The sequence below is a fragment of the Python bivittatus genome, unplaced genomic scaffold (assembly GCF_059951505.1).
Source record: "Python bivittatus isolate LINGU-HERP-01145 unplaced genomic scaffold, Pbiv_v1 ctg000590_np1212, whole genome shotgun sequence".
In the NCBI taxonomy this organism is placed as follows: Eukaryota; Metazoa; Chordata; class Lepidosauria; order Squamata; family Pythonidae; genus Python; species Python bivittatus.
Genome location: NW_028277086.1, coordinates 12,469,714 through 12,591,609, shown reverse-complemented (window position 1 = coordinate 12,591,609; position 121,896 = coordinate 12,469,714). Strand labels below are relative to the sequence as shown.

The following is a 121,896-nucleotide window of genomic DNA, read 5'->3' as shown; positions in this document are numbered from 1 at the left end:
AATTAATTTGTTTCTGCTTGAATGCCATCTTGATTTCTTGCCCTATTGTATTGAATGACAGAGAAATGCAGTCATACAATAAACTCAGATTGGAGAGTGAACAGCAGAACCTTCCTTCCTTCCTTCCTTCCTTCCTTCCTTCCTTCCTTCCTTCCTTCCTTCCTTCCTTCCTTCCTTCCTTCCTTCCTTCCTTCCTTCCTTCCTTCCCTCCCTCCCTCCCTTCTCCCCTCCCCTCCCCTCCCCTCCCCTGAGGCCTAGGGAAAAAGTGCATCTCTATTCAGAAAATAATCTTTCAGCAGGATCACAATTGTGCTGAAGTGCATCTATTCAGTTTCCTCCATGCATCTGTTTTTCAGGTCACTTCTGCAGTGTGACATCTAGAGAGAACTAGTTCAAACAATGGATTAGCCTTAAGGATTTGAGCTGTGTGAGAAGAGGTGACATCACAGCGTATCCAGCTACACATTAACTCTCCTATTCCTAAGCCACTTGTAATTTTTTTGACAAAACAAGCAGCAGCTTAAGCTCACCATACTCCATTCTGGTGCACAGGTCTGGAGAAGAACCATGAATAGGTCAAGATATACCGCGATAATGGACGGAGGTAGTTAAGAATTCCTCAAACTGGCAAAACTGGATTTTAGCCCCAACCAGGGTGTAGATGTCCTTTTAGGTGGTGGCTTCCAATCCTATCACAAAGCCTTGGAGGAAGAGGGAAGTGGATCTCTTGCTCACCGTCAAAATCAGTGTATCAAGAGGAATTCATGGGACCTGTACTACAGTATGCAAATGACAGAGTGGATCAAGCCAGAGTAATGATCCTTGATCCCTTCAGTCGGAACATAGTTTCTTGACAGCAGTGAGCCAACGTATCTCCACACCTGGGATGCAGCACAGAAGCCCTACCTGAAAGAGGAGCCACAGTCTATTCTCAAATGGGTAAGAACAGCAGGAAGTGAGATCTCCTTTGCTACTGTACCAACAAGACCTACCAAGTATGGAAAAGGCAATTATGTGGGCAGAGCCAGGGGAAATGGCCGGTCCAGAGACGGCAGCGCTTTGGGCTATAAAGGCTTGTATGGATTAAACTCAAGTAACCTGCAGGGCTATCTACTCAGGGGCAGCCTGCCCCACTCTGTCAAGTCTCCAACTGTTTTTACATTTTAATTTTATTATTCATTAAAAATATTAGTGTACCACTTCCAAAGCAGTAACACTGATTTAAAAAAGCCTTATTTTCTGTGTCCTAAAAGTTTTCCAATGATGATGAATTAAAGGTCTATTGAACAGAGCTATACATGCTCCCGGATATTTAGACACATGGTGGTCAAGGTTCTTTGAGAAACAGTGAGGGCACCACGGCTGGCAAAAACAGATATGAGAAGGGCCAGATGTTAAGCTGCTTTTCAAAAGAAGTGGGTCATCCTTTCCAGTAGTAAAAATACTGGAGAGAACTGCATGGTCTACAGTGGACACCTGAATTCCTGTTCACATGTTCCCTTGGCAAGCTGAAACACTGGTGGCCCACCATGGAGATCTTTAAGCCACTTCTACAGAAGGGCTTTCAACAGAGGAGATAAACAGCCAAAACACCGAACAAGAGCCTCAGTGCAGTGCAGAGAAGCCGCTGAGCTTCTGGAACCATTTTCTCTCAAACTCCACAGCCGACACGGTCATGATGGATGTCAAGGTTGCAGCAGATAAGCATTGCACCTCTTCCTGAGCATCCTCTTTCAGCTTTTCCCGGACAAGATCTTCTCCCATAGCCTGCAAGGAAATGAATATGCGGGAAGCACAAGTTTCAGTTTCACCCCAGCTTAAAAAACATTCAGAAAAGAACCAAACCCTAGCTTCATGCTGGAGCAAATGTTCAGCACACAAAAATAACAAGTTAATAAAGTCCAGTAATGAAATTGCTGCCAATCAGAGCAGGCAATATTGAGATTAATAAGCAAACAGATTAAATCTGATAAGGGGCAGCTTTCAACCATCCTCCCAGAACCCACAAAATACTGATCATATTTCAAAGAACATAATGATTTAAAATCCACATTGTTCCAGTAGGCGCTTTGTCGCTGTTCTTACATTATTATCAGCAATAGTACTTAGATTTATAGCCTGCCCTTTTCACAGGCATTCAAGGCACTTGGCATAGGGCTATTCCTTTATTTTATCCCCATAATGTTCCTGTGGTCTAGGCTGGGCTAAAATTTATGTATTTATTTAATACAATTTAGAGACCATCTGCCTCCAAACAACTCTGGAAACAATTAAAAAAAGAGTAAGAACAATAAAAAATAGAGACACAGTTCATAAATATCTGAGAGAGAGAGAAACAGCCACAAATCATATTCAGTGACTTTCCATGGCTGACAGTATACCCAATCCTGCATCTCCCCAATCCTAGTCCTGCATTTTAACTGGACACAGTCTTTCAATAACAGACTAGAAATGGGTAAGAGAACACAAATGGTTTAAGAGCTGCCCTGAATTCACAGATCATGTGCAACTTTCTATGCCTTTGTACTCATGCAAATGTGCTGTGATGGTCAATTCTGGTGACTATTAAGCCAGGAAGGCACAGCTTTTTCTGAGCCAAGAGCCACAGCTGGCCCTGGATGTGCTGTGGGCTAGTTCTCCAAAGCAGGGGATGGCTGATTGTACTATTTAAGTTGACTTTGAAAGAGCTGTTTTGACTGCAAAATGATCTGTCCAACCTCACAGGAAATTCTCAGGCTTTTCCAGCCTTATTGGAAGCGTTCTGATCTTGAAATGACTCTGTTTTACAAACCTTTAGAGCAATGTTTCTCAACCTCAGCAACTTTAAGATAGGTGGACTTCAACTCCCAGAATTCCCCAGCCATTCCGGGAGTTGAAGTCCATACATCTTCAAGTTGCCAAGGTGAGAAACGCTGCTCTAGTGGATGAGGCCTGGACAATAATTCATGTCACGTTTAATTAAAATTTAAAATTGTTACTACGATTGTCTAGTAATGCAGTAATTTAGTAATTTGCCCTTTCTGTCACCTTATAATTATAATATGATGAACTGGGAGAGATCTAGGTTCCCGAAGCCTTGAGTTCTCATCTTATTCACCACTTTACTAAATGGAACTTGAAACTGTTGTCAAAAAAATGGTTAACTGAATGCTTAACTTGCCATGCTGTTAACCATGATGGAGAATAAGCACTAAGAAAAAGAGACTTGTTTTGGGACGCATGGGAGGTTAAAACTAGTTTTGTGCCAATAAATAACATGTTGCTTTTTTTTGCCTTCTTTCAATTCTTAACACTTAACTGCAAATAAATACACAGACATTATAACGTGTTCCACAAAGCATTTTTCCACTACAAAAATGGGTTTTCCTCATGAAAAAAGCACCTATAAACTGGCTAAAAGATTTTCAATGGGGGTAAATTTCAATAGGGGTAAATAAAAGATATTCAATATGGATAAAAACTATGAAGGGTTGAATCTTTTCAGGGGGACTGAAAAGGTATAAGATAAAATAATTCTTCATAAAATTTGAGATTTGTTTAATGTCACCACTTATGGTGTCTATAAACTATGTTGCTCTCCTATTTATACAGTGGGGCAAAAAAGTATTTAGTCAGCCACCAATTGTGCAAGTTCTCCCACTTAAAAAGATGAGAGAGGCCTGTAATTTTCATCATAGGTATACCTCAACTATGAGAGACAAAATGGGGGGAAAAATCCAGAAAATCACATATCTCATAGTTGAGATATACCTATGATGAAAATTACAGGCCTCTCTCATCTTTTTAAGTGGGAGAACTTGCACAATTGGTGGCTAAATACTTTTTTGCCCCACTGTACATCATGCACCTGCAAACATACATTTGCTTTCCAATGAAAGCATACAGAATTGTAAATAAAGTTTATATGATTAATATTGTTTAATTACACTGTCCGTGTTCACTGCCACTTTTAATCGCTATTTTGCAGCATACTGTTATTTTTTTTTTAAGAGTCTCAGAAAAAATACTCTGCGTATGCTTTGTTAACTTCTGTCCCTTCTCTCACTTCAAACTGAGACAGAGTTGGATATTGGCAGAGTTAAAGAAAGAAGCAGGATTAATACTCTGAAATTACAGCTACTAGTAGATTTCTAATTTGGTTAATGTTAACTGGAAAGGGTGGCGTAGTTCATGCAACCCTTAAGCAGAAAAAACTGCTGGCCTTTGTTAAGGGTTTATATGGGACAAGGGACAAGGGAGTATACTTGTTTATGTTAATGATCCAGGATGGTTTAATACAGTTCAGGAATACCCCAAACCAGAGAGGTTCTGATTCAACCCTGGAACGGACGCCTGACTCATGATTTGCTAAGCTATCTTTCACTGAAGATATTTAAGCAGAGACAGAGGACATCTTAATGGGTCCTGTAATTACAGAATTCCTGCGCTGGGGGTAATAGACTAGATGACCTCTAGGGTAGATGGTAACCCTAATTCTAAAATTCTACCCAGCTTCTGACATTTTTGAGCAGGCATTCCCTTGCGTGACTACCACCACCACCTTATTCTTCTTAATGGCTAATGAAAAAAGAAAAGTAAAGCAGCCATTTGCAAATTGTTGGACGTTATTTCTTACTTCACCACTCATACTTAACAGAGAATATTGACATAGGGCCGTGTTGAAGTGTGACTGACCTCGGCCATCAAGGACAAGAGATCTGCCTCCAGTCCAAAAGACCGAACTTTGTCTTCAATTTCCTGTTGCGTTTTCAGGTTACTCTCTAAAGCAAAGGAAGACTGAGTCAACTGCATAAGCTGAAACAAACGCCTAGAAACAAAAAAGTAAACCAAACAGTCAAAAACCAGCATATGACAATAGCTTAGACTTAAAGTTTCCCTTTTTTGCTTCACAGGGTCATTTCCCATCAAAGGGGTAAAAGTGTTTTCAAACTGAGCTATGGGTTTAGAAATGTATCAGCCGAGTGAATCTTTGAAATGGCTTAGATTAACATCCAAACATGGGCTGTCTTCACGTGCAAAACTATGCCGCTGAACAAACCACAATTTAGGATAGGTTGTCAATGCAACACCCCAGTTTGCACATCAGCGTCATTGTTGGGTTTCCAGAAGGCTGTGAAGACCTGGCTCCCCGCCCCCCCCCCCCGCCAGCAGTGGGGCCTGGATGCCGAGGGAGTTCTGGTGTGGAAGTGGCTCGTTTGATGAGCTGACAATAGGACTTTCAGGATCCTTGACCCAGGTTCTTTTGAATGGATCTGTATAGTCAGCTTGTTTTGATTTCTGTTAGCCACCCAGAGTTCCTTGGGGAGATGGGCAGCATATAAATTAAATAAATAAAGCTAAATCGGGCTTGATGTTCCATGAACCTTTGGACACAGGCATTTTTGAAATATTAAATTTGGTCTCTTGTTTCATCTAAACCTGGAATTCATCAGCTTTGGTCCGTTTCAAAACAACCTCCTCCTAAACCATGAGTTTGCTAGAGCCCACTGAATCTGAGCACGCTGCAATAAACCAGGATTCTGTGTTGATTAGTGGACCTCCTCCCCACTAGCTGTCTTTTCGGTGGCCGGGGAGGGTGGGAGAAGACCTGATCGTAGATCTCTCGACTCTTGTGAGAACCGCAAAGTACTTTATATGCAAATAAATATATGAAAGGAGAGCACCTTGCTCTAATGAAGGAGGCACATGAATAGATACAAATATCATTCAACCTTCGCTGCCCCATGGAAGCTCTCTTCATTATGGGTCGCGGCCCTGAATTTCCCAGGGTGCAAATAGGTCTCTGCCCATTTTGGCATTCCACACAAGACCCAAAGTTGTTGTTTTGGTGGACAGAACACGACAACGGATCATCCTCCCTCCGGCTCTGGCTTGGATGACCCAGAAAACTGGCCTCTTTTGATGACACGCGGAGGCAACGGCGTGCAATGAAGCCATCCCCTTGCGACGCGCCAGCTTCAGTCCCAGACAAGGGGGCTGGAAAGTGCAACAAACCCATGTAAGCTTCAGCAAGCAAAGTCCAGGTCTGTGGATGAAATGGGTGCAACGAGATCAATCTTTGTAAGCACCCAATTATTTCCTCAATATCCTCCAGAAGGCAATAAATGGCATACTGCAGATTAAGAACAGCTGTTACATGGTCGGTATTCGTTGCCCCGTTTCTCTGGAAAGAAAGAAAAAGGGATGAAGGGAGAATAAAGTGAATGCTCTAATGCACCGTTTCTCAACCTTGGCCGCTTGAAGATGTGTGGACTTCAACTCCCAGAATTCCCCAGCCAGCATGGCTGGCTGGGGAATTCTGGGAGTTGAAGTCCACACATCTTCAAGCGGCCAAGGTTGAGAAACGCTGCTCTAATGACTTCTTACCCAAATCTCTGGAAATGACAACATTTAATGGTAATCTAAAAAATTAACACATAGATTTCAACACAATGCTTTGAAGCTATTCCACAAACAACCCAGACGGTATATTCTGCTGTACGGCAAGCTGTTTGGTGCAACACACACCGGAGTGATTTCTCTTCCTGTCAATGGAGATTGTCTCCCATCTTGATCCAGTGAGTACAGTGGCAGTAGATGGATGGATGGATTTTGTAGGAGACAAAGTCGAGAAAGTGGCAGAGAATTGGGTACTGATGGAATCCTTGCAGGCTAGAATGCTGCACCCCCAACATTCACTTATTATCCTGTCTTTTTGCCAAGAGCACAAGGTGGCATTCAGAGCACTCCCTCCTCCCATTTTCGCCAGCAACAACCACCCTGTGAAGTGGGTTGGGGTGAGAGAGAGAGATTGGCCCAAAGACACTCGGGTGGCTTACATGCCTATGGCTGGATTAGAACTCGGGTCTTCCCAGTGCACTCTGCCCATTACACCAGACCAGCTTTCAAGAATGAGGTGTATGTTTACAATTTTAAGTGCATAATGAAGGCTGCTTTTTGAAACAGTTTCCATGATAGGTCTAGCTGGTCATAAGATCATCAGAAGACAAACTAGTGATTTTGAAATACTCTGAGTTCAGAACAGGCTGAATATCAGAAATATTCCAAGCTCACACGTCTTGTGAGACCAGAACAGCTCCTTTCAAACTTGAAAGGAGGTGTTTCCAGCAGAAAACATTTCCATTTTGAAACATTTTACTTCCCTCGACTCTCAGCTGCCTCAGCTTTATTTTTTTCTCAGCTTTTTCTTTTTTTTTTACTCCCAAATAAAAAACAAGGTGATATCATTCTATCATTTTTATTTTCCAAGAATGTCTCCGGTGTCCATGTGGGTCCAGAAGCATTCTTGAAAATAAAGATTATGCTTGATGCTAGCAGTTTACGTGACAGCATGCTAGTTTCCCATTTATTTATTTTTAATTAAAAATAATCTTTAAAAAAAAAACCAAATGGGACATGACAGGCATGAAAAGAAATAACCCCAGATATACTGACATCTGTGAGCGCTATGTTGAGGATCCAGGCTATAAAGAGAAAGACACTTGGAAAAGTACCAACCAGGTTTTCTGCAATTCTCAAGGCTTCCTCATGTTTCCCCAGATGAGCTAAACAGCGGGCTTGGCTCTCTTTTAAATCTCTTCTCATGGCAGTATTACTGGGAGGTACAAGTGCAAGACAACTGGAATACTCCTGAAGAGCCTTCTGAAATTAGATTTGCCAAACCTTAGTGTCACTCCAAAAGTGTGAGGGGGCTGCAATATGTGCCAAACTATTCAACATCAGGTAGCAACCGTATGCGATTAAAAGTAAACCCGAGCATCACACGGATACTGCCCAGAGTCACTTTCTCATGAGATGGGCAGTGTCCAAATTTGACTGACAAACAAACAAATAAATGCTTTCTTGACTTTAAGTCCCATCAGACTCAAAACAGGCTCTTTTTCATAGAACTGGGCTATTAATCCCCAATCGGGCACCCAGGGGACGTGCTGGCTTTCCCAGAATTTCATTTTCCTTATTTTCCGCACGTCTGCAATTAAGGAGGCAAAGCTGAAACAAAAGCAACCAGACAGATTGTTTCAGGAATATATAAAATAACCTTGCTGAACCTGGGTTGCGATGGACTACAACTGATAGATCTTCAACAAGTTGGCTGGGAATTTGCGCCAGTTTTACAAGGCCGGTTCACGCATGCAGGGCAACCATGAAAATACCTGGAATTCTTGCTGCTTATAGGCCAGATCTCCTCTGAACTTTCTTACGTTGACCCTCTCGAGATCATCCTGGCAGTTCACCTGCTCACAAAACCACTGGCAAGGGGCGGGGGGTGGGGGGAGAGAGGCAGTTTGTTGTATTGCTACAAAGGAATTCCAGTATCTGCATTGTAAAAGTTAAACCCAAAGTTTAGACAGTCTCCCTTAAACACCCAGGGGGTTTTAGTGTTAGTTCCTACAATCTCCCCCAACCAATGCCCCTCACAAAAGGGTTTGGTCTGAACCTCCCAGAATGCTGGCGGAGAATCCCAGGAGTTGCTGTACCAGGACCTCCAACTGGGCAAGACCACCACAGTGCCCTCACTCCTCTTCCCTTCTATCCCATAACTACAGAATTGGATCCCCCCCCTCCACCCCCAAAGAAGTACAGGCTCCTTTGAGTGGAGTTCAACTCCTGGTGTCACCATTGACAGACTGTTGGAGGCCAGTGCCCAGAGAGGAGACCACCAGGAGATCCCAGGATAGACTAGATAATTGAGAGCCAGTCTGGTGTAGCGGTTATAAGTAGCTGGCCTAGGAATCAGGAGGCTGTGAGTTCTAGTCCTGCCTTACACATGAAAGCCTGTTGGGTGACTTTGGGCCAGTCACTCTCTCTCAGTCCAGCCCACCTCACAGGGTTGTTGTAGTGGGGAAAATAGGGAGGCAGGACTAATAGGTGCATTCACTGCCTTGAGTTATTTATTTATTTGTAAAGGCAGGATAAAAATATTATTATTATTATTATTGTTGTTGTTTTGTTGTTGTTGTTGTTATTATTATTGAAAAGGCATCCTGAAGAACACTGCAGGAACTCTCACTTTTAAATTGCTGCCGGGATTGGGAGCTTCCCTGGGCTGTCCTGGTGGTCTCCTCTCCAGGAACCAACCTCCAACAGCCTGCTTTGATTTCAGCAGGCATTGACGTGATAAATAATAACAGCACTAAATCCCACCTTGTTCAGATTTTCAAGGATTGGGGCGGCCATCTAAGTGGGGCAATGCCCCCCCAACACTAAATGAAATCCACCCCCATCTTCCGCTCAGTTCCTGCGGGCTAGCTTGCCTCCGATCATGTGCAGAGTGCAATATCCTTCCTCCAACCCGTACTGCACGCCCGAGCCGCAACACGCGGGTCTGAAGACACGAGTGTCCGTGGACTTGCCCCCCTCACCTCGGGCTCGCAGCGCCGGGCGCTGTAGGGGGAAGCAAGAGGGCCGCGACCCCGGGACGCCTCGCCGCCCTCCTCGAAGACCGACTCCTCGAAGGCAAAGGGCAGCGCCATCCCCGACGCCGGTGAGCGACAACCCCGGAGGCTTCGCTGCTAGAGCGGCTCCCCGGATAATAGACGACGCCCACAACCTCGGCTAGATCGTCTCAAGCCAAACGATGCTGTCGTAGACTTAGGAATACTACTCGGCGGTAGCGACTCATCCGCTGCTTCGAGTTTCCGAGTTCGCTTTAGAAGTTCTTTCCCGAAGGGGAAAGGAGACCTATTCCTGCAGAACAATGCGTTGGGAAGCGATGGCCTTCTGAGGTGGCTGTGCTGCCGTTCCCACATTGGCTGAGCCCATAACATCGGGGAGATCACGAATTCATGCAACCTGCTAACCTGTAGTTCACTTCACTGTAATTGACTCAGTTGACCCGGCTTGCATAGCAAGCTGTGCTATAACTTAATCCAGTATTTTTCAACCTTGGCAACTTTCAGTTGTGTGGACTTCAACTCCCAGAATTCCCCAGCCAGCATGCTGGCTGGGGAATTCTGGGAGTTGAAGTCCACACATCTTAAAGTTGCCATCGGTAAAAAACACTGACTTAACACAGTGGTTAAGTTGGCACAACAGGGTAACTAAAATGTGACTGGGTGAAACGTGATAGGCTCCCTCCTATACAGTTGCTGCTCTTGACCAGCATCTCATGTGAAATCACTGCTGATCTGGAGACCCTAAAGTAAACTACTGTCCTTCTCAGATAAGGGACTGGATTTTTCTGTTGCAAAATATTTCTGGCCAGAAGAAAGCATGCTAAGAATTGGCTTGTAAAGCCTCCGTTTCAGAAATAAAACCCTTCTGAAACGAAATGTTTTAGCTTAGCCCCAGGCAAGACACGGTAGCAACCTAATTTGGTGATAAGCAAATGCAGGTGAATCCAAATCTGACAGGAGGATTTAAAAAAATTTTTGGACTACATGGGAGTGGAAAAATGTGCTGCACCTTTTCAGTAAAATAGGTTTTAAATTGCTAGTTGTTTAGATTTATGTAAGAGTATTTTCTTTTAAAGCTGGTTTCAATCTATCTCATTTTTTTTTTAATGTGTCAAGAAATTCAGCTTGTTAAAAATCACTGGCATTAGCTAAGTATGTCAATCCCAAGTAAGTCAGTACACTGCATCATATCTGCTAGTCATGAGATGTAAGCAAAGTATGTTGGCTTGCAAGATAGTCTTTCAGATTAGATCAGATTAAACCACCTAGGTTGCATAGAATAAAGCGAGTGAGCTTGGGATCAAAGCTTTACTGGGCTTTGGACATAGTCAAAATGTACCCACATTGATTGGCAATCTTACCAAAAAGCATTAGATATGTATTTTTTCCCTTGATTTTACAAGAAAACAGGCCCATTTTTATTTTTTATTCATTTACTTATTTATTTGTGTAATTACAGTTTTTGTGGAGTTTTCCTCCCCAAAGTTGGGAAGAAAGCCATTTTTAAAGGAACCAAAATCTTTCATCACTCTGAAAAGAGAAGATCTTTTATTGCAGAACAGTCTTGAAAGCAAAGAAAATGAAATATTCTTCAGGCAGAAGAGTTCGTTCTAAAGCCAAGTTTTATATGAAATCCCCATTAATCATCAAACGCTTCTCACTTCTTGTGAATGAATAAGGGGTTTACAAGAGAGGCGGATGGCTTCTCTAGATATTTTTAATCTGCGTGATCCAAAAGTTGGCTTGTCCTTCAGCTTGGAATTATTAAATTTTACACTGTTTTTAAATTAACATGAAAATGTCTTAAAAGTTGTCCATACCATGGCCATCACCCAATGAAAGGATTCTAAATCACTCATGCTCTTTAAGTGACCAGTTACATTTCAAATAAATATGCAATTTTCCAAGGCCTCAGTACAAGGATCTTTCTTCAGATCTCCATCATGTACCTAAACAACCTTAACTCATACTCAGTGTCATAGTTGTTCAAGTAGTATAACCCTTATCCCAACATAGGATTTACCATGGATACCATCTGGCAGGCTTCACCAGCATTGTAATGGTATGTGGGAATGACCTTGGGAGACAGCAAGGAGATGCAGCCAAGGGAACGGTCAGATAAAAGGCGGCTGACCCTCCCTAGTTTCTTGGGCTGTAAAGGGGACGGGGGGAGACATGTAGTTTCAGACTTGCAACATTTTGTTAATGTAACCTTACAATAAAGTAGAATTAACTCATCTGGCCGTGTTTCCTGTCTGGTCCATCTAGCAAGGCTGACAAGTCCTTGGACTTCCAAATCTACTCCATTTTCTGCAGCAGAAGACTCTGGTGATTTCAAACTGGACTCTCTCCCTGCACCTGACAAATCTCTGACCAATCCTCAGCTCAGAAATTTGAACAGGGCAACAGAGATGGCAGGGGCTGCTTCACCATGCCAGTTCTCTGTTAACTCAGACTCAGACTGCTTTTGAACACAGGTTTACTGCTCTTCTGGAATAGGGCTAGACCCGTGTCCAAAAGAGTCCCAACAATCAAGAGTCAGACTCTGTTTGGATACAGCCAAACAAAACACTTGCATGAAAACAGAATGAGTTTTGACAGTTGGCCCAACCTGCTGATCTAGCCATTTGTCAAAACCTGCCTCCTTCGCAGCCCCAACTTCAATCCATATTAATACCCAAGTATGATCGGTGGATGTTTTCTCACCAGCTGGTGATACTTGATCAGAAGGAAGGAAAACAAAGCTGGGGAAATTCAACAATCCCCATCCTTAAACCATCCTTATACCACACATATGGGCAGCACTATTTGTATAGGGATGCAGGGGGAGGATAGCAAATTTTGTGAAAGTATAGTTTTTTGCTGGTTTAAGGACTGGTGGATAGCCCTTGGCTGTGAGAAAGGGCCCTTAACAAGTTATCGATCATTGTTACAATGGCACCCCTAGAAGAATAACTTGAATCACATGATAGAGCCAAGACAACGTCAAAGACAAGTGGCTGTCTTAACCATGACCAATTAACATGGGTCCTCATTTAACTAAAATGTTTATTGACTGGCCTACCTTAGACTTTCTATGTTAGAGGTCGATTAAAGTCCATGTTCCAAGACATTCTTCTTTTACCAACCAATTTTGACTTCCTTTTAGAATCAGAATCCATAACATTTTGTGTCTGGCAGGCAATCTTTTTGAGTGGAATTTTGAGAGCGTATGATGAACATGCTTCTAAAAATGGTGGTCATGGAAGACTTGTTTATTTAAAGGAATGGCTGCTGTTGGAGGCATGACAAGGCACAAAACTGACTGAAAAGCCAGCAAGTCCCCCAATTGCTCACCCCCATCTCAATGAGAACATTGAAGGGCCCTATGGTCAATTTGCTGCAAATAAAATGGGAGAGGAAAGGTGATACGCTTATATATTTTTTAATTAAAAGAATCTTTTAAGGTAGGTGAGCTGGGGGGACACCACAACTGCTTTGTGGCCAAATTGTTCCCAACCCTGAAGGAGGACAGCTCAACATACATAGTTTATTCTTTGGCATCGCTACAAGGTATAATTTTCTCAAAAATGGAAGAACAATGAAATCCCCACAGTGGAGGAGTGGATTGTGAAAATGTCAGAATTTGCTGAGATGGCAACGCTGATCTGTTTGGTCAGAGAAAAAAACAAAAACTTTTTTGAAAGACTAGAAACCTTATATGGACTGTTTGCTGAAACAAGAAAAAATGGATTCATGATTCGAGGATTTAAAAAGATGTGGACTAAGTGAGGGGCTGAAGGGATTTGTATAACATCTAAGAGGGAGGAAAGATTATAAGATTGTAATTATCTGTTGTAGAGAAGGTTGGAAGTCATTACATTTCATAACTTTAGTTTCTTTTCTTGCACCTTTTTTCTTGCTTTTCTTTCTTTTTCTTTAGATTTTTCTTTAATGTAAAATTCTTAATAAACATAAATACATTTTAAAAAGGTATACTTTTCAAAGGTATAGTTACAGAATAATGTTGGCCTTCCAGTTCAGTCATTGCAGAACCAAACCAAAACCTTATTATGGTTGGTCGCACAGTCATCCAGATATTTAGACTGGATTTCAGTTTTATCCACCTATCGTGTCCTTCCCAAGGACCTGGGATAGGCAGATGTTGATTTGATAGTGTTAAAGGTATCGTTGCAGGATATAAACTGTTCCAAGTCAAGCTGCCTTTTGCAATTGACTAATGGTGATTTTGTCAATGCTGATGGTGTTCAGCTCCAGATGTTTTGGGATTGTACCCAAGGCACCTATTACTATTGGTACTATCTTTGCTTTTTTATTATTATATCATCCAATGGATCATCGGACAAATCAACCCAGAGTTCTCCCTCGAGGCACAAATGACCAGGCTCAAATTATCCTACTTCAGACATTTTATACAAAGATCTAGCTCTCTGGAGAAGGCTCTAATGCTGGGAAAGGTGGAAGGAAAGAGAAGAAGAGGATGACCAACAGCAAGGGGGATGGACTCCGTTACCACGGTGATGAGTGCAGCATTGGGAGGGGACAGATCTTATCCCACCTTTATTTTTGCAAGACATGAGTTCTGATCTCTGATGAGAGCTATCTATTCCTTCTCTGCAGCTTGGGAATAAAAACAAGCTATTACAGAATGGATGTCTCTGCCCACTTTTCGCCTACTTGTTGCTTAAGCCTCACCCACCCTATGGGCTCCCATATAGATTACTCCGTAAGGGAATATGACCCTTGAAGGGGGGGGGTGGGAAGCTAAGTTTCTCACTTCCACATAGAGCCTGAATCCTGCTAGCAAGTTACTCAAGGGTTAGGAATCAGGACCTCCAAGTGTGTTTGAAATCTGCTGATGTTAATCTATCAAACATAAAGACACTGTTTTGAAGTTGACCCTTCCAAAATTTGGGGAAGACATAGCTGTCAATATTCATACTGAATCCCCTAAAATGAATTTTCCCATTAGATTAAAACACATCGGGGGGAAAAGCTTCAGTTAAAAACAATCCCAAAAGGGGAGTATGTGCAACTGTATTGCATAAATACAGTTATAACTTAACTACCTTAACATGATAAAGGCCTGTTAAACTAGTTGCAGAAATTAATTCACGGGCTAATAACTGCAAAGGAAGGTGGGTTAAGCAATAGTGAATGACATGAACTACGTGAACGATTTAGCAATACACGAAAGCCAGAACAGCAGGAAATGTCACTACTGTATTTTAAGTTTTCCCATGCTAGATCTGTGTCAAAAATCTCTTATAGAAATCCACTGCTGTTTTTTACTTCCCACTGGTCAATGTGTGTTGTAAATCTCAAGTTCCCAGGCTGCATGGCTGACTGGAGATCTCTGCTAGGTGCGCGCTTGGACTCAGCTGTGGATTCCCACCCTTCATGGCTTGGAAGCATGACCCGCAGAAACTCTAACTGCAACCTTTAGTTACGAGTACAGCCAGTGAGAGAGGCTATCATTTATTACAGGCTTCTGGCATTAGGTTACTTGAAAGGACCAATTTTCCTTTCCTTTGCTCTTGTCAGCATGACTGCTGTCCCTGAATCGGCAAGTCCAGACCTAGTAAAGCCAGCTGAATTGCTTGAGTCTTACATTATGACCAAACCCCGTCATAAGTTAGGCAGCAATAATTGCAGGTTCTTACAGTTTTAATCGGGATGACCAAAGCAGTGCGGACACGTCACGCTGCAAACTCCTTCCCTTTTGCAGGTTGTGCCACACAAAGAAAAGGGGCGGGGCTTGTGTTGCAATGCCTTAAGCCTGCTTTTGTCAGTCTGCCCCCACTTCCCCCCCACCCGCTGCAGGTGCCCCTGAGGGTAGGGCCCAGCCATTTTGGGGTGAGATCTTGCATGAGATTGCAAAAACAGCAGGAGAACTCCATGCAATCTTGCAAGATGTTGCACTCAGATACAAGATTTTGTAGGATTATGGCCATTTCTGAAAACACGGTTTTGGAACCAAGGGCCCAGCCAGGCAGGGGCCTCCTTGCCAGCCTGTTAATAATCTTGACCTGCCGAGATCAGAGAATCACTGCCGATGGTCAGCTTGCTAACCTGGTTCAGTCCTAACCCTGCATTTAGCACCTTCCAATCTTCTTGTGGCAGGGAGAAATTCTAAGAAATCTCAGCTGCGTTAACCTTCTGAACAGGAAATTGAGATGCCCAGCTGGAAATGGCTATGTAGGAACCTGTGGTTTATGGGTTGTTTTCCGCTTGGGCAGTATCTGCGGCTCCATCAGGTGGGCATTCCTCTCCTCTTAGGAGGGCGCCAGATCCCCCTTCTATTGCCTATGAGGACCAGTTGTCCAAAGAGTCTTGATACATGGAGGTGGAAGAGGGCAGTTAGTGACTCCTGCTTTCAACAAAGCCTCTCAGCCTTGCTCCTTTCATTAAAGAAACTGTCGTGCAGAACTTTCGGGAAAACGTGGGTTTTTTCTCTGAAAACGATTCTTTACTTTGTTGATAGCTTGGAAGGAAAAATAACTGCACAATCAAAACCAAGTGTTTGGTATTGGCTGCATTAATTGTATCTAGTATTTAAATATGATATACACGGATTAGTTTTAATATAAAAACATACTTCAGACCCAAATTCCCTGAACACAGCTAGAGAGACACATTCAACATGAGTTCTGTAAACCTAGTACACAGGCTCTGTATGTAACAAAGATATTCCTTTCCTCTAATTTCCTTAAAAAACTCAAACACCTCAAGCAATTGTCACCCCTCCATTGTTTCCCTCCTTTGGTATCCTTTCTCCCCAAATCATCTTATTTTCCTAGACTCAGAGAGCCAAAGGGGCCACTGAGGCCAGCCACCTTCTCAGGGTAGGAATCCAAATTAGAGCATCTCCAACAGATGGTGGTTTAGTCTCAGTCTCAACATGCCCCACTAAAAGAATCCATCACCCTGCAGGATAAATGGTGAACCGCTCTTATTTTAGGAACGTTTTTTTATCCCTCAACATTCCACCAGAACCTGTCTTCCTGTAACTGAAATCCATTATTTAACGTCCTGCATGCTGGAAAGATAGAGAACAAGTCTTGATTCCTTCTGTGGGACATCTTTTCAGGTACCTGAAGTTTCTTATGAAGCCTTTCTTACGTTTGGAGGAAAGAAAACTGACATGCAGCTTAGCAACAGGGACACTGTGAGCACTTTTCTTCATTCTGGGACAATTCTGCTTCTGGAAAAGACAATATCATTTTCTAAAAAAAACGCATTCCTTTCCTCACAGGATATTTGGAAACAAACATAAGGCAATTGAGCACATAGTCCCTTCAATGTGCCCCTATCAGCAGAGTATGGACAACTAAATTTCTGAAGACTCTGTAGTTCCAAGTCCCAGACTTGCTCTTCCATTTCTGCTCAACAAGGAACAAGTGTGCATTTGATGCATGGGTCAACCACTCAATTCCGCCTTCAAGATGGAGCAAATTTAAAGTAGACAACTGCTAGAAGGAGAGGGTCAGCACCAATCATTTGGCAAGGTCAACCACACAGCAAGGTCACGTTCTGACCATCCCAGGAACATTCAGGTCAGTCTGATTTTGACAACCTACGCCGAACATGCCGTGGCGGCTCCCAGTTGTCACTGTCATCTGTTTCTTCCTCATCCTCTTCATCCTCCTGGTCATCCAGCATCTCCTCTTCCTCTTCCTCATCAAACAGCTCAAGGCCAAGTTCAGCTCGTCTCTGCCTGTCCCCAAACCATTCCCTGACCTGCTCATAGCCCATGTGCGATTTTGCAACCAGTTCGTCAAGGTCCTGCTCATTAAGAAACTTGTGTTTCAGGTAATAATCCTTGAGGATTGCTTTTCCAGTTTTAAACTTGATGACTGGGGTTCGGTCCCAGGGTTTGATCCTTTTGTTGGACATCAACCGCCCGCGTGGCCGCCCCCTTCCCCTCCCCTTGGGCCTTCCCCGCCCCCTCCGTCTGGAATGGCCTTGACCATTCACACTGTTTGCACTGTTCCCTTGATAATAGTAGTACCATTTCAAGCCACCGTTTTTCCAGGCATAACGAGTATCCCCGAACCAACTCACAATCTCGGTTCGAGGAAGGCCTGTTTCTTTGGCCAACTTATCATATTCCTCCGAAGAAGGCCACTGAGTTCGAACGAATGACATTTTGAGCATGTGCAATTGTTCTGGTGACTTTTTTGTCTGCTTTCCTGCCTTCTGGGCTCCAGAGCCTTCACCTCCAGAGGTTTCTGCTGCAGCAATTTCCTTCTGACTCTCAGAATGACCTGCATTCAATTCCTCACATTCTTCCGGGGAAACACTCGGTTTCTTCTGTTCTGCAAACCAAGCATCTATTTCTTCTCTGCTCAGCTTTGTTTCTAAACTTATCCTATTCAGTTCATCCTCAGAAAGGGAAGGATTGTTGTGGAAGCTGTCCTGGAGGACTTTAAGTTGCTCCGCAGTCTTCTCTTTGAACTTCTGAGGGCTCAAATCAGAGGCGCCACAGGGCTGCTTCTGCTGCGGTTGGACCAGTGGGGGGGGTTCACTGGTTTCGTCGCTGGAGTCAATAACGATAGTGCAGGAATCGCTGTTCTGATGATTGTAATAATTGTGCTTTGAATTCCTCTGATTGTACCTGGTATCGCTGAACCACTTTTTAATCTCCCCTTTCGTCAAGCCGGTTGTTTCCATGAGCCTGATGATCTCCGAATCGAGAGGAAAGTGACTTTTAAGATAGCTGACTTTTAACTCCGTCAGCTGCTCCTTTGTCTTCTTTGCCCGGACAGCAACCGGGTCCATGTTGGTGGTGGCAGCAGCGGCCACCACCTCCGATTTCGTAAGCTGGGGCGCGGGGACAGCAGCTATTTGTTTGGTTTCGGGAACAGGCTGTGTAGTCTGGCCCTGGGCTTTCTGCAGCTGGGCTGGATTTGGAACTCCTGCCATCGTCAACGCGATGGGGGCCGTCACTGGAAGAGTGCTGGTTCCCGCGACTTGCGTCAGAACGAGGCCTGGCTGGCCCACAATTTGGCACGTCTGCAAAATGGAAGGCAGACCGTTGTTAGCCGCCGAAATATGTGCTGGAATAACTGTAATTGTCTGAGGAACGGTATGCACCGTGCCGTTAAACTGCTTCCTTCTGGCGTCCTCCACTTCTTCTGGTGTCCAGCTCACCCCGTGTTTCAAACGCTGGGCAGAGAACCAGATTTTGATTTGTTCCTCGGTATACTTAGCTTGAGTAGCCAGGAGTGTGATTTCCGAGACAGTTGGGTATGGAAATTTATTGTAAGTGTTCTGCAAGAGAGGGTTGTTATCCAAAGCAGTGTTGTAGGCTGGGATACTATTAATAGGGATCAAGACTTTAGAAATTAAATTAGAAGTTGGTGAAGATGCTAGGGTGGTGATCACCTGAGCGGGCTGAATCACCGTTGCTGGGTTCACAGCTGTGCTGACTGCTTCTGCAGCTAATGGATTAGCCGGGTTGGTGTCTGGAACTGCAGGGAGTGCTTTTTCTATTATTTCCTCACACTCTGTGTCGGTGTCAGCATCTTTTTCTTCTGCAGGACCATCTTCTGCCGCATTGTGAAAAACAACAATCCGCTTTGTTTCATTCTTATTTTTCATCATTTTCATAATGGGGGTTTTGCTGATCGAGATGCCGCCCAAGTGGGTCTCAGAACCCTCCAATAATTCTTCCGCTTTCTCCTCTTGGACAAAACTCCCATCAAAAGTAAGATCGTTCACCGTTTGCTCGAATATGGTTTGGTTGTTGCGTTTAACCATGGTCAGTTTGAAGTTTTCCTCTCCAGGATGGTACTTCGTATTATGTTCTGAAAGAGCATCATACCTTTTGGTAACAAATTTGCATTCGAGGCAGACATAAGATGAACTTAAAACAACATTGGGGTGCTCGGAATCCACGTGGAAAGTAAACATATTTAAATCAGGAGTCTGAAACGTACAGTATTTGCATTCATAGCCGCCTTCAACTTTTTTATTTTGCTGACTGTCGGAATCTACACATTCTCGAGAGTCTTCATCACTTGACACGCTTCCTGCAGATGTGATCACTGGCAACACTTCATCAGCATCTGATACTGCTTCTACATCTGGATCCAGTTCTCTCGCCAGGACCATGCAGGGTACGGTGGATTTTCGTTTACTCGCCATTTCCTCTGAGATGAAAAGGCGACAAAGGAAACCAGTTCAGGTTCCAACCCTTCAATCTTTCCAGAGACCTGTGGGGTCGCGGGCTTTTGGTACTACAGCCCTGCCCGGTAGCTTCTCCCCATTTCGTCCCTTAGCAGCATTTCCATAGTGCAATTAAGTAAGACAACTTGCAGACCAAAGGAAAAGGCAACGAGCAGCAACTTCTTAACATCTATCCATGCACCCTGGATTTAAAAAAGAAAAGGGGGGGGGGAATGAGATTTATTTCAGCGTTGTTTCCTTTATATGAAGCCAAGTGCATCTGAATGAATCACTCAGAAGTACTGGAAACCCTGAACAAGTTGGGTCAAGTCATGAGCCTGATACAGCTCATCAACTATGTGACCAACCAAGGCTTCAGTAAGCTTCCTGTCATTATCATCCCCATCACTGTGTATCATCATTAATGACACTCCAGCAAGTGGTTAAAACATGAAATTGTCAAGCAATGGGCTAAGGGTCAACATGGTGGCACGCAAGATTTGCAGGCCTGGGCTAAAACCCTGCACTTGGAATACATCTACCCTATATAATAATACATTTTTTAAAAATTCCCTTCTTACTGCTATGGGCAGTACATGCCTTCTTCAATCTCGGGTCCTCTACCAGAGGCCTGGGAGTTTGAGGGTCCTATGCAAGATCTTAGCCATTCCTAGCACTGCACTCTTCTGGACAGAGAGCTTGGATGTTGTTCCTGGGATCTGTTGGAGCCACTCTCCCAGCTTAGGGGTCACGGCCCCGAGCGCTCCTACCAACACTGGGACCACTTTGGCCTTTACTTTCCACATCCTCTCTAGATCTTCCTTCAGGCCCTGGTACTTCTCCAGCTTCTCATGCTCCTTCTTCCTGATGCTGCTGTCACTTGGCACTGTTACATCTATTACCCCTGCCATATAAATATATTTATCAATATTCAGTGATAGATATCACTGAAACTGAAGGATAGAAACAACCTCCCACCAAGCCAGACTGAGCAATCAATTAGTCTACTATGGCTGCAACAGCTTCCAAGCAAGTGGTCTTTCCATCATCTGTTGCACAATGAGATTTTAACTGAAGCCACCAAAGGCTGATTGAGCCAAGGGCCTTCTGCACACACAGCTACAACTCCTTGGCTTGAAAAGGATTGCAAAATGATCAGAAGACTCATCTGAGGATCAGACAAAGCTCCAATAAAGTACAACGTGGAAGTTTACAAGGCACATTACACGAGACAATCTGATTTTAATTAAGGACTAATCTCTCTGCTATCCTATGGCCTGTAAACCGTTTTCATTATGTTAGTTCAAGTGCAAGAAAAGAAAAATTTCCTGATTAAGTTGTAGGAGTGATTTCCATTGGGCATTCAACCTGTGCCTGCAAAGAACTTAACGATGCACATCTATAGGGAAGCCTAACTAATGTGATCCTAAGACTGGATTCAGAACCCTTGATCAGCTCCCGTTTCTTCCCCCAATTCAGTACTTTCTGCTAGTGAGGCTCAGACTCAGCCATAAGCCCACAGCATGCGTGTACACATGCAAAAAAACCCCAAGGTCTTGTACTGTATTCAATCCCTTCTATCTCTAATTTTCAAGAGATCGGGTTACACGTGATAGGAAAAGACATCCTTTTTGCTGGAGACCCAGAAAAGTGCTGTCATCAGGCCACATGGGACTCTGCTAGATGGACAAACTGCACAATGGCAGATCGTTACGTCCTTCATTCTAAGTCACGAAGCAGGAGGAATGTCTTCTGAGGATTTCAAAATACAGACGCTTCCCTGTTGCTTAAAAGACCCTGCCTGGGAAAAAAGGGCTGCACAATGCTCTGGAGTGTGTGCAAGTATTCACGTAGTGTTCACCTGCCTGTAATCCTCTGAAGCTGTGGTTTCCTTTAACAAGACTGAGATAATAAAATAAGTCTGCCTTATGTACAGTCTTTATGTGAGAAAAGAACCTGCTATCATTGTTTAGGATGGGTTTAGCCCAGGAACTTGTGAATAACTGTCTGTGAGCTTCTGCTGCCCCAAAGGTAAGGGCAGAGGAGCCTTATGTGTGCAGAAACAACTTCTTGGATCTTTGGAAGCCAATTTTTACTCCATTCTTCTGGCTCAGTTTACTGAACATAGAAAACAAGTGAACAATTCCACATTTTAGCACAGCTGTAACTACTGTAGGCAAGAGCAAATCCAGCCCAAAGCAACAGGAAGAAACTATGATCACAGCTGATGGCTTTTCGAACTCACCGTCTTCTCCTGTTTGTAAACAACTTTTAAAACTGATTGTACCAAGGCAAATAAACCCCACTTAATCCACACAGGTAGTCCTTGCTTACAGACCACTCGTTCAGCAACTGTTCGAAGTTACGACGGTACTGAAAAAGGAGACTTATCACCAGTCCTTGAAGTTGTGGCCATTGCAGCGTCCCTGTGGTCATGTGATTGTGATTTGGGTGCTTGGCATCCGGTGCACAATTACAACAGTCGCAGTGTCCCTGTGGTCACGTGATTGTCATTTGCGACCTTTAGAGCCAGCTTCTGGCAAGCAAAGTCAATGTGGAGGCTGGCAAGAGGTTGCAAGTCGCAGTCACGTGACACTGTGCTTAATGACTGCGAGTGATTCGCTTGAAGACCACTGTCAGAACTGCTGTTGTAAGTTGGCATGGTCACATGTTTTGCTTTATGACTGCATCGCTTAGCGACAGAGTCGCTGGTCCCAATTACAGTAATTAACTGAGAACTACCTGTATTAAAATTGGCACTGGGGCTGAGGCCTTTTAAGTAGACCACTGTTACGCTTCCACTGCTGGAGGGCAGGACGCTCTTATAGTTCAGTCTACTTGGCGCTTCTTTTCTTCCTTTTTCTTCAGAAAAATGGAAGAGGAAGCTTTGAAATCAGGGGATTTAAAGCAGCCCTAAGGAAGGAAATCAGATGGTGGCGTAAGATGAAGAGTATTTATGGTGTAAAAATATATTTTTATTTACTTAACAGAAATCTTACTGACCATAATGGGTCTTTTTTCTAAGTCAATGAACAAGGTTTGTGGCTATTAGGCTGAATCTACATATATTTACCTGAATTCAACAGCACTTGCACCTGAAGAAGTGGGTGTAGTCTATGAAAACTTATACAGGTAGTCTTTTAGCAACAGCTTCATTTAGCAACTGTTCAGTTACAACAGTGATAAAAAAGTAACTTTGCAACAAGTCCTTGCATTTATGACCTTCGCAGGTCTGTAAAGCAAAGGAAAGCTGAAGTAAGATTGTCAGCACAGTCACGGTTTTAGTTAGCAACTGCTTCACTTAATGACCAGGTTGCTGGTCCCAACTGTGGTCAGTAAATGAGGACTATCTGTACCACAATATATTTGTTGGTCTTTAAAGGGCCATAGGACTCTTTTGTTGTTTCTGAAGCAAAAACCTAACACTGTTTCCCCTCCAGGAACTCATTGCTGAATATAGATGAACAGGTTCACTATAGTTCCTCTAAGCCAGTGTTTCTCAATCTTGGCAACTCTTAATGTGTGGACTTCAACATGGCTGGCTGGGGAATTCTGGGAGTTGAAGTCCACACATCTTAGAGTTGCCAAGGTTGAGAAACACTGCTCTAAGCTGATGATCGTGCAGAAAAGGGAGACATTTGGCTGGAGAAAATGAGAGATAAGAGACTCTCTTTTTAAGCATTTGTAGTATCAATTAGATAAGTTGCTCCTGGCCCTCAAAAAACACTTTCCTTTCCCGGGGTCTCCACAAGTTCAATTTCCAAATGGGTTCCAAATAGGTCTTATCTCTACCGTACACTCCTATAAATGTTGGAAAACAAAGTAGGGAGCTGCCCAATCACATTTTAAGGATGCAAATCTTAAACCATTAATAATACGTGTAGTGCCACACTCCTTATGTCTATTCGCTTTTAGAAATATCTTATTGTAGGCATATGCTGCTTCTCCTCAAAGACATAAAGGGCTTCCCACTTTCTTCCTGTGATGGAGTCTGGCTAAGAGATAGAGGATTCTCCAGGAAGGGGGTGGGATTTCTTAGTGCACCTCAGGCAGCAGAAGACCTTGGGCCAGAGCATATGGCATTGTTCTCCTGTCCTACTTGGCTACTGCAGTTGAGGTGACAAAAGGGTCTGTGAGAAGGTGTTTCTGTAGATACCCATCCTTCCTTGAGTGTATACTTCATGCATTGCACACGTGCACAAAAAATAGCTTCTGTGTTGATACTTTTATGCCGATGTGCATAAACATCTACGTACCAATGCCGTCTAAGTTCACTGTTGGGGCAGAGGGCAGGATCCACCATGGCCTTGAGTCGACACTACCTAGCCACTCAGGAAAACCATGCTAGATTATCTTTCTGAAATATGATAAGCGACCTTCTCGTCATAGGGCCAATAGTGGCCTTTATTTAGCCCCAGTCCTTGAAGACAGAAATGAAGGCAGGGAGGAGATGAGAAAGGAAGAGAGAGGAAGAATGTGGTATGAAAATGATTTTTGCTGACTTTATCCAACACTGCACTGACACCCCCCCCCCCCCAAAATAAACTAGTTGTAGCACAAGAGTACCTATCATGAGTTCAGATATTCTTCCGGGGACCTAGAACTTCCTGCACTTATATGCTTGCTTTAAGCCTCCTCCAAGACTCCAGCTCTTTATATCCATCAGTCCTTGGGATGGAAGGAGGAGCATCGTCTATCACACAGTGATATCGTTTGGTCTGAAAAACAAAATGACATACACTTGTCTGATAAATAGCAGGACAAGGGTACAGCAAGTCCAAGAAACACAACTTGGCAGGCCAGGAACGGAGAACCATTTCCCCCTAATTTATGGGAAAGCTTTCTGCCGGCCAGAGGCACGGTGACTGGACAGAGAGCCCAAACAGGCAGGATTTACAGCACTCCACCCTCTTGTGCATCCCTCCAGCAACCTAAAACTTAAAATTTCCACCCCAGTTACACTTTAACTCTACATCTCCATGGTTGCCATGGGGATTGTGGCCAATTATAAAACACTTCCTTTCTGGGAGGCAAGCTGGTGAAGTTGCTTTGGATGGCCCGGATAATCTCTGGGATCCCAGCCTGCTTTTCCCCCCTTGGGTAGGGGGGCATCTCTCCAAACAAAGCCCGGACTTCTATCAGGATCCATATTCTAAACATCTGTGCCACAGGGAGCCTTGAAAATAGGAATGATGCTAGTGGCTTTGGTGGGAGGCCAGACTTCCATGTACCTTTTTTTAAACAAAATGCAAAGAACCTTTTTAACAGGCGAGTCACATGGAGCACATACCTACCTGGACCCCCAAGATTAGAGAGTCCGAGTGGGAAACCCAGCTCCAAGTCCGGCCTGAGCACCATAAGCTTGGGGCTGTTCTTCTGTCCACTCTCCTGGGGGGAAAGTTCAGGGAAACCGCACTCCACTTACTCCAGCCTGTTCACCGCCCCCAGCCTGGGGGTCAAACTCGCCCCCCTCAAAGCTACCTAGCGATCCCTCCCCTTGACAGCCCACCTCGTTGGCAGAGCACGCCAAGCTGCAGCGGCTACGTGGGCTGCGCCGGTGGAGACGCGCCGCTGGCGTTGGCCAAGCCGAGCCTCTGTACGCGCGACGTGCCCGGCATAGCAGGGCAGTCTCTGAAAAATGCCCAACGCGGCGGGCGCGTTTCCAGCAGGAGCCCGGTCTTCCTTTCTTCCAGGAGACCTGCGCTTCGCCGGCCACCTTCGTCCTCCCAGTTCCCTAACGCCCTCTGAATCATCGCACAAACGAGCACGGCAGGCTCCGGCAACGGAGCCAACAATAGAGGCGGGGGGCGTACCGGAGGCCCCCAACGCCCTTCTTCCCGCGGCCAGCGCTTCCCGAGAGACCGATCGCTTCGGCTCGGGGGCTTCTGCCGGGTCCTCCCGCTGCTGGGGGAACGTCCTCCTTCCCTACCCGGTGCCCAGCCCAGCCCAGCGAAAGGGGGGCCCTGGCAGAAAGCCGGGGCGCCGCCCTCCCCTCCTCGGACCACCTCGCCCAGTCCCTCGGCTTCGGGACCCCGGGCTGCTTGCACGGGGGAAAGGCGGGCACGGCTCTCCCGCTCCCTCTCACTCTGCTCGCTGACGCCCGGGGGCCCTGCCCGGCCGCCGGGCTTCGCCCACGCACAGCCGCCGGGCAGCTCCGAAAACCCCTACCTGGCACCGTTCGCAGGCGGCTTTCGCCCTCGGATTGCGCCCGCTCAGTGGAAGTCCGCCATCTTGCATTAAAAAAATCCACTGCACTTTTGGGGGGAGGGGGAGCGATGCTTTGTGAACTTTGAACTAGAATCCAGCACTTTTTTTCCTCCCTTTTTTTTTTTCCTTTTGCAACAAGCCCACTTTCGCGCTTCACTTTTTCCATTCGGCTTGCGGAGCGAAGTGAAATCCCGGCCGGAAGCAACGCGCGTCGGGATCTGTAAAAGACATTTGTTAGGGAGGGAGCGCAGCGCTCCAGCGGCGGCGAGCGGATCGCGGCACCCCGCTGCGCACAACCCGGCGGAGCGGGCGGGCAGGAACGGCGAAGGGGCGGAGCCAGCCGCGCTCTGCGGGCTCTCTGCCCCCGCCCTCCCGCGAGCATGGGAAGCGAGGCAGTGGGCGGGGTCAGCGCCTCGCCTTTAGCAGGCCGGCCCAAGAGAAAGCAAGCGCCTGATTGGCCGCGCCGGGTTCGGCTGGGCCAAGAAGGGAAGGGAAGGGAAGGCGAAGCGAGAGGGCTTCTGCGGAGCGTCCGCTTTTCTTCCACCGCCAACGAAGGGCAGGGTCAGGGCCAGAGAGGCCGGGAAGCCGATTCGGCCCGTCCGTTATCAGGGCTTCCAGATCGGGACTGCAAGAATTCGGGCGACCCGCAGGAGGGATTCAGGGCCGCGTCTTTCTCCCGCTGCGTCGCGGCCGGTGGCGCTCGCCCTCTTCTCGGCAGGTTGTGCCTCTCCCGAAAGAGCCTGGTCCCGGCTCTTCCTCCGTGCTCTGGGCGCCGGTTTCTGCGGTTTTGAAGAGCATCCGCCCGGCGGTCTCCTCCAGCGTTTAGGACAAAAAGCGCTGTCCGGTTTCACCAGTTTGCACTAAAAAGGGAAACCCCGGACCCAAGCCAGTCCATTTTAGCTACGTTCCGCATTGTACACAAGTTTTCTTCTTATTACATTTTATAAGGCTCTTTATTACGGCGCTGGGCAGCATACAATACAATTACAATACAATACAATTTGAAACACTATAAAAGAACAGCAGCGTCTGGGGGGGGGAAATCAACGCTCTCCGGCAAGCCGTCCACGCACTAAGGACCCACCACTCATTCTAGAACAGGGTTCCTCAACCTCAGCAACTTTCAGATGGGTGGATTTCAACTCCCAGAATTCCCCAGCCATTCCTGGCTGGCTGGGGAATTCTGGGAGTTGAAATCCACCCATCTGAAAGTTGCTGAGGTTGAGGAACCCTGTTCTACATGCGGTCTGGATTGCACTGTTACCGTATCCACCTTTACATTTTTAAAATTATTAACACGAAGGCAGCGTCAGAGGCACTGGGAACGTTCTAGCTAAAACATGATGGCTCACTTAGGCCGATCTTCACCTTATGGACTAGATCTGCTGAGCCCCTTGGCTTGGCTTTGGATTGCGGTGCTGTGCAAATTCAGCCATACTCTGTGAATGATGAAGGTGTTACGATTATTGACGCTTTTCTCATTCCGAATTTATATTTCAAATTTGTCACTGCCCGTCTCCCTGCAGTGTGACTCTGGGCGGTTTACAGCAAAAACAGAACAAACATTAATTAAAATAGATTAACATTAGTTAAAATAAGCTACAACAGTCATAGCATAGCATCAGTGTTTTCCTTTTCCTAGCCATACAATCCTGAGATCCTAGTTATCCATCAGATTAGAATACATGAGGAATTAGATATACCCCATATTTTATATTTACATTGAACTACATGTGCTATTTCAATGCCCACCTAGCATATAAAAGCCATTTCAAAGCTCTTTGCTAACTCCTGCTTTTATCTCCCTGATCTAACATCCAGTAAAGTTGCAGGTCCCAGCTGACTAGAAATCTAAAAGATTTAGACACCACTTTCTTGAAAGCAGCAGGGGGCAAAATCAAAAGCAGAGGCTATAGTTTAAACCTCGAGGAAACATTTTGAAGATTAAAGACAATTGAGTGCTAGGTACACTCTAACGGAGCAGCAAGGTACTTCAGCATTTTCAGTAATGGTTTCTGGGCGACTTTCATAGTCTTCAAACATCTGGGATCACATCCAGTATACTATCCTCCATGCTGGAAATTTCAGAGTAAAAGCAACAAAGATTCCCCTTTTTTTCCTCTGAAAATCAGAGTAGCAGGGAGTGGAGTATCATTTAATTTCATGAATCCACTGTTATCCCCACCCCTGGTGAGTCTCCCATCACCTGTCACATGCGGGGAACCTCGGCACCCACAGTTATTCAGAGAGCTCTCAAAGGGCATAATGTACCCAGCCACTGGAGCTCCTCAATCTAGGAACGACAGTGATGTATTCTAACTTTCTTCAACAAATTAGATTTGGGGCTAGGGTTGTATCTATTATATGTAACTGGGGGGGAAAAAATGCCATCTACAATTAGTATCAAGAGTAATTTATTTTGTCCATTAAAATTTTAACATTTATATATTACATAACATTTAGAGCACTAAAAAGATTATACAAACTGTATTAACACTAAAATTAGTGCAATAAAAAACATGGATGCTGTTTGAAATTTGAGCTACTAGAATCGAATATATCTTGTCACCAGTAAAAGCAATGTGATGATACAGTAGAATAACACCTGCAATTCAACATATATACATGATTTGATTGAAGAACGTTGGGATAAATTAAGATGTAATTTTATTCAATTTACAGGAAAATGTAATGTATTTTTCAAAAGATCAACATCTCCTCCACGTAAGTGGCTTGACAGACTAGGCTGTTTCTTTTTAAACACATTAGATCCTGATAGTTGTAAGAGGTTCAGTTTTACAAAGGAAGGAAAAAACAAGTATGCTGTAAGAAGGCTGCCAGGCACACTGGTACAACCGCTTGCCTTCTTTAACACTTGTTCTCAATGTATTAGAAGGCTGGGTTTCTGTTCCATATGGGTAAAAATCAAGACATGTTACATTAGATAAAATCTACTGTGCATATGTAATATTTGGTCTCACATTAATTGTGAACTGAAGACTGCAATTTCTCTTGTCATTGCCTGAAAATGGAAAAGAGAATGCATGACATAAGTAGAATCAAACAGCATTTTAACTAAATAGTTTTTGTTCTATTGTTGAAGTATAATTTTGAATTGTAGTTTATGTTGCAGGCCTTTGTTGTGGCAAGCAGTCATTATCTTGTATTTCCATTCAAGGACAGATTCCTATATACAGAACTGCCAGAATCTGCATTTTATGTGGAGTCAGAATTCTGGAGAATTTTGGCCTAACATGAATGAGCTTAATCACTTCAGCGTGGCTCTTCCTACTTTTGGCTAAACAAGCCACAAAGGAAGGGCTCTCTGGCTTGATTGCCAGATAACAAGCCATAGCTGGAATCAAGTCTAAATTCATGGTTTCCAGCTCTTGTTTTGTCAGGAAGAAAAACAAGCAATATAAGCTTTGGTATCTACTATGAGAGTACTGATAATATAATTGGGTGCACAGACTTAAATTACCGTTAGAATATATCCGTGTAAAATACTGTACCTCAATCAATTTGGTTTTGTCGTAGTCTCCACGATGTCGATAAATACACTGACTGAGTAAGGCATAGAGTTTCTCCAACTGAAGTATAGTGTAGTTTCCACTTTTCTCAGTGACCATGTTCAGTAATTCCTGGGGAAAACAGAATACTACTCTTATTCCTTCAGGTAAGGCCAGACATTTCTTCAAGAGGCCAGCTGTGCTTCCATATATATTATATATATTCATGGATAAGCCAAGAATTTTAGGTGCCAAAATACACCCCAAAAATTGGGCTTGGCTTATCTGCAGATGGGTTTATTCACAAATATATACCATAATACTTTTTTTAAAGTACCTGTATATACTCGCAGATAAGCCCATCTGTGGATAAGTAGACCCTTGAATTTTTAACCAAAATACCACAAAAAATGCATCACCTGTGGATAAGGCAATTGTGAAAATTAAAACATACAAACATTTCAAGGGTTGGCCTATCCCAAACATGGGAGCAATTTCCTGCCACAATATCTCAGCTTTAAAATATTCTGATTCTAGCCTTGCACAGACAATGTCCCTGTTTGTGATGCACAGAAGCCATGGAATAAGAGGACATTTTAAATATAAAATAGGTTTTCTTTATGTTCTTAGCAGTGGAGCTATTTGGAAACCTGAGCTATCAGATTTTGTCTGTCCCCCTTTCCCTAGAACCATTTAACATCTTAGTTTGGAACCTCCAAAATATATTTTGGTTTGAGTACAAACACATTTCAATTCTCTGAGCTGGAAAGAGTCTATGTATAGAAAATACACAGCATAATTTATACTCCAGTTACGATGAAGACTGGAAATTGTGAGCTGATAGCAATGTAATATTTAGCAGATTTAACCCTATAATTAAATTCAGCAAAAAAGAACACCCCCCCACCCCAATGCTTACAGATCAATAGAAGGCAAGACACTCTGCACTCAGGTGTACAATATATTAAGACACACAAAAGCAAACAAGAAGTTCCCTCCAAAACATACATTCAGTTTTTCGTGATCCACAATGAGTGGTGGTATTTGCTCTGATAGAATTTCCATGGCTTTCTCAACATTTATGAGATGCTGCTGTTCTACCTGTGAGCGCCTTGCACGGGTCATACGAAGCATACATATATCTAGAATAATAAAAAGACAACTAGGATTAACAGAAATATCCACCAGATATAAATAAGCAAAGTAAGCCCTGTGGTGCTTATAAGTAATATCAAGGGGTAGAGTACATATACAATATTTAAGTCTGCCTAGTATCCTACATTAAGACCCTGATGCTGGGAAAGATTGAAGGCAAAAGGAGAAGAGGACAGCAGAGGATGAGATGGTTCGATAGCATCACTGAAGCAATGAGCATGAAACTGAGCAAACTCAGGGAGGCAGTGAAGGACAGGAAGGCCTGGCGCGATATGGTTCATGGGGTCACGAAGAGTCGGACACGACTTAACGACTGAACAACAACAGTATCCTACAATGTCTTAAAATATCTTATTTGAAGCCTAGAGATATATAGGACCAAATCAAATAATTGATCATCAAGATGATTCACCTTTTCTTATAATGGGTGGAAAACATTGACAAATCAGGGCTATAACCTGGCCTACAGACCTCCCAGAGAACAACAAGAGGCCACTTGGTGTCACTGTGGTATATACTGAAAGGGAAAGAAAAGCTGGGGTTTTTTTACCTGTTTTGGAAACGCAAAGTTTAGGATCAAATGGAGCAAGAGGCTTCTGGGATGCCCATTTTGACCCGCACTCTTAAAATCCTAGTGCCAAAATCTGTCCATTGTGTTGCCCAATTTCACTAAAATGATTTGGAGGTGGTCTGCAGGCAAAAAATGGGATATTAGGGCTCCCCAACCAAGGATGCCCTTAATTTTCTAAGGCTTTCTTTTCCATGGCTCAGGCGTTGGTTTCTGTATTAGCAGGCTTTCAGGGAAGGTCTTCGACCTGAGTGGGCCCCCATGTAGAGATTTTGCTGGTCATATAAAAGCATCCCAAAGAGGAAGATTTTAGAATACTATAACTATGCTTTTTTCCTGATTGTCTATGCTAGTCTGTGACTACAAAAAAACACCAGGATGTTAATTAGAGCAATATAATTCTAAGGGCCCTGAAATAATCACAATTTCACTGAATAAAACTAATTTTCTAGTATTATAAAACTAGCAGTGTAATGTGAATTTAAACCTAGCTGGCAGAATTACTGAAGTGGAAAAGGCTCTGCAATGTTAAGAGAATATGGGGTAAAATTAAGCACTCTCCCCCACAGTATATTTTGACACTTTTTACTCACCATTAGCATCCCTACCTAATGAATGTTCTATCGTATCTCCATTACATCCTTTTCTTTGTTCTGAAAGTTCAGTATCCTTGTTGCTCTTCTCAAATTTTCCTTTATCATTACAAATGGCTGGCTCATTTTCTGCATCAGATTTATTTTGACAGATATATTGCTCTGGGGGCACACTTTCGGCCTCTTCTAGTGACATCTGTGCTATTTCAACTTCAGTTTGCTCCATACTAGAGTTATTATTTTCCATACATTCTTCTCCATCACTCTCTGCTTCATCTTGCTCTTCTCCTGGAGCTTTGTTCTCTTTATTGAAATGCAACGTCTTTTTCCGCTTTGCTAGGTTGCCCAGGCACCACCGACTCTTTCTTCTTAGTTTTCTCTTTGATAAGGCTACATTAAAAAATATAATCAAATTCATTAGTTTTTCCTGCCCTAAAAATCAACAAGTTTGGAACAAGTTTGGAGAGTATTATGGGAAACCACTAAGTTACTTAAGTTACTACAAATGCAAAAATTTGCACATGAATTTTCACATGAAAGGATCATTTGCCTTCTCTGGTGTAACAGTTTAAACTGTTTGATGCAACTATATAATCTATATTGAAGCTAATACATAGACTTGAATCTCAGTATCTTTCTTTTCTTGGAAAAAGATATGAATATTGTTTAGATAACCATTCATATCTTTCAAAGAGATGTAGTGGTGGCATGTTTTATAGATGCCATTTCTAGGGTCAGCTATGAACACAAAGACATTTTAATGAAGGATAATTTTTGGAGAGGAAAATTTGGAAGAAGGATAAAATAGGATAAAACAAATAACATATAGACATCCTCTCCTCTCTTCTTGATAGTTCAAGCTATGGTTCCTGCTTTCCTATTCATTTTCTTTTTATATATCATTTTTCCAAACTAAATAATGAAGAATTATGCGCTTACAAAAGTAACAATGCAATGTAATAGTGCAGAAAAGGAGAAAATAATTAAAAAGTATCATAAAATAGAACTCCAAAAAAATTTTGGAAATAATTTGCTTGAAATAACTTTTTCTTGTTCCCTTCGCCCCCCACTCCAAAAGAGCTGAAAATCAGATGTCGATTCCTTCTTTGTGTTACATAACAATGTTGGAGCCATTTCCCCCACACATTTATTAGTGTTCATAGATTCCAATACAGCTAACCAAAGCATATTCATCTTTGACACACAACTGATTTCAGAACAAACTGGGGTAACAAATGGAAAAACACAGGCTGTTATATTTATTTTTCCATTCCTGAATCTGAACTCCAACATCAAGGTGACGGCAACCAATTCTTCTGAAAAGTCTGCATGATGCCATTGTTTTACAACTGCCAGAAGAATACTATGGACTAAGTTGCCTAGCTGCTGCAGCAGCTGCCTACGAAACTCTTTTGCTGCTCCTTGGCTGAATGGCTAAGCATTGCATAACAGCAAGGAACTGTTGAAGTAGTGCTGCTGTTAGTGTCACCCAGCTGTCACTTTGGAGCTCTCCTGTTGCCTAAGAAGCCCTGTTCTTCAGCTGCTTGGCCATGAGGTCTTGGCGGGTGGCAGTGGGGGGTTGGAAATTTTCTCCACTGGAGCATGACATCCAACCAGCAGAAAGCAGAGATTTTGACAAACTGATAAGAAAGTGGAAGGGGTGTCAAGGACCTCTTTTGCATTATCGAAGGAACCAGATACATTTCAAAGATACACCGCTTCTCAGCCTTTCAGCGAAGATCAGGTGTATAAATTTCCAAGGTATATAAAGATTTGAGAGGTGGGTTAGGAAAGAAGCAAAACCTAGCAAAAACCAAATGTTCATATAGAATAAAATGTTTTTTGGTAGGAACAACTTAAGTTTTCTGCATGGGTCTAATGGCAAAGTTCACTCAAATTATTCACTCAGCAAAAAGACAGCTTTTCAAAAAAGAAGCCAAACAGGGCCAGAAGAAACCAAAACAGTAAGCTTTTTTTTTTTTTTAAATGTGACTAAATGGCAAAAAGATTCCAGAGAGGTATCAGTAGGATTTGAGTAAACGCAGATGATACAAAACTTTCACGAATCCTCTATTTGTATGATGAGAAAACAGAGCGGGGAAAACTCACTAAACAGAGATTAGCAGAAATAGACCATAAGAGAAAATTTAATCACACGCATTCTTAGTTTAAAATGCCAAGTCAGATAAATTAGCACTTACCATTAGGAACGGAAGGAGAACTAGAATCCAGAGGTGTTGGTGGGATTTTAAGTTTCTCACTATATTCAGAATCCAATTTCTTGTATTGCAATGTGATATTCTGCTTTGGCATGACATGGTAATAGGATGGAGCATATTTTGAGGAACTACAACCTTTAAAATTAACAATACACTGTAAGTATCCTTTACTTGCTTTGTTGAACTACTCTAATATGTTGCGTACAAATACATATGGGGAAGATGCAACATTCTAAAGACAGAGATTCACGTGGAGAGGCATTTGATATAGCTTAACGTTTTCTAACATGAAATAAAGTGCTTCTTTCTGAGGTATATTCTCTCTATCTCAATCATAGTAATACTATATAATACTATATAACGTAATAGTGTTAAAATCGTACTGTAACTTTTTCTGAGGTACCAAATTGTGTTATTTTTATAAATTCAAAGATCCGCATAATCAAATTTTCCAGTAGCAATGTATGCCTGTGAGAGCTGGACCATAAGGAAGGCTGAACGCTGAAGAACTGATGCCTTTGAATTGTGGTGCTGGAGAAGACTCTTAGGAGTCCCTTGGACTGCTAGAAGGTCAAACCAGTCAATCCTAAAGAAAATCAACCCTGACTGCTCACTGGAAGGATTGATACTGAAGCTCAAGCTCAGATACTTTGGCCATGTAATGCGAAGAGAGGACTCTTTGGAAAAGTCCCTGATGCTGGGAAAGATTGAAGGCAAAAGAAGAAGGGGACGGCAGAGGATGAGATGGTTAGATAGCATCACTGAAGCAATGAGCATGAAATTGAGCAAACTCTGGGAGGCAGTGAAGGACAGGAAGGCCTGGCGTGATATGGTTCATGGGGTCACGAAGAGCTGGACATGACTTAATGACTGAACAACAACAAACCAAATTGTGAGAAAGCTCACCTCTTTTTTTGCGAGATTCTTGGATTTCTTCACAAAGTTGTTCAAAATCTTCATCCATTTCTTCCTTTATTATAGCATATGCTGTATCTTTGAGAGAACAGGCTCTATGTCTAATCAAGCGATCTAAAATGAATACACAAGAAAATACTTTGTGATGAAATTAATAGTTCCACAGAAAAGTCTGTAGAAGTTAGTAGGTTAGTAGGAAGTTTAATACCTTTTAGTGGTACTATTTAGGCTCTGTCTTGCACTACTCTAATTTCTTCTTTTTTAACTTGATAGAGAGCAAGTTGTATACAGCAGGCTTTTAAAACATCATCTGCTTATTTAACGTAATATATAATAACATGCTTATATACATATTAAGGCTTACCTCCAGGATCTCTATCAGGATTGTATTCTAATGCATTGCTACAGATAAGATTGATATCTTTTAGATAATCTTTGGCAGACAGATATTGGTGAAGATCAATTTTTGAAATAATCGTTGAAAGATCCATTGGCTGCTTAATGACTGTGACATAGTCTGGTACCTATGACAGCATTATAAGAAAAAAGTCTGAATATATTATTTGCCTTCAGACATAAACAGAAGTTCTTATATTTTTTGTATGTTTGAAGAATAGCCACCACCTGAAAAGTTGGCCTTAATGCTTCTGACCTACATTTTTAGATTATATTTTACATTCAATTACTGGTAGGAAAAACAAAAACAAAAATCCTTTAGTCAACTGTGCAGTTTTGGAAATGCAACCAACTACTTATCACTGGGGGACGCGGTGGCGCAGCGGCTTAATGACGCTGAAAGTTGCCGGCCAGAAATGGTCAACGCTTCAGCAGTTCGAGTCCAACCTTCGCGTTAGCAGGGTGAGCTCCTGTTTCCTCCCCAGTTCCTGTAAACCCAACAGTTCGAAAACTCACGTGAGTAGATAAATGGGTACTCTCACTCCGGTGGGAGGAAAAATGCTGGCGGTGCCTTGCAAAAAGGAGTTGGGAGCAGTTGCTGGTAAGTGCGAAAAACCACGCGCGCCCGAAAAGGGCGCGAAGCAACGGAAACCCTGCCTCCTGCGCTCGCCAGCTGGGCTCTGCCCTAGGAAGGAGGCTCTGGCAAACCACTTCCGAAACAATTGCCTTGAAAACTGCAAGGACTCGTCCAAGCAGTCACTGCAGAGTCGGTAACAACTGAGCGCAGATTAAAAAAAAAACAAAACTTATCACAACCTGGGATAGGAGACTTATAGCCCACGGACCATGTATAACTCCAGCTTTCATTTTAGAGCCTCCAAAACACCTATCAAATAATTTTTAACAGTGTAAATTTTTCTGATTTTGAAGTAAAAATAAGACAGCCCCCCAATCAGGCCAATTTTTCCATTTCAGGGGAAATAGGAGCAAAAAGGATATCTTATACTGTATCTCTGGAAAGCTGTAGGCATTTATTTCATCTAGTAGCCTGCCTCTCAGAGAATTTTGACCTCTCCTATTCAACTGGAATCATTCTATCACTGGCAGCTCCTAACCACAAAGAAGGTGCTCACCCTTGACATAGGACATATAAAAATAGAGTAAAAGAGAACATATTAATGGAAATAGGACAACAGGAACTAAGTAACTGCCCTGCTGGACCAGATCAAGGATCTTTGTAATTTTTAGCATCTGTCAAGCATATAACCTTTCGAAAAAGATACTACTGTGAAGAACTATACAGGTTGTTCTGTTGAGATTTAGAGTTCCTGATATTTATGTTTTGAAAGGAGATACACAAAAAATGTGCAAAGCCTTTCTTCTTCCCAGGCTTCCCAAGTCAAAACTCCTTTGAGATGAGAAAGATGGAAAGGATTCAACCCATGAACAAGGGGCACTAAGAGGAGAAATAAGAGGGAAGACAAAGGGAGAGGGTAAAAGTAGAAATGAAGAGAGAGGAATGCAAGTGAGAGCTGGGAAAATGCCAAGGAGGTTATGATCAAATGGTGAGATACTTGGGGAGAAAGAACATTTTTAATGGATTAGAGATCTCTTGTTCCTTTTACTGAAGATGTACACATCCTCAAACTGGTTTCAAATTCTGGTATTTTAAAATCAAGTTTACTGTTCACAGTATTCATTTTGGGTAGTACTTAGGTTATTATTTTGATACAAGTTTTATCTGCATTCGTTACTTTTTCCACCCAATACAGCAACATTAGGCAAAATTCAAACTTACCATAGAATGTATAGAATAAAACAACAAATTATTTTGAAACAAAATTAACAGCTTGTTACCTCATGCAAATCAACAGGTTTTGTAAAGGCTCTGAAACGTTTATCAATGGCAAGTCTGTGAGTCACATTTCTTAAAAAAATTCTGAGTTCACGCAGAGTATCTTCTTCTTGCTCCTCAAGTTGTTTGACCTCATTTTCTGTCAGCTGCCGCGGTTCTGGTGGTGCTGCTACTGGTAACACCTCTAATGCCTGCAAAACTTAAAAATGAAAGCAGATTTGTAAACATGCAGCTATTTACAAATCCATCTACAATAAACTTTATTCAACTTAACTGCAGCACATCTACCTGCTTTCTTTCTTGATATGGGTGGTTTAACTGCTTGATGGAGAATTAAGCTCTCAAAGAATTTTCTTCTTTCTTCAAAATTTGGCAAGTGAACATCAAAAACTTCTCCAAAACCATCAACAAATAACTCCTTTACCTAAAAATATGAATTAGGTCACCAAAAAAATACAAATTAACAAGAGAAGAAAATGCACGATCATTTAGTTTACATATAAAACAAAAAGGGTAACTGAAGTTACTGTGTCTAGTAGCTTCACAAAATTCTAGAGCTATTGAACTACTAATGCTTTATACAGGAAGCCTGACAAAAATAAAGACAGCATTAAAAATAGTATTGTTGGAAATGCTCAGCCAACTTAGCAGTTTGTTGTAGTGTCTCAATCTCTGCTGCAGTAATGCAACAACAGAGTTTTTGATAAGCAAGTAACACTTAGGTATGAGACAGGAATGTATGTGAACACATATACACTTTTTTTTCATTTGTTCCCTTAAAAAAATTAAGGTGCAAATTAGCAAGGATTTTTTAAATTACTTTCTTTATCCTAAACTTGATTGTGATGCTAAATAAGGAAAAAAATATGTTATGCTAAGGCATTATGGATTATCCTATGAACAAATTCCAAATACCTCATCCGGCAGAGCTTCATGGTGTGTATCTGATGTTGCAAGAAGAAAAATAGGAGCAAAGGACGGAATATTCTGTAATAGTGTGGCAAATGTTGCTTGCAACATATGTCCAATTGTTCCCCACCATATATGAATATTTGGAATGTATATTATACTTGGTGCTGTTCTCTTAGCTTCACAGATCAACTAGAAAAAGAAAAATTTTAATCACAAAAAGAAAATGTACAATTGTCCACTTTCCTAATTATCCAGTAATTTAACAGATCTTAATTTAAAATATTTTTTAATTCCCCAAGAATTCTGTGAACTAGCCAATTATGAAGACCTTCAGTTGACAAAAATCAAGTTTTTAAATGCATGAGAGACTGTGGAAGGAGGTGAGAGGAGTTCAGTGTAATGTGAGAAGCGGCAACACAACCCAGAAGTGGAGCCATGGAAATGAAGCATTATAAAGAGACTTGGTCAATTAAGCCTGCCTAGGAATTTATACTTACAGTTTTCAAGATTATATTTTTATCCATGGCTAGCATTAAAGATGCCTTTCTGAAATCAGTGTGGTTCTCACTTCTTTGGTTTGCCAGCTACATAAGGCTTGACAAATCTGATCCATACCTGCCTTGGAAAACTGACTGCTAGAGACAGGAGCTCAAAAGTTGTTTTGTCTTGTTCTTGAAAATAACAAGCTTGAAAGATGGAAATGCATGTTCGTTTTGAACTCTTCAGTCGAAGTTTGCCAAGATTTCTGGATTTTAAATTACTATTTAAAGTCAAAAAGTATTGTTGTGAAAAACAGACTGGACAAGTTTTGACCAAGAGACATTATTTGAGTTTCAGTCAACACCGATTCTGATGTGACAAAGACTGTCATGTAAGAGAAAAATTCTCCAACCGCCAACCTCTTCCCTCCTAGATTGCGGGCAGAACTATTGGGAAGTTGACAGAAGGAAAGTGATGTATGTTGAGGAAGGAAAAAGCTGAATCTATTCTCCTCCAACCTGTTCATCGTGAAATCTCCAGGAAGAAAGAATTTCTGCTTCCTGGAAATTCTCCTTGGTAACCACTGGAAGAGAGGCAGCATCAGTTTCCAAGGTTGTTTTTCTCTATAGGAATAGGGGAAATGTTTACAGATAGTCCTCAATTTATAGCAGCAATTGGGACTGGAATTTCCATCTGTAAGCAATGTGGTCATAAAGCACAACCGCATTGCTTAGCGACAGCAATCCCTGCAGTCCACGTTACCATCGTTAACTGAATCCCATGTTCTTTAGGCGAGGCAACTTCCTGCTGGCTTCCCACAACCAAAGTCAATGGGGAAATCAGCAGGAAGTTGCAAGTCCCAGGCAGGCAGGCAGGCAGGCAGGCAGGCAGGCAGGCAGGCAGGCAGGCAGGCAAGTGGCTGCTGCTGGGTGGAGGAGGGAGCAAGGGGGTATGCGGGGATATGGGGGAAAGCTGGGGAGGGTGTGCAAGAGGGGTGGGGAAGGTGCGCAAGGGTGTGAGGGAGGGTTGGGGAGGGTGCGCACAAGAGGCACTGTGCAGGTCAGGCAGAGTGTGTGGCGTGGGTGCGTGAGTGGCTGGAATGGCATGAGCGCAGAGGGCTGGCGGAGGGTGTGCAGGTGGGGAAGACTCACCCCAGCGACTTGCGACCTTCCCTGCCAACTTTCCCATTGACTTTCTGGAGAAGCTGGCAGGGAAGGTTGCAAATGGTGATCATGTGACACTTGACAACCAGTCATAAGGGCAAATGGGTTGCCAAGCACCCAAATCATGATCACATGACCACGGGGGTGCTCAGGCAGCCGGAACTTCGAGGACCGGTTATAACCACTATTTGTTTAGTGCCATCATAACTTGGAATGGTCACTGACTGAATAGTTGTAGGTCGAGGACTACCTGTAATTTAGAATGTATTAGAATTCTTTGTCTGTGTACTGCTAAGTAGCTTTTTGTCTCTGGATCAAGCTGGAAAAAGATGTTTAATGACAGCTTCTTTCATCCATGCATAAATACAATTATTTAAGTATATTTGATTATTTAGACATCTGCATTACTAAATTAGGGCATCTCTTATTTTACAAATCAGTGGTAGTAAAATAGAATCATTTGAATGTTGATTGTTCTATTCATTTGCAATTACTGGAGATCTGAGTAAGAAAGACTCTGTAATTTATATTTGCCAACCCTGATTATCACATTTTAATATTTAAAACCAAAAGGAGTTCTGCTACAATTTTATCTTTTTTAAAAAATAAAATGTGATTCTATCTACACCTTGTGAGATTGTGAATACCCAGAGTGCTTCTGGGAGAGCAGACGCCTACTCTATAGGCTTAGCCCTTCCACTACAGATATGTTGAGCTTTTGCAATGTTATTTTAATATTAAATGTCATACTAAAACATCCAACAAAATGTAATATAGTAAAATAATATAAATATATCAGATTGTGAAATTAGAACAAATGAACAGTAGCAATTTAAACAAAATTATCAAAACAAGGAAACATTCAGTCCATAATAAACTGAGAGACTGCCCTGATGAAGGACCATGACATCTCACATTCTACCATGTTACAAACCGAAGTATGTATGTCCTAAAAAATGTGTGACTGCAGAAAAAAACAGAATTATCATTTTTGTGTACCCCTTTAGCATCCTAGTCCACCTTGAATCCCTTTAGCCTCAGCTAGCATAGCCAATTGTCTAGGATGACAGGTACTAGGTTTGAAACATCTTGGGAAACCAAGATTGGAGGAAATTATAGCTATGTAATAACTGTAACTCAAAATTCATTCTCTATAAAAATCAGTCTCCCATCCAGTATATACATTTGTCTTGTAAACTTCTTAAAAAACTAAACAGTACAAGATAATGAAATACCTGGGCACATGTTTCTTCAGGTGTTTTGGAACTGACACCAAAGAGAATAGAAAGGTCTAGTGTATAAACAGGAAACTTTTCCAAAGCATGTATAACTGCTGGAGCCAAATGAGAAGCTTGTCCAAATTCTGGTTTCCCAGTTATTAAGAGTCTTGGTCGGTAAGATGTTGGTTGGTGATAAGCATTTCTATTAAAAGAAAAAGAAAGACAAGGAGCTCCAAACTCAACTCAAATATTAGCTTTTCAGACATGCAGAATCCAAGATCACCTTGAGACTTTAAGTACTGTATTTTTCCGACTATAAGACGATCTTTTTTCTAAAATCCTTATGCTAAAAATTGAAGGGCATCTTATGCAAGGAAGTAAGCTGAGGAGAGAACCGCGCGGTTACAAAACTGCCCATACTTTGTCTCTGCAAACAGGCTTCCTCCAATCACGAGCCTCCAATCACGAATGAAACTGCCCATACTGTCTCTGCAAACAGACTTCCTCCAATCACGAGCCTTATGTAACTGACGTCAGCTGATGCTGAACAAACCAATTGGAGGAAGTCTGTTTGCAGAGACAAGCTATCGGCAGTTTCACTTGTGATTGAACGTAATCAGTTATGCAAAAGAGCATGGAAATAGAGCTGAAGAGAGACGGTTTGGACCTCCTCCCACCAAGTGTATCAGGTAAATGTTACCTAATTACTAAATAAAAATGTGTTCTGCACTATCTTTAAAATATTGATTTCTTAATTTTGGGTTGGAAAAGTGGGGGTCGTCTTGTACATGGGGGCGTCTTATTGATGGAAAAATACGGTCTTTCTTTTTGCTTAACAAATTTTGACTATTCAGTGCCACTTTTAAACCAGAACAGTACAGAATGTAATAAATTATTTCAGTTCATTCATATATAGATATATGTAGTGCTTGAACAACTAAAAGTTTTCATGAACTGAAAGAGCAAAAGCATACACAACCTATATATTTTTAAAATAAATTACCCATATGCACACCAAAAATATTAAGTTAAATATCTGTCTCTTCTGCCTAAACATTAATCTGTCATAGGATCGCTAAATACCTTTTCCTCACTCTGCTTTTCAATGTTTTAATTCATATATTTATGTTCATAATTCATCCAAAAACTCTGCAAAATGAAAGAAACCCTTCTTTTACATTTTAATACTGATCAAGGAACATGAAGCAACAAATAAACCTTATTCAGTAGGGGGAAAAACCCTAAAACATGCATGAAAATAATGAACATTCATTTTTTGCAAAGAATTTAATTGATCACCTACCTATTAAAATTAAGAAAATGTAGTTTCTGCTTTTCAGAACCTTTTTGAAAATGTCCAGTTTCAAATACTGGTGGTCCCTCTTCATCAGTGTATAGCAAGTCAGGTTCAAACACATGATTAGCAAAACCTTTAAAGGAAACAAAAACAGACCATGATATTCATGTTAATATTTTATCTTATTTCTAAGGTCAATTTAAGATATTTTGTTCTCACTGTGGATTCTATGAATCTTATTTCTAAAGCCAATTTAAGATTTTTTGATTTAAACACAGGCAACAACTAAAAAGAGTAAGTTGTCAAGAAGCCTGATATCAACTGTCTAGTGAAAATATAAATAAAATGGAAAAAAAAAAAGGCCTCCAAGGTAAAGATTATGTGCTAATCTATTTAACTGCAGCTCAAATGTACATAATAATTTTGGACACTGATGTTTGTTTGTTCTTACATTTTAAACAACCTGGTTCATTTAAAATTATATTCTATTCCACAAAATATAATGTGCATGTAATTTTGATATAATTACAATCACAACCTTTAATTAGTTCTCTTGGTTTCTCTGGAAAATAGTTAACAGGAAGACTAATGTTGGGAAGCAATTATTCACTAAGGGCCATGAGCATGTATTAAGCTGCAGCAGCTTTTCTTCTTGTAATGGCTGTCTGAAAAGGTTGTGTTGGTCAAGTCGTTTTAGTTCAGGTAGAGAAGAAAGCTAGAGCCTACTTTTCAGAGGCTTTAAAAATGTAAAATGGATTCTCAGTTAGTGTAAAACTTTCAAATTCTTAAGCATCATGGACATTGTCATTAAAGACTGGAGCAGCACAACATAGTTTATAGTGGAGAAAAAAATAGGCTAGTTCTTAACTCTTCTACTTTTCCCCACTATAGGGATTTACATGCTGTATCATGAGAAAAAGGGACTAAAAGTTAGATGGAAAAACAACAGACAAGATAATTTGTTTTACTGGCAAAACTATTGGGTCTAATCCATGTTATTTTGGTTTCTTATATCAACTTTTCTTCCACTGATAAAACTGTACGATATACTTTCCTATCACTAGATCGATGCTGGCAAGAAATCATTTAATAGCAAAAAAGAAAAAAGCAGAGGGCATGAGCTTTAGTTAGCAAAGAGGGTATGCTTATTCCTTTCTCCATCACTGCTTTCTTCTGACAGTAAACTATCCAATCTGAGTGACTGAGATGACTAAAAGATAAATTTGTGCAATGACTGCACCAGATAATTCAATTAAAATATTCAGGGTAATTCAAGTAGCTAAAAATGATGCTAAAATATTGTCCAGCATTTTGATTCTATTAATAATTTGTTAATCATTACCACTAAAATAGCTTCTCTGACTGTGTGGGCTTCTTGCTGGCTGAGAATTCAAGAAGCTGTATTCTTAACACACCTGGACAACATGGATTAGGGAAGGATATTCTAACACTTTGGTTTGTACCAAACCCACTTCCATAGTAAACATGCTGACTTGTAATGACCAGCTACCTATCCAGAACTGCAAGTAAATACACTGAATCTAATTGTTTTTGTGAATTAATCTGGTCAACTAAAAGCTCAATCTGCAGCAGATTTCTCCCCCCCCCCCGTTCAAAGAGGAGAGGAAAAGGTAAAGTCTTTCAATGCTAATATTTTATTAAAATGAAACAGATTCAGGCATCAGTCCTAAGTTTAGAAGAAATATTCTGTTTCACAAAACAATAGAAATCAGCATTTAAATACCTGATTTATTCCCTCCTTTTTGTGCCAGTTCCGCATGTGGAAATACATTTTGTACAACCTCCATGATTTTCTGCAGTATGTTTTCAAGCAGTGGTTTTGAAATTGTGGAGAGTGCTTGGCCAGGTGAGGTTACTGCCCTCTGAGAAGCAGGTATAGTTTTTTGCATAGCAACCACAAAATCCTTAGCAGTTATGTTAATAGAAGAGATATCTAACTGCAGTTTCACATTGCTGGTGTAAATCTGAGGATAACGTCGACGCAAAGCACACAAAGTTGCCTCGGTACATATCGACTTAATATCGGCCCCACAATACCCTACAAGGAAAAACATTTCTATTAAATTGTCTCCAAACAATCAATTTAAAGCCACTTAAAGATATATGCAGCATGTAAGAAATTGGAAAAGTTCTCCCCCTGAAATAAAGAATCTACCATCACAAGACCTACAACTGAATATAGAAATCTTTTCTCATCTTTTTTTATCCACCTGGCTATAATGCTTTATTTTAAGAAGTTTCTAAAGCTGTGTTTCCCAATCTGGGCAACTTAGAAATGTAAGAAGTGAGAAGCTTAAAAAACAAAAAGGAATATATAAATTGGTGGATGGACACAAAAACAGTAGGTACATGCATAACTATCATGCTATTCCTTTCTGGAATAAGCAAAGTTATATACGAAAGCCAGTTTGTTTCTAGCCTTGTACTTTAACCAACAGACCAAAGACACTGTGCCTTAGGCACAAAGCCAGTTGGGTAACTTTGGGCCAGTTCCTCTCTCTCAGCCCTAGGAAGAAGGCTATGGCAAAACATTTCTGAAAATCTTGCCAAGAAAAATGCAGGGACTAGTTCAGGCAGCTGTGAGGAGTCAAGACTGACTAAATATATATATATATATAAAGTATAGAAGATTAGTAAGCCCCCCCCTCCAAATTAAGGCACAACATAAGAAAAAGGAAAAGGAAACCTATCTGGTTTACACTGATACATTGACTATACTCTCCATTATTCCTGCAAGCTATCACTGTTTCTACAATGCATTTTTAAAAACTTCTTGCCTCTTTCCAAGGATCTCATCAACTTCATCCAATTATTATCTTCTTGACCTTCACTCTTCCTTCATGTATGTCTTGCAATTCATTCCTAATTTATTCTCTTCTACAACCAAACTACCTCAACATACTTCTTTCATACTAGTCACTCAGCATTTGTATTCAGCCCACATTCAGCACTCATTTGTTCATGATTCCCTTGTTTAACTATACACACTTCTTAAATATGCCAAGCCTTTGGCATACAACTCATTTTTATGGTTCTTTTGACATATCTAACTTCCATTTCCATATAACAAATTGGACAGAAGAACGCTCTTATGGACTTCAACATTCTTTAGTAAACATTTTACCAAGATTAAGTACATGTGCCAAACTGCTCTATCATTTATATATAATTTACAATCCCTCACTCAATCTTCTCTGTTAAACACTAAAGAATGAAATTGGTGATACACTGCCTCCTGGCAGTCAAGTAAAGTGTAAAGATCATTTCAATAAATTAGACATTCCTGAATTCTTATACTCCTGTCTCATCTGTTCAGCTCACTAGGAAATAGCCTGACAGATCCTTAGCTAACAGCAAGGCATTCTCTGGACACAAAAGTACATCCATATTCACAAGCCCAACACACTTCTAAGGTCACCATAAGCATTTTTATACATTTATCTATAAATGTATTAAATCAAGGGGACAGGAATCTTTGTCTTTCTCCCTGCTCAATGTTGAATAATTTACAAAACATTTGTTCTTGCCAATCATATACTGCTGTTACTGTATTCAGCAACCAACCTTCAACTATTTGTTCACATAAAACACCCATAATTCTATTCACTTCTCTAAATCAACCAATTACAATAAACTTCCTTTTTCACATTTGTACATATACACAAACAAGATGTTACTAGAATACAGTGGTACCTCGAGTTACGAATTTAATCCGTTCCGTGACTCTGGTTGCAACTCGAATTGGTCGCAACACGAGGCAAATTTTCCCATAAGGTTCAATGTAATTACCGTTAATCCGTTTTGGCGTGGAGGACAGGGAGGCGGCTATTGCTTGGAGGGAGAATCAGGGGCGGAAAAATGGCCACGGACCACGTGTCAGGGGCGGAAAAATGGCTGCAGACCACGTGTCAGGGGCAGAAAAATGGCCACGGACCACGTGTCAGGGGCGGAAAAATGGCTGCAGACCACGTGTCAGGGGCGGGAAAATGGCCACGGATGTGTCAGGGGCGGGAAAATGGCCACGGACCACGTGTCAGGGGCGGAAAATGGCCGCGGACCACATGTCACAGGAGGGAAAATGGCTGCAGATCTGGTTCGTAACTCGAGGTGGTTCGCAACACAAAGTAAATTGTGCAATGTCAGTGCAATGTGGAAGACTGCAACTAGGCTGTAAGATTTAAATTTGGTCTCAGACATCTTTTTCAACTGTTTGGCAGGGTGCATCCACTGTTCTTCACTACAATCTACTGCAGAGATGCAATAGCATTTTGATGCTGAGCTTACAAACATGCAAGTACTGCTGTCTGCCTGAAACCAACTTGAATTAGAAATTAGAAATGGAAGGAGTTTCACTATACTAGAGGAGCTGCCCCATTGGAAATTCCACTAAGCTAAAAAAGCACATCATGAATTTCTGTAGCAAATTAGACTTACTGACTACATCAACTGTTCAATTTTATACTGTAACATTTGGCAGATTCTTCTTTAACTACCTTGTGCATTCAACAGAATTCTGTATGTAATTTCACGATGAATGTACCCTTAAATCCATTATGTCCTACAGCAGTTCCTTAAATCCATTATGTCCTACAGGAGTTCTTCAACACTATCTATAAACAGTTCTCTGAAATTCCACAATTCTTTTGTGCTCTACTCCTTTCCTTCAGCCAGTAAGGTTGAAATACCCGCTTTGGTCAATCGTAAAAAGCTAACCAGGATCAGACCTGGTTACAACTTGGATAAGAAATCATCAAAAAATACTAAGGCTTTAGGCTATACTGGGAATTTGAAAAAACACCTTAGAAGGTGGCAATGGCCAATCATTTCATATTGTTCCCAAGAAAACTACATGACTGTGTCTGCAAAATCACCAGGCTAATGCTAGGAAAACTCTTTACAACAAAAGCAGATCAAAAGTGGAACCAATTGCTTATGGAGCAATAGTCTTTCATTACTGGATTTAAGGAGAATCAATAGTTATTGTTGTTATATTTATAGCCCACCTTTATTCTGTACAACTCAAGGCAGCACATGTAACATTCCCACCTTCTACTTTCCCCACAACCCCCACCCTGCAAGGTGAGTTGGGCTGAGAAAAAAACTGGCCCAAAGTTACCCACCTGGTTTCATATCTAGGGGAGGACCAGAACTTACAGTCTCCCAGTTTCTAATCCAGCACCTTAATCACTACACAAAATACTCAGAGAAGATGTTTGCCATTAACTTGTACAAGGCATGTACCTGTATATATTCTAAATAATTAATTACAAAAATCAGCTCAAAGCAAAATATGTAAAGCAGTATTTCCAAGCAACTACACAAAACAATATTCTTTGGAAATGGATAGTGCAAAATATTTTGAATTACTGTTCTTACCAACACATTTTTCAGCTAACTCTTGCAGAAACATTTCTGATGGCTTAGGGGTCCATTCTCGTGTGTGGATCTTAAGGATTTCCTTTCTTGCCTAGAAGCATAAATATTTTCTTAAAAACCTTTAAGCTTTCTTAATCTTTATAACTATTAACTATTCCAGTTCCTATCCATAAATGCTCTATGCTTACATTAACATCAGATTCTTAAATAGAGGAAAGCTACCGTACTCTTCAACAGTTGAATAAAATTACTTTGGAAAGAGATAACAGACTGTAAGCTTTATGATATTTTCATATTCATGGAAGCTAAAAACTCAAAAGCACAATTTTTCAGAAAAATCTCTCAAACTGGAAAAATAAGCAGAATTGCAGCAGCTATGAGAAACATGGCTCCAATATTAGAATTTTAAAACAGATTGAAAAATGGGACTGTCAGTATTATAAGCCTATTATGCAAATCCATAATATGTTACAGAACTTGGACGTTCAATGGGCTTACAATTAAAATAATTGTAAGAAAACAAAAAATGATTATTTCAATTATATATAATCTCATTTAATATAATAAAATACAACAAATGGGAAGATCGATCATGAAGTTTTAGGAGGAGTTACATTAGTTTAAATGAAATGAGTAACAGATAACACTGATAGGACTATTCTCTGTTTTAAGTGTAATTATGATAGCTATATATAATTTCTCAGTGTACAGGCAGTATAAGACTGAGTATCTGTTGTTCAGGAGCAAAAGAAGGAAGACAGAATTGTGGTCTTCCCAAAGGTATTTAGTTACCCACAGTCGTAAAGATACAGAGCTAGATGGAATTACAGTATGAGGCAATAAGATTGTTTCCCATGTTGCCCTACAGATTACTTTTTTATTTTCTTCATATGCTAGATTTTAATGGTGTTATTTCTAAGCAAAGAGTTTTTAGGACATTCAAAGCAAGGCCAGCACTAGGTAAGTATTTTACTACCTTAAGATTAATTTTTAAGCATTTCACAAAACTATTCCACTAATTATAGTGAAACACATTTCAATCTGATGCATTATGTTTTTTGATAGTAGACTGATGGAGCTAACAAGATAGGGTTAATTCTTCTTCTAGGAGGCAAAACAAAAGAACTTCTCTCCTTGGGAGAAGATCCCTTTCAGCAGCAAATTTAAGAAGAACATGCAGCAGAAGTTCAAAGAGTTGGCTTCAAAGAGTTGGGGAGCTGATGTTGATGCTGCCTGCTGCCTTGGATCTTTTGGACTGGGGAAGTTTACATTTAAATATTAAAGAGGAGCAGGCATGCAGTGGGTGGCAGAGCAGAAGACAATGTATAAGCTTACTAATAGAAGTGAATAGGTATAGCTCAGGGTTGAACTGTGGAGTCCTTGGGGTTCTCTGTGCTTGGTTGTTTTCTTGCAAACGTTTCGTTACCTGGCTAGGTTACCTAGTCGGGTAATGAAACGTTTGCAAAAAAACAATCAAGCTCAGAGAACCCCAAGGACTCCACATAAGTTTACTTCATTGATTTATGGCGAGGGACCAAATGAAAAATAAAACAGAGAACACATGAAATGTATTTATTAGAAACACGGTACCATCTCACTCTGCGCAACATCACCTTGATTCTTTTGTGATAGTAACAACTATAAACATTCAGTTCAATTCAATTCGTTCCAATCCCTAATGGAAGAACCGATTTACACTCAGATGCTGCTCTGTATGCCTAATGTTTATTGCACTATACAATGCTCCATCTTGGTAAGCTGAATTTAATTATTTATAAGAAATGGGATTTCTTACATCTTTATCTGGTAATGTAAACAGGAATTCTCTGTCAAAACGTCCAGGTCTTCTCAAAGCAGGATCTATAGAATCCAATCTGTTCGTAGCACCGATCACCACAATCTCACCTCTATTGTCTAAGCCATCCATCAATGCAAGCAACGTGGACACAATTGAACTTAAAAACAAAATTAAAACATGATGTTATCTTTTACATGGTTAGAATCCAAAACATTTTAAATTCCCTAAAAGTGATTTTAGAACAAGGCTGCACCACCTTTTTCAGAGGGACTATCTTTGGCTTTGCAGAGCATGTCAGAGACTGTTTTCCAAAAAAGACCAGGACACAAAGCAAATTTGATTTAAAGTATAAATAAAATGTGTTCAAATACATAAATATTGTTAATATAATTACTAACTACATGGTTCTCCTCCAGGTAGAGGCCAATCCAAGCACTGTAAGAATGGTCCATGATGCAGTGCTGACCAAGTGCCTGGAAGCTGTGAGGATCTGGATGAGGAACCGAATTCAGCTGAACCCTGGCAAGACGGAATAGCTCTGGATTTTGGTCTGGTGACTTGTCATCTCTGACTCCGGATGGGGTTGCACTTCCCTCCCATGGTGCACAGTCTGGGGGTCCTCCTGGACTCGTGGCTCCTGCTTGATGAGCAGGTGGAAGCCATGGCTAGGGGGGCCTTTCCTGGACTAGGAGGAACTTGCTCACGGTCATTCATGCCTTAGTCACTTCCTGTTTGGATTACTGCAATGCACTTTGCATGGGGCTCCCCTTGAAGACCACTCAGAAGCTACAACTGGTCCAAAATGCAGTGGCATGCACAGTATTGGGTGTTCCTAGGTTCACCCACATTACACCTCTGTTGCACAAGCTGCACTTGCTCTCAGTTTTCTTCCAGGTACAGTTCAAGATGCTGGTTATTATCTTTAAAGCCCTACATTGCATGGGACCTGGTTATTAGCAGGACTGCCTCTCCCTAGGAATATCTGCCTGTCCCACTAGATCAAACAGGGTAGACACGCTCCAGATCCCTTCCCTGAAATCCTGCCACCTAGTGGGACCTCAGAAATGTGCCTTTTCCATGGCTTCCCTACCTTATAGAACACCTTCCCCCTGGTGATTCGGCAGGCCCCCACTCTTAGCCTTTCAGAAGGGCATCAAGAGCTGACTTTTTACCCAGGTACTAGGATAGGACAGGACAGGACAGGACAGGACAGGACAGGTTGAGGGTAATTGGAGCTGGCTATGGGGCATCCTAAGGGGATGATTAAAGTGTCGGGGTTTTTTTTTAATTTATTGTTATATTTTATAGTTATTGGGTTTTACTGCTGTTGTGAGTTGCCTAGAGTTGTTAAGATGGGCGGACATACAAATCTTTCAAGTAAGTAAGTAAGTAAGTGTTTCTGGAAGTCTATTAATCTGTAACAAAAAGTATTTTTTTCTGGACACAGCCCAGCCCCAAAACAGACAAATCACCTCCACAACATGAGTTGGTCCATTCTGGCACAAAACAATGTTCCAGAAACAAACCAGTTCGTTTTTGCATTTTCTTATTACTAATGGGGTGGTGTAGAAAATTACAGTTTAACCATTTTTGAAGGAATCTGTACCCAAGCTTGTGTAAAACTGCAGGTTTTCATCTTTATTTTAGAGGGCTGAGGTGCATTTCAGATCAGAATTTTTTTCATTAGACCATAACATAGAAAAGCCAGAAAACATACAATAACCTGCAAATGGAAGTCACTTCAGCTAATACTGTAGGATTTTCAGATACTTCATACTTTCATGTATGACCTTAAGAGTTATCAAACATTGTTCAATAGAATAGAAATAGTGAGCATAAGAGGAAAGTAACAGAAAATGTCACAGTTGAAATATGTTCATGGATGGTTGGATATATCCATAAGCTCAAGGTTGTACTGGAAATCTATTTCCAGTATATACAGTAGTATATACTATTAAAATTCAAATGAAGCTTTGAATTAAAAAAAAATTAACTACATTAATGTGAGTGGAAGAAGGAGGGGACTCAATCTTGTTCAAGCTACATATTTCTCAGGGCTATAACGGTAAAGTATTTCATATAATTATTAATAATATTAGACTATAAAGGAAATGGCAGACATAATGTATTTTTCTTTTGCAACTTTATTTTTTTACTATATTTTTAATGAATCAAAGAAAAACCTATAGGATTTTGGAATATGCATATTACTTGATCAAAAGAACTTTATTTATGTAGGCAAATAGCTAAATACTAAGATTACTTGTTTATTCATTTTAATTGTTTCTGTCCTAGCTTTCCCAAAATAGAATGGATCCAAGGTCAGGTTATCCTTTACAGTCTTTTGAATTTAACCCAAGTCATATTTAAGTTCAAATATATTTTGAAAAACTATCGTTTTTAATTACAAAGTACATACCTGTGAATCTGATCTTGTCTACTGGACCGTACAGGAGCAAGGCCATCTATCTCATCAAAGAATATAATCGAAGGACGCATCTGAAAGGCCTAAAAGAAAAGTTCAAATTAATCATGATTCAAATAGCTATACAGAACACAACACACAAAGAAAGCAAATATTACCTGATCAAATAGCAGACGAAGCTGTCGCTCAGATTCGCCTACCCATTTACTGAGACAATCAGCACCCTTTCTCATGAAAAATGCTATTCTTCTGTCTCCTTGACTGCATTCATTAGCAAGTGCCCTGGCAACAAGAGTTTTTCCAGTACCTGGTGGACCATAGAAGAGGCAGCCCCTGTAAGAATTCAAACTTGCAGTTAAAGTAATTATTTCAGCATACCACACCTAATTATTTTACATTTCATCATTAGGACTTTGGCAACCAGATTTTAAGAAAAATCCACAAGTAGCACATGAAAGGTACACAACTTATTACACTGATGTTCTTATTGATAAATATTGGTGCCTGTGAACCTGGAAATATAAGCATGCTAATTAATAATCATATCCTCAATGGTGACAAAATGCAGTAGGTTCAGGGCATTCATTCGCAGACACAAGAATATCTTCATTGGCTCTATCAAAACCTTAAGAAACAAGATTTTATTACTTGCAGTAACAGAGATAGTTGGGGATATTGATGCCCCTAAGTTACCTTTTGCTGTTCCAGTATTGTTCCAGCAGTTTTCCAGAAGTTAATCATCTGAACTGAAAGAAATCCCACTTCTTGTTTTGAAGTTTAACTTCTGGAAAACCACTGACTCAACTGTAGATCAGTCAGATAAGCACAAGAGAAACTGAGCACTTCAGAATTTCCCAAATGCTAGGTTTTACATATACCTACTTGGGAGATCTCAGGAAATCCCCATTATTGTCTCCATCTGAAATTCCATTGGGCACCTGAAGATTGTAGTTAAGGACCTACAAATTAAAGGACCTAACAAGCCAGACACCAAGGGGAAATCTTTGTCCATGATTATGGAGTCAAAAGCTCTGTTGCAGGATTTTCTGTGAACTTCCTCTTGTATGAGGTAAGAACTCAGAGATGGCAATGGTGCATTTGGACACTAAAGCAATACACTCACTGTTTGCCAAAATTACAGAAAGGATCATGAAAGGAGAGGAAGGTAGAGCAATAGGGCCATGCATGCTACCAAGAATAAAGAAGCTAGCAACTTTAATCATCTCTATCTTACGTACTGTCATTTTAATTTCCTGAACACTGTCTATGCTATCCTTTTTCTTAGCACTAGCAAGCCTTCTGCATTGACAGGAAGTTATTCAATAAAATTAAGGCTTCTCAAGCCAGCCTCACAATTTACAATCAACCATGGCTCTGAAGAGTAGCAGCAACAATCCAAGTTTTAGATTTGCAGTAAGTAATATGCTTTGCTTATGTTAAATTGCTTTGAAATAACCTACAGGTTTTTGGCATGCATCCTTATCTGATTTCAGGACTTCTAGGAACAGGTGGAGACATCAAAGTATATGCCTCAGAATGAATTGAAACCCAAATCATCAATTGGCTGCAGCATTTAATGAATCTCTATGACACTTGAGGAGGAGGTAAAATTAATGGATTTCCCATAATAGGATAAATAAACATGCAAAAAGATCAGTGGAAACAAAAAGCCTCCTTCTTTAAACAGTCAGAGAACGTCCCCAGCAATGAAGCTAATTCAGAAAAAGAATAAGGGGAGAGCCTGCATAACTTCTAGGGGGATGCTGGGGTGATGGTGGTCTTACTGAAGCTATCCTGAACAAGAGTTTCTCAACAAATACCAATCTTATATATAACATTTAGGACTGCTCCCTCATCCAGATACTTTTACTTCAATTTTTTAACCTCTGTAAATAGTATGATTTCTTATTTGCTGATTCTTAATTTGGTCTCTCTTAATTATGATCTGTTTATGTTTGGCATTATCTCTTGTGGAAGTCTGGCTATAAATAAGCTGATAATTTTGAAATTACAAAACTACACAAAAATAATTCAAGGACACTTTCAGGTTTCTTTAAAGCTTGGATACCTCTTCTATACATCTAATATAAGCTTAGAACATTCACGTTTATTTTTTGTAAAACAATTGTGACTTACTGTTCCATACATACAGTAAACCGTGTCAATTTTAATTTGCTACACAAATTGATCTAAACAGTGTATCGAAGTGATAATTATTAAGAAGTGATCTTCTGTAAAGTGATCTTGTGTTAAGAAACTATCCCAAGAAACTACCTTGGAGGCTGAATCTTGAATCTCTCAAACACTTCTGGATAAAGTAGTGGGAAAACTACCATCTCCTTTAAAGCTGAAATATGATCAGAGAGTCCACCCACACTATCAAATCGTACCTAGAAAGGGAGATAGTCGACAAATGAAAATCATAAAAATAATAGCTAAAGTTAAAGCTAAAGATTAGCTATGGTATCTTCACAGATATCTTTTAAGCTTATTACCAGAATGCTAAAGAACTCGATCTATGTGGTTGCTCAGAGTCGAAAATGACTTGATGTCGCATAATCAATCAATCAATCAATCAATCAATCAATCAATCAATCAAACAGCTATGTTAATTTTAAAGAGAAAGTCATCTACATCCAATTTTTATGTAGGTAACCAAGACATTAAACCCTTACTGAAGTGTCTATTTGCATTGGGTCAACATCAGCCAGACTTGCTCCAATTTTCATTCGATCTCTGTGGATTCCCTTCAACTCATCTTTTTGAAAATTTAGTGGAAGGCACCTAATATGAGAATCAATAGTTGTTGAAAGTATCAATGTGGAAAGTGCAGTTTAATTTAGCCAAAGTTAAAAACCATGAAAAACAAATAGCTGTAACTTCATAATTAATGTTAAATTTGAAATCTATCCTGTTTTACATATCAGTTACTATACAAGTCCAAGGTGATGAAAAATTGTTAAATCCTGGTAGCAAGACACATTTAATTATGGAAAGCCAGAATTCATCATTTTCTCACTGACAATATTTTAGACAATCCCCCAATTTAATCTCCGGAAAAGATAAACCACCAATTTTGAGTGAATACCTGCTCAGTGCTTTGTTGCGACTTCGCTTCCTACGTCTCTCAAAACGTTGTTCATCATCAGACGATGACGAAGATGTGGAATCGCTATTATGAATTGCATGCTTTCGTCTATTTAAAAAAAAAATGAATATGCATGTATTGCAAATGTTAAGATATTAGTAAATATATGCTGAATGAGTGTGGATATGAGTGAGTGAGCTGGGTAAGAAAAGGGTGGGAGAATAAAGAGGAATTGTACTTGGAACCCATTTGTTAGATTTCTTGCATGCATCTGCCTTGGTTGGATACATAGCTATGGTTAGTCACTGACAAACATTCTAGGTATTTGTTAGACTGACAAGCATAGCATAATTTTAATTTAAACCAACTAACAAACTGAAATTTGACTTTGCACAATCTGTAAACCACATTACCAAATCATTCTCTTTTGAAAACTACATTATAAGGAGAACATAAAAATATAAGGAGACCATCACAGGATCCCAGTCATGTGATCATGATTCGGGTACTTGGCAATCAGAGTGCATTTATGACAGTCACAGCAACCTGTGGTCATGTGATTGCTATTTGTGACTTTCATAGCTGGCTTCCAACAAGCAAAGTCAATGGGGAAGCTGGCAGGAAGTACCAGTCACATGACGTCACGCTTAACGATGGTGGGTGATTCGCTTAACAGCTGCAGACAAAACTGATGAACTTTCATCATTAAGTCAGTCACAGTCACATGATTTTTCACTTTACAACCATGCTGCTTAGTGATGGAGTTGCCAGTCCCAATTGAGGTTGGTAAGTGAAGACTACCTGCAATTCTTTTTCATGAAGTTCTGATATCTAGTCAACTTCAAAATCATATTATCAAATAAGAAGGAAAAATGTGAAAAGATTCAGAGCAAACAAAATATAACACATAATTTCTTAGATTTTTCTTTAATACTCAGGTAGGAAATCACTTTTTCTAGATGTGTACATTGAATATTAAACCATTTAATGCTTTCAGTCAAAATCAAAGCTACAAAATAGCTTCTGTCTACAGGAAGCTAATACTGCAGAGGTAAATGATTTTAGCTTAATTTAAAGCAAGCCACCACGTTTCAAGCCAACCCATATAATTTGCAACAGTTTAACATTATCATAAAAAGATGGTTTTAAATTTGAGAAAGGCATCCCCACATATTTTCAATATGTGCCACTATATATACACACGTTACCAGGTTAAACTCAGATACTATCTTCATTAAGATCCACAAAAAGCCAGTATATTTCTACCTACTTTATGCTGATTGATATTTATGCTTACAAGTAAGCAACATAGGGACAATGAAGTTTATCCTATAATCACTGTTTGCTGAATGAATAATTATGGGATTCAAGGAACATCTGAAGTATTACTAATACTGATCTCTTGCACAAAAACCATACCTATTTATCTTTTTACAGAAAGGGCTCCGTGGTCCTGCAGGACTAAAGGGAAATCTTCGCCTTACTGGAGAGGCCGCATCATGATAAAATAATTTAGGTTTCCTTGGATGCCTGGGCTCTGTTAACAGTATCAAAGCATTTTTTTAAAAAGGAAGTTAATATTCTTGCTTCTACAATAAAGAATCAGAAATCATGTGGCAACATCCATTTTTTACAAAAAGCCAAACATGCTTAATGTTAACTGGAACAAAGTTCATTTGTTAACTTCGTTCCTTTAATATGAAAAAGTCAGAAATTAAATCCAGGCAGCATCTGCTGAAAAATTACACAATAAAAAGATGTACAACTGCGTGGCATAATGATAAGATGGCACCCCCCCCACCAAAACAAAAGAAAAACAGATTTATAGCACTATGAAACTTTTCCAAGTAATATATTCACAACCACAAATAGGAAACATATGAACCAAACAAAAAATCAAACTTGGAATGTTCTGTTTTTTAAAACTTTCATAGCAAGCAACAGAAGCAACAATTGTGTTTCTAGCAATCTGGCCTGTCTGCACAATCACAGAACCGAGCCCAACAAAGAGGCAAATGAATTCATTTCAATAGCCATGATCAAGGTTATAAAAGCAAAACCAAAATTTTCTGGTTTCAGGCTTGAAGCATCTTCCTAATTAACATGGTTGCGCAATACAGACTTTTGCCTTTGATCCAGCCTGCAAACACAAAGCCCAGTAACCCTGTATGAAATCCACAAATATGCTTTTGCATTTGGAAATCTCCCATGAAAAAGAAAGCATACCACATAGGAACAATATAACATTACAAATCACAAGCTCTAACCTCCACAAAATAATTTTAAAACTGCAGTACAGACAAGTAGAGGCCTTTTTTCCTTATGACCAAAACAGTATTTTCAATCTTTGAATACGTGCTTAACCAACTCTCCCTCACCCTCATCCTCCTTGGCTCCAAGCAGCAGCAGAAGGAATAGAATCTATCACTGCTGATTTATTGGCTAATGCCTTTTCCAAGTTTCCATAACCTGGAGGATTAAAAAAACAACAACCTAATCATGGACCTCAGAACAAGATGGAATAAAATGCCTCCTTTTGCCTTCAACTTAGAAAAAAACTGAGTATATGGGGTGTTTGGTCTGACATCAACACACATTAAATAGATATTTTGATCTTGGAAGTTTGCATGTTTATAATAAATAAAACTTCCAGGAATGGTATAGAGGAAACCTACTTTCTGGTGAGGCCTGATAACGTACAACAGTTTTTCGCTGTCGGAGATCATAGCGCTTTTGGTTTTCTTCTCCATCTTCATCTTCTTGGTCTTCACCCTCTTCTGAAGATTCTAATTAAAGAAAATAAATTGCTCTAAGTTTAATAAAAGGAGAATCTTCCGAAACTATATCAGATTTTACAACTATTACATGTAAATTTTATTATCTATTTCCACTAGGAACATATATGTTTTCAGTTTTATTTTTTTCTGGAATAATTCAGCTTTCAACGTCCAAATCAAAGCAGATCCAATTTGGAGCCACCTCAAAGCTTCAGTAATGATCTGGAGAAAACAGAGATAGTATATCTGAAAAAAATATTACTTTTCTTCCCAGGTTTTCCATAAAAAGAACATACCACAGTGATAAGGTGTAGTGCTGTGACTGGTATCTCTAGCTTTAATGACAGTAAATGATTTTGCCAGTGCTCTGAGATCACACTGCTTTGGAAGAGATTCTGAAGAAATACATCACAAATTGTTTTACCAATTTGGTGTAGTGGTTAAAGGCACCATGGAGGAGGACCATGAGTTCTAGTCCTGTCTTAGACACAGAACAATCTGGGTGACCTTGAGCCAGTCACTCTTTCTCAGCCCTAGGAAGGAGGCAATGGCAAACCACTTCTGAAAGTCTTATCAAAAAAAACCTGCAGGGACTTGTCCAGGCAGTTGCCAGGAGTCAAGACTGACTTGAAGGCAGGTGTGCACACACACATACACAAAAGTGTAATTTAAGAGTTTTGGTGAATCCCGAGAGGACCACCCCTGTTTACCTGAAAATGCTGGATAATCAATGCATAAGAAGAGCCATGGTAATCAGATCAAGGCCTGTTCTATTAAGTTATTCCTATAAAAGCTAACCAAACGCTTCTCAAAAATTTAAATCAAAACACAAATAGTGCTCTTTCATTCATTTTCCTATGTATGTCTCTCACTCTCTTTACATGCTCACACTTCAAATTTCATACATGATAGCACAGTTATAAGAAATAAAAGCAGCACTATTTAATAACCTGCACTTCCATCCTGATTGTCAGAAGTTTCTTCATCAGTTCTTTGGATAGCTGGTTTCCCTCTTGAGTACATATCAAGGTTTCCCTGGAAATAGCATAATAGCTCATTCAAGTAACCCAACATCACATGATGCTTCCGTATCAATTCCAATAGATACAGTAATTCAAATCAGAACAATTATTAAGGCTGTGCAAATCTGTTGAAAGAGATATTTCATAATGCACAGAGGGACATCTTTTTGAGCTGTATTTGAAGTCTCACACAGCTGCTTCAGAAGCCACTACTGGTTATCTGCACATGTGTGTGGCCTTTGGTCTGATCTAGTTTGAGGATGCAGGGATAACTGAAAGCCACTTCCAAAGCCTTACAAATAGCACATCTAGTTCAATAATGTGGAAAGAAAAATGCTCCTGCTGTTAGAAAGAGTCACTCCACAAACCACCCAGAGTCACTTCACAGTGAGATGGGCAGTGACAAATGTGAAAGGAAGAAAGAAAGAAAGAAAGAAAGAAAGAAAGAAAGAAAGGAAGGAAGAAAGGAAGAAAGGAAGAAAGAAAGAAAGAAAGAAAGAAAGAAAGAAAGAAAGAAAGAAAGAAAGAAAGAAAGAAAGAGAGAGAGAAAGAAAGAGAGAGAGAGAGAGAGAGAGAGACAGACAGACAGACAGACAGACAGACAGATAGATAGATAGATAGATAGATAGATAGATAGCCTCTTCTGAAGACGTACAATTTGCTCAGGTTGTGTTCAAACTATTTATCAAAGCAAAAGCAATAAAAATATTGGTATCTCTACAATATGGACATGCACTTACTCCTTCTCTACCATTGAACACACCAAGGTCTTCCATCATTCGTCTACGGCGCATCTTCTTCATATCATCCATTTTTTGTAGCACAGCTTCTGCAGTACTGACAAAGTATGCAACATAGAGTTAAACAAAACAGTATTAACAAAGAAATCAGTTAAACAAAGAATGCCACAATACTGTGTCTTCAGTTCATGGTAAACTAGAGCTAATTTTTTTAGGGAAAAGAAGCAGCAGGCTCAGGCCTGTGTACATCAAGAGACAAACTATAATAGCCCTATTTATTTATTTTATTTGCATGCTGCCCATTTCAGAAGGCTCTGCCCCTCTTCCTCAGTCTTGCAGCTCCTTCCATCATAGAAACTAAAAGCAAAAATTCCTGCCATTTTGGGGAGGGAGGGAGGGAGGATGGATTGTAGTTTAGGTGTATGTAATCTTTTCCAATAGGGGTATATTTGGAATTTTGAGAGCATGTGATGGGTACCCTCAGAAAATGGTTATCATGGTGGGTATGATTAGTCACAAACACCCATTTACCAGAAGATGAGTAATGTGGATGTGCAAAACCTAGGAACATTCTAAAACCACCCTCAAGACATCTCCAGCTGTTTCCTATTCAGAGAACTAAATTCAGAAAAGTGCCAAATTACTCACAGAACACCATAGTCAGTGGGTAGCGGTGGAATATTCCAGAGTTCTCCAGAATAGTCCATGCTCAAATCAGCAAATTAGAAATTGGTGTTTGTTTTGCAACATTCCAGCATCCTATTTATTTTTATTTTATTAGATGATGTAAGGACCTACAACATCAAACAAAATGTCTTGGAAACGCTGATGCCCATAGGCACCGCACTGTTTAGTCTTTAAAAGCATGTTTTAAAAGCAAAGAACTGCCCCTGGAAGCATACCTCTGACTCTACGTGTGATGTGACCCTATCCATTTTGTGGTCTTCCGAAAATTTGCCCACTTCTAATATACAAGAAGCAAGACCCATTAATCAACTGAGCTTCCTATTTCTGTAGAAGTAAACAATTATGTGAAAAAGTACTTGGATGAGGAACCAAACCATGGGCTTGTACTACAATAATTCTGTACAAAATACAGGTTATGATAGAACCTGTTGTCCTCACATTCATTACCAGCCATTCTTCCTTGGGACTGCAGACTTCCTCATCTGCTCAAGTTATTCCTCTTGGCGTACTAATCCTTCATAATATAAGAGTACTACAATCATAAATGAGGCAGCAAGGTCCCATGTGTTCATAAAAGTTCATGCCAGTTTTATTCAAGAAAACACTGATAAAACTATATGGAGGAAAGGCCATGAAAAAGATAAACAACTTTACTTTGTAATTAGCCTGTCAAACAGAACCGACTGGTTCATAGTACTATAGCGACTTTGTCTAATTCTGCAACTGCGACGGACTTCGACATCCCCATTTTCTTCTGCAACACGTTCTGCAGGCTTCACATCTACTCCTGTTTTCAGTGACCTGGTTACAGGAACTACAGCTCCTAAAGCAAAATAGAGAGTTCTCTTTATTAGTTTGCTAGATTACAAGAACAGATATTAACTCATAAATATATATATACTTCTGTTTATGTAGCCTAACACTGCTCTTAACTTTTTACACTCAAATCACAAAGCTGATTCTTATTTAGTCTGTGATCAACTATAATCACAAGATTATTTTCACACATACTATTATCAAACAAGTACCCCCATGTTATCATACCTACGCATTCAGCTTGTTTCCTAAATTAAGGAACTTTGCATCGCCTCAGTTAAATTACACCGTCATTTTCAATCTATAAGTTCTTGAGACCTTTTTAAAATTGTATTTGCCTTCAAGAATATTAGCTCCCCACAAATATCAATCCTCTTTAAATTTGACACATTCCCTCCACCTACTCATTCAAGTAATTAATTGGTTACATTCCAGTTTAAGAGTGACTTTCTCAATTAAAACAAAACCAAAAAAAAATGCTATTTAACACAAAAATGAACTAACTTTGTATCTAAAAGATTACATTTCTTTTCCAATCCCTTTTTCCTACTGCACTCTACTATATAACCTTTCACAAAGCTGACTTATCTTGACTGTAAAAGGAATGTCTTGAATGGCATAGCACAAGGTATTAAGGGTTGCCATGGTGGTGGGAAATCAGAAAAGTTTAGGAGCTTGACACTACATGAATGAAAGTACAGGTAGCCCTTGATTAACAACCACTTGTTCAGCAATCATTCGAAGTTGTGACGGTGCTGAACAAGTGGTACTTATGACTGGTCCTCAAAGTTCTGGCCAGTGCAGCACCCCTGTGGCCACAATCTGGGCACTTAGTAACTGGCTCACACTTATGATGGTTGCAGCGTCCCACAGTCACATGATCACCATTTGCAACTTCCCTGCTGGTTTCCTAAAAGCAGTCAACAGAAAAGGCAGCAGGGAAGGCTGCAAGTCACTCCTGCTGCTTTTTCCCCAAGGAGCCCACTACGGAGGAGATTCCCAGGAATCTCCTACTCGATAGCACATGCCTGCGCCACAGCATCCCCCCCAGCCTGCATGCACTCACGTGATGCCACAGCACCCCCTCCCCAGCCCGCATGCCCTCAGGCAGCACCCACCCTGCCTCACTCTGTGGTATTCATCCGCCTCTGGCCTGCTTGCGTGCCGCCTGGGACTTGCAACTTCCAGCTGGTTCCCCATTGACTTTGCTTGTGGGAAGCTGGCAGGAAGTTGCAAGTCGCAGTCACATAAGTCCTCACGTATGAACCCGTGTTTTTCGCTTAACCATGGCACCACGGACTGCGAGGATTGCCATAGCTAAGTAATGCAGTCATGTGACATCATGCTTTATGATCACATCACTTAACCACAGAAATTCTGCTCCCAATTACTGTTGTTAAGCAAGGACTACCTGTACATTTTTGCCTACCTGGGCAATTGAGGTTCCAAACCTTTATGACTGATAGTTTAAATAAAAGCAAAAACAAATAAAACTTATCTCTCCCTCCTTCCCTCATCAGGCATGGATAGCTTTGACTCTACTTTTCAGTTTCAGCATCACATCTCCACCATGAACTTTTTCCAGACCACAATATTATTTAACCTTCTTACTTTGGTAATTTGCTTTTTGCTATAAAGTTTCTCTGAAACTTCTTAAAATAATTTACACATTTCCTGCCTCCTTTACTCCTTTCAAAGCAGAATTCATTATTACTGTACCTTTAATTCAATCTAATTTCTAAAGATATGAAACCCCATTAAAGTTTTTACTGCCAATTCCCTTTCAGAAACTCATTTACATAGTTAAATCCTTTTAAATTAGCATACTCCAAATTTCTAATGCAGTGATTCTTAAACTTTTTGCTCTTGGGATCCCTTTCCAATTTTAAAAATTATGGAGAACCCCAAAAGAGCTTTCGTTTGTATAGGTTATATTTATTGATATTTACCATATTAAAAATAAAATTGATGCACTCATAGAATATTTCTTTATTGAATCATGTAAAAATAACAATATTAAACTCAGATATTAACATAAAATATTTTTCATTTAAAAAAAACCTCTATTTTTTAACAAATAAAAATTAATGAGAAGAGTGACATTGTTTTAAATTTTTGTAAATATCTTCAACATCTGGCAAATAATAGTGATTTCGTGGACCCTTGGAAGGGTCTTGGAGGAGCCCCAGGGGTCCTCGGACCACACTTTAAGAAATGCTGTTCTAGGGTATACGATTTAGTACAACAGGCTGAAAATAACATGTAGGAAAATATTTGAGGGGACAAAAAAGCACATTTATTTATTCTGTCATCCAAAAATATGAAAAGCATGGAGATTGATTAATAATTGGTTAATAATCAAACTCATAAGTTTACTAAAAACTCTGAAGTCACATTTTGGCACAAGGAAATCCCAAAATGCTTTTGTGTTCCAGATTTCAGATGAAACAATATTCAACTGGGCCAAGAACGAAAGGTTGAAGTTTAGTGTTCCTCGTTTCCTCTCTGCAGCTCCAGGGACATGTCCCATGAACCTGTCAACGAATCCCTCCTTCTCTTCACAGCATGTCTCCAGCTGTCCCAATCTTCCCTTCCTCCTTCCACTTTGCCACCCAACTCCTGCCTGGAAAAAACAGCCTCTGTGCTTCATATAAACTAAAATACTGGAAATGTGCATTTTTTTCTTTTTAAGCTTGAACATGGTTCAGCAGAAACCAGTTGTTCCATGCACAGGATGTTTGAAAACCTCCAGCCACCAAGTTCACCTTTGCAGAAGCAAACATGAGGATGCTTTGTATAATAGATAATTCCCTAAACCAGAAATGTCAATCAATGTATTTGAACCTCTGTATCCTATCCACAACCAACAGAATATGTATTTTATTAGATTTACCTTCTTGACAATCTTCATTCTTTCTATCAGCCTGCATCCTAGCTAGTTGCCTGCACAGAAGCAAATATATCAAGAGTTTATCAGCTTAACATCCAATTTATAGCTTTCATTTGGATCAGTACTAGAATGGGATTTAGTATCAGAAGAATTAAGTGGACTTGCAACGAAATGATTTATGCTGTTCCTATTTCAGTTTCTACAGGATAAATTATGCTCATTCCATTTTTATTTGCTTTGTTACTTTGCCCCTGCTATATTTTTCTTTTAACTCGGTTTTTTCAGTTTGCATAGCTTTGTTTGTTCAAAACAAAACACCCTACCTAAAATGAGTTATGTAAAATTTTAGTTGTCACTCAATTGCAGCTGTATTGCAGAATATGAAGCTCCAACTTGAAAAGAAAGAAATGCAGCTACTGGGTGGTTGTTCTAAATGTTCTACTAATAGTATTGCAGAAGATTAAGTATGAAGTGTCAAAATGCTCACAGATCTATCACGGCTGCTGAAAGCAGAAATTACTTCTGTGGCATTTAGTATCCATTGTAAAAAAAAACAAAAAACCCTGCCTGAATTTTACATACCTCAATAAAACAAAGTGTAATCCCAAACTATCAAAACATTATCTATCCCTGGAGGATTTTTATCAATACTCCTGTAAATCCTAAATTGGATTATTCTAGGGGTTCTATGTGAAGCTACAAATACTCTATTCACTTTCATATTTATCTCCAAATATTAGCATTCATCTTTATAAAGTCTAATCTAGTTTATGGCTAATTGGCTCTATTGATACCATGGTTTGTTGAAAAACAAGCCAAAGTGAGCTTTATACACAAAATAATCAAAAGGCTTTGAGGAAAAGGAATACAGAAGCAGATCAGGCATAAATCATGAATAAATCATACATTCCTATCTGCATAATACACTAAGCTACAGCTACAGTCAATACAGAAATGAATGCTGATTTCAAACTATGAGTTATTTTTTTAAATTGAACTGTTTATTCACAGATCCCACTTACATTATCATAAACACCCCCATCACTACTATATTAGTGTTAAGAAAGATTTTGGGAACCCAATCAATATATGTTGGACCATATGCTCATGCATAGGATCCAGATCTTCTTTTCTCTTAAGTTTTCTCACCACTGGAGTTCAGACAGATAGTAATCAAGAACACAGCTTTCTTAAGGGTAGTTGCCTACCCACTGAAACCTTTCCTCATATAATGAACATTCTTTTATTTGGCTAGTCTTTCAAACACTGTTTCAAAACATTTGTGTTTTGAATTTGAATAAGTTACTGTGAGCTCTCATTATACTACACTATTTTATATTTATTTTTTATTTCTGTAAGCTTTCCTTGGAATGCAGATGGAGTGCTGAAGGCCAAAATGTATTTTGGAAACAACCTGTGGATGTATTGATTCATATTGTTCATATTTGTTTCATGTTATGTACTTCTACATACAAAACATATCTATGTTTCAAAGACAAGTTACTGAATAGCAGTTAAAAGAAAAGCTAATAATTTTATTTTTTACAGAGGCAACTATATGTTTTCACTGTTAAGAAAAAATAAATGCTGTGCCACTGTCATGTTTTTAATAGGAAAATTGTTAGTTCCAGGCTCTATAAGACTACTGTGCTATAAAAAATCCAAGTAGAACATAAAATAATCTTACCAGATCTGCTAAAGAAAAAAATACCTTGTAAAGTGTTTCCTGTTAATCCCATTCTCACTCAGTGTTGACATCCCTTTGTCAAAGCTAGAGTTTGAATAATGCTGATTATTTTTCCTCATAGATCTTAAGGTGTGTTGTCTTGTGAAAGGTTCACATTCTTTGTCTGAAGAGAACTCCTGAAGTAGTACAATAACAATTAAGAATGCATAATTGATTATGCTCCAACTGTTGCATAACATCTTTTTTATTTGAGATATTTATGCACATTAATTCCTGATTCAACACTCCTGTAAGTTATCAAAACAAAGTAAAGATAGCAGGAGAGGTGATCCCTCAAAATCATGTCTTAAGCTGCTTAAGTTATAAAAGAAAAAACCAAAATTAAATTGTACACATATATTCACAACTCCAATTAACATACCTCTGGTATCTCCATAAGTATTTTATAAATTTATCCAAAAATACAATAAACAAATAAGGGGACACTGCACATTTTTTGTCTTACTACCTGCTGAATATGGAACTAGTCACTAAGGATTCCATTTATGCATGGTTTACCACCATCATATACAGCTCTTATTGCCTCTCACAAACAACCTTTATTTAATTTATTGAATTTGTACAGCCACCATCTAAGCAACTCTGGGTGGCTCACAACAGGTAAAAACAATCCATTAAAAGCAAGTTAAATAAACCTTTAATTCCATATTCTTTGCAGAACATTCTGTAAGTTTTATCACACATATGTAACACATTATCTGAGAATGAGTACTTCTTTTATATTTGTATCTTACTTTTGTATTTGTACTATATTAATTATCCAATCATTCTGACACTTTTGTTTCACAACATGCAGGTAGTCCTCGAGTTACAACCATTCGTTCACTAACCGTTCAAAGTTACAGTGGCACTGAACAAATGGTAGTTACACCCGGTCCCCAAAGTTACAACCGTTGCCTTGGGCTTGCTGGCTCTGTCCCCACCACTGCCCTGGGCTTGCTGGCCCTGCCGCCCCTTCGCTGTCTTCTTCCTGCCTCTGCTGATGGGGCACGTCCTGACTGGCCCTTTGCCAGGCAGCTGCGGGGCACACCAGGCCTTCTTCCCGAGGTCACACTCTCCACTTGTCCAAATCAAGTGGCTCAGCTTCCAAACCCTTGCGAGAAGGCTGCATGCTATTTGGACAAGACCATGCATGATTTGGCAAAGGTCAGCTAAGGACTGCAGCACTAGCAAGCATAAGGCAACAAGGCCAGTAGAGGCAGCAGAGTGCAAGGCAGCCAAAAGGGCCTAGATGGGGGAAGATAGGCAGGTGGGGGAGTTGAAAAGGAGGCAGTCCCTTACCTTACCAAGGCTTGGAGCTGGGAGGGACTAAACCAGGAGTGGCTTGGATCAGTGTGGGCCCTCAGCTAATGACTGGTGGGATTCAGTTAATGACAGCAACTGGGACCACTGTTTCTAAGTAATGCAGTCTTGTGATGTTCCGCTTTACTATCGCATTGCTTAGCGAAGGAAAAAAGGAAACTTGGTCCTAATTACCATTGTAACTTGAGGACTACCTGTACAGTTAAGTAACCTATTCTCATTGCATTCAACTTATGTTTCTCCTGAAAGACCCACTTAACTTTGATATAATAAAGACAGCAGAAGCACATTCTAAGACGCAGCCAATTTTTTGCCTTTTGACATTCATCCCTTGCAACAGACCACATAGTACCCACTTCCTTTCTACCAGCATTGACACACCTTGTAGTTTTTCCATCTATATTATCACTGCGGAAATGTCCACTTGGTCATTTATTTTGCTTTGAAGTTTTGGAGAAAATGGGAAATTATTAAACAGTGTCTAATTTTTAATGATAATGTAATTTTACCTTTTCCCCCAATTCATGTAATATTGTACAATGCAATAAATAATTAAGTGTGTTGTGAAATCCCAGATTTACTATAACAAAACACTGGAAAACTAAAGTCAGTGGTATTTAAAACTGAGAGAAATGGTCCTGACTAAAAAAAAGTAAAACGGCAGAAAAGACATTTCAACTCCATTTTAATTAAAGCCTGCTTTATTCGGATTTAGTCTCCATTATTTAGATGTATCAGCAAAGTAATTATTCAGAAAACATATCTATTAAAGTAAAATGAGCTCAAAAGATTTACTTAGTACATGTACTTATATTTTCAGTAACATACACAAACACTATGTTAGCTTCTCTGATATACTGTGTTCAAATTTACTGGACAACTCTTACCCTTCATGGGCCAACAAATCCAGAAGGACTAAATTAGAGAAATTGCTTAAATTACTTTTTTAAAAATATGGAAGTAGAAGCTTCTAGTTAGTATATGCATAAATGTGTATTTCCAGAGTATTGCCAACTGAAAAATTAAAGTTTGGATTTAAATTTGATTCATGAAATTTCCCATCTCAAATGACATATTTAGTTTCTGATGCGTTTAACAACTATACTTTTTCATAATTACGACCCATTTTTCATTTAAAGTAATCCTTACGTATAGCATTATTATGCTGTTTTATGAAACACATTTCATAAAATGTATTTCATAACAAGGTTATGAAAAAACTGTCTAGTAGTATATCATAGAATGATATACTTACTACTAGACAGTTTTCCGTTAATATTTTTCTACTCCATTACTCTTCACTCATGCTACTCAGAACAAGAGACTGTAGATTACCCAGTTTCCTGGAGTAATCTCTCCCTAGAAGCAGATATCACACTGGGACATACATGCTGATAACTACAGAAATAAAATACAACAGTTGGAATATTCTCTGCAATAGTAATGCATATTACAAATTCCAGAAGTGAACATCATATCATATGTAAAAAGTATGAACAGTATTTTGAAAGGTTGTTTCCTGATTATGGAGTTCTGTGCTTAAGTGTACCACTGTACACATTACTGTACATGTCAATTCACCTGAGCTTTTTCAAAATTTCATACAAGCAAGATATTGTGAATATGTAACTAATCTGAACATTGTCATACTATCAACTGTTGAGTATAAAGACCTTTAATCACCAATGCTTTAAGCTGAATTCCTTTTTTCCTAGCTGTACAAATTTCTTGATTGTTTATTGTTTACTTGTCACAAATTTCTTAGAAGACTTTGCTTGTGCTGACAGTATCTAAAGTTTTAATACTAAACCTCATAATAGAGACTGCAAAAAGGAAAATATAAATACATAATACAATCTGACAACTTATGAGCAGGTATCATAATCAAAAGACAAACAGGAATGTCTTTTGGCATCTCAAAAACAACATAACCTTGTACTGTAATAAATTTTATCAAAATGTTAGGGAGTTTTACTTTCAGTACAGTGTGTACAAAATTGCAGCCTAAGAAGTTCATTCTAAAATTATAGAGATCAGAATTCAACCTCCTCTCCGCAGAAGAATTAAAGTATGAGTTAGACTCTGCTTTATGACTTCCGTAAATTGATATCCTAAATCAGCTGGTGTGTTTCTTTATGCATGGGGAAAAAAAGGGGGATTTCTTATAAGCTGTAAAATAAGGTTAAAAGTGTGTTATTCCTGTGGGATGTTTTATAAGCCAGGATAATAAGAATTATCAAATTCTACTATGTGCAATTAACCATCACAAATGATAAACTAGTTAACTAGTTTAACTGGCTGAAATAATTGGCTGCTGAAATTTTTTGGCTAACCAAAGCATGTTGGCTGTTTAGCACTTCCTGACAAAAATGTTCAATTTCTTAATGATTGTGACAAATTCCCTGAAGGAGCAATGAAGCACCAAAGACACCAATTCAGAGTTCATATAGGCAATATCCTTGTTAGGTAAATAAGCTAAACTTTGTATGGAAGAAAACTCCGTTTGCATGACTAAAGGCTCTTCACTGATTCATGTAACCTGAAACAACTGTAGCTCCAGGGCACATCCACCACTACTCCTTTTCAAACCTAACATTATTGAAGAATTCTTTAAATGTGGAAGTTACAATCCAGTACTTATGTTAGCCTAACACAAATATTGGCTCTCTTATTTTTCTTTTCCTGTCCAACAGAAGTGCAGGGATTAAAACAAAGCTGAATCAAAGGGTTTCTGGCTGGAATCAGCACTCCAGTTATTACCAAGTTGGAAGACTACAGGAACTGATGGCATATCTACAGAAATAACGTAAGCAACAGAAGAAGAATCAGTAAAGGCTCTAACCAAACTATGCTGGTACATCTGGAAAACAACACAGTGGCCAACATATTGGAAGAGGTCAGTTATAAAGAGTAAGAAAAATGACCTTGACAGAAATATGCAAGAATTACCTACACAAAGGGGGCTGAAACATTTTTTAAGTTCAGAGAAAGGAGGTAATATTCAGAAGCAGCTCAGGTAAATGCCTCCCTGATTCACTGTAGTACAAGAAAAGGGAGGAAGGACACCACAGACTTGCAAGGTTCTGTTATTACAGCCTATGTCAATAAAATATAGTTCTAGTCCTCCTAAGGAACAGATTTCCAGAACTGGTCTACCTGAGGGGAGCGGGGGGGGGGCTGACATCATTGTACACATCAATACCCCAAAAAGGAGCCATAAAAGAGGGTGCAAATACAATATCCTTTATTTCACAGGCTAGGAAAATAAGTCATTAGGTGCTTCACCGATTATAGAAAGACCTCTGATCATGTTAATCATGTTAAACTGTGAAAAGCGCTCAGGAAAATGGGAATTCTAGGATATTTCACTGTCGTCATGGGAAACCTATTTACAGGTCAGAAAGCTACAGTACTGAGAGAACATGGAAAAACGGACTGGCTCCAGATTGGCAAAGGAGTGAGACAAGGCTGTATTCTCTTTATACAATTTCTGTAATCAGGCCAGAATTATTCGATACCTCCTCAAACCCCAGGATTGCTTCCCCCCATCGGAGCCTGGCCTTCCGTGTTTTGAACCCCGCACCTTCCCTGCACCCTTCTCCCTCTCCAGACTCACCGTCCTGGCTTTCCGATCAGCGGCTGGATCCCGGATGGCCGTTGCTGGGGATCGATTTTCCGCCGAGCGTTTCCTCCGCGCCGGAGACGGGGCGCTCAAACAGAGAAACTCCGAGCTCGACTCCATCGCTTCGTAAAGAGACCTCGGCGATCTAGAAACGGCCCCCGCTCCGCGGTGAGGATCAGGACGGTCAGAGCCGCCTGAACCGCTGCGGAGCATCACCATGGCGGCCGCTGTGGAACAGCAACGGCGACAGCCGCCTTTCCTCAGCTGCCTCTGAATTCTGGCGCCACAAACCCGAGCGCCATCTCGTCACCAACCGCCCCCGGATCCCTCCGCCGCTCCGCCCTTCTTTCCTGCGGATCTAATTGCCACCCAAGCCGCTGTTAAGCCGTCCGCCCCGATTCGGAGGCACGGGACGACTTTTCCCTACGAGGTTACGCTCTGCGGGATCACGTCTATCTCGGCGTTATTTCACCCCCCCGTTAAATAGATCCATTGCCGCGGAAGGACACGACCGCGCGTTCTGCGATGCAAAGTTTTTGGCGCGTGGGGACTTGGAGCGGGCTTGTTTTCCTTCGCTCCGATTGGTCGACGCGGTGGCGCGCGGCGGTTTGTTGCTCCTGGCCGAGAGGCGCTCAAATACAAAACGTTTAAACTTGCACGACCCCCTCCGAGAAAGGCACTTTTTCTATACCAGCGCAGCAAGCCCAGTCTATACAGTAGTTGGAAACTCCCCGAAATTCACACGTACACATTCGCTAGGAATACCTATAAAGCTAACACTTGTATGTGGTACATTCACAATTGCAGGAAAAACAAAACCCTAATCCATTCTGGTGGAACTGGCAGCTTTGCACAGAACAATCTTACGCAAACCAGTTTAAAGGTAGTTCCTAACGGATGGAGATCAGCTCAGTAAGTTTGCAGCAAGCCTCCCTCCAACCTGGACTTCAAAGCCCTATAAACCCCTGCCAGCTGAGCCAATCGGAATATATAAATTACCAAAGCAGGGGAACCATATTTGCACTCTGCGATATAAAAGGCAATTCCACTGAAGGGATCAGCAACGATGCCTCTTTAAGTGCAATCCTTGGCAACGTGCATTTGGAACTGAACATGTAAAGGATTAAGCTCTTGCTGGGCACTACGAAAATAGCCCCCTTTGAAAGGGGGAGAGAATCGCAATTCTCCCTAACTTTGCTCCCGCTGTTTGAAGCGCAAGGAGAGAATGCAATCCTTTTCCGCAAACGAAAGATCCCAAGACTTAGCCTCCTAAAAAAAAAAAAAAAATCTGGCTTCGGCCACAGCCAGTTAAATGAATCCGCTGCAAAAATAAAACCACCACCGCCCCGCTGCTCCTCCTTTTGACTCTCGTAAAGGTACAGCCCTGTGCAGCCTTTACCGCGAGCAATCTCCCACCATTTTACCTACATCTTTTTTAATATATAATCGCACCTAGATTGTAACGAGGTGGAGGGCAGAGGGGCTCAACTCTTTTGTATAACGAGGACCCACTTCTTTTCACAGCCCGGTCCTTCCCTCTCGGCCTGGGAAGGGTCAAAATAATTCTGCGGCCTGCCAAAACATTGGAATGGCACAGCGCTGAATTGCACCAGGGCAGCCCATCAGAGCAACTTTCTGCTTAGAAAGGAACCGACCCCCCCAAATCTGCAGCAGCCTTATAGTGCCAGCACCAGCTCCCTGGATCGCTGAGATTATTACCTCTCGTAATTGCTCCCACGGAGCCAAACAGAGGTTGCTTCCGGGCTCCCACTCAAAGTATCGGACCAGGGCACTAACGCAGAGCAGGCCCTGACACGTGTCCCTTTAAGCAAAGCGGTATTTCCTTAATTTTATTCCCGAACACACCAAACGGTGCACCCACCAGCAGTTAAAAATAATGGAAAATGTCTTCTTACTGACGAGGCTCTGGCGGAGTCAGGATCGTCCCAGAGATCTCGCGGTTCCCCAAATGAAAGATTTTTCTTAACCCGATCAGAGAGCGGACCCTTCCCTACAACCCCACAAGGAGTCCTTTAAGGCAAAGGGCGGGACTTCGCTAATCACTTTACCTCCTTGCCTGGCAAGGCTTCACCTGTTTGATTTCTGCATACCCGGCTGTTGTTAAAGACACAGGAGCAACGCCCTACAACAGAAGGTAGTCCCGGGTTAAAAACACCCAGTTTAAGGACGACCCATAGTTAAGAACGGAGCCTCTTGTAGCAAAATTCGAGTTAAATACACAGTACTACTTATACAGTATGATACAATTTGTTCCAGCTTACATAGAAATTTAACTTAAGGACAGACCTTGGGAACAGAACTCGTCCTCAAACTGGGGACTACCTACTTACAAAAAATGAATTATTTTATGTGGCTTACATGCAGCAGCGTACAAATCCATGTACACTAATAATAAGAGCAGCAAAGATTTAGTCAGTGTCTGTGGTTATGTTGTACATCTTTCTGTTGTTTATGGTCTCCTGAAAATTAAAACTCCTCTTCCATTTGGGTTTCCAAGATGATGATGATGAATTAAACTTGCAGGCCGCCCAACTTTCAACAACTCTGGGCAGCTAACAACAATCACAGAAATTACAATGAAATCCATAAAAAATAAAGATAAAAATGGCAAGCGTGACAAAGTGAGGGGTCTCACCCTCCCCCACCAAAGGCCTAGGTGAAGAGCCAGGTCTTCATGGTTTTTCTAAACAACAGCACAGCAAATTCATCAACTTCACAGACGTTCCTTCCATGCCCTTTTCAGAACAACATCACTGTTAATGCTACCTCTGTAAGAAGCACAGCTAATTTAGCAGAGTGTTTCTCAATCTTGGGAACTTTAAGATGTGTGGACTTCAACTCTCAGAATTCTCCAGCCAGCCATGCTGGCTGGGGAATTCTGGGAGTTGAAGTCCACACATCTTAAAGTTCCCAAGGTTGACAACCACCAATTTTGCAGGCAAGCTTCTTCACTTTTATTAAAAGCTTCACCTGTTTGATTTCTGCTGAACCTCAGAGGGTTGTTAAAAAAACAAGACCAATGCAAGGAACTCTGAGGCTATTTCATTTTTATTTAAAGTCATGTTACCCGCCTTCAAGGACACCTGCATGAACAAACAGAAAAGGTTACATTTCGATTTGTGCTGCAACACAAGCCTGTTTACTGAGCGCACTGGTGGCTGGAGCAATGTGCTATTCACCAATCCTTGCACAAAACTGCGTGTGGGCATCGATGGTGCTCCCCAGCTGCCAAGCCCTATTTTGCCTCTGGAGGCTGGTGACTGGCACTATTCTTACAGTTTTGATACGGGGTTAGTTAAGGAAAGGAGCTGCTCTACCGGCACCTGCAGGGGGGGGTGTCAAAATAGCAGTCACAATTGTGTGCTTGAAATCCCATCTCCTTTTCTATGTATGTCAGACACACAAAAAGGGGTGGGACTCCAGTCATGCCCACCTTCTTAACGCTTTTGACCCCCCCCCCATGGGCTCCCTTGAGCTGGACATTCCCCTCTCTTTGTTTCCCCTCCCAACAAGTGGGACAAAAGACCCATTGCTCTCCATTACTATGTGATGGGGTTGGTTGGGCTGAGCAGATCTCATGTCCTGACCACATCCTCAACCACAGTGTTGACAAAACATCCTAGATCAGTGTTGGATGTTATCTTGACTTGCTTCTAGCTTTTCTAGACCACCCGACCTTACATTCTGAGGTGAAGCTCAGCGGAGATGGGATAACCTCATTTCTGTCAGCTTCCCCAACAGCACCTTCCTGCTGTTCTCCCCACTGGATCTACCCACTACTGCAGTGTTTCTCAATCTCGGCAGCTTGGAGATGTGTGGACTTCAACTTCCAGAATTCCCCAGCCAGCATGCTGCACTGGGGAATTCTGGGAGTTGAAGTTCACACATCTTAAAGTTGACAAGGTTGAGAAACACTGCATAAACTCACTCTTTGCTGACATCTGGGTGCTTGTGTTTTGCAGCCCAGATATTGCAATCCTCATCTAGTGGATGCATTTAAACTGTGCAGAGGTTCTTGGGCTTTTTGTTAAGGTAATGAATAAATGTAACATATCTGCACTGCATGCAAAGTTGAAAAACCAAAAGGTGCTGGCTGGGGAATTCTGGGAGTTGAAGTCCACACATCCTAAAGTTCCCAAGGTTGAGAAATGCCGCTCTTTCCCCTTCAGGGCTTGAGTGTTTAGACTGCCCACTCTTTTTAGAGCAAGTCTAGCCTTGTTTGCCCTTAGGGCTCTTCTGCCTTATTGTTCTTCTGGAATAGTGCAGAACTGGAGCCCAGTCATCAGCTGACAGGCTTAGGGAATGTGATGCGCTTACGCTCTCTCTCTGCCCCTTCAGCATGCAGCATGTTGTTCCGGCTGATCTCTGAGCCCAGCATCAGCTTGGAGATCAGGCGGGTTCAGAGGAAGAGCCCCACTTGAAAGAACCGGACTCTCCTGCTGCTGCAAACAGAATAGTTCCTCCCTCGAGAGAGAACTCTGACTTGATATGTTCGATGGTCTATTGGTTTGTTTTCTTGGCTGTCCACTCAGAAGTATTTCTGAGGATTTACTCCTAGGCGAGTGTAGAGTAGACTTCTCCAAATTAGCACCCTTTACGGGTCCCAGGGACTACAACTTCCACACTTTCCAGTGGCCAAAGACCACTGACTGGAACTGTAGTCCCAACACACTTAGAAAGCAACAGATTAGGACGTCTGATGTTATGCTTATAACTTTCGCACGTACACATGGCTGTAGAGAGAAAAACGATGGAAATAGGACTGCCCTTACCTGAAGTGCAGCGAGCACTTCTGAGCAATGTTGCTCTAAAAAGCTCCATAACTGGAAAAACTTTGGGCTAACTCGAAGGTACCTTGAGTGTTAATTTGCCACTTTTGCCTTCACCTAAGGAAGTCATGGCCCTAATATAAGATTTGGCGTCGTGCTTACGGGCGAATCTTGCCCTCGGGGTTGCAACAATCTTGCTAAACCGCTTCGTCTCCTTTTGGCTCAGTCCCCATCCTTGCTTGCTTGCTTGCTTGCTTGGGTCGAGCAGCCTTGCAATGCAGCCGCGTTTCCGGGGGAAGGCGTTCCTTGTAACGCGTTCCCCCAGGGTGCTCGCAGCGGCACGCGTGAAGCGATGCTTCCTGGACCGCGCTCAGCCGCCAGAGAAGAGCGGCTTCTGGCTCAGCCTTTCCCTGGGAAATGAGCCCCCTCGGCCTTTCCCTTGGCCAGCCGAGAGAGGGCCTCAATGGCGGCGGAGGCCGCGGCTGCCCCGGCCGCCTATCAGCCGGTCGTGCCTTCTCGCTCCGTTTGCGTCTACACGAGCTGCTATTGGTAAGAAAGCGGCGCAGCCCTTGTGGGGAGGACGGAGATGCCCCTATCATAAGACCCAGCGACCGCCGGCTTCGTTCCAGAGGGCTTTAATAGGGCAGCTGCTGTCACAATATCCAAAGTCTCTCCAGCCCTTAAAACAATCCGGAAGCATTTTCTTGAAAGACCGTTTGATTTACTATGTGCAGATAAATAGGTGCTGTACCGGCTTAGAATAATATATTACAATTAATCATGGTAATGTAAAACAAGGAGCCTATTTACTCAAGTTGATGTAACATCTTCAAAGCTACCCTTTGCTTTTCTTCCATTCGTGTTTGAATTCCTGTTTGTTTTTCCTATTGGGATTTTTTTTTTTTTTTTTGGTATCGCTGGTAAAAAGGTGTGTGGTGGGTACGTGCCCTGGCAGAATTAGACCCTGATTCCAGGACATCTACGTCCACTTGTAAAATTGTGTAGAAGAGAGACTGAAGTGAATAAAAGGTGGGAATGCAGGATAATTGTGAAAAGATTTACGATCAGGAAGCATATTCAGAGTTAGGATTTTAGTACCAGAAGAGCATGGAAACTTGAAAATGTGTGAACTGATGTTTTTATTTTTCTACAGTGAAGAGAATATCTGGAAGCTCTGTGAACATATCCAAAGCAAGAATCAATACCCTTTAGAAGAATTTTATGCTGTTTTCATTTCCAATGACAGAAGGATGGTGAGTTGGGATGTGGAATAGAACCAGAAGCAAAACAAGCACCAAAACCAACCCGTCTTAAATGTCAGGATCAAAAGCTGATTCTAGTCTGTATGAAGCAGAAAAGCCTAATTTTTGCAGCCTTCAGATTCCCCCCTCCCCATCCTGCTGCTGACAATTCTAGCAGCATAATTATATTACCATTTTTTATGAATCAGAATTCAGTGAAAACACCTCCCCACAAAAAATCCCAGCTTGAATGTTTCAGACCCTCTCCTCCACAGTCCTTGAAACCAAATAAATGAGATATATCCATGTTTAATTAAAAAAAAACCTGCTGACTCATGGTTCAAACTTAGCATTGCAGTTATGATTGATGTAATCTTGGACATGTATGAATAGAGTTCTCATTGGGACTTACAATTAGGTAAGTTGATATATCGGTTTAGTTGGTAATATTTTGTCCATTGCTTTATTCATTTTCAAGGAAAAGTTGTAATTGATTAAATTTCTCTGTTACAGTCTGTTCTTAAATGATCAGAAGAAAGAGCAAGGCAATTTGTTTTTTAAATGACATGTTGAAATTAACAATTGCTAATGTTGCCTGTGCTAATTTCCTTTAATGACTTTGTGGTCCTGATGCAAGGTTTAGATTGACATCTATTTCTTTTCCAGTAGTACAATACAGCAACTACTTTTTTGAGAAGGGGATTTGCAGGTGCGTGAGTGCAGTTACATACATTTAGAATGACTAAGAAATTAAAGCAATACATCTTCCAAATCTGGCAGAAGGATGTGTGTAATGTACTGAAAATTAAAAAATATATATAGTTCTGTTGCAGTGAAAGGTAAAAGTAACATGAAGCCAAGATTTAATTTCCAAGAGGTCTTATGGGAATGTGCTTAAAGCTTATATTGTTCAAGTAAGTACTTTTTCAATCCAGCAATGGGAATAAAGCACATATGCCTCATCTATTTCTATTTTATCAGGCCCCCCCTACTAAACTGTAGCTTGTGTTTTCAAAATTACCAAAGTTTAAAAGTGGATTGTGGCTACAGTATAGGTAAATTATAACCTGTAATCCTGATTCAGAGGTAGTGATACAGTTCAGATATCATGCTTAACCAGCTCAACAGTGTAGCATGTCGTATGAACATACTAACTTAGTCAGTACTGGGGCTGGAGTGTCACAGTTCTAACCCAAAACTGTACCTGAACAATTTGAGTCAAACTACCTTTCCTGGTCAGCCATATTGTAAATATCAGCCATGTTGTAAATACTGGGTGATTTGTAAGCCCCATTCATTCAGTCCTCCAAGGAAAAGAGGTGGTGCTGTAGAACAGCCAAAAATATAATGTACTCTATTGCAAAACTCGCCATCAAGGCTTGGAAGTCACATGACACACTTCCCAAACAGACAAGTCTTGCTGGTTGCTGCTGACCTAGCCAATAGGGAAAGGGCCATTGATGTAGTCAATCTTGACAGTATTGTTTTGCCCCAGTGGCTCATGTGCTGGACTGTTGGTGTTTCCCCAGATGGAAGCCATTGACCCAGTTAGTGTGATTGGGTGCTGCTAGATCCAGTAACTATACCCAGTTAATAGTGGACTTAGCTAGATGCATTGTGTGAACATAATCTCATGTAGCAGAATAAATGGCTGGGGAAGGGCCAAGTGGAAATCTGGTTTGAAAGGCAATTCACAATTCTTACATTTACTATTTTATTCTTTGAACAATGCAATCTGCATATTTTACAAAGTAGAAGCAGACAGGGAGGAGTTGTAGGAGGAACAGTAGGGAAATGGATGCTGGGAATAATCAAGGAAAGGATGGGCATTTATTTCACTGTCATGTTTTTTGGAGGGAGGAAACTGTTGAGTTTATGATGCAACAAAAGTAATTTGTGTAGTAAGTGTTACAGCCACAAAAAATACCCTTGGGTATTTACATGGCATTTGTGAATTTGTAGAAAAAGTATTAGCTATCAGTTGGTGAGAGTCTTAGATGTTAAAATATTTTGTTTAAATGTAGACTATATTCTTTGTAACCTGCAGGTACCACTTTGGAAGCAACAGGCAGGATGTGCAGATCAGCCTGTGATTTGGGTAAGCAAATCTACATTTTCTTTGCACTGTTTCCCATTACCCCTGCCATGCAATTGTTGTTTTTTAAATGTAACTTTGACAACCAAATCAGTGAAATATACAAAATATGCTCAGTCCAGTGTAACCCAATGTGACTAAAATGTTTTCTCAGGCAGTATGGTGTAGTGGTTAAGTTGGTAGACCAGGAGTAGAGATATCAAGGTTCTAATCTATACTCAACCATAGAAGCTTCCTGGATGTCTTTGGGCTAATCACTCTGGCTCAGCACAACCTATATCACAAGGTGGTTGTTCGGGGAAAAATGGGAGGAAGGAGCACTGTGCACGCCATCTTGAAGTCCTGAATAAAAGGCAGGATATAAATCTAATGAACAACAACAATGTTCTCTGGATGAGTTGAATTTGAAGTTCCCATAATTTTCAGCTGATTTTATTTGGATGATCACATTGTAGCTTAATGTGCTGAGCTATGAATTAGCTTTTGAAGTAAGAGTTAATTCCACAAACCAGGTGCATGCAGTAAACTAGGAATCTGTGTTTCCTGGTTTGTTTGCATTATAGAAAATCACAATTAGAGCTTTGGAACCAGCCAGGCTGTGAAAACTTGTTTTGATGTTGACATAATATCCGTGGTTAATTCTGAAATGATTAACTCTAGTTTACTGGTTTGAATGAAACACACATTATTAACTTATTTTCTTGTGCAAATGGCCACATGCAGCCTCTTAAATCTCATACATATTTCATTTTATTAGCTGACATAGCTGAGATCCAGAGCTCTGTTGCACCAGGATATTGTCAACAAGCCCAAATAATGCATGCCAAGTTCTTCAGAATGATCCATTCTATGATTCAGATGGCTAGCATTCCTATGTACCAGAGCTAAGAAGGAACCTAGCCACTAAAAATGAATAAAATATTCATTATATATTATACAGTATATTGTTGAATTGGGTTTTACATGTAGAGTTTACCCTTTTTCCAGCTTCTCCTCTTTAATCATCACAGGTCCTCATACTCCATCTAAATATCTTTTCCTTTCAGGATTACCATGTTATTTTGTTACATGTGTCGAATGGAGACCAGAACTTTATCTATGATCTTGATACTGTCCTACCTTTTCCATGCCCTTTTGGCACTTACATTGAAGAGGCTTTCAAATCGGACAGCATTATTAATCCTGGATTTCGAAGGTGGGGATATAAATCACAAACATTCCCAGTGTAGTTTCAATAGTGGTAAGACTTGGGTGTGCCAAAATTGGCCTGTTATGTTACAGATATAATTTGAGCTTTGTAGAAGCTGTTATCAGATCAGCCTGGAGAAGAGGAAAACTCTCTATAACCATAAGAATAAATTTCAGGAGCACAGTTCTGTTAATTTAGTGCATGTGAAGTAATAAAACTTTGTTGCACTAGTACAACAAATGCAGCTGATGAAGTAATGCAGCTGATGAAGTAAATAGCACAAATACTTTGCACTGATTTTTATTCAAAGTCCAAATATCAAATGATGTAGTTCATATCTACTTCAAAATCAGTTGTCTTCAGTGGCATTCATTACCCTTGGTTGAAACCTTATCTCTAACCTAGAAGTAAGCCCCACTGAACTCTCTAGCTGGACTTATGCATTATATCAAGACCAGTGCTTACTTAATCATACTTGACTGCATTAACCACAACTAGCTGAGTTTATAAACTGTGACTTGTGAGTCAGAGTGGCTGGGTTGGCGCAACTGCTGAACCAAGCAAAATACTTCATAGCTTAGCAGGATTTGCAAATTCAGCAAATGAATGTCTTTCATATGTGTAGGATTCCATTGTACTTTATCCTTGGCTGAAGTTGACCAGCAACACATGTGCTTGTAAAATATTCCTATTTAATGTGGAATATTAACCATTCACAGTTAATTAACACAAGGTGAGTCTGATGCTGAACAGCAATTTAATATTTGATTTATTTATAGTCAAAAACACTTGCAGAAGACTCAGCCTGCTGCTTTCTGGGGAAGGCAACCCTGATCGCTTAAGTGTTTGTCTTCTTTAGAAAAGTGAGATTGGTTCGAGCTGATGTGTACCTGAAGACTTTCGCTTCTGACCGATCACACATGAAAGACACCAGCGGGAACTGGCTGAAATCTCCTCCCCCATATCCATGCATTGAAACTGCGGGTAAGTCACAAATTTTAATTTTCTACAACCAGACTAGATCTCTTGTTAACATTGACTGAGTTCAAGCATTCACTAAGCTGTGGTTTGTTTCTGTTGAATAAGCCTTAACTGGCTGAGTTTGTACAGTATAAAACAGTAAAAGGCTCCAAATTGAGCTTGACCCCTAGTGACTCATGGATGTGTCCAGGAATTGGTGCAGCAAATTTATTTATTTATCTATCTATCAAATTTATATGGCCACCCATCTCATAAGAAGTGACTCTGGGCAGTGTACAACAATTAAATAAAGCAATAAATATATAAAAACAATCATTATTAAAAAATGTGAAGTAGTCATTATGAAGATCCAGAAGGTCCCAAATTCAATTCTTAGAATCTGTTATAAAGACTTGCTTGAGTGGATCTTGATTCTTGGTGGCTACTTGAACACACCGATGTAGATTTCTTAGCAGCTTTATGGAAGTGAATGGCCACTGCCTTCTTCCAGGATCCTCAACTTCCCAGTCTAATCTATAGCTCTGGGATTTCTTTACATCCAAATATTAGCCAGTTTTGATCCTGCTTAAATTTTCAAAATCAGTTGGTCAGCTAGGTATTGCCAAGTAGTTGTTCAACATGCTGTGCCATAAACCATGGTTTAATAACCACAATAGTTGGAATTCATACCTAATGTGCTTTGCTTGGTTTTGGCATAGCTCGTTCCATGAATCTAGTCATTATGATTTGCTAACCATGGTTAATGGCTTAATAGGGTATGAACCCAACCTGTTAAAGCATAGCTTAGAATGGTGAGTAAACCACATAATTAGTTACATTCTGCTGCTACTGCTCAAAGAAAGAGTAGCTGTTGCATCTTCTTAGTCTAATTATTCTCAGTTTTGCAGTTTTTCAGCAACCCAGTTCTTTATCCAGTGCCTTCTTTACCCTTTGCCAGAGTTTAGATAATTTGGATCTATCCTGGGCTAATTTCTTACAAACTCTAAGCTCATCCCACTTCTGTCATGGTGGCTTAAAGCCAATGGCAATAAGAGTCTAGAACATCTGGAGGACACTAAGGGGTTTATTCCTTCATGGAGCAGTGTTTGTCTTGCCAGTACGTCTGGAAATGAGTCTCAGAAGAAAAAAACTGAAACTGGAAATAGTTGGGTATTGCGACAATTCAGGATTTTTTCTCTGCTCCCTCCAAAGAACTTAAATGACTTTCAATGCTTTCTTCTTTTTTCTTTTAAGATTTCAAGATGAATCTGGACGACTTTATTAGTATGAATCCAGATGCAGGCTGGGGTTTTGTGCTGAAACTCCCTGATTTTGTGCAAGAATTTGGCAATCAGAGCTATGAAGAAGGACAATGAAGAATGAAAATGCAGATATAGGTTTGACGTTTGCCATGCTATTTGTGTATTGCTACGTTTAAAGTTGGAATAACGTTGTGTTGTAGCAAATAAAAATGCACTTAGAAAATAAAACTTTACTTTTAATGCTTTTTTTGGAATATATGGCAAGAAATGCAAAGATCATGAGGAAGGTCAGGTCAGAGCTATTGTGGAATTCTTGATGTTACCAAGAGATTTGGGAAAGATCAGTTAGGGCTAATACAGTGGCCTGTCGCTAGATGTCAGTCTTTACTCCTAGTCTCTTAGTAAAACGTAGCTGTAAGAAATTGTTGGTTTCTTGGATATCTTTTTTTTTTTCTTCAGTGGATAGTTTAATGAGCCATGATGATCAACAAACCTCTTACAGATCAGTTGGTGACTTGTTTATGTATCAAGTGCCATCATATGATGTTACACATGATGGTGTTGCCACAAAAACCAACATGGTTGACTTATGACTTCAGCGATTTCACTCCCAAGTTCTCATGATATTTTGAGGTTCTTGCCTGACTCAAGTGAGCTCTCAGGTGTAGAACATCTCATGAGATTTGGGGCATTTTATACCCACATATATACTCATATATACTGTTGCTAGTCACTTCTGACTCTTTGTATCCTGATGGACATAATTTTAGTTGGTTGTTAGCTTAGAGTTTGGGTGGATCCCTCTGGTTGGCATGAGTTCTGCTCTTACAGAATGCCAGCTCAGCCTCCCCACCCATGATTTAATTGTACACATATCCTGGCATGTATAAATATCATGGCATGTAAAGGTACACATATCCTGGCATGTATAAATATCATGGCATGCTGAGACCTGGTTAGGCATGAGCAGGGGATCCTCTCGCTTGGAGAAGTGTCCATCTTAAATTTAAATAAATTCAACTATGGCATCAGTGAAGCCCCAGGATAGGGGAGGAGAAGTGTGACTATCGTGATCTAGGGAACTCTTATGGCTTTCAAGAGCACTGCATTGCAGAACTGGAGATAAGACCTTGTTTGTAAAACTGGGCTCTAGTGGTCAATTGGGATTGCTGCTACTATTCCAGACTCTCTGCTGCATAATGGCTTCCCTGCCACAGCCTCTGGTGGCTGGGATAGTGGTGGTGTTTCCTAGACTTAATGGTACTGGGAGCCTTCAACCTGCTTTCTCTGGTTCTGGAGTCAGAGGTTGCTTGGGAGTTCATGGCCACCATGGCAACCATGGACTTGACCAAGTCATTGAGGACCTAACGTGCAGGGAAGGTCATACATTGGGTCTGGTTTTGCCTTGGGGCAGTGGTGACATCTGAACATGGGAGAGATTAACATAGTCCTTTGTCACAGACATATCACTCTGTGATTGCTTTGGAGTTCCCCATTGCCATCCCTCACCAGAGGGTGGACCTATTCAGTCTGTCTGCTCCTGGCTCTTAACAGACCTAGTTGGGCTCCAGAGGGAATGTGGAGTTATTCTTGAGGCTCTGATACATAGTTTGACTGAGGCCTTGGTCACCACTTGGAATGAAAGAGTGATGTTGGTTTTTGGTCAGATTGCACCTATATGGCCTCTCCCTGCTCGTGGATCCCAGAGAGTCCCCTGGTTTTCCAAGGAACTTCAAGAGAGGAAACAGCAGAAGAGGTGCCTAGTGCACTACAGGAAGAAGATGGGTGTATCTGATCAATGTGAGTAAGAGCCTTTATGAAGCACTACCTTGTGGCTATAGGGGTGGCAAAACAATTATTTCTCTGCTCTTACCACATCTGCTGATTGCCAGTGAATGGCCTTCTTTAAATTAATCCTGTCTCTCCTGAGGAAAGGGGGATGGAAGAACACCTGAAGTCTACTGCAAGGAATATTGGAAGCATCTAAGAGATAAAATTGCATGGATCTACTCTGATGTGGACTCTAGTTGCACCAGTCTGGTGAAATTGATTGAAACACAGTCCTACCCAGTTATCTGGGAGCAGTTTAAGCCACTGATCCCAAGTCTCAATTACAGCTGATCACAAGCTGAAAATAGAAATCAGCAATGTGATGTGGCTGACAAAATGCAATTTTAGACTGCATTGATAGAATAGTTTCCATATTGTGGAAAGTAATATTTCCACAGTAATCTGTATTATTCAGACTCCACTTTAAGTCATGTGTGCACTACTGGGTACTGCAATCTAAGGAAGATTCAGGAAAAACTGGGACAGTTGCAGAGAAGGGCAACAAAGGTATCAGGGGACTGGAAAATCTTATGAGGATAGACTGAGTATGTTAGTCTTGGGAAAAGACAGTCAAGGGGGATTATGACAGATTAAGATAGGATGTTTATCTTCTCAGATTCTGGGCAAATGTTTTGGGGGAAAATCATAATGTAAGAGCAAATCAACAGTCGATCCAAGGACCAAGCCAGGCTATGAGCTCCCTTTGCTGGGTGTAAGGAAGCTGGATGGTCTTCTCTAGGGAATGCCTTAATCTGAACAGGAATTTAAACTTAGCCTAAGCAGCCCTTTCTAATTCTATGGTATAAGAGAGGGTCTGTTGCACTGTAAAAATATTCTTTAACATATCAACCTATTTACTCTAAACTTAGAATAATCTGTAGAGCGACATTCAATGTGACTCTTTTCTTGGATCAACGTGTTGCATGTTCCAGTCTTTTGGATTTCTTTTTATTGTTGTAGCTTCTACAACTTCCAAATAAAACTCAGAAGCAAATTCTTGTTGGGATCTTGGTGCTTGTTGTGCTTGGTTTTCTTCTTGCAAATGTTTTATTACCAAACTCAATAATATTGTCAGTGTTTTGACATTAGCTGGGTAATGAAACATCTCAGGAAGAAAACCAAGTTCTGCAAACACTAAGATCCCAACATTTCAACCTTGAGCTATACATTTTTAAAACCGCATTACTAGATTTATATTCTACCTTATTTTGTACACCTCAAGGCCACGTACAGAATGCTCCCAACTCCTATTTTCCCCGCAACATCAGCCTTGTGAGGTGGATGGCTGGCCTAAAGTCACCCACCCGGCTTTCATGCCTAAGGGAGGACTAGAACTTGTGGTCTCCTGGTTTCTAGTCCAACACCTTAGCCACTACTCTGAACTGGCTGCCAAGAATAATCTACTATTGAAATAAAATCTGTTCCCCTGTCCCCAAGGAGGCTTCATATCCAGACACAAGTGAAAGTTGACATATATATTCTTTTTGCAATATAGAATATTTCTTGTCCTCTCTGCCATCCCCCCATCTCCCAATTGCTTCACGATTGTCTAGACGCCTCCACAAACTAGTATGAATTCCAAATTCCATCACTGGGTTAAAAATAGTGGTTTTCTAAGTATAAGGCTTGTGGCAAAATAAAGATTGTCAGTTGTGATTCAGTCCCAGAAGACTGCTATTTTGGGGAAAGAAATATTTACAAGAAAAAGGGCTCGAGAAAGTTCTGAAATTTCAACAACAGGACCAAATGACTGATAATACGAGCTACAAAATGTATTCTATTGCATAATAAAGTTGTTGAGCTAGGCTGCAAATTTATTGTTTCTCTAGATAGATCCATAAAAGATGTATCATTTAATTGACGTTTTTCTCCCACAGTTTGTAAAAATTATCTTGTGGATGTGGTGGGAATTTTTTTAAAAAATTTCTTTACAAAACTGCATTTCCCTCTGTGCTCTGAGTGGAGATGACTCTTACATCAGTTTAAGTCTGAAAAATAAATCTGTCCACATTGTTACTATCTTAATTAATGCTTCTCAACCTTATCAACTTTAAGATGGGTGGACTTCAACTCCCAGAATTCTCCAGCCAGTATGCTGGCTGGGGAATTCTGGGAGTTGAAGTCCCCTCATCTTAAAGTTGCTGAGGTTGAGAAACACCGATCTTACTATTTCAAAACCTTCATATTGAAATGGGGCCTTTACAATGTTTTTTTAATTTCTGCTATTTTTGTTTCTGCTTCACTAAAATTGTAGCTGGTCATGTATGTTAAGGTTCTATCCCTGGTTTAGGGGTTTAGATTGTAGTTTTGAAAGTCTTCTAAACTGTTTTGAAGGGAGGTATATGAACTTTCTGCAAAACAAAAAATAAAAAACCCCAGGGAATTTAATCTATTGATTCAGCAAGAGTAACCTGCATCTCTGAGTTCAGAATTCTTTAGTTACTTATTCAAGATAAAATTTGATAGAAGAGAAGATAGTGTTCAGACACAGTGGAACCATTTATTTCATTGCCAGATAGGTGGGGTAGGATTCTCCCAGAACAAAATGCTTGTATTACATCCCATGTGGAATTTGCATCTGGATACTTTCAGCAGAAGAATAGGAGAAAGCAGTCATTCTGAATTTGTATTCATGTCTGTCTGTCTGTCTGTCTCTATCATTTAGTGTACCATAACAAAACAAAACAATGTCTCATATAAAACAGCAGCCTTGTCTAGCTAAAATTGGGTCCATATAACACGTATAGCAATGTTCAAGTGCTGCCTTAAATCAACTGCTTATATTAACACACGTTCCATGCTTGTGAATGGAATAAAATGATTAAATCAGGCTTTTCTGCCTCCCTTCCTTATATAATTCCCACAAATCTGTTCCTAGTGAGTGAGGAACCCTTTGGGAAAAGTGTGGGTCAGCTTTCCCCAACCTGGTTATCATGGACAATCGTTCCAGATACTTCCAGTCAGAAGCTATGGTGCAGCTACAGTGCAAGACCAGGGTAGGAATAGCTAGTGTTTTTTAATTTTTCTACAGTTGGGGAACAGATCCTACTCTCATAACTTATTTATTTAACAATGACATATTTATATTTAAGACCCAGCATGAGAGAAATGTAAGGTTTTTATGACTCATTGCAAGAATAACATACCCTGCCATTGGTATTCATAATCTTAGAATAGTCTTGCTCCAGCTGGTACTATTATCATGGGAGGTCTGACTCCTATCTTCCCCACTGGCCTAAGTTCACCAGTCTGGAGGACAGAAAAAAATGCCTCACAGAATGTTACAGAATTGATTAATTTTTTGATTTCAGACTTGTTGGGAATTGTTAACTATCTTGAATACACTTGCTTACGCGAAATCTTTACATCGCACCAACTCTAAAAGATTTGTTAGTTTTAAATACGACCTTACTAGCAAGTAATTACAGTTGTCATAATAAGCCATTGAAAACTGACTCACCCTTGGAACTTTTATTGCATAGATCCTGAAAGAAAGAGTGGCTAGAATAGCAATTTGTATTTAATGATCAGCATGAAGAGAACTCTACATGAAATGAGAAATGCTTGATTCAGCAGGATTCATTTCTTCTTTAAATAGTCACTTGCTTTCCCTTGCCTTAAACATTGTTGAGGTAAGATATCAAAAGGAACAGTTCTGGCATCTTGAAGGCTGCCAAATGTACAGGAACGAGTTTTCATAGGTAAATGGCAGCTTTACTGGATACACAACAGAATCAAGGATATGTGTGTGAATGTATTTAAACTAGCCTTCCCAAACTGGTAGATACCAATGTTTGTAAACTGCCTCATAGAATGCAGTTGTATTGGTGGATAAACTACGAAAGATAAAATAAATTGTATAAATATAATAAAATCAATCTTCCAGACTTGGACAACACGTCCAGATTCCCAGGCAGATGTCCAAGGTCTTGGGAGTTGTAGTTCATCCTATCTAGAGGCAACTAAACCAAGAAGGCTGATGTAGACACTCTGAATAATTCATCTGCATCTTCATTCCTGCAAAGCATAGAGACATGCTTGTGTGTTGCTACAAAAAACTGGAGAAAAGTAATGAATGCCATCCTTCTGACATTCTGAAACCAGGAGAAGCTTGTACCAGCTAAAGCAATGGAAATGCCAGCCTTCATAAATTTTAGAATATTTTATTCATAATTTCAGTGTCAAAAACAGTTTACAAAAAAAAAAAATTACAATCACTACTTGTACTAAGCAGTTGTCAAATAGTTGATCATGCAAGAAAAAAGAATGTGCAAAATTTATATAGGATTTTCAGTAGCCTGCTAATATGCTACACAAAAGGATTTTTAAAAATACACGATGAGGTTTGTTTTTTACCTTTATTACCCCTTTGTGCTAAACCAATTTTTAAAAAGCCTCTTAAACAAATATACATATATAGGCAGGTGTATATTATTAATGCTAATTAAATTCTAAAATGAAAACATTTGTGAAAATTTAAAAAAAAACACAGTAAAACGTTGATTTAATGGACCATTGGGGGAAGCATGCCTATTAAATCTTAATTTAACTCATTTGCATAATTATAAAATTGATTAAAAAAGCAGAATTTGCAGTGAAACCTCAATTTACTGGACAAATCCTGTATTAACCAAACAAAACAGATATTATTCTGTTCAATGGGAATTGAAATACAGTATTTGTGCATTGCATCCACAATGCTACCTAAACCAAGGTCCATTAAATTGTGGGTTTACTGTAATTCATTTTGGAACTGACTTCCTGACATTATGTACAGCAAAAAACTGTATTTTTTGTGAAGACTGTGACTGAGTTCAGGCTTTGTTCTAAGCTGTAGTTGGCTTAACCATGGTTTTTTGGCCAAGTCACAACTGACTGGCTTCACATATCATACTACGCTGTGAACTACAATTTACAACCCTCTCCTTCCATGGCTGGGTTCTTGCAACTAAGCTCAGAAATTAATCCAGTAAGTCATATTATAGCTTAGCCTAATGCCTGAAACTATATAGGAACAGAAAAGAAGATTGGCATAGGACAATCTTCTACACCAAATCTCTTCAAGAAAGCCATGCTATAAATCACATATTAGCATGGGCGGACCTTTTCAACAGAATAAGTCCTGTTCTATGGCAGTAGGACAAACAGTATCTCCTTTGCTTTTCAAACATTGTGGATCCTATAATATTCACTAAACTAGGTTCACTACATTAGTATGTAATACTGTGATAGGATCTAATCCAAGTGTTTCTCAACCTTGGCAATGTTAGGATGTGGGGACTTCAACTTCCAGAATTCCCCAGCCAGCCATGGTGGCTGGGGAATTCTGGTAGTTGAAATCCCCACATCCTAACATTGTCAAGGTTGAGAAACACTGATCTAACCAAACATTCCAGAAATGTCCTTTTAGCATCCTGGAATAGAAGGTTTCCTGCAGATTTTCCCAACTCCACCCACAATCCTCACCAGAGAAAGAGTTTTTAATCCCAGTCTGTCAAAAAAAAAAAACTAAGAAAATTTAAACATGAAGATGGAAGAAAAGGGGTAAAAAAAAAATTCAAAGTCTTTCTGGAATATCATCTGGTTCCTACCAATGCATACAAGTGAAGGAGACTACAAAATAAGATGTTAAGTAGCCATTCCAGTAGGCAGACATTAAGTTCAACATTGTAAGATTAAACATTACAAGACTTTCAGGTCCAACATATTTCTGGAACAAAGCTAGAATGTTGTAAGTAGATGCTTTTGGAGAAATTTGGGGAATGGTGCCCAAATCAATGATTCTACTTGTGGCACATTTCCACGCAAGAGAACAATGAGAGCATCTGCCACTGCCTTAATAGACGGTCTTAATAGCTATAATATGGCTCACTGATTTCTGGGCTAAGTTGTACTCACTTTATGTTATTTTGTAGCCTGGGTGGGGATGGCTTTGAGGTTTATTAAACATCTCCAAAGTTTTGGATTATGGAAATGGGAAAAAAAAATCTGGAATTGCAACAGTTGTAAGTCATCCAGTCTTTGCAAAGATGTAGAACCTAGTGCAAACACATTTTATCAGAGAAATGTTTGAATGCGCTTCCAGATTTTTTCTAGATTCCTCCTCCTCCTCCTCCTCCTCCTCCTCATCATCTTCATCAAAATATTTTTATACCTCTTCTCACTGAAAAGATCCCAGAGTGGTTCATAACAATATAAAAAAAATAATTACAAGACCAAAAGACTCTATTCGAAAGATAATGAAGGAGTATTAATGGATATCTAACCCAAAAAAACAAAAAACCCAGAGCAGCTATTTTCTCTTTTCCTGCTGAACTGGATATTTTTATGGAAAGGAAAAAGACAACTAGCAATGAAAAAGTTTGAAGTGAATAGTAAAAAAAAAAAAAAAAAGTATTTTGCATTGTGTACATTATAGGCAGAACTCTAGAATGCCAAATCTTAAATACAAAGAACCAATCTTGTACGCAAAATAGATCGGACCCTTCAAAGTTATAAAAACATCATATTTACAGCAAGGCAGTGTTTCTGCTAACAATTTAGCAAACAAGAGGAACTGTTTTCACAAAGCATGGCAAGATGTTTATCAAGCTGCAGAGCTGCTAAAATGAAGCATCGACAGGTTCTGAGAAAACTGTCAACTCTATTCTCTCTTCTGTAGTGCATGAACAGGAGCCAAAGAAATCCTATCAAGATTTCGTAGATACTTTACTGTCTATTTCAGCAAAGGCAAACAGGATGTGTGTGTTTGCTATTAATTTGTAGAGAAAGTTAACTTGCTGGATGTCCTAATACACTGGTGCAAACTTGTGCAAAAATAAAGGTTTCATCAGATGGTCTTTCAAGGACGCCTACCTCAAGATCCAATCTACTGCAGGCAAAGAGTGAGAGAGACAACCAGACTATTCTGGAATATGCTTTTTGTCCCTGGAGTTGTCTGAACACGTATCAAAGATCTAGATTCACTTAAAAGTTATAAGGTTAATAATCCTATACAAGTGATGCAGATGAATATTAGCATTCAAACAACATAGATGCAACAATCAGCTTTTCTACAGCGTAAAATTCATGTTTTGTTAAATCAAAAAATTAAAAATTCAGACCCTATCAACCAAGTGTGTTCAGTAGCAGACAGTTTTCTAAAGACTGTGTAGACATAAGCAGGGCTTAATAGGGCCAGAAGCATAACAGATTTGCAGCCACGGTGGAATAATTTTTTTGAAAGTGAGTAATAGATTAAATAAAAATGGCTTCACACACACATACCCAGGCACATTTTAAAAGCCCTCTTTCCACAAGCATCTCCAGGAGCTTGCTGCTTTTACAAGAATAATAAAAGTAGTGTCATGTCACAAACTCTGCCCTTGTTGCATACCTGTACAAAAGGGGTGGGCCTTGTCTCATGAGATTGCAACACTGCTTTTGTCATTTTGCACCCCTTGCTCTGTCCTGCAGATGCTTCTGAACCTTTCTGGTTCTTTATAATTCTCATCTGTTTGTAATCGTCCAATCACCAAACCTTTTCCTTACATCTGATAATCCCTTATTCTCCCAAACAGTGCTGCTTTCTGAAAGAGCATATCTATTAACACATGAATTCCTTATCAATTTATGACAGGTAGTCCTCATTTAGCGACCACAATTGGAACCAGCAACTTGGTCGTTAAGTGAAGTGGTCACTAAGCAAAACCACAACTGCGCTTATGATTTTACTTCAGCTCTCCTTTGCTTTACAGATGTGCAAAGGTCACAAATGCGAGGATTGGTCATAAAGTTACTTTTTCATCACCATCGTAACTGCAAATGGTTGCTAAGCGAGGCAGTCACTAAACGAGGGTTACCTGTATTATCATTGTGCTTGTTTCTTTTAAGTCACCTTCTGAGAACTGCACTTTTGTGAGAATGCTGGTTCTTTAAGAAGAACCTTAATTCATTTTTTTCCACCAAACCACCGTTCCTAAGCTTCTCTGGGAAAAGAAAATTCTAGAGCACAGATATGCTCAAAGATTTTGCAAGAACCTCTAGTAAAACCCCTGTGCAGTATGTACCCATTAACAGTAGCAATCACTCCATAGCACTCCTGTGTGGCAGAATCAAGCTACCAGCTTGGTTTGCAGATGGAGCTGACAATAATGACTCCCAGGAACTATTCCAGGGTAGCATTAGTCAAACGCTATCGTAATGCCTACCTTCTTATCTCTGTTCATATGCCCTTATTCCAGTCTGACTTCCTATTTTCCTGGCTACATCAGCATCTCAAACCCTCAACCTTTGATACAAAGACCATACCCATGTGGGAATTTTTCCCACTGTAGTGGGGAAGAAGCCTCAAAGAGAAGCCTCAAAGCAAACTAAGGTAGCTTCTTGATGATCCAGACACTCTTTCTCGGCTATTGAGAAATCTGAATTTGAGACCAGAAATATCATTACTTGGATATGCCGTGTGCATGCATCTATAATAATTTTTTTTTTAAAAAATCAGGTACTTCATCTAAATTCATGATGCAAACCCAATGTTGCAAATTTGTTAGCAAATAGGAAGAAGGATTCTAGCAGACCCATCTTTTACCTGCAGGTATAACCCCTGGGTGTAACCCCTGTGGCATCATCAATTTCAACATCAAATGATATGAAAATTGCCAAACTGAGTTAATGAGATCACAGGCAACAGCCAAAATGCACTCTAGGGTAGGGCAAAAGCCCCAATGACCAGTAGACCCAGCATGCTGGCTGGGGAATTCTGGGAGTTGAAGTCTACACATCTTAAAGTTGCCAAGGTTGAGAAACACTGCGTAAATTCTTTGCTAACATCTAGTGGCCGCTTGTGCTTTGCAGCCCAGATACTGCAAATCCTCATCTACTGATGGATCTTCCACATTTAAGCTGTGCAGAGGTTCTTGGGCATTTTTGCTATGATAATGAGTAAATATAATATATCTGCACTGCTTGCAAAGTTGAAAACATGTTTTTAGTAAGAGCTCTTCTCAAGTAATTAACCAGCTGCCTATTTCACTCTTACAACATAGTCAGCCTTCAGTGGTTTCTGAGAACGATCAAGGGAAATTTCCAAATTTCCTAGAACTCGGCTACATTTAAATACCGCAAAAAAGACAGCCAGCTAAATTAAAATTTAAGTGTTAACAAAAAGCAGCACATGGAATGCTACTATCAACAGTTTTTTAAAACTTCTCTGTAGATGATACAGATGCTTTGTACAGCACCTTGCTTTATTTGTAAAGCTATTTCAGAGGTAGAAACTGGGATATTTTATGTGGATTCAGTTCATTTTTTTTAAGAATAAAGGGATATATCCTTGTAAATCTCTTTTTAAAAAAGTTTAGGTATAAATATCTTCTGCAAACAAATAAACAAGCAAAATCAGGAGTAGTCCCAAGTTTTAACTTAACTGTAGTGTTTCATTCCCCTGGCTTTGAAAATCCAGAAGACATTTCCAATGGTTGCAGGGTAAATCTTCTTCGAATTTCTTAAATTGAGCAAGAATTGTCCCCTAAAGCTTGCATGCCAATTCTCATCACGCTTAATATTTACAAAAACCTTGCTTTTTTACATATCAGTCTAATTAGAAGGCTATGTTCTCACAAGAGTCCAAGGCCATGGGATTATGGCTCCTTTTGCCTCCTAAATTTCTCTTGTCCTCTTGACTCAGGAACATCAAACTGTATTATTTACAGGCTATGATACAAATTGAGCCATCTTGCTCAGTAGTGTAAAGTGTCCCATCAGAATAATGCGATAGGTAGTGAAATTATTTGGAAATTCAGAATCTGAACAAGTTGATAAAGTCTTGTGGTGAAAGAGAAGTCAGGCAGCTCTCTGGGTTGTTAGCTGTACATGGGTGATCGGTGCCCTAGAAAACAAGAACATCAGGATCTTTAAAACTTATATCAAGTAGTTCATCACACCAGATGGACAAATGGCACCATAAAAGCTCATCAATCAAGCTAGTCAACTCATTCATCAATGTTATTAAGATATGCCAAGTTGGTTTAGATTCACATGCTTTTTGGCCTTTTAATAGAACATCTAGAATATGTATACTTGAAATCAGAAATGCCTTCAGACATCAGGGCGCTCATTAGTCTACGCACCATTACATGAAATTTAAAATTATTATTTTTTAAATGGATTGAAAATCCACAAGATTACTAAAATTAATGAATTATGTAGACAAACCAGAAACAAGAGTCCTGAGTATCAAACAAGGAGGGAAGGTTTGTGATATTAGCTTTAGCAGTAATGGGCAGAAGGAATAAACCCGAGGGACAAGAAAAAGAGCTGCAACCAAGACAATGGTCAGATAAAAGAAATCTGAGTCCGGGGCAGAAAGGTAATGTGAGAAAGCATCTCGGACGTGACCGTCCCTAGTTGTTATGAGGATAAAGGGAGGAAGGGGGGAAGCACATTCAGACTTGCAAGATTCTGTTACTATAACCTTATAATAAAAGTAGCATTAGCTTGCATGTCTTTGGTTTCCAGGCTTGATGTACCTTGGAGGGCAGACATTAGCCCATCTAGTGCCCATCTACAACCTCCAGAACTCCCACTGGATACATTTCCAGGGTTCTGTATGAAAAATGTTATCCTAGCTCATCTTCACCAAACCTTGTGCCCTCCCAGCGTGTTGAGTTATAACACTTGTCATTCCCCGCTGATGGGATTTATGGAAATTATAGTCCAACACATCCACAGGGTTTTGGTTTGGAAAAGGCTGCTCTGGTCCAAAGTAAACCATTCCCTGCCCTGAACTGTAAACTCTACAGTGGATTTCAGTGGAACAGGAGAGGTTGACACCTACCTTCCAAGAAAGGATATGACAGTGTCTACAAAGCTGCAAAGTATCTCCATATTGCTCTTTCCTTGGATAACATCTCACAAGCTTGAAGTACATCTTCTTCCAATCCAAATGCCCTTTATCTGACAATATTAGCCGCTTGCGTATCTAAAATGGAGAAGACACCACAAAACTAAAGAACTGCAAAGTACACGGAGATATATGGCTAATGTTATGAGTCACTCCACAAGAAGAGAACCCATCGAGAAGTAAGTATGAGAGAATGCATGCCACCTTAAAACAATAACATGTGAAGTGGCAAGTCTTAAAATTAAAAATAATATTGTAACAGGATGAGCAGAGAACAAGAAATAAGGCAAGAAGTAATAATTGTAAGCATCTAAAAGAATGCGACCCTTCCCAAAAAGTGGTGTGGGAATTAAAAAAAAATCCTTTATAAAGGGCATGAAGGAAATGGAGTATTTAAGAATAAACTGCATGCTGTTGTTGCTTTGCGATCAGTAATATGCCCTCAACAGGAGGTTGCAGAGGCAGGACAGTCTCCATGTGTGACAGACCACTCTGGTTGAATAACCTTCATGGTTATTCAAGAATGGATAGTGAATTAAAGAAGACTCTGCTTCATTTTCTGTATATTTCTTTGGTGCTTCTACAATTTCACTTTCCACTGCCTTATACCTGTCGGTCTGTGAAGTGGTAGTGGCAAAGCTTCTTCCAGAGGAGTCGGTCCTCACTGAGTACCTGAAGACTCGGAGTTACTTGCCCAAGGCTCACAATATCTCTCCCATCTGTCAGCCGTTGCATGATGTCTAATTGTAAACACAAGGGCAGGTCTGTGAAAGTCAATCCTTTAAAGTCAGGCTGGAGAAATGGAGAGAGAGAAAGAGGGTGACCACAGTGAAAGACACCAGTGCTTCTGTGCATCTTTTAAAGAACATTCACCTATTAAAGTGGCCTTCAAGTGGAGCTGAAGTCCTCGTGACTTCATGAGCAGATTCTTGATGTGATATTGAAATGGTCTGCCATTACTGTATGTCTTTTCCAGAATGTTTTTTTTTCAACTTCCCAGCCTAGCCTGCAGCCCTGGAATTCCTAAATGGTGCCCATTCAAGTAATAACCCCCACTAACCCTGCTTAGCCTTCTCAATCAACTAAGGTCAGTTACAGGGAGTCCTCACTTAATGACCCTAATTGAGATGGGAATTTCCATCGCTAAGCAAAGTGGACATTAGGTAAAACATCATGTGACTGCATTGCTTAGTGACAGTAGTTCTGGTAGTCCCGGTTGTAGTCGTTAGGCAAGGACTTCATGGTTCTCCTGCTCTGCCGCACTCACCTGCACTTCAACTCCCCCCACCTGCCTATCTCCCCCCGATCTCTGCCCTTTTGGCCACCTTGCACTCTGCTGCCTATCCCTGCCTCCCCTGTTTGCTGTCTTCCTCCTCCCACTGCTGAGGTGTGCCCAGCCAAGGCAGCTGCTGGCCCAAGGCCTCAGGGAAGCGTTGCACAGCCTCGCAAAGGGCCAGGCTGGGCACACCTCATCAGCAGCAGGAGGAAGAAGATGGCAAAGGTCAGCTGGGGACAGTGGGGGATGTGTGGCAGGGGTGGGCAGCAAAGTGCAGGGCAGCCAAAAGGGGAGAGATGGGAGGGAGATAGGTAGGTGGGAGGAGTTGAAGCGCATGCTGCAGTCGTAAATGCAGGTGGGGTGCCAAGTGCCTGAGTTTTGATCACGTGACTGTGGTGGCGCTGCAACAGCCGTAACTTCAAGGATTGGTTATAACTACCATTTGTTCAGCGCCACTGTAACTTTGAACGGTCACTGAATGAATGGTCATTAAATGAGGACTACCTGTAGTCACTGCCACTTAGCTGGGCATTGACCAACTTGCCAGTGAATTTTGTAAGATCTTCCTGATGAAAATTCTGGAGAATTTAAAAGCTGGCACATCTGCAGTTAGACTTAACTCTAGCTATTGATGTTGTTGCTCTTGTTGTTGAACCCATACATCTTTACGAAATGACCAAACAGCAGCACTTTGGACAGCTAGTCAAAAAGTCAGACTCCTTGCTCACCTTGGTGATCTGGATATTGTTCAGCTGCTGCTGCCAATGAAGAATCATCTCCATTCTGTGGACCCACATGTTTATGTTTCCAACCAGGACAGACTTGCCAACACTCTGGACCAAGGTGCAAAGTGACATGTACAGAGTCTGCAGCAATTCTTTTATCAATCTGATATTTTGTTGATCCTCAAGAACTTTATGGGAAAAATGAGAAAAAAAGGAGATTTAGATATAGGCAAGGAAAAAGTCACTTTCTTCTGGAGGACAACAGAGTAGATCAATTTTGCTTTTCATCCTTTTCCTCCAGGGTGGTGCAACGTGATGTGTGGGCATTTCCATCCCATGTTGCTTTCTATCCTTATACAGCAGTTTGAAATTGCTTTGCGATTATCCCACAAACCTCAAAATACTTAGAAATGTAGGGAACACCATGAGCCAACCAAGGGTTCATAAGAAAGTGGCGAAAAAGTAATCCAGTCAGCCTCCTGTATCATGTGCTAATACAGATCCCAAATCATAAAAATCCCCCTCACCCCACATTTTATAGTCATTTGCAAAGCGAAAAAAAAAATTGAGCAATTGCTATGAGGGGAAGTTTCCAGGCTGTAAAGATGCCATTCCCTTAAGATGTTTATCACATTTTACAGCATTGTCTTAGTAGGTTTTGATGTATGTGGGAGGGTTATGTATTTGTTGGAGGATGAGTTTTTTCCTCTTTTTTTTGTATGCCACCCAGAATCCCATTGTGAGTTGGGCGACTAAATAAACAACAAATAAATACATGTCAACTGAAAGTTGTGAAGATGACATTTTTGCAACAGGACACTCTTCCCAATAGATGTGATGTTGAATGTTGCTGTAGGGTCTGGAATGGGAAAGATACAGTATATTCCAAATAAAGCCTACAGGGACATCAAGGAGACTTTAACAAGTTGCTAAAGCTGTATTGCGGGGAGAGCGTCATTGTGTCTAGAGCCAGGAGGCGAGGTGAGGTAAGTGTTCTCACCAGTGGGAAAACGGTCTGTCCACAAGCTCTACGGAACTTCAGCACTGGAAATGGTCAAAGCAGCTTTGTCCTGCTTTCATCTAAACCAGTGCAGAACTATCATGAAGTCAACTCAGTTCTCCAAGCTAGCTAAACTCATAAGATTGGACAAATCAAAAGTTGCTACTGAATAGTTGCCCCGACCTCATTCAGTGATGCTTTATAGTGCCTTCTTTAATTTTTTTCAAAATCAACAGTTGGATTGATAACTGCTGGGAAATCTTTTGACACAAACATTGATTCTAATGCTTGTTACCCTTAAGTTCTCCTGCAATTGACTTGTGCTGCTGATCTTCACAAGACCTTAAGCAAAACTAATTTTTATTATTTGGGGCCTTTCTGCCTTGGGTGATAGGCCAAATCTTCAATTTCTACCTGACATCTCAAAACATGTCATCACTCAGAAGTGTGAGGCACATACATGATGGTATCACACTTGCAAAAGACAGGCTGCCATGACATTCACATAGGATTGTGAAGAACAAGACAATGCAATTCTACTCAGTCATGTCATTTTTCATCCCTCTCTAACTGGTGTCTTCCATATCCAATATGTTAGACTACTACTAGCTGTGCTGGTTATAGATGGTGGAGGCTGTAGGAGGATCGGATGACATGATGTTGGGGAGAATGGCTATTATATTGGATTCAGTAAGATTTAGTCCCATCTCCCACCCTAGCAAGAACTGGTCAAAAATCAGAGGCATGAACCCAACCGGATTTATTGCTAAGTTAACGTGCTAGGAATCAGCCTCTTTCTTGGAAAATCAGTCCCCACTTTTTCTATTTATATATACATATACCTTTCTGTACAACTTTCTCCAAGATATTCATAAAGTTTTTCTGGGCGATTCCACTCAGTGACGTCAGCTGAGACTTTGCAATCAGCTCCAACAACTGTGAATAAAAATAAGAAATTCAGCCTCTAGAGCAAAAAGACCCTTCTAATCTTGGTTTCCTTCTTATGTGACCCAGTGGAACAGTTTAGTTATGTGCTGCTTGACTTAAAAAAAAAAAAAAAAAGAGGATTGGGGCCAGGCAGAATTATGGGAAAAGGCAGATGCAAGAATTTAAGTAATCACAATCTATCTGTTTCTTCTGTTAAGTTTAGTTACTAAGCCAAGTCATTAAAACAGAGGACAAAGATAAACAGATGGTTGCCATTTAAGCTGTTTAGAAGCACACAGGAATGTATGTGATGGCAGTGAAAGAGAGCCAAAAGCCCCCCTCCTTTTCTTGTTATAGAAAATGTGCATATGCTTTTCACTTGTACTCTGTTGTCTCAACAAAGTGGTATTAATGCCTGACCAACTTCTGTCGATCATTCTGCCCAATTCTGAATGACAGCAGAAGACTCTCCTACATGGGACATTCTATTAATATCTTCCAGAGGCACATGACTGATATGAACTCAGGGAGATGGGAAAACAGTCACGGCTCATTGGCTAATCCAACCAATGCCAACTAATGAACTTGATCTCTGTGAATCACCAGGGATCTGACAAAAATAAAATCAAGTGCTTGCACACACAACTGCACTTTCAAAGCCCCATAGGAAATCACAGCCCTGTCCAAGGATGCTTCCTCTTATGCATTTCTACCCATTCATATCTTAATTGGGTACAGTCTAAATAAGACAAGAGCATGCACAACTCAAGGGCATGTTGGGAACCATGCTCCAAAGAGTGGGGGGAAAGCCCCCGTTTTGGGTGAAGGTGGAACAGAAGTTTTAAGGGGCAAAATAGTTGCTCTACGCCTCTGTCTTAGGTGTGGTTGTCTTAAGCTACCTATTTTGCCCTTTAAGACTCCTCCAAAACATCATCATCATCTTCATCTTCATCATCAACATCATCATCATTATTTCTTATCCCAGTAACTCTGGGGGCTACACTTTTGGCACAACTGTTCTCTAAAGACTACAACATATGCCCTACTCAGGACACTTAGACGTCCTCATCGTAAAAGCTAAGCAGAACTGAATTGGTTTAGGACTTGGATAGAAGACCACCAGGAACTACCAGGGCAGCAGGGAAGTTGAAAAAGCATTCCAGAAGGCAGAGAAAAACCACTTCTGCACTGTTGCCCCCCCTCCCCAAACTACTTGGAAATCTCTATGAAGTTGCAAGGAAACAAAGTCAACTTGAAGATGTCACTTTCTGTACTCCGAAAGAGTAAGAGAACTTCTAGTTCTTATTACTGCATAGAAGATCAGTGGACTTCAACGTCCAGAATTCTCCAGCCAACATGCTTCATGTTCATCTTCATTCACCTTCAAGTATGCTGGCAGGGGGAATTCTGGGAGTTGAAGTCCACACATCTTAAAGTTCCCAAGCTTGAGAAACACTGGTATAGAACATCTGAAGGACCACCTGCCCTTACTTGAACATGCCTTGATTTTAAGACATGCTATATTTTTTGTTAACTAAGGTAGCCAGAGTCACACAGATTCCCAGTTCTCTTGTTAAACATCCTAATTCCATTTTAAAGGGCACACATAATTCTTCTCTGATTTCCAACAGATGTCTCAAAAGTGGCAAAATCTTGCTATTAGAGTCCTTGGCTAAGTCCTGCCATGGACATATCAGAAGCTCAGATGGGATTTTTGGCTACAAATAATCACTCATTTCTCTCTTTGATTTTCTTGCTGCCTCGTATCCGATAAAATTATTTCATATAAAGCTAAAATACTCCAAAAGTAAAACTAGCTCAGCAATTTATGCAATATTTTATGTGATCTATTATGCTCATGAGACTTGGCTGATCTGATCAATTTATTTAGAACATCTTATTTTTATTTGAGCTACAGTGGTGTGAGGGAACATGTTCATTTTTTTCCCCTTTGCTACACCATTTGCCAGTCTGAATTACAGAAATTTGAACTTGAAACTATAACTCAATATCTAAGGCTGCAGGAAACACAGTGGTAGGAAAAAACACAGAGGTTCGGTTTTTTAATACTGCAACTTCAATATATTGAAATGTTAATGGTGAGAATTGTGGCTTAAACTAAATGTCAGGCATGCAAGTTACAGGTATCTTTTAACCTTACTTTTTTACGGTGCTTGATTTTTTCTGTTGCTCAATTTTTTTAATCCAATTGTTATTTTCTTTAGAATGGCAATTCTTTTTTTAAAGATTTTTTTTTAATGCTCTGTAAGTTGTTCAGATCTTTGATCTGTTTCAGGTAGAAAAAGTGGTTTCACAAACATTCATTCAGCAGAAGGCAAACTAGTAAACAACCCCCACTCCACCCCAGAGTCCAGGACAAGCCACAATGACATCATAATGGCCTTGCATGCATTGTGACATCATCCCCAAATGATATGAATGATGTAGGTGCATTCTCACTTGAAGAAGTGTCCATACCAAACTGTGATGACTTCCTCAAGTAAACGCTGCTATTGCATTCTTGCATCATGACATTTTATGCAAGGATGTAAGTTGCAGCATTTGTGTAACATTGTTATGCTACATGCCATCATTTACCCCCCACCCTTGGGCCTTCCCCATGGATAACCATGTTCACAAGTTTGCCTTCTAGTTACAGTGTTTTCTGACTGGCCAAACCTAGCTTAATAGCTAGATATACATGGGCAGTCCCCACTCTGGCAGCCATTCTGAGGGCACCCTGTCTTCTATAATTCCAAAAAATGATCAATTGCAAATTAGCACATTGAAAATGGAACTAACTTTGGATTTACAGATTCCCCCACTCCATCTTGGCTGTGTGAAGGAATTTGGAAGTGCTTGTTTCAAGATATATTAATCACAGCATGAAGTGCTGTTGAAACTACAGCATAGTAAATTTTGACCAAACCTGTACCTTGTGAGTCCTCCTCACATAAACAGTTGCAGTGAACAATTCTGATTTGAAAAACTGCCAATGGATTTGAAAAGCAGGTTGTGGGTAAACAATACCCTAAATTTTATGCCCTTCCTTTTTTTCCCTACCAATTCAGCTTAAAAACAAAGAAGTGAGTCAGTTCAAAAAAAAATCTGTAGCCCTTCCAACTGAATTGTCCTAAGTGAAAATGTAAGGTCCAATGTGATGTCCCAAAATATACCATGCCAGATCTCCAGGAAATGACTCAGGAAAAGGACAACCACATTTCCTGCCCTCAAGAAATTGGTTGCTCTTGTGCAATGAGCAATTAACTCAGGTTTATTTAAATACCAAAATAACACCCTCTCAGTACTTTGCATACAGACATACATTTTATACAGGTCTGGCTTGCACATCTACTAAATTAAATTGTGCTTTTTTTGGTCTTATCGTTATCATTGCAGTTTGTAAGCCATGGTTTCTAGCAATGGGTTGTGTGGACCTCACAGTTTCTGGTTAATTCAATAAATCATCATTAAACAAATCATGGCTTAGAACAGTTACAGACATGTCCCAAGAGAAAGAGTCAAGTCTGGCTGTCTTCCCAACCAGTTGATATTCTACATGCTGGGAATTATTTTGGTTGGTTGGAGGACAATTCAGAGAGAAGCCACTGCAGTTTGACTGTCACAACAGACCCAGAGCTTTTTGACCAATAAATGCGAAGCCACTGAGCCTTTGTCTGGAGTTCCTGATCTCACAACAGATAAATGGCTCCTGAACTATGACCAAAACACTGTATATCATCTCTTTGTTTGTCTGCAGCGAAGCACTTGACTTGCTGGTGCTGGCAATCTGCCAGCCACAACTTTCTCCTAGAAGTGAAAAGCTAAAGCAGTTGACAACAATGACTAAGCAGGACTACAGTTATGTGTAAACAGCTTTGACTTGCCAGCTGGCTTTTCTACAACATTAGATTCAGGGAGGGGGTGTTGGAACATGGGAGAGCATAACAAGAAGAGGCCAGAACTAAAATTGAGACTCAAGGTAGAGGGCAAACAGGTGTTGGTAGGGTTTAGGACCAGGAAATAATCTGGAAGAGAGACTTGCTGGAACCATAACAAATGATGATATACTTTTGTGATTAGATAAACCATATTACTAAACCCAGATGCTCATGAGCCTTCAATCTTAAACAGAAGTCACCGGTAGCTTTTGAGATTTCTCCCTATGAAAGGACTACATTAGCCTTCCCCAACCTCATGCCTTCCAAATTCATTAGGACTTCTTTTAGAATTCCCACCCAGGGTGGAAGTTATAACTCCAGCTAATCCAGGAGATTGGGCTAGATATTTTTTTTCTTAAAAATAAAATAAAGTCTCCTACTAATATTCTTGGGTTCTAAATTGATCACTGAAGATAGCATTTTCTGCTCCACAATGCTTGCAGTCAGGTGTGTTCCAAAGATCTTCACAAATGCAACCAATTCTTCCAAGGCTGCTTTTTGACCCTCTTCCATATCTACCTTCACCCAACATGCTTAACTTGATTACTAAATGAATCCTTTTTTTTTTTTTGGATCCACACAAAATATAATAGTGAACCATAAATTAAGCCAGGAGGTTGGGTTTGCAAAATACATTAGAAAAATAACAAATTGTGTTAACACCAAGCAAATTAGTACACTGTGTGAATGCAGCCATAACATCTTTAATTGATCTGCTTAAGCAAGCTGTATGATCCCTCCCAGGAGGTCTATCTGCCAAGCCCACTGTATATAAAGAGAGAGAGCGTGACAGACAGACAGACAGCACTGGTACCAAATGTCCATACACATTTTATGCCCGCCCTATCTTAAAGGCTATAGTTTATAGAGTCTTTGGTATATTTAATTTTATTTTACAGTACTCTAATCTGTGAATTTTCTGTGGGAAAAACAACAACAACATCTGAATGAACTGCTTCAATGGGTTAAACCAACCCTTGACACTCACCCGTACAACATAGTTGAACCTTCTGGAGTCCAGAATAGCATTAGAGAAGTCCAGCCTATTGAAAGCTTCTCCCAGGGTGCAATAGCCATGGCGCTAAGAGCGAGAGGATGAAACACATGAGTGATTTCTTTGTATTCATGATTCTCATTAGAACCAAGGTTGATGGTCTGGAACTAGATCTGTAGGACAATTTTTAGTCTCATGGATTTCAAGGCTGAGAGATAATCAGGATCTCCATTTTCACTGAAGCAAATACTAACAGGGGCTTTCCAATGCAGCAATGTGTAGGGGAAGAATGGAATCTTCTTTTCTTCTAGAGATCCTCTTGGCCTGAATCTGCTTATCACCAACCTGCATGGCACATCCTTTCTTTGCAGGGCTAAGAACTATAGTGGTGCAGACATGATGCTTTAATTTTATATTATATTGCATAATCAAATGCCCATAAAAGTAGTCCTGAGGCAAAGTGGACAAGTCCAAATTAAACAAATGGTCAGGACCAAGATTTTCCATTTGTTTCCTTGGGCTCAGGGGAGATAATTTTTTAAATGTGTTTGTTATGCCTATGATAGAGTTGACATGGTTCCCACCTCACCATTGCAGGAAACTTTGCCATCAGTTTTGAGCAGTCGTGATCTGGGGAGCTTTCACGATCACCAAAAGTTTATCCCATTCCCTTAGATGAAGTAGGTCTGCTCTTTCTCACTTTTAATTTGAATGAATACATCTAAAGCAATGTTTCTCAATCTCAGCAACTTTAAGAAGTAGGGACTTCAACTCCCAGAATTCCCCAGGCAGTTGGGGAATTGTGGGAGTTGAAGTCCTCACATCTTAAAGTTGCTGAGGATGAGAAACACTGGTTTAAAATGTTATACTGTATCATTCTACTGAATGAGAAGTTCATCCAGTAAAAAAACAGTATTTTTAGCAAAATATTCACATATTACAATATTGTCAAGGTAATTTATTCACCGTTTTAAGCTACTTTTGATGGAAGCAGTCACAGGTGGGATATTTTAGGCAAAACTGTACTGTTTAAAATAATAACAGATACTCACTTCTTTGGTACTTCCCTTGTGTACATAAATCCATTTTTCCTGATGAAAATCTGTTCAACCAAAAATACATTTTATTTAAAATCATGTAGACATTACTACTTTGTTTTCAGAAATTATGGTTAGCCCTTCAGTTACATCTTGACTTTTATGAACACTCCCCTCCCCCCCCCCCCCCCCCGGATAGTGTTTAAGAACCAACTATGTATAAAAACTCCAGTTCAAACATTCAGGGGTGGAAAAGGATGGGTGGAAAAGTTGAAATCAGTTCACTGGTGGGGAAGAGGGGGGAAACCTCCTCTCTGCCAAGCACAAATGACCACAATGTCAATGCAAAGACATTGCACATGGAGCAAAGTTTAAAATCCAAGTCATCAGTCTTCGCATTGCAATGAATCCAAGTTCTCTGGTTAAGGTCAAAATCCGGGTGCAAAATCTCTCCAGAGGCTTCTGGAAGAGTTGCAGAATTCATTTAATGGTGTGAGAAATATGGGGTTTTGTTTAGTTCTCCCTCCAGTTAAAGTTGTCTGTTGTTAATTTGGTGTTCTAATGTTTTTCTATAGCCAATGTCTTACACTGAATCCTGGTCTTATTGTTCAGCTGGTCCTTCTTTCGTTTTTTTGCAGCAACATCACAATTCAAGTTGTTGAAGATGTTCTCCTTGTTGTACTCCTCTTTCCAGCAGTAACTGGGAATGACACAAGAAAAGGGGAAAGGAACTTGAATCTCTTATGCAATCTGCATTACCATTCCCCCCACTCCTTCCTAAAAAGGAATTGGAGTAGAAACATAAACAGTTAAGTTTATGCATGCCCCAAAACTGCCCTGGCTGGCAGCCTCTTCAAACAGAGCAGAGGAATCTCTTTTTCCTAGAAATAGTGGCTAACCCACAGGAAGGTTAGTTGGGAACCATTAATAATGGTGAGTGGAGCCAGAAACAGTGATGGGTGGATGATGGCAACATTACAGAATTGCACATACTCCCCTCCTTCATAACCAGTAGGGCTGTCCACAAAGTATGGTCAGATGGAAGCCACTACAGTGCAATTGCAGATAAAAAACAAGTAGAGCTTTGATCACAGTGCTCTGGCTGCCATCTTGACTTTTTTTTACCATACCCTTTGGACATCCCTGGACTAGCCAGCATAAAAATGTGGGGAGAGGAGTATTGTAAAAAAACAGGAAGGTCTTGCCTTAAAATGTAGACTAGAAAAAAATTAGATGGGCAGTTAGCTTTTCCTACCCACTGGATCCAAGTTTATTGTTCCCACTTCTCTTTGCATATCCCCACATGAAACTGGATTGAAGGCTGCATGCAGTCCATGGAGTTCCCACTCCATTTTTAAAAAATTGAACTTGGAATTACCCAAGGAAGCATCTTTTCAATATATTCTATAATGACCACCAACTTGGGTGGCCTTAAAAGAGGATTAGATACACTTATGGAGGACAGGTCTTTCAAGGGCTTGTCAAGAAGAAAGTGTTGTTTCTAGCTTGGGGGCAGCATGCCTCTAAATACCAGTTGCAGGGGAACCATGGCAGGTGAGCGTTACATCTCCATTCCTAGGAGATGGAACACTCCAGAAGTAGTTGATAAGCCCCTCTGAGAAAAAAAGATGGTCCATGACCTGATCAGAGGACTACTCTTATTCTATGTTTTTACTCCCAATTTATACATTCCTCCATGTATAAACCCTCACATCTTAAGATTTTCAGGTGGGCACCCCATAGCTGCAAACTTTCATCAGTGATGGCCCCTTCCTCTAAAATTCCATGCCCAGGGTAGTTAAGATTCTTTCCTTCTCCCGCTGATTGCCTTTCTGTTCCAGATCAAAGTACAGGACTGGATCTTCTCTATATTCATTCTACTTAGGCCCCATTGATGAGACCCAGTTTAGAGTAGTAGTTTAAAGCATTAAGGTAGAAACTGGAAAAATGAATGTTCTAGTCCCCCCTTAGGTTCACTTAGCCAACTGAGTGAGTCTGGGTCGTTCATTCTCACTCAGCCCTAGAAAGCAAGCAGTGGCCAACCACTGATGAAAATGTTGCCAAGGAAACTCCAGGAGTGAACACTAACTCAAAGGCACAAGGTCCCACTGAAATTGAAGCCCCCCCGCCCCAAAAAATTCAATTCCTTTATTGGATACCAGTGGTTTTCAGTAGTCTTCATCAAACCTGATGCCCTCTAGGTGTGTGTTGGCTGAAGGTAATGGGGATTGTAATCCAATACATCCAGAAAGTGCCAAATAGCTAATGATTGGTTCTAAGATTTTTTTAGAGTTGTTTACATATTTATATGCTATTTTTATCTGAAATGCATTTTATAGTTTGGTTTTATCTTCATAGTCCCAATTTATCATGCAAAGGTGATTAAGAAGGATTTGTTTACATCATTCCTTCTTGTTTATGGTCTCTGATCTTTCTTGGTGAGCCAAGTTTTCCTTAACACGACTTTTATTGGTTCTGTCTTCCTTCCTTTAAGCACAGGAGTTCTTTCTTCAACAATTATATGTTGCACCTCTTTCTCTTCCCTCCTCTCTTTCCTCGAAGCTCATCTTTTAAGCATGACATTTGGCTTACTCTCTTAATCTTTATCCCCAACTGCAATCAAACTTTATGCCTACACTAATAGCATCTGCCACATTCTGTCTTCCCAAACTTTGCTTCTCCTCCCTTTCTTTTCCCCACTCCTATTTTAGATGATTAAATCCTTTAAAGGCTTGAAAGTTGGATATCTAGACCCTGCACACATTGAGAATCATGTCCAATATGCAATAAAAAAGATCTGATTTTCAATAAATAAATGAGTATATATTGACTGTTGGACAGGAAAGCAGGCCTGTTCTGTACTAAGGTGCCATTGATAGAGAAGCATCTTCCTCTGGCTTTTACCTTACCACCCAAATATTTGGAAGACAGAGGAGTTACAGCTCAGTAATATAGCACATGTTTTGCAAACAGAAGCAACTTGTTCAGTCCTCAGCATTCTTAGGCTACACTGAAATGTCTGAAACCTTAAGAAGCCCCCTCTGAAAAACATAAAGATTGCCCCAAGACAAGCTTGGCTCCTGATTACTTAATGGACATGTCCACATACAGTAGTTGGTTTGGTAACAGTACACCATCACCACCTTCTGGGATGTTTTTTCAACTTCTCATCTTACCTGGGATCTCCTACTGGTCTCCCTTGCAAGTGCTAACCAGGGTTGACCATAATTTGCTTTTTTCAGAGTCAGCCAAGTTCTGCTAGGTGGTATGACAGCTGAGCATTATCAGTCAGAATAAACAATACTGATTTTGGTGGCCCCATGAACTGACTCAGTGACTGGTCTGCACAACTTGGCTGAAACTGGGTTACTGAGATAACCCAGTTTCTGCATCAATACAATACACTGAACCATAAACTAACCCAATGGGCTGAGTTTGTACAACACAGTAAGCCACCAGAAACTAGCCTTGGTTAAAACTGCAGATGTAGTCCCCAGCTCTTTAACTGACCTGGTTAAATGTGTTGTGTGAACCCAGACAGCAACAGGCAGCTTTGCAGGTTCATGTAAGCCCCATAGGCTTGTCTAGTTACACTGTTCTTCTAGCCCCACCACTGCAGTGATCAAATGCATAAGTGCTACCCAACTATACTATTGCTCTATGAAAGTCCAGAGGAGTCAAAGTTGAAGGAGGGAGAAGAATCCTTGTGGAGGACCTCAGAGTTGTTCTCCATCCTTGGTCTAAATATCCTGGCACTAGTACAGCAACCAGATCAAGGGCAGCCCATGGAATATATTCAAACTTCAATTATAAGGGATCCAACAGCTTCTTTTGTAAATAAGTAGAATACATAGTCCACCTACTCAGTTCCCTGGTTTTTGCATCATCACCATTCTGACTTTGACGTCGCATTATTACATGGTTCATTGCAATCGGGAAGGGAAAGAAATTAAATAATTATCTAGGGTTTTTTTAAGGCTAGTTATAAATAATTTGAACCACAAAGCAGTTCCAGAAAATGCCTCATCCAGAAGAGGATACTTCCTGGTACAAGATACAGCTGCCATTTTCTCAACCAAAGAATTGAACGGTTAGGCAATCCCATTTCTGCAACCATAACAATCATTAAAAAGGAATTGCACAACAAGGCCCATGACCTTTGTGTAATACTCTTGCCCTTCCACTAACCACCTCTTGCTCATTTGATGTCACAACTTCCTGCTTGTGTCACATCTAGGACATATTGCTGATACCTTCAGGCACTGTTACGCTCATGTCTCATGTATTTACAAACTGCAATTCAGACTTTGAAGGGCTAAAAATAATAGCAGTTTGCAAGCAGGATGATCGGCGAAAGCAATGTGGAACTAAACCCGTCTACACATCCAGGAAGAATGAAGATCCAGGAATTCTATCAGCTTTCCCCAACCTTGAATCTTGTCATTTCCCTGTGTACCTCCCAACAACTACATATATAAAATGTCTTAATTTATCACTCCTAAAAATCTTTCCATTCCTTAAGCCTAGTGTAAGTTAAGAAGAGCAAGAGTCAACAAACTGTTTGCCACGCCAAGATAAAACAACTTACACTAGCTTGATTGTCTTTCTCACCCTGCCAAGCAATGTAAATGTTATATTGATAACCTTCTAATTCTTGCTCACATTATATTATGCATTTAAGGGCATCACATTTTCTATATAATGAAAAAATCAGTTCCCTCCAACAGTCCCAACAGGTTCTCTCAGAGCCTCCTTCACTGCAGTGACTGAGGTCTCATAACGTGTGTCCATAAAGCCTCTGGAGCAGTGTTTCTCAACCTTGGCAACTTGAAGATGTGTGGACTTCAACTCCCAGAATTCCCCAGCCAGCATGGGGAACTAAATGAAGAAGTGTGTTTTCCTTACCCCATGGCTGGGGATCTGTGGGTACAAAAAGGAGGTGCAGAGGTCAGGACTATTGACCTGTTCCATGCCACAAGTCATACCTTAGAATAATCTGCTAACACAAGTAGAAATGCACATCTGGCTTAATATGGATCTGAGATTTCTCTTTCTCCTGCCTGTCCAACACACTTCACTATAGCATCTACAATACCATAGATAAAACTCTGTGGATGTTTGCGTGGAAGAAGATCATTCTCCAGCAGCTCAGAGTAGGATTGAAAAGCTGCTGTTTGAAGTCATTAAAGGGTAAACAATAGATAGATGAATCATTGATCCGAATCTCCGAATCTTATATTAAGAGAGCTTCCTATATTGTTAGTATGCTATCCTGTTCTTGTTTTAGTTATATTTGACTTAGACTTCTATTTTCTACTGCCTTTCTACCGAGAAGTACAGAGGCAAAGATGGAGGATCTATTCAGTTCATGGAAATCATAGCGTGCAAACTGATTGATCTATGGTATTGCAATAATCATCACAAAATGCAGAAGTATGCACATCTATCACTCCCAGGATGACTTTTATTTCAGGCTAACTGAAATAAAACTATATTCTCAGGCTAACTTTGTGAAAATTCTATTTATAACTGTTTAGCCCTATACACGAAGCATTCTTATTTACATTGACGTCTGTTTTATCATTCCAATTAGAGTGCCAAAGCTGTTAACATTTTAAGTGCTTCCCTAAAAAAAACCCCAACAGATCATCCATAGCTTGTGCTACACAAAGATATCACGTTCCTGCTTACATTTGTAACAAGATCCTATTCACAGTCATTTTTAGACAGGCAGCTCTGTTGTTGAACCTCATGGACAATTTATGGATTTGTATTCAATCTCATTCTAGGACGTCTAAAACTACAACCAAGAATAAGAGTGATTTGACCTACATGGTACAGTAAACTTGGTCATTTGTCACTCTTCTCTTGCGCAGAAAAACAGAACACATGACCAATGTTTATATTTAAGAGAACAGAATTAGACATCTTTCTTCTCAAATTCCCTGAAAGTCTTTAGACCAGTGTTTCTCAACCTTGGCAACTTGAAGATGTGTGGGCTTCAACTCCCAGAAATCCCCAGCCAGCAAGGCTAGCTGGGGAATTCTGGGAGTTGAACCCCACACATCTTCAAGCTGCCAAGGTTGAGAAACACTGCTTTAGACAGTTCCTTCATGAAAGGAAATGGGGACGAGATTGCAAGAAGAAAGAGATTTTCTATAAAACTGAGTTCTGGGGCCTTCTTGGCAATGATGTGAGGTGGCATTTCTTAAGACAAAGTCCAAGACACAAATATCTGCAAATTAATATTTGTATTTATATGTGAAACTGTTCCATTTCAAAATCTGATCAAAGCTCAGGAAAGATTCTTGCTCAGAGTATCTGTATGCTGAAATAGCCATGCAAATTCAAAACTGGATATCCTGTGTGGGCTCACAAGGAACATGAACAACTCATTTTCTCTTTGAACAACAACAAAGTTCCTTCAAATTGCAAAAAGTAAACATGAAATGTGGTGTGGAGACACACTTTAGCAGCCAAATATGTTTGGAGTAAGGTGCCAGACAAGATTTCCCAGGGTTTAAAGATGGTAGGCTTTCACCTTTTGTCCTCTAGAACATATAGTTGTCCTTCAGAATTATATATAAATCTGCTTAATGTATTGATTAGAAAATCCAGCTCTTCTTAGGAAACACATACAGTATAATACTGATTATAATCAATTGGAAGGTAAAAGTATAATATATGTAGCAGTGAATACTTGTACTGATGGATATGCCAAGGCAAAAGCGTTTGTCCCCCACCCTCATCCCACAATATACAATTGTCAAATTCATTCCTATGGGCTTTATTCCATACATGACTGTCTTGATAATCACCCATCAATCAAATTTGGCGCCTTAATTGATTTCCAAGTCCTCTGTCTCAATAATTGTAAAAGAAAGGAAGGGAATATATCATCAAATGATCAAATATTCTGTTCATGCTACTGATGTGAAGATGGAATTGGATTTCTATAGGCATTTTGCAGTTTGACCCTAGCCAGTCCAAAAATGCATCATTTTCAGGAAGAACATGGACAAGTGCTTAGAGAATACAGAATATCCAGGAATATTCTGATGTATCTACACAAGTTGACCTATCTATATATTGCCTGAGATAGTAACCGGTAATGCAGCGATGAAAGCCATGAACAAGAGTAGCTGCCATTTGAATCCTAGAAGAACAGCACTGTCTAAATGTTATCTAAGGAGGCATCATGCCTCCCCCCCAGAAACCATCTTACTCCTTATCTTCAGCTGAAACTGAATCTTTGTTTACAGGGCCATGTTACTAGGACATTGAAAGGTCACCTGCTTGGATGATTCAATGGCACTATATTGCCCAACATCATGTGATGGGCTCTGGAACATGTTAAAAGTACCATCCTGAAATGCCACTAGAGCTGATGAATTTCAAAAAGTCTAGGTCAGGCCAGAAGTCAGCATCACTGGGGACATGTTAATGAATACATTCAGATAGGAACTCCAGTCTTCCTGCTCACCCACTGTACTCTCACTGCCTATTTTATGAATTCCCTGAACAAGCAAGTAGTGATAGGAACAAAATAAGCTCCTGTTGTATCTCTAGTCTATAAACAACTGGGCTACCACTGGATGGCATTTTCTGTAACTCTTTCTTGCCATCTTGTGGACACCTGGATTTTTGCAGACAAGTAACATCCCCCCTACTTGCCTTGCTTGACAATGATAAGTCTGCTCAAAATGAAAAAAAAACTATTCAGGGCATTTTGCTCCAAAATCTTGAGCTGGAGCTGTTATAGACAGATGTTTTATGCCAGCTGCTGAAAATCCTCAGAATTCTGTTGACCCTTCAGAGCTGATTCAAATTATGAAGAAAGGAAAACGGGCTGACTTAACATATGCCTGGATTAAAATCTTTATGGGCAAACAAAGTTAATGCGCCAGCTAGAGGAGACTCTGACACAGTTTTGAATGAGCAAGACAGTTTTATACTCCACTGCGAGATCGCTCATATAACCAACATCAGCACGGCTAATCACGCAAAAGTACTTTCTGTGAGATCAGATTGGTTATCCATCTTCTGCAGTATTCGTTTAACCGGCAGAAGGAGCAAAGTCAGGGGCCACAATAAAAGTGCCAATTGGAAATGTCAGAATTTGACCTTCTAATCTATTTCATACGGATGGACTAGCAATAATGCAAAGATTTAAAATACCACCACGACCTGTTTTGCCCAATTGCTGATTTACAGGATAAGAACTTTTATGTGAACTACCAAAAATGTTCTCAGGGGCTCTTATGCTCAGCCACAAGCCCTAACCTCAAAAAGGTTGCAGTTAATTTGCTATTTCAGTTTCAAAACATTCTACTTCCTCTGAAGTGGAGTGGGGGAAACAATGCAACATTTATAAAATTAGCATCCCGAACAAAAATGTCCTGGACTAATCCCTTAAAAGACTTCATCCATTCCACTATGTAACCTACTCCCATACAAACTCATTCCATCTCATTTTTCATTTTGCTATGAAGAGCTCTGCGTCAGAGCAAAACAAACTGAAAATACTCTGGAAGAAGCAACTAGTTCTCTGTGAAAGCTTTGTTTTCTTCTGGTTTTCAATCGCTATTCATTTCATTGGACTGACACTGATGCAAATATCTTACTTTGTGATGCAACAGTCACTGTAGGAGAGAGAGGATACTGGAACTAGACTGGCCAGTGCTTAATAATTTTATTGTCTTTATGCATAGGAGCATTTAATACGCAAATAGAGATTACTGTTTAACTGGCCAACGCTCAGTTGCATGCCAAGCAAAATAAACCAGAATGCCCTGCCATAATACTGTAGAGACTTTTGTTAACTAAACATATTAAAGCAACAGAGCTCTCAAGAGTTTAAAAATAGATTCAGACCATTTTGTTTAGTTCAACATTTCAGTAAGAGAGCTCTAAAACCACTTAACTGTCAGTATTGATTGCTTGTAACTGAACAGATAACAAAGCTAAGCAAAAATTCAACTACTGGGGACGTTCTGTCCCTCTTTTATAGATGGATATTTTACCACAATAACCACCCACTGATTATGATGCAAAACTAACCCGTATATTTTTTTAAACTGGCATTTTCCTGGAAAATATGAACAAGAGACATAGAAATGAACCCTTGAAAAACTGACCACAATAAAGTTTCGATCTATAGCCTGGTTTCTGCATTTTGCAGACACCATATTTATTATGTAGAAGTAAATGCCATCACACTTAATGAACTTTATTTCCAAGTATGTGAGCCAAGTCTTGGCAGTTCAATTTTATGCCTGCTTACTCTGAAAACAAACTGTACCCTGCTCAGTGGGATTTAGTGAAAAGCAAGTGAGCACTGGGGATTCAGCCCAACATCTGTTTAAATCCAAAATACTTTGCCCAAACTGGACCCCAGACCAGGTTATATGTATATTGTTATTGTTGTTATTAGTGGTGCTCCACAGCCTTCCCTAGCCTACAGCTGCCCAGGCTTATTGGCCTACAACCAGCATCATCCACAGCCAAATGAGACCTGGATGTGGACAATGAGATCTGTAGTTCTGCTGATCTTCTGTCAGCTTTTCAAGATAGACCAGACTAGGACACCAGAGTTATGAATGCTAATACTACTTTTATTATAAGGTTAAGTAACAGAATTTTGCAAGTCTGAATATGTCCCCCCCCCCCCCACTTTATCTCCCTGAGAGCTGGGGAAGGCTTTCTCAAATTACATTTCTGTCCCAGACTCAGATTTTTTTTATTGACTGTTGTCTTGATTGCAGCCCTTCCTCCTTCAAGGTTATTTCTACTGCCCATTTCATCTTCCAGTTGTTTTGTTTGTTGGTCTTACCAATGGAACCAACCTGTGTCTCATCTTTAAACCACATGCTGATAACTCCTCATTTTCCAGCTCAGTCTGGGAACTCACTTAGCTTTTGGGGGATCCTCAGAGGTTAAACAACATACACGTTTCCTGAGGTGAGCCTATCCAATATACTATAGCACAAATGTCCCCAACCACCTGGTCCCTTTTAGGAAGTCTTGGACTATAATTCCCGCCACCTCCAGCCACCAGACTGATTATGGGAGTTGGAGTTGAAGATGACACCTCTCAAGCATAATGATAGGCTGGGTTTCCCATGAGGGAGAGTGTCATGTTTTTAAGGGGTGGAGCTCATTTATAACAACAAAGAGGACATGCACATGTTTTCACAGCACACCAGCCTTCCTGGGAACTCATGAGTGAAACATGAACCTCATGTTCCTTGTGACAGCACTGTCATGCAACAGAGATGGCTCAGTAAACGTTTTCTTGCTGGTGTTGGGTCTTGGACTTCAGATCATCAACCAGGAGGAACAAATCTGCATGGAGCCACTAAAATTCTAGACAGCTGTCATAAGACCAATGGAAGGGGACCGGAGGTGATAGGAAGAAATCTACAACTTTTTTTGCCTGGTGGGCACAACTCGTATTTGATGGCACTTTGTGGGCAGTACAATTTTCATGGATGGGGCTTTCTGATTTAGAAAGATTAGTGGCACGGCTTGTTGAACAACCACAAGGTCACAGGCACCTCAAGCTTAGAGAATACAGAAGAACACTGTAATTGATGACAATGATTGAAGTCCATGGAAGCCTACAATTAGATGCATTATCTTATGTCTTCTGGTCTCCTGAGGATTTCTAGAGACATCTCTAAGCCTCTGACCATCCTCATTATTTCATTTATTACTTGACTATTGCTCTAGTTAATGTTGACTTATTCTCGGAGGGTATATAAGTGAACCAGCAATACAGCTGGAGCTTAGGAATATTACAAAATTATTGTACCTGGAGATTCAACCTATTCTGGGCTCACATCCCCCCAAACATTTCAGATCATCTTTTCCTGAATTGGCTCTGGACATGAGCTGAGGTTACAGTTCTCACCATTTCCAACCCCTTAAAAAAAAAAGCCCAGGGGCAGGGGCAGTGGATTGTGGTTATTGTAGTCCCCAAAGTTCTGGGCTGTGCCAGGTTAGGGGAGGCCGGTTTGGACCGGCAGACCAGCCCCGTGGCGTGCTTCTGAAGCCGAAGGCAAAATGTGAAGTTATCCACTAGGACGAAGCGAACATTTGTCCTGCGCCGGGCGCAGCGGCGCTGCCTCGTTCGCCTGCCCGCGAGGACGCCACAAGCCAGGAACAAAAACAAAGCGTTGCAGCCTGGCGCAGACAGATGTGCGCTCGGACAAAGCATCCCGCGTTGTTGGCGGGGGTACGGTTGCTATTATTTGCAAAACTCTGTCTGTCTGTCTGTCTAGGAAATACGCGTCCGATCCCAGATCCGCTTCTCCCCCGGTTCCCGCTCCCTTCCCCTGCCCTGCCCCGAGCGCCCACCACCCGCCACGGTTCCCACTCCGCACGGACCCAACCCTCACCTGTTCCGCTCGTTGACGCAGCCGCCGTGGTCCTTCCCGTCCAGGAACCGGGTCCAGCCGTCCGCCGTCTTCACCCAGTTCTGCCCCGGCGATCGCCAGTCCTGCCCCAGAAAAGGCATCGCGGATAGCCCGAAAGAGGAGGACGCCGGAAAAAAGCGCAGGAGCGCGCGCCTTTGGGTGTCTCCAAAGCAGAAGCGCTAACGGGGGCTCCGCGGCCAGAAGGAGCCCCGAAGATGCCGCCTGAACTCGACGCTTGGGATCTTTAGGACGCTCCTTTCCCTCCGTCCCTTGACATCCAGGCCCCTCGATCGCTTCTCTGCCCGGGCTCCAGCCGCCTCTGTATTTATCCGGGACCGCTGGTGCCTCTTTGTTGCCGGAAGAAGCGCGCAAACTCCGCCCCGCGCTTGGGGAGGGGGGACACGTGGCTTTGTTGATGGCTGCTTCTCGGGATCCGAGCGAGCGACCGCGAAAGCCTCTCCGAGGGATTGGGGGGGGGGGGGGGGATTGCTTTGGCCACGGTAGTTGATGGCGCAATCCTGCCAATGGAAACTTTCGCCTTGACAGGGGGGCCTCGCGCAGCTGCCCAGGCCCAGTATTTTTAGGACCCCCAAAGCAAAGTGTGAAAAAAAACGAAAGCAAAGGGAGGCTACCCTAAGACGTCGTGCACCAAGGTGCTCCTGTTATTATTGTTATTAGTTGGTTGAACAATACCTTTATTAAAGGTAAACTCTCCTTTAAGTCCACTGCGAATGATTTTTGGAACAGGTCCTGGGAATTTTCTTGGCAACGGTCCATAAGTCATTTGGAAGAAAACAACCTGTTTTCTTCCAGGTTGTTCTTCTTCTTTTTTTCCCTGTTTCCCAGACCACTGTACAATTGGAGGATTCCCTGATGGTCTTCCATCCAAATATTAGCCCAAATATCCCCAATCTTACAAAAAAGTCCCACTGGATCTTGCCACCCAGCTAGGCAATGCCTTTATTAGAACTGATCAAAAGGTTGCAATAGAGTGAGGAAACCTTGCAGTTATCTGGAGCTCTTTATTAACCCTGGGATGGGGGATGGAGAATAAACAAAATCTGCAAAAATAAGTATGGGTGATGCAGCTTTAAAATACTTAAACTTCCCAATTGGTATTTATCTGACAAGTGTCATCTTAATTGTGGAGTTCCCAAAGGTCCAGACAATATTTCCCTTGAAATTCTTCCATGTAGGAACTTTGGATGCCTTTTAAGCGTGACTTTTTTTGAAGGGAGGGAGAAAAACTAAAATGGATTTAATTTATATTTACATTTGAATTAAAATATAGGTAATAATATTTCTTCTTTATATTTATTAGTTTTGGTCACCAAAAACTATAGTCTGGTGACAACGATTCAGAAGGATGAGAAGCAAGAGTGAAAGCTTTTGTGGTGGGCAGTGAGGAGGCCCCTTTGGCCTCTAGGCATCAGACTGGGTAGAGAATCTTTCTGGTTTTTGGTAACTGTCCACAAGGAAAACAGCAATGAAACTTTCACGGCGCTTTCCAGATTAGTAAAATGTTGTGCTTACAGATTTTGGCACATAGTTACTCTCATCCATAAACATCGATGCCGCAGTAGATTCAAGGCGTCACAAAAGTGTTCCATATTGCATCACAGCAGAAAAAATACATTCCTCCCTCAGAAAGGACTTCTCTTATGTAGCAATAAATTGGCATTGGCCGTGTGCTTGGGACCCATCTGTGGAGTTTCTTTTCCATATAATTAGCACTATGCCAGGGTGCCTGTTCAAGGGAAGGAATCTACATGTTTCAGAAGTGATGTTTGAGTTCAGACATTTAGACATGTTCCTGACTATCTGAGGGTTGTTTGTAGATAAGTTGTTCCTGGATTGGGTGAAAAATGAAGAGGCATGTTGGTCATCCCCTGTTATTGTTGAGTGGGGAAGAATCATTCACATGCCACAACATTCTGTGCTATGTTTTTCTACAGGCGGGTTAGATGGATGGATTCTATCTGCCATGGATAACAAATCTGGTATGATTTGCATGTAATTTCTCCTGGAATGAAAAAGAACTGAGTCAGATGTCCTTAGCTTTACTGGAGATTGTTGGCTGTCTCCCAGCTTCACTTCCACTTTTGAATCAAGGCTAATGAATGCACACTTTACTTTTAACACTCATGGGTAGCCTATTACAGAAGTCACCCAGCTGTGAGTCACACGTGGCCATATTTTTTCCACCATGGATGCTGGTAGCTGGAGAAAATATCCAAGAACCTTGTGAGGAAATCCAACCTAGGCAAGGAGACATAATGGTCACGGTGTTGATCCATGAAGACCCAGCTTGAAGTCCATCTACTGTATAGCCATGGAAGCTCACAGGTTGGTTGTAGGAATAATTAGAAGAGGTACTGCTACACACATCACCCTGAGCTTCTGGAGGATAGATGGAATATAAATCTAATCAATAAATAAAACAAATGAATTAGGGAGGTATTCCATTCACAATACTTTTAAATAATTAATTAACATTCATGGATGGCGGGAGAAATAGTAATTTACATAAAGTGGATAAAGTAAATAGGAGTTGGTTAAAAATAGACATAAGAGGCATAGATGAGAAGGAGAAGAACTGTCAGGCTTCATAAGCCAATGTAGGAATCATGGATCAATCTTGTTAGACCCGACATCTTCTGGATTAATCACTTAATAGGAAAAGCACAATTTGTGATGGGATCAGCCTGAGCATCTGCTGATAACAGGGGAGATTAGTACTGAGTTCCAGGAATGGTATGGGGACAGCTCAGAAGAACATGTGGTTGATGCCATCTTTGTGCCTGAGGATATGCAGAAGTGTTCTTGGTAATGGATATAGTTCAGTCTCGCTTCCATCACCTTTGAGGGTTGAGTATCAAATCTTGCCAAAGTAAGTACCTTGTTTTGAAGCCCGGCAATGGTCAAGTACAGCTGGTGTGGACAACCAGTGAATTACATGCAGCTTCCTAATAATCTATTTGTGGCACCTTGCAAACCCACTGCTGAAATTGGGCTGCTAAATGGCACAATTAAACAAAAAACAAAAACAGAAATAAAGGTGACAATGAGGGCAAAAAGTCACTGGAATCCAGTGGAGAGAGAGTTATACATTATGGCAGTGTTGTCCAAACTTGGCCAGTTTAAGATGAGTGGATTTCAACTCTGAGAATTCCCCAGCCAGCATGGCTGGCTGGGGAATTCTGGGAGTTGAAGTCCACTCATCTTAGGGGTGGCCCAGTTTGGACAATACTGCATTATGGGGATGCTTATGCATGGCCATAATCTCTTTTCTGCAATTTAACATACAGTATGTGGAAAAATAATGCCTGGAAAGGCCACATTAGGTAAGCAATAATAAGTGAGTCCTCTTAAAATGGCAGTTCAGTCAAAGCTCTGCCTGTTTTTTATGTGCGATGCACTTATTTACTTATTTAGCAAATTTATATAGCCGCCCATCTCACCAAAAGTGACTCTGGGCAGTGAACAACAATCAGATAAGAACAAATATAAAAACAAGATGAAAAATATAAAAACCACATTAATAAATATCATAAAAACCAAGATACAAACCACAGGGGAGGGAGAATAAAAATGGCTGTCAGGATCTACTTTATCTCTATCTTGAAACAGACATCCAAGGCCAGGAGGTGTGAGAACCAGGGCAAGGCGCAAAGAGTTGCAAGCTGGAATAGAAACCTAGAAGGGGGGGAAGTTGGGCTTAAAAGGACAAGGCTTTGCTATGTAGAATTAGACTCAACAAACTATGATGCTGTATGCTTCTCCTGAATAAAGAAATCTCTGATGGAACTTGTGGTCTCCAGTGGATTTACTGAACTTTGGGATTGAGTGTGCAGACTCTGACAATGGCCCCCTCAGCAATGGAGTCAACTAAGCAGGTCTCTGGTTCCCTGGGAGCCCCAGGCCTGATGACATGACCAGGTCTTGAGGGCCTTTCGAAATAGCAAAAGGGATGGTGCTAGTCTCATCTTAGGAGGAAGGATATTCCATAAGGTGGGCGCCATATAAACACAGCGGAGCATTGATTGCACTGTTATGGCCACCATCTTGATTTCTTTGACCATACCTTGTGGACACTCCTGCTGGATGCATGGAGGTATGCATCAGGTACATCTCCCAGCATTTGTTCTCACGTCATATGGGATACCAACAGCTTGAGCAGTGCCCCGAGTGTGCACCCTACCATATGTTCCAACATCCCCTGCTAAGAACAGAGAATCTTTGACAGATGTGCAAGATTCTTTGGCCAGCCGGCCAACGTGGAAAGCATTTTCTTGGAAGTAGAAATCTTGACCATCGTTGCCCAAGGATGAAGGATCATGTCACAACCCTCTCTGCTTCACCCAATTTCACAGAGCTGCAGAGAAGGTTAGACGAGGTAAGGTTGATAAATCGTTTTGTACATGTAACAATAATACACAATCTTAACTTCCAAACGATCTCACAATGTTTATTGCTTTTCTGTAGAAGTCGTTGCTTTTTTTCAAATGTTCCATTTCTTGTGGTTCAAGTATGCACATAAGGATCCAATTTTTACACTTTCCTTATTTCAAAGATTATGCAAGTCACCCCCCTCTCCTCCATGTATTGATGTCAGTCAGGTTGTCTTGATTTCACTCTCAAAACTAGAGTTGGATCTTGGATGTGAAGTGCATTTTTACATGTCACAGCTACACCACATTGCACACATACATATAGAACAATATCCTACCAGCCATTTGAAAAAGTGATTGGAATGGGTGGGGGATGATAATTTTACGTAGAGAAATTAAAGGCCACAGAACTTATTAAACAACTCCTAGGGAGCCATAGCTCAGAGTAAAATGCTGACTTTGCACACAGATGGGAAGGTATTGGCCAGAAAACCTGGAATGATACTGCGAACCAATAGCCATGCTTTTGGGGAATTCTGGGAGTTGAAATCTACATACCTGTAGGACTTCAGTGCTAAGAAGACCAATTGTCTGACTCAGAATTCAGCTTCCTGTGTTACTGCTTTGCATATAGACTGCCCTTTGCTATATCCACTTTTCTCCAGGGGGAAAACTTCAAATCCAACACTCAACAACATCTTTAGAAGGGAGATCAACAACTCCAAAATGGCAGGCACGAGCAGGTGATCCCTTGCTTGGGTCACATGGATGTAAACAGGGGCAGAGCTTCAATCATCTGCTTGCAAGAACACCGTTTTGATGTTCTTAACCCTTTCTTGCAGATGTCTTTACCAACAATGATTGCTGGGTTCACATGTTGCACCAGACCTGTGTTTTATTTGGTCAGGGCTTAATGTGAATCCAGGCACAATGCTTTATAATCTGTGGTTTATGGCATCCTGTGTTACATGAACTCATCCAGTTTGGGCTAATTAACAATCATGTTAAACCCAGCTTCTGATAGACCTATCAGCTATGATGCTTCCATGTTTGAAAGCCAGGCTGCAGAAAAAACTGATACAGCAATGAAGGATGAATGAATGCTTGAATATTCACATAAGTTGAATATAAACTAACAAGAAAGACAGACAGGTCCCTGAATAATGTCTGAAGGTTTACCTATGGCTATGATTATTTTTTAAATTCTGCAATTATAGCCTCAAGCTGATAATTTCTCTGGGCCGTTAAGAAAAGGCTCCTTATTTACTGGATGAAGGCAAGACTGGTGGGATTCGATTTGTATTTGCACAAGAACATTCTTTCAGCTGGGAAGAAGCCACACGACCTCCATAATGCCGAATAGATCCTAACCCCCCTTCCAGATATTGCTCTTCACATTTCCTCCAGAGATGCTGTTGGTGGAAATAAAATGGTTCACTCAGAAACGTCTTTGCTTTGCAATTATGCAGGAAGAAAAGATGGCCCGGGCTACTTATATAAGACTGCTTGAGAGATAAACACCTTCTCCCCGCCCCCACCAGAGAGGGGTGTCATAATCCAAGTCACACTGTCCC

The 121,896-nt window shown here is 40.6% G+C and overlaps 5 protein-coding genes across 13 annotated transcripts; 1 reads left to right on the top strand and 4 right to left on the bottom strand.

Moving 5' to 3' along the window:
* Positions 1–1,211: 1,211 nt before the first annotated feature.
* Positions 1,212–9,543, bottom strand: CUNH8orf76 (chromosome unknown C8orf76 homolog). Of its 2 annotated transcripts, XM_088148997.1 has the most exons (6): positions 9,363–9,542; positions 8,154–8,249; positions 7,498–7,641; positions 5,664–6,163; positions 4,675–4,807; positions 1,213–1,767 (listed from the first exon to the last, which is right to left on the bottom strand). In XM_088148997.1, the coding sequence occupies exons 1-6, from the start codon at positions 9,471–9,473 to the stop codon at positions 1,606–1,608; spliced, it is 1,146 nt and encodes a 381-aa protein (XP_088005123.1). In that variant the 5' UTR covers positions 9,474–9,542; the 3' UTR covers positions 1,213–1,605. The 2 variants fall into 2 exon arrangements, with proteins under 2 accessions (XP_088005125.1, XP_088005123.1); XM_088148999.1 differs by lacking the exon at positions 7,498–7,641 and having other exon boundaries at positions 1,212–1,767; positions 9,363–9,543.
* A 5,688-nt stretch (positions 9,544–15,231) lies between these two features.
* On the bottom strand, positions 15,232–26,083 carry ZHX1 (zinc fingers and homeoboxes 1). Of its 4 annotated transcripts, XM_088148995.1 has the most exons (5): positions 25,734–26,083; positions 24,132–24,283; positions 23,822–23,985; positions 22,308–22,478; positions 15,232–19,768 (listed from the first exon to the last, which is right to left on the bottom strand). In XM_088148995.1, exon 5 carries the CDS (start codon positions 19,542–19,544, stop codon positions 16,953–16,955), a length of 2,592 nt encoding a protein of 863 aa, XP_088005121.1. In that variant the 5' UTR covers positions 19,545–19,768; positions 22,308–22,478; positions 23,822–23,985; positions 24,132–24,283; positions 25,734–26,083; the 3' UTR covers positions 15,232–16,952. The 4 variants fall into 4 exon arrangements, with proteins under 4 accessions (XP_088005121.1, XP_088005122.1, XP_088005120.1 ...); XM_088148996.1 differs by lacking the exons at positions 22,308–22,478; positions 23,822–23,985 and adding an exon at positions 24,860–24,953; XM_088148994.1 differs by lacking the exon at positions 22,308–22,478.
* A 2,070-nt stretch (positions 26,084–28,153) lies between these two features.
* On the bottom strand, positions 28,154–70,879 carry ATAD2 (ATPase family AAA domain containing 2). Of its 2 annotated transcripts, none has more exons than XM_007435886.3 (28): positions 70,360–70,879; positions 65,406–65,557; positions 63,698–63,747; positions 60,643–60,811; positions 59,302–59,398; positions 58,490–58,574; positions 57,438–57,548; positions 56,182–56,299; positions 54,763–54,870; positions 54,350–54,458; positions 53,949–54,064; positions 51,833–52,007; positions 51,669–51,757; positions 49,247–49,406; positions 47,452–47,542; positions 43,799–44,113; positions 42,061–42,187; positions 40,773–40,959; positions 37,898–38,083; positions 37,271–37,406; positions 36,985–37,181; positions 35,096–35,255; positions 34,723–34,845; positions 33,799–33,951; positions 31,613–31,987; positions 30,290–30,423; positions 29,285–29,413; positions 28,154–28,794 (listed from the first exon to the last, which is right to left on the bottom strand). In XM_007435886.3, the coding sequence occupies exons 1-28, from the start codon at positions 70,582–70,584 to the stop codon at positions 28,750–28,752; spliced, it is 4,122 nt and encodes a 1,373-aa protein (XP_007435948.2). In that variant the 5' UTR covers positions 70,585–70,879; the 3' UTR covers positions 28,154–28,749. The 2 variants fall into 2 exon arrangements, with proteins under 2 accessions (XP_007435948.2, XP_007435947.2); XM_007435885.3 differs by having other exon boundaries at positions 31,598–31,987; positions 70,360–70,878.
* A 4,572-nt stretch (positions 70,880–75,451) lies between these two features.
* On the top strand, positions 75,452–88,071 carry NTAQ1 (N-terminal glutamine amidase 1). 2 transcript variants are annotated; one of them, XM_088148992.1, is made up of 7 exons: positions 75,452–75,704; positions 76,309–76,408; positions 78,444–78,494; positions 79,538–79,686; positions 80,540–80,664; positions 81,895–82,037; positions 83,570–88,071. In XM_088148992.1, exons 1-6 carry the CDS (start codon positions 75,619–75,621, stop codon positions 82,014–82,016), a joined length of 633 nt encoding a protein of 210 aa, XP_088005118.1. In that variant the 5' UTR covers positions 75,452–75,618; the 3' UTR covers positions 82,017–82,037; positions 83,570–88,071. The 2 variants fall into 2 exon arrangements, with proteins under 2 accessions (XP_088005118.1, XP_007435946.1); XM_007435884.4 differs by lacking the exon at positions 83,570–88,071 and having other exon boundaries at positions 81,895–82,134.
* A 44-nt stretch (positions 88,072–88,115) lies between these two features.
* Positions 88,116–116,291, bottom strand: FBXO32 (F-box protein 32). Of its 3 annotated transcripts, none has more exons than XR_015797562.1 (10): positions 115,914–116,291; positions 105,102–105,214; positions 104,530–104,579; positions 103,472–103,564; positions 98,458–98,551; positions 96,619–96,803; positions 95,224–95,406; positions 94,549–94,692; positions 89,117–93,600; positions 88,116–88,988 (listed from the first exon to the last, which is right to left on the bottom strand). XR_015797562.1 is itself a non-coding variant. In XM_007435883.4 (9 exons), exons 1-9 carry the CDS (start codon positions 116,030–116,032, stop codon positions 93,511–93,513), a joined length of 1,071 nt encoding a protein of 356 aa, XP_007435945.1. In that variant the 5' UTR covers positions 116,033–116,291; the 3' UTR covers positions 88,116–93,510. The 3 variants fall into 3 exon arrangements, 1 of the variants encoding a protein (XP_007435945.1); XR_015797563.1 differs by having other exon boundaries at positions 89,181–93,600; XM_007435883.4 differs by having other exon boundaries at positions 88,116–93,600.
* Positions 116,292–121,896: the final 5,605 nt, after the last annotated feature.

What these genes read in the sequence shown, in the direction of transcription:
- CUNH8orf76 (XM_088148997.1), bottom strand. Translation starts at nt 9,473, where the DNA reads ATGGCGCTGCCCTTTGCCTTCGAGGAGTCGGTCTTCGAGGAGGGCGGC. An exon ending in CCCGGCGCTGCGAGCCCGAG is followed by an intron (nt 8,250 to 9,362) that starts GTGAGGGGGGCA and finishes GCCCCTTGCCAG; the next exon opens with TGGTTTTGTGAGCAGGTGAA. An exon ending in TGAGAATTGCAGAAAACCTG is followed by an intron (nt 6,164 to 7,497) that starts GTTGGTACTTTT and finishes CTTTCTTTCCAG; the next exon opens with AGAAACGGGGCAACGAATAC.
- ZHX1 (XM_088148996.1), bottom strand. Translation starts at nt 19,544, where the DNA reads ATGGCGAGTAAACGAAAATCCACCGTACCCTGCATGGTCCTGGCGAGA.
- ATAD2 (XM_007435885.3), bottom strand. Translation starts at nt 70,584, where the DNA reads ATGGTGATGCTCCGCAGCGGTTCAGGCGGCTCTGACCGTCCTGATCCT. An exon ending in TTCTGTAAAAAGATAAATAG is followed by an intron (nt 54,871 to 56,181) that starts GTATGGTTTTTG and finishes TTTTTTAAATAG; the next exon opens with ACGAAAGCATGCAATTCATA. An exon ending in CAATGCAAATAGACACTTCA is followed by an intron (nt 54,065 to 54,349) that starts GTAAGGGTTTAA and finishes CTCCCTTTCTAG; the next exon opens with GTACGATTTGATAGTGTGGG.
- NTAQ1 (XM_088148992.1), top strand. Translation starts at nt 75,619, where the DNA reads ATGGCGGCGGAGGCCGCGGCTGCCCCGGCCGCCTATCAGCCGGTCGTG. An exon ending in CAGATCAGCCTGTGATTTGG is followed by an intron (nt 78,495 to 79,537) that starts GTAAGCAAATCT and finishes TTTTCCTTTCAG; the next exon opens with GATTACCATGTTATTTTGTT. An exon ending in ATTAATCCTGGATTTCGAAG is followed by an intron (nt 79,687 to 80,539) that starts GTGGGGATATAA and finishes TGTCTTCTTTAG; the next exon opens with AAAAGTGAGATTGGTTCGAG.
- FBXO32 (XM_007435883.4), bottom strand. Translation starts at nt 116,032, where the DNA reads ATGCCTTTTCTGGGGCAGGACTGGCGATCGCCGGGGCAGAACTGGGTG. An exon ending in ACAAGGGAAGTACCAAAGAA is followed by an intron (nt 103,565 to 104,529) that starts GTGAGTATCTGT and finishes TCTCGCTCTTAG; the next exon opens with CGCCATGGCTATTGCACCCT. An exon ending in GTCATATCCTTTCTTGGAAG is followed by an intron (nt 93,601 to 94,548) that starts GTAGGTGTCAAC and finishes CTTGTTTTCTAG; the next exon opens with GGCACCGATCACCCATGTAC.